The following is a 144,179-nucleotide window of genomic DNA, read 5'->3' as shown; positions in this document are numbered from 1 at the left end:
TGCCTAGACATGAGGGAAAGCTTTTTCCACTTTGTATGCGTGCTGCACAGTGCAGCACGCGTGCAAAGTCAGAAAATGAAGGAGAAATGTATTTATTGTTTATTTTTATTTTGAGGGTGTTCTATAGTGCGAACAAGGCCCTTGCAGGTATGAGAGCACTTTACAGGGCAGATATATGAAACAAAACAAGCATTGAGAGATATAATTATGTCCAATAAAACCCAACAATCGTATTACAAGTTATATACATAGTTCATGTGAGTTTAGACATGAGAAGAAATGACACTTATTTTTTTAAAGATGCAGTGGAGGGAGCCATCCCTGAGAAGGCCCAGTTGTATGTTTTCTTCTTGGCAAATCGTTGTGGTTTCAGTAGAAGGTTACAGAAGCTCCTGAAGTATCTGTTGCCACAAGAAGCACCAATTTCTGTGCCAGATAACTCTGAGTGTTGTGATGTATGGCCTTGTGCATCATACATGCGATTTTATGTTGAATTCGGTCTTCGAAAGGTAGTCAGTTAAGGGGTCTAAGGTCAGGGTGATGTGACGGTTTCTTTTGGAGCCTGTGATGGGTCTAGCTGCTGCGTTGATTGAAGCTCTTAGAGGGGCCGTTGTCGATCTGGGAAGACTGCAAAGAGAGGCAATCTCATATTCCACTCTTAGGAATACTAGTGCTTGAACTGCCAGTTTGAAGTCATTTGCAGGAAGGAAGGGTTTTACTTTTCTCAAGGTGTCCATCTGAAAATGTGCTCCTTTTGTTGCGGCGCTAATAGATTTCTGTCAAGAGTTACTCCCAGCGATTTCACTGAGTCGATAATAAGAGGTTGGCAGTTAGGTGTTTCAGCCAATCTTGAATGCTTGTCGATTTGTTGGGAGGAGCGATTAGGAGGAATTCAGTTTTGAGGGTGTTTAGTTTCAGACGGTTTTCGGCCAGCCAGGTCTGAGTTTTTTGTAGCATTAAGTTCAGAGATTTGATTTCCTCTAGCGAGTGGATCTTTAAATATAGTTGTGGATCATCTGCGTATATGTGATAATGGACGTTAGAGGAGCTGAGAATTTCGGTGAGCGGTTCCATGATTAGGTTGAAAAGTGTGGGAGAGAGGGATGATCCCTGCAGGACTCCTAAAGTGACTGGGATGGGCTTGGACAAGGATTGATTAACCTTGAATATTTGTGCTCTATTTTGAAAGAAAGAGATGAACCAATTTAGAACTGATCCAGATAATCCCATTCTGTGTTTCAGGAGATCTAGCAAGTTGTCGTGTTTGACGGCGTCAAACGCCGAAGATAGGTCAAGCAAGATTAGCAAACAAGCTTTGTTTTGGTCTAGGATTTTTAATTAATCATCTATTATGTGGTTCATGGCTGATTCAGTGCTTTGCCCTGCACGGAAGCCAGATTGGTATTGGGTGAGCAGGTTGAAATGGTCTAAATGGTTGCCAAGCTGTATGTGGATACATTTTTCCAAGAGTTTGGCCAGAGTTGGGACGTTGGATATTGGGCAGTAATTATTTCAGTCTGAGGGGTCAACCGTTGGTTTCTTTAGGATGGGGGACACCTGCAATTGAAGCATTTCTCCTTCCTTGTGCCTAGTTTAAAAGGGCACAGTTTTCTAACGCTAAACCCAATCTACTGTGTTTAGTAAATTGGGTATAGCATGAGAAACCATGGGTGGTTGCATGGGTACGCCCATGCACTACTCTTGGCATTGCCCTATGGCGCAAAGTAATGCAAAGCAGCGATATGCGCTGCTTCGCATTACTTTTATGTTATTTCCAGCGCTAAACAAGTTTAGCGCTGGAATGTAAATTAGTCACTTTTGTGATGCAAACATGGAGCAAAATCTTAGTAAATCTCCCCCAAACATTTCTGTGAGGGGTTTCATATTGGCCAGGATCAAGTTTGGAGATCATGAGACATTTGACAAAGTATATGTTGTAGAGTCAGGACCGTCTATTCTAGGATGGTCACATCAGCAGGACTTCCATATAGTACTCAACCACAGAGCGGACAACCAAGTAATGGTGGTAGATGATGCAGATTCATACAAATTTGAAACAGTTTTTAAAAACAAATTTATTGAGGCCAAGGGATGTTTGCACAAGCTCGTGGTGCTGTGCCAATCAGGCATGTTGAACCAAAGTTTCTTTAGCCATTAGTGGAGAAGACAAATCAATATTGCAACAAACAATCAAGGGTGAGGTTATAGAATCTGTGGAGGCCACCAAATGGGTACTTCCTTTGGTAGTAATGACGAAATTGAACGGTCATTTAAATTCTGTGTAGACTTGCATAGCCAGAACAAAAATATTGTGACAGACTGTTTTCCGCGTCCTACCACAAATGGATTAATTTTGATGTTGTTTAGGGAAAGGAAGGTACTTCTCGAAATTAGGTCTGAGAGGTTTCTATCATCAGGTAAAGCTTCATCCTGTCTTCAATGCCTTGATTGCATTTATTACCACCGAAAGGGTCTACACCTTTTTTCAAAGACGTATTTCAAACTCTTTTACTGGACTTAAGAACGTTGTGTTCTTCCAAGATGTTATATTGGGCTTTGGAGAAACTGTTGCTGAGCACAATGCAACACTGCAGGAAGTTTAGGGTGGAAAATCTGCGGATGAAGCGTTTAGCTCTTCATAAAGAAAAAGGCAGGTTCCTTGTACAAGTAGAAGAGTATTTGGGGCACCTTATTTCAGATGAGGGAGTAAACCCCAAATTAAATTTAGTCAGTGCAGTTGTAAATGCAGCTGCACCGACCAACAGAGGCAAACTTCATTTTATCAAGGGATTGGTGGTGTATTATTCCAAGTTTGTACAGGATTATACCCATAAGTCAAAGGCTTTGAGAATTTTGTTGAAAATAGGGAAGATATTTATTTGGGGAGAGGCTCAACAGGCAGTGTTTCAGGATGCAGAGAATAGTATTGCCAATGCTATGGTCTTGGTTCTATTTAAGGTGGGGATAAAAACTATTCTCACATTCAATGCGAGTTCTGTAGGCATTGGAGCAGTACTGTCACAAGTTCATGGCAGATTCGAGAGAACAGTGGGATTTTCTTTTCACTCTTTTTCTAATTTAGAGAAAACATTCTGTTATTGAACAGGAAGCCCTTTAATCGGCATGGGCTGCCTGCTATTTCCATACATTCATTTAGGGAAGTAGGGTAATCTTATAAATGGACCATAAAGCATTACTTAGAGTTTTTGGGCCAGCAAGTGCAAAAGACTGTTCAGGCCTCAGGGTGATTGGCGCGTCTAGCAGCGAGGGTGCAGAATTTAACTGTTTAGTGGACGATGACCCAGGTTGTTGAAACATAGTCACAGCTTGTTTGTTTAGGTTACCGGATGGGGTGGCTTATGAGCATGAGTTGGAGACTGAAGAAGTTAAGGTGAATGTGAAAGACGGGAGCAGCTTCTCCGTTATGGTGGAGGTGCATCGCCCCCCTCCTGCTGAAAGCCAGCAGAGGCAACCAACAAAAATTAATTGATAATAAAACATTCTTATTATCATTTTATATGTTGTCCTACAGGCTGCGAGCCATTTATCTTGACGCTGTATGGAGGTTTGGCCGCCCTCTGGGGCTGGACCCACCTTCATGCACACTTAGCCTTTGTCCACCTAACTGTGTTATACAGCTGGATGGAGAAACCAACACAGGCCCCCAGTCCATGTCTGAGCACCAAACCGAACATTCCCAGCAGTGCTGGGATTGGGAACTGGGAGCCTGCGCAGTGTGCAGCAGGCTCCTGACAAAGACGCGAGGATTGGGAGCAAGGTGGCCATCGGAGCCGGTAAGTGTAATTTTTAATATTTATAATTATTTTTCTTTAGTTTGTATTTCCCCTTCCCCACACCCCTTCACAATATAAGCGACCACTACTGGTGAAAGATCTCACAAAGGGATTACGCGTAGTTTCTGAAGAAGATTAGATTGTAGCTATAGGTGATGATAGCACATTGAAAGCTGTTTTTGCACTCATCAAGGGTGGGTTGGGGTGGGTTGAGAACGTGTGCTTCCGGAAGGAGTTCTCCATTCTTCAGGTTAGAGGATGAACTGTCATTGAATGAGGAGAATGTCTTTATGAGAAATGACAAATTTGTATCGCCCTTTGGAGTAATAAATCAGCTGGTCAGGTTATTGCATGAGGGACACTGTTGCAGACGATGACGCGCGAGAAGTTGAAACGCAGATTTTGATGGACGGCGATGGACAGATAGGTGAAGAAGTGGGTGTGTGCATGTAGTGGATGTAGGAGTTCAGAAAAGCGCTTTGAGGTAAGTTTAGGAACTTTGGTTGATGCTCAAAAAATGTCAGAAGATTATTTCGTCTGGGAGAAAGTATGTTTGGATTTTATTGGTCCTATTGCATTTTTGCCAACACAAGAATTATTTGCTGCCGTCGTAGTGGATGCCAAATCGAAGTGGATTGGGGTAGTTTTTATGAGGAACATAACCACACAGTCCACCATAGAAGCCATGGGTGGGATTTTCTGGAGGTAGGGTATTCCGTCTCTCTTAGTTACTGACACAGGCTAGTTGCCATTTTAATTGAAATGGGGCAGGTCACCAGCTACCAACTTGGTTTCTTCATGGATGAGTGATTTGAACTCACGTGCAACAAGCCACAGCAGTGGAAATGATCAAAGCACCCATCTGATAAACACTGGTGATTGGGTAAAAGTCAAACCCAGAGGCACAGGCCACAGCTTGTCTAAATTTAGGGGCCTATGTGAGGTAAGAAAACTTGGAGGAAATTGAGTGAAGTTGGAAAATGGATAAAGTGCCAATTTGTGGCTGCACTCCGTGAAAGAACTGAAGGAGTTTCCAGTTTCTTGCTTGCTGCAGCCCAACAGGGGATTTACCTGCTGGAAGAGGAGCGTCGAGACCACACCAGCCACCAGTGTTAATTGGAGGGTTTTGTGTGTGAGTAGGTCTCTCCCTCACTTTTACCCTACAGATATGTTTGTGTTGTTGGATTTCTGGTTATTGTGTCTGTCACATCTTTTGTGGTTGTATGCCTTCTATCTGGTCGATCTCGTTTTGTGTCTGGTCATCGTTGTCTTTATTCCCTTCCTTGGGCAGTCCCAAAGTCAACTGTTTATGTTGTTTAAAGGGAAGGAGATGTGTAGTAATCTCCTTTACTGGCATGAAATTCCTTCCTGCTGAATTCTAACTATGTAATGGAATCTTATCTATATCATGAGCTAGTTCTGGGGCTGTTTACCTTAGAGCTGCTCTGTTGAGTTGCTGATGTGGTACCTGGCCAAAGGCGTCAGAGGGATGTTGCCGATTAAAGTTTAGCTTCAGTCAAGATTTGATCAACTTCGTGGGTACTTCACAACAGTTGTTCTTTCTCAAAATTGAGCAATGTTTGTCTGGTGCAGCAGGTGAAAATGGCCCATCAAAGACCTTATCACTACCTACTGATGGTATACTACATTCTTCACTTCAACTACCTTGGATGTAGCCCGGGGACAAATCTCCTCCTGGTGAGTGGAAATCGACACTAAATGGCAGGAAGCTACAAATGGGAAAAATGTGCTTTGTTGACAGCAAGTGGAAAGGGACCATCAGTCACATCGCCATACGTCTACTTGGCACTTTGTCTTTAATATTGTCATTTCTCTTCCTTGGGGACAGAACAGCATGGTTTGCCTTCATGCTGCCCCAAGAGAGTGCAAATGGTCACCAGACACAAGCGATTTTGATGAGCCCAATATTTTTTATTTGGATGGATATGGGAGAAAGCCTTTGATCCAGGACCTCATTCCCACCTTCCGGAGGCCATAGATGTATACTTTCGACAAAAACCTTCCCTTCAGGTTTCCTTCAGTGAAATGTTTCCCTAATATGATCCCTGGTGTGGTGATTTTGATAAGTGAAATGTAGATACTGTTCATGATAGCGAGAATCAAAGATTTTGGGGCTGATTTATATGTTGGCGTAAAAGGTATACTTGTGCAACGGTGACAGAGAACCCTTTCTACCAACCTGAAGTCTGCCTGCCTCATTTAGAGTCAGGCAGATCTTTGGTGTGTAGACAGCAGAAAATACTATGACTCCACCACCTACACACACCTCTGATGGTCCGATAGGGTAAGGGCCATCAGAGATTTGGCCATATGTCCGTCCGACTGATTTAGAGTGGCCGGACACATGGCCAGTTTTCAATGCCTGTCACCAGCATTTAAAACACAGAGGTAAGGGGCAATGAAAGCTTTTAAATGAACCCCATCGCCATGGAGGCATTTTTAATTTTCAAAAAGAAAATTCCACTTTGGGATTTTCTTTTTGAAAATAAACAAAAAGTTTTAAGTTCGACAGACGGCTCCTCATATTGATAGAGCCGTCCTTCAAACTTAAAATGCATTTCCAGGAACATCCATCATGGTGGTTCCTGAAAATGCAAGAGATGTCCACTGACGCAGCAGACATCTCTAAATACGGTGGGCAGAATAGCCTTGCCACTGCCTGAGTAAAGTACTCCGGCATGGCAGCAGTAATTACGCCATCCACCAACATTTAAATCATCCCCTATGTTTTTTCGAGGTGCACGGTGCAAAGTCATTTGTAAGTGTGTTTCAAGAAAAGTCTGCTGATGTGAAACTCGTTTTGTTAAGGTTGTATTTGATCAACAAAATAAAGCTTGTCAATTTTTTAAGCAGCTCTCTGTAGCTTTCCACCTTAGCATGTCCGTTGCTGAGATGGCCAGAAAGCTGATGGAGTGCACCTCTTGCCTGGAGCCTGACATGGACCCTGCATGAAAAGTAGAGGTTCCTGCGGAAGACTCGGGGGGAATTGCCTTTCCTCACTGAATCTTTCGAAAACGAATCCACTTCAAGTGCACATGAAGCGGCTGACCTTCCACTGGCATCTCCAACAGGTCTTCTCCATGGAAAAGGCACTATGGCGCCAAAAGAACAGTGAGAAGATCAGCAGGCTGAAAGCTTATTCTTGTAATTCTTATCCACAGATGTAGATAAAGGCTACCATACCTCAATTACGCCACATTTTACTGGTACAAGCAGATGCACAATAAAATCCGACTATTTTTACAAGTACATTTCTCCAGGTCTCCCTGGATGATCTTTTCTTGGAAGCCATCGTTTAGCAGAGCAGCAAACCCTTTTTGAGGGGTTACATTGCATTGCTAGGGCCCCATTACATTCGTACTCAGCGTAGCGGTGGGCGGACGGCCCTGGGCGGCATGAGTGAAGGCTTTAGTGACTACATTCGTCTTGCATCTAAAAACAGTTGGGGCCACATGTACGACCCTCAGTGTTTGCGACTCACACAATTTGCAAAGTGCGAGTCGCAAACACTGATGTACAACAGTGTCTGAGACACTGTTTGCGATTCCCAAATAGGTTGCAAAGGACCGGCCTCATTAATATTCATTAGACAGGTCGCATTTTGAAACTCATTGGGAATGGCTGGCACTCCCACAGATGGTGACCTGTGGAGTTCAGCAGACCACCATGGATGTGATTGCTTTTTCAATGAAGCATTTAAAAATATCCAGCCATTTTTCTTAAATGAAAACAGGTTGCATTTAATAAAATAAGAATGATATTTCATTTTTTAAGAGCAGGCAGTGGTCTATGGTACCACTGCCTGCCCCTGTGACTCTCTATTAGGAAGAGAGGCCCTTGGCACGCCCCGTCCTAATAGTATGTCGCAAAACCTATTTTGCGAGTGTGTAACAGGTTACCGCCTTGCAAAATAGGTTTGGTACATGTATATATACACAAATAACCCCCTGTTTAAAACTGAATTCTGTCTTCTTTTTAGAAATGTTTAGTTTTTTGAGTTTACCTGTAGGTTTTGTACCTTTTTACCCAACTACATGCAGGCAGGTAAAATACACAAGCATTTAAGATATTGGCCACCTCTTAAAAAACTGCAAAAATCTAATTGAAAAATTATTTACATTTTATTACTGTGCTGGAAGTTGGGAAGAGGGTGCTTGGGACAACAGAAAACTACACCATTTTTCCCACAGCAATTCCCAAATGAAAAAGCATGTAAATATTTTAGACAATTTCTTGTACCCTTTCAAGATAACTCAAAACTCTCTGAACGTTTTCAGTCCCCAACATGTTGAAGAAAAATGATACAATTTACCACCTGTAAACAATGCTACTTTTTAGTTGAAAAGAGCAGTTTTGTTACAAATGTGGCAAACACCTTTAAACATAATATCAAGATTGCCTAACATATACAAACTATCTATAATAAAATTGTAAGCACACACACTATACCCTATATTTCTTGGATTATGCTTTGTATTCGTTTTCATTGTCATTGTACACCAAGGCCTTTCTTTTTCCTTCCAGATTCTAAGACTAGGATGGATTTGTTCATTTTTAATAATGAGCTCTTCTTTCAAGTCAAACTCTCTTTTCTATGAATTCCCAAGAACATCTCTCTTATTCACTTCCTGTTATAGTCTCTTAAAAAATCATGCTTGGCTTCACTCAGTTTACAGACATTCTGTATAGCACCTTCGATTGTTAGTACAGTGAAAGACTATATCACCCATAAAAGGATAAGTCCCAAAATTTGCAATCACAGGTCGTCTGGTAGTTGTTAGTTTCTTTTAAATAATCTTGGTGCATGATGATTGCATAGAAGCTAGAACATGAAATAATGTACCATAGAAGTATCTGTACACAGTAATACCTTCAGTAACTGAATGAGGGAAATGATTAAAAATATAACAATCAGACAAATTCATTATCCCTCTATAATTCTTTAGTAAATCTATAGAATAATTTTCTCCAAACCCTTTACTATAACTATCCTTACAATCAAACCTATGATTTTTACTATCAGTATCATTGTAGAACAATGAGCAATTTTTTAGGGTTGAGAGATATTCAGCAGGGAGATACAAATAAATCATCACACTAATTTGTACATTTGAAGTACGAATTATAAAAATATTTAGAAAGTATTTATTTTCTTGAAGGCCTCTTCACTAGTTCTTTAGAAAGTTATTTTCCATAATAAATGTAATTATGAAAGCACAAATATCAAAGTACAATAAGTAATGTAACATTAATCAAAATAAATAAAAACATAACCCAAAGTAAACCAAGCAATTAAAAGCAGCTCAAAAGAACTCCAAGCCTCAGAAGCAAAAATTCTAATAAAAATCATTTTTTTTTCAATTCCAGAACAACAGTTCACTTCTTCGTCAGGAAACATATTTAGCATTGAACATCTCTTAGTTAATTTGTCATTTCATGAGGTCTATCAAAGCACAAATTAAAAAATCTTTCAAATCAGTGTCTTTTACCTCTGCTACAATTTTTGTCAGATATGCTCATCAGGAGCTGGAAATTTCTTGGTTTGGTACCTTTACTCTTGTTTATCTTTTTGAAGCAAAATCTGTAGTCACTTCTCAAATGATAATTCATTGACGCATTATTAATTATTTGTCAACATTCTCTTTTACTGTATCATGTTATTTTTCATCACTTTTCTTAAATCCGTTTTTGCAAAGCTCTATTGTTTTTTGTCTCACCCCAGACAAATCCGCTTGAACCAAGCATCCATAAGCTTCATATGTCTCATCTGCTTGAGTTTCATCTGTTTCTTGGTTTATTCAATTTGCAAGTGGTGCACTGTGACTTTCTCTTTGGGTTTTCAAAGTTAAATTTTTTTCTTTTTGAACTTTTTTCTCTTTTCCCACTAGATCCATGCAGCAAATGTGAACTTAAATTTGTGAGTCAACCGTTTGTGTCACTATCTTTCCATCTATAGTGCACACTATTTTCGTGAATGATATGTGGGTCTTAATACAGCACTTCAGATCTGTATTTGTTACCAGCATCATCTAATGTGGTACACTACAGCGTGGCTGAAGTCACCTCCTTATTACATGCTTCTTCACAAGAACCCAGTCTTTGGGTTTATGATTATGAAATCTTAGTGCTTGCAGAAGGTGTAACAAGCTTCATGTGGGGAGAGCGTACCGTATCAGCTCGGCATTTGCAGTAATCCAAGACCAAATCATCAATAATACTTACAAAAGCAGCAGATGGAATATCAGGAGTTCTCATAGCTCTTCCTGTGATCACCATTGGCACTCAACTCAATCTTCCTACCTGGAGTACATCTCGTGCTAAACAACAACATTGGAAAAGTGTTTGCCCATTTAATAGAAGTCATGGCACATAGGCTTGCTAGTTTTCCTTTCATAATGCCATTCATATGCTCAACAACCAACCCTGACGCTTCTGAATGATAACTAAAAAAGAATGTCTGTTCATGGGTACAATGCAAAGCACAAAATCTTCATGACTTCATTCTTAAAATGTGTATCCTTGTCTGTCTCAATTGAAGTTGGCAATCCAAACCTCAGGATCACCTTCCTAAATAGCAATTTGAAGACTTTCAATGCATTACAACGTCTTGTTGGATATGCCTCAATTCTTCCAAAATAAATAAACATTCACTAAGATATACTTCAGCCCATGGCAGGCTGGCATCTGTACAATATCCACCTGCAGTTTTCTGAAAGGACCTTTAGTTTTCCCTATATTGTATTGTATTGTATTGTAATTTGTATTTATATAGCGCTTACTACCCCTGACGAGGCGTCAAAGTGCTTTTTCGGCAAGTCGCATGTTACTCCGGGACCCATAAAGGGTTAGTGTTGAATTAGTATAGTGAAATATGAAAGTAATTAAAGTGGTGTATATGATTAATCTTCACACAGTTCATTTTTCCTATGTGGTTTTGTTGAATTACTAAGCATGTTTGGAATACGTTTTCTGCAATATTAAGAAAATGTGGAGTAAACTAATATTTTTGTGAAAGAGCCACCACCCTATCACATCCTACATGTATAGATTCAAACATTAGTCTTGACATCTGCAGCAGCAATAAATCCAGCAAGACTGCATCCCATTATTCAGTACATCGCAATAGACCCTTTTTGTTTGATCGCATTCATATTTTTCCACTTTTTCTTTTCCTTATCTGGCATTTCATTCCACATTTCTCAATTCCTCTGTTGATTGAACTGACATGGAGCAAAAAGTATTTACATTTTCAACAATCATTTCTAAATTCTCATTTGTTGGTCCTGGCAATGTTATTAACACGTTGTTGTTTTACACAATGCTTGGCAACCTGATCAGAAAAGGTATTTCCCAATGTAATCATGTCATTTCCAGTTCTGTGCACAGCACATTTGACAGCAGCTATTATTTGGTTAATTTCAATGCATGTAACAATTCAAGAAAGCATGGCCCATTGTGAATTGGAGTCCCAGTAGAAGTCAGGAAACCATGCTGTGACCACAATTGGATAAAATTGTGCACTACTTCAAAACAATACTATCAATATTGCTTTTAACACTCGATTAATTGGTTATGCACGTTATATTGATAGCAATCAACTCAGTTACCTTTGCTTCACATAATTATGATGCCTCCACAAAGTATGTCCTTGTACAAACTGCAGATGCTGCTCGTAAATATCCGTATTGGAATCCAAACTAGGGTTCAAGTATAACACTCAATTAAACCACCCAAAAAGGAGACATATAGGAAAAAAAGGGGAAGAGAGAGAAGAGAAGACAGCCCATTATTAGTTGGGCACCGGATACCCATATATGCAATAGTTTAATGAAGTAGAACATTTTTGTTTATTATTATTAATAAAGTTAGACAAACAATCGTAAGACAATAATGGCGCTCATAGGTTTACTCAAGCAGACTCAATCAAACAAAGGGGCCCATTAGGATGGCGGGCGGATCGCCCCGCCAGGCTGGCGGTAGCCACCGCCGGCCTGGCGGGGGCGATCCGCCCGCCATCCTTGCTCTAAAGACCCCCTGCCATATTAGGATGGCGAGGGGGGACCGCAGCGGATGGAAAGACCGTCCGCCGCTTTTCCGTCCCGGTCGCAAGGCGACCGGGGTGGAAAAGGTGTAATAAGCTGGCGGTGTCTATCAAACACCGCCAGCCATATTATGATGGGCAAATTTAAATGCCTTTCTGTTGCGGCAATGCCGCCACAAAAAGGCATGCAGAGAATCACTGCGGGGTCCCGTTGCGGGCCCCCAGGGACTCCGTGGGGTGGGGGGTGCACATGGGGGGTACCTATGGTACCCGTCCGCATTTCAAAGTACAACATGGCAGACACCGCGTGGTGCCTGTCATGTTGTGCTTTGAAATTCCACTGCGTCCTGAATGGGAGGACACGGCGTAGGTTTTCCAGGTGATTGTTCTCCCGCGCTGGCTAGTCCGGTCTTGCTCATATGGTCTGTAGAGGGTGCAGCCGCTCCCGCTACGCTGGCGCTTCCTTCCAACTCACTGTCACCTGTGCCCCAATGCAGGATCTTGTTGCACTTGGCCATTTTGGATTGGGACCAGACCTTGCCGTTGCTCAATAGGGCAGAGCCAGAGTATGCTTCTACCACCCGCAGGGGCTCACTGCATTTGCTGTCTCCTTTGAGTCCAGATTGACCCCTTTTGACTCGGACCCACTCGCCCTCTGCCAATGAGGTGCCACACACATTGTTCCTTTTGTCGTAATGTGCTTTGTAGATGCTTTGTGCCTTCGCTATGTTCTTGCGGACGATGGCTGGTGACCATTTGCTTTGGAGTCTCATGGTCATCCAGGCTGTGTTGTCTCTGGTGAATGTTTCTCTGCCTCTTAAGATCTTAAACGGGCTGTAGCCTGTCGAGGTGGGTGTGATGCGGTATGCCCATACCGTGTTCCTGACTTCGGACTCCCAGTTTTTTACAGTGCTAATGGCTGCTTGGATCGAGCCCATGATCACCCAGTTGAAGAATTCCACTTGGCCATTACCCACTGGGTGGTAGACCGGGGTGTGCCTCGTCCGGAATCCATTTCTGTTGGTGAATGCTGTCCATTTGGCCGACGTGAATTGAGGTCCATTTTCGCTGGTGTTAGATTTGGAGATGCCCTCCCTCAAGAAGATATTGTTGAGGAAAGTGATGACGGCATAGAAATCTACTGAGTCGCAGATTTAGACCTCTGGCCGCTTGGAATAGCAGTCCACCATGATGATTAGGTGTTTGGGTGTGCACCAGGTGTCTAGGACCGGGCCTACGATGTCAATGGATAAGTCCTCTCAGGGTTTATTGGGAGCTAAGAATTCACCCATGGGTGGCCTCAGGGTGACCAGGGTTTTGTTAGCTCTGGCGCAATGGGTGCAGTCCCTCACAAACCTTTCCACTTGGACGTCCATGGCAGGCCACCAGTACAACAGTTTTAACCGCCGTTTGGTGTTTATGATGCCCAGGTGGCCTTCATGGTTGAGGTGCAGAACGCAGTCGTACAGCGCATTCGAGGGCACTACTTTGTCTCCCCGTAGCAGGAATGTGGAATCCTCACCAATGGAGAGTTTGTCACATACTTCCCTGTATTTTCTGAGGTTGCCGTCGACGTGCCTCTTCTCCGGCCAGCTTCGCATGACATACCCCTTGATCTGGGAAAGTTCTGTGTTCTGCATGTAGGCTTCTGCCCAATCTTGGGCACTGATGGTATGTTTATGATCTGACATGAAGGCGACGCTGTACTCTTCCCACTCCGATGTTGTGACAGGATCATCCCTGGCTGCCACTCTGCTCAAGAAGTCTGTCACTCTGGTCTGTGGGCCTGAGTTGTATTCCACATTATAGACAAAGTCCAACAGACACAATGTCATTTTTGTGATGCGTGGCATGGCTGTTACGTTGCCACTGGATGTAAGGACCTTGATCAGAGGCTTTTGGTCGGTATGGAGTGTAAATCTCGACACCCACAGGTACTGTCGAAATTTCTCCATCGCCCAGATGGTGGCTAGCATTTCCTTCTCGATTACGCTGTACTTCTCTTCACTGGGGCTGTGGGATCGCGATGCAAAGCCCACCGTGGTCTCGGTGCCATCGGAGACCCTCTGGGAGAGGACTGCTCCCAGCCCTTTGTCGCTGGCATCCGTGGTGAGTATACTGGACGCACGCCATTTAATCCCTTTAAGGGAACCGCCTTGCAGATGTCTTGTTTGATAGCCAAGAACTCCGCTTCCGTTTCCTCAGACCAGGTGAACTTGTTCTTTTCCTTGAGCAGTTGGTGTAAGTTGCAAAAAACGTTGTCGCAAAGTTTCTGACGAACTTGCTATAGAGCTCCGCCAGCCCCAGGAGTGAACGAACATCGTCTTTGGATGACGGGGAGGGAGCTGACATGATGGCCTCCACATTCGCCGATTTGGGGGTGATCCCTGAGTCGCTGAATTCATGCCCTATATAAGTGACCTTGCTTTGACCGAATTTTCACTTCTCTAATTCGGCCGTCAGGCCATTGGCTGCGAGCGTGCGTAGGACGGTTCGCAGGGTGTCATCGTGTTCAGCTTTGGATTTCCCCATGACGAGAATGTCGTCTTGGAAGTAGAGGACACCATGGACGCCTTGGAACAGCTTGTGCATTTGTTTTTGGACGACGGCCGCCGAGGATGCGAGGCCGAAGGACATGCGTCTGAACCTGTAGAACTCAAAGGGTGTGATGAAGGATGTAAGTTTCAGGCTTGGCGGGTGAAGTGATACCTGGTGGTAGGCGGCTTTGAGGTTGATGGTGGAGAACCACTTGATGCCTTCGGTCTGGGCGAGGAATTCCTTGATTTTTGGCAACTGAAATTTTTCCACAATGATGTTCTTGTTGAGTTCGCGGAGATCAATGCATAGGCAGATCTTCCCGCTGGGTTGGCGCGCCACCACCAAAGGCGTGAGCCATTCAGGGCATTCGATCGTTTCAATGATGCCGCCATCTTCTAAGCGCTTCAGTTCTAGCTGTACCGCTTCTCGGCAGTTGAACGGGATGTTCCTGACTTTGTGGGCAACCGGTACCGCTCCATCTTTTAGGAGATCTTGTGGGAGAACTTGCTCAACTTCCTGATATGTTCGCTGAAGACAGTGGGGAACTCTGCTTGGAGTGAGGATGGCATGGATTTATCCTCCGCTAGGAGCACTTGCGTGTCGCCACCTGGGTTGAGCTGAATACCAAGAGCACCCTGGTCAGCCCAACCCAGAACCAATGGGCCCTTTTGTGCCATGTGCAACTTCGCTGTAGTGCGTCGTCCTTTGAACTCGAACAGGAGCTGCCTGAAGCCCACTATGGGGATCCTTTCTCCCGTGTATGTGACTGAATGGACAGTCGTGGGGTGAAGATCGTCACCCACTTCTTGGGTGAAGTCTCGATCCCAGATCTGTTTCTGGATGATGGTGTAGGGCGATCCCGAGTCTGCTACCATACCAACGTGGACGCCGCCTATGGACAGCTTGCAGGAGATTTTTTTTGTAGGGATACCCCGTATGCCCAGGATGTAGTCGTCGATGCACAGGATGCTGTCCGGCTCTGAAAGCTCTGCCCCCTCTTGGTCATCGGAGACGTCCTGGACGTATTTGTGTTTCTGGGTCTCCGACGGCAAACCTTGCCGAAGTGTCCTGTGATGCCGCAGAAGGAGCGGAGCACTTGAGGTGAAACGCCGGGCTTTTTTTGGCATTGCCCATATGGGAGTGGCCGCCGCATCTGTAGCAGGCTCCTTATTTGCCTGGAGGGGCGCGACTGAGACCTCTGTCCTAGACGTAGATGGGCGGAGGTGGTGGAGTCCATCGCGGGTTTTAGCGACTGGCCCTTGCGGTCAGAGATCCTGCACACTGTGGCTTGTGGTGCCGTGTCTTTTTTTGCAGCCAGGGTGCACCGTTTAGATAACTCCGTTTGTTTCACTATGGCGATGATCTCTGGCAGGGGTGCTTCGCCGCTCACCCAGAGCTTTTCCTGGACACTAGTGTGAGTGGAGTGCATGATGATCTGGTCCCATATGAAGTCGTCGTGCAAGGTGCCAAACTTGCAGTTGATGGCCAGTTTCTTGAGGGCTGCCATGTAGTCCTCCACTGACTCCGCTTCTGCCTGTTTCCGTTGGAAAAAGTTTTAACGGTCGATGGCTGTGCATATCACGGGCTGGTAGTGACTGTCCAGATCTTCGAGGGCGTGCTGGAAGATGTCGTCATCTGTCGAGGCCCTGGTTTTCCTTACCATCTGGTCGTAGACGCGCAGACCCTCCGGTCCTAGATTATGTAGCAGGATCTTCTTCCGCCGCTTACTGGAGAATTCCTCTTCGCCTTCGTCCTCCAGTGCTGAGAGGTAATTCAAGAAGTATCCTTTCCAATCGGCCCACTTCATGGCCGGTTCCCCAGGCTTTGGTAGGAAGGGCACGGGGTTGGTTAAGGAGAAGGTCTGGGCACACATGGTGCGAGTGGCGAGGACAGCAGTGGCGCTGTATGGTTCCTGTGTGTTATGTCGTACTGAAAGAACCACACAGAGTCTGGTAGGACTGTCCAATATCCTGTCCACACCAGGATAATTTTATTTAGTAACAAACCCGCCCCTAATGAACCAATTAACTAACATAAACTATATATGCATCATGTGGTCCATCGCTACCCCTTCCGGGTAACGGAAAATGGCGACGACCACATCACACTCCTAAAAAAAAAAAAATAGGTTGCATAATCCTCAAACAAACAAAAAATTATTCCTTAAATCCATTTCAGTAGGTTACATAGTTCTTCAAACAGGTGGACCTAGCAGGGCATGGTCGCAGTTGGTATCTCCCAACATCCCTGCGCTGAGAAACAGAAGAATCAGAAACAGGTACTTGACATTCACCTGACGGGGACAAAACAATTGGTTCCGGAGTCGCACCGGACGATGTGGGATATGGAGACAGACCACACCGTCCAAGCACCTCATGATCTGACGACGGAACAGGAATCAAATCTACATCAGTAGACTCATCGTCAGAACATACAGACATGGTTTCTGAGAGTACCATATGATCGTACACCGGTACATCAACAGGAGCCCAGTATTCTTTTTAAAAAAACACATTCCGAGAAATGCTCAAACCATTCCTCACTGCCGTAATCTTAGTCCCATGAACAGACTGAACAATCCATGGCTCAGGGTCAAACAGCAGACTAAACTTTCCTTTAGGATGTCTATTCCTCACCATCACAGCATCGCCCACATTGAAAGTCCTGGGCTTAGAACCACGCCTGAGAGCCATCTTATCATTCTTTATCTTCCGGTTCCGCAGCTCATCAGCTACAATGGCATGTTCAACAGACACTATTTCCATATGAGGAATGAAGTCAACCATAGGCCGATTCATACATAGAGACATCGGACTGACTTTCGTAGTGGAGTGAGAAGTCATCCGATATTCCTTCAAAAACGTGAATATAGCACAGTCCAGATCTTGGCAATTGGCGACAGCAATCCGAATTGCTTTATTGAGAGTACGCATAAAACGTTCAGCCTCTCCATTGGCCTGAGGCCATAAAGGGGTAACTTTTCGATGGAGAATGCCCCTTGATCGTAGATAGTTCGCAAAGTCATGGCTGGAAAATAGAGGACCATTATCTGTACGTAACTCAGAAATCAGACCATGTGTCGCCATAATCTTATCAAACAATGGTATAGTGCGACAAGCCGTAGTAGTGTCCAACAGCTCCACCTCAGGATATTTAGAGAAGTCATCAATCACTACCAGCAAGGGAACGAAGGAATGTCTTCCATAAGGAGGGGAGATGGACAATCACCACCCTCAGCAGCTTGACACAGCGCACAATGCAAAACAGTGTTCTCCACCAAAGCATCCAATCCAGGAAACCACACTTTACACCTTAATCTGGACTTAGGTTTTCATGGTCGGTATGCACAACAAAAGGCTGACCATACAAATGAAAATGACGACACCCCCAATGTATAGCGATAGCCTCTTTTTCGATATGAGAATATCGTTGTTCCGCTGCCGTCAATGCACGGCTAGCATACGCCACTGGAGCTAGTTCACCATTACTCTGCCGCTGAGAAAGTACAGCCCCTAAGCCACCGGGACTAGCATCCACAGATAATTCAGAGTCCAATGAAAGATTGAAATACACCAAAGTTGTATCGGCGGAGAGGGCTTGCTTGGTGGCTTGAAAAGCAGATTCCTGCTCCTGGCCCCAGTTCCAGGCAACATTGGATTTAAGGAGATCCCGCAAAGGAGCCGTCAAATCAGTCAGATTGCGAATGAAACGGCCACAATAATTGACCATTCCCATAAAACTTCGAACACCAGACACATTAACAGGAGCAGGAGCAGTCTGAATATCACCTACTTTAAGAGGATCAGGGGACACACCATCCTGCGAAAAGTTATATCCAAAAAACGAAATGGCAGTCTTCAGAAATTCACACTTCTCTTTATGTAGTGTAAAGCCATGATCCTGTAGCCGCTGAAACACATTCTTAAGATGACTAAAGTGTCCATCCAATGTAGGGGCATGCACCAAAATGTCATCACTGACATTAATCACACCATCCAGTCCAGAAAGAACCCCACGGATCGTATCCTGAAAGACCTCCGCAGCACTGAAAATACCTAAACTCAAACGTTTATACCTCCGCAAACCAACATGTGTAGAAAAGTGGTTATCGCACGGGAGGCGGGGCCAAGCATCAACTGGTGGTAACCAGCACGAAGATCCATCTTGGAAAACCACTGTGACCCACTCACTTCCACCACAATATCATCCACAGTAGGGGGGAGGTGCCGTTCACGTTTAATCGCCAGATTAGGCAAACACATGTCCATGCAAATACGGACCTTCCCAGGCTGTTTGGGTTTATGAGCTACCACAATAGGCGACACCCAGGGAGTCGGACCATCCACCCTTTCAATGATATCTGCCTTTTCCAACTTTATTAGTTCCGCTTCCACCTTCGGCCGAAGATGGAAAGCCACCCTCCGGTGACGGAGTGCCACTGGTTGAACAGAGTCATCAATATGCAGCTTGATCATCCGGTCCTTCAAACTGCCAATGCCATCAAACAGTGGAGAAAACTGGACCAGCAAATCCTCCACAGTCCATTGATGCACGGCCAAAGCAAAAGCAACCAACTGCAAACCCTCGGCTGTTTGGCAGCTCAGTAACATTCCTTGACCACTCTTGGTGACATATATCTTTGTCTTCACAACATGAGAATCATGGGCCACCTCCGCAGTAAAAACACCAGCCAAAGGAAGGGGATCACAGGTTCCATAAGCAAAAACCCTTGTAGTGGTTGCACTCAAAATAGGAACAGTCGGCAATGTCAACAACATTGACTCGGCCATCACATTTATTGAAGCACCAGTATCGATCAAAGCAGGCATCGAGTGACTATCCACCAGTACACAGCATTTAGGAAGGCCTCTTTGCACCGAGCCCCCAGGCTGCAAAGCATGGAGCACATGTACAGTCCCCTCATCATCATCCATGTCTCCCTCTGCCATCAACGGAGCAGCCGCATACACTTGTGCAGATGACATAGGAATGGAGCTTCGGGCAGATGCAGAATGGCACACTTTAGAAAAATGGTTCAACTTATTGCAGTTAGAGCACCGCTCCCCGATAGCAGGACATGTTCCTTTATGAGGAAAAAGACCAACACAGCCATAACACAGCCGGGGTCGGTCCACCTTTCCCCAATTCGACAGTCTATGTTTATCAGGGACTCCGGCTGAAACAGCATTTACAGGCTCCAACTTGATTGCATGTTGAAGGGCCGTATCCATATGAGCTGCTCTGACCTTTGAAAGTTCCTTGGACTTGCCACGGGTCAATATATCAGCCATGGTAAGTAATACATTTATTGTGCAATTAATTAAAACCATTACAATGATTGACCCCCTATTATAAACAATAAAACCTCAATTTTCTTTATAAAAAAGCTGATAGCCATAGTTAAACAAAAACATGCGTTAAGATTGGGAAGAAAATCCACACCCCCGGCCTCGGTAGTCCATAATCTTGTTTCTTCACTTCGGCCGGCGAATATCAGTGGCAGTCCGTGAGATAAAAGTACCCCCCTTATTAAAATCTTGACTTCTGAACGATGACAGACCGGGATGCGCCGATTTAAAGTGCATAGTGCTGCCTCGGCTTCCATTGGTTTGTGCAAAGTATGTCGTATAGTTAGCCTTTCAATGGTTTCCTTTGAGGTTTGGGTGTGGAGAAAGAAACTTGACATTGTATGCTTAACACACCGTTATGGTTGTGTGCACTTTTTTTTTTAAATGTAGGTCAGCTGCAATTAAAAACTTTACCAGATAGCAGCTTAGTTGAGTATCTTGGCCAGAGAAGCTTGCAAGCACCGCTTGTCTGCGTGACCGTATTTGGTTTTTGTTGAAAATTGGTCTGAGTAGTTGCCGGCGCTCCTGCATCAGCTCGCGGCAAATGGTTATAATGTGGACTATGTCCTCCTCTCCTTCCCCACAAAGGCGGCACACTGCTGGCTTTGGAGGGCGCAGCCAAGGGGGCTGGTGGTATGCTGTCGGCAGCAGACCTAACCGAAATTTCAGAAACTTCTCTTTGATGGTTCTGGAGAAGTTAGAGAGGAGGTAAGCTTGAGGAGTCGCTTTACTATAAGATTGTATAGTTAGCCAGCCATGCGAACATTCAGTCAAGGCCGCTTTGTCCTGTAAGATTTACTCTTTTTTAACAGTGTTATTTACGATTTTCTTGAAGCTTGCCATGGTCCCAGGCGTTGCCCAGAGTTGCCGTAAGCCCAACTGGTCCAGTGCAGTGTCCAAGAACAGTCTGGCTGGGCAAGTTACTTTCGTTTCTACTTCTCTCCACAAATAGAAATTTAACGTTTCTGGTTGCCCTTTTTTGATCTTAAACCAGGTTTTAACAAAGGCTCCTTTCCTGTCCAGCTCCTGTTTTTGTATACCAAATTCCAGCCTCATTTGCGCTGGAGATGTATATCCAGGCAACCCGTATATAATTCTTAGCGCTCTGGCGATGGTACCATTTAATGTTTCCGCATCCCTCCCTCTCATGGCTTCGCTTCCATAGGTGATAGATGGTATGAGTTTGGCCTGTATCACCTTGGTCAGAGGGAGGAAGCTCGGGCCCGCGGTTATGTTCTTCGGGTTTCTTAGTGCTACTGCTGTCATAAGCCCCCTCTTTTTTATTGCCTCAAATTGTACTTTGTAATTGCCTTTGCTATCGATCATAACCCCCAGATATTTGTAGTCTTGTACGACTTCAAGCTTGCATTTTGCCAAGTGCCAATTGTGTTTTGTTTTTGTTTTCCGGTAATTTATACACATGACTTTTGTTCAGCCATGGGAATACCTGGCACCTGTTGGATCGCTTCACGCAACTTGCTGTAATAACAGCCCTGAATAAACTGAGCCCTGATCTCATCCTCAGTATCAGGCAACGTACAGGTGCTGGCTAAATTGCGCAACCGGGCATAATAAATGTCCACAGATTCATCAGGCAACTGTTGGGCTTGATGCAACAAAAAGCGTTCATAATCTGGATTTGCCAGCAGCTCAACATGAGCAGTCAGAGCTTGCTTCAAAGTGTTATAAGTAGGAGGCGTACCCTCCACCACAGACCGTCCCAGACTGTGAATAGCCGCCCCTCCTAAATGCAGCAACATCGGACGCCTTCGCTCCTCCACCACCAAATCAATTGCATCAAAGTAGGTCTCCAAACGGTCCACCCACTCTTTCCACCGGGCGACCTGGGCAGATGGAGGACCATCCAATAAAAAAATGCTCCACTGGAGGAATGGTTGACATTATGACTCATGGGATGGCAGGGCAGGGTACACCTCACTGACAGGATGTCACCACAAGCGGTCATACATCAAAGCGTATTCAAGAAATCAAGGTGGCTGGCTTTTAGAGTCTCTCTTTAATGGTTGCTTTCAGAAATTGTTAATAACAATCTTCAGGTAGCCCAGGCATCAAAGCAAAATCACCAAAACAAAACGATCAGGGAGCACTGGCAGAACACTAATGGTGTATGTTTTCCATGGACAGCAACTCCAAACTCCAAACTGCAACAAGGTGTCCAAGTGGCCCCACAAACTGTCAGGCAGGCAGCAAAACGAACGCTATTGAAAGCGTGTAAGGAGCAGCAAAACACTCCTGCCACCGCGTGACCCATCTGGCCCACAGCAGCACGCTGCACCGTGCTGGTAACGCTGGCCATGACCCCAAATACAGCGAAAACGGGCGAAGAAACAGCAGTACTCTGGAGAAAATCCTGAATACCCCGCAATACCACCAGTGGCAACGTAAATGGGACACCACAGGCACAAGAACGCCGCCAGGAACACCAAGGCACCGCCAGGAACGCCGAAATCCAAGAAACACCACCGGAAGGAACAGCAACCACCGGGATTCCACCTTCGTTGACAGAAATGTTATGTCGTAATGAAAGAACCACACAGACTCAGGTAGGACTGTTCAATATCCTGTCCACACCAGGATCCTTTTATTTAGTAATAAACCCCACCCCTAATAAACCAATTAACTAACATAAACTATAAATGCATCATGTGGTCCATCGCTACTCCTATCGGGTAACAGAAAATGGCGACAACCACATCACACTGTGGAGCTCTGGAGGTTCCCGCTGGCTGGGAGGATGGGGCTCTCCTACATGGGCTGAAGGGGGTCCACTACCGAGGTTGCAGGCCGCCTCGTGTAGGAGGTGACAGCAGCTGTGTGGCCTTGTGGTATCCTGGGTGGCAGGATGTCAGCCCGGAGTCCCTCTGTGTAAGTAATGATTCAGAAAAGGGGGTGGTGATGAACAGAGTGTCTGAATTAAGCAGACCACTCTTACCCAGTCCAAAGATCAGGGCTTGATCCATCACCGTTTTTTAGCTCACTGCACCATCCCAGCTCAGAACTTGGCTATATGCAAATTAGTCTGACCCTGGCCCAGTGCATCATGGGAACAGGGCAGACCAAACTACCAAGCCAATTCTTATACTGGGAAGGAAACAAGCTTCCGGGGACCGGTTTCTGGCATTTCAGCCGTCTTCGGCCTGGCTTGCTTGAATCCTGATGGTGCAATGAGCAAGGGACTCACATCTGAGTATACCCTTCCACGCTTATGGTGGACAAAAATGATTCAGAAAAGGGGGTGGTGATGAACAGAGTGTCTGAATTAAGCAGACCACTCTTACCCAGTCCAAAGATCAGGGCTTGATCCATCACCGTGTTTTAGCTCACTGCACCATCCCAGCTCAGAACTTGGCTATATGCAAATTAGTCTGACCCTGGCCCAGTGCATCATGGGAACAGGGCAGACCAAACTACCAAGCCAATTCTTATACTGGGAAGGAAACAAGCTTCCGGGGACCGGTTTCTGGCATTTCAGCCGTCTTCGGCCCTGCTTGCTTGAATCCTGATGGTGCAATGAGCAAGGGACTCACATCTGAGTATACCCTTCCACGCTTATGGTGGACAAAAATGATTCAGAAAAGGGGGAGTGATGAACAGAGTGCCTGAATTAAGCAGACCACTCTTACCCAGTCCAAAGATCAGGGCTTGATCCATCACCGTTTTTTAGCTCACTGCACCATCCCAGCTCAGAACTTGGCTATATGCAAATTAGTCTGACCCTGGCCCAGTGCATCATGGGAACAGGGCAGACCAAACTACCAAGCCAATTCTTATACTGGGAAGGAAACAAACTTCCGGGGACCGGTTTCTGGCATTTCAGCCGTCTTCGGCCCGGCTTGCTTGAATCCTGATGGTGCAATGAGCAAGGGACTCACATCTGAGTATACCCTTCCACGCTTATGGTGGACAAAAATGATTCAGAAAAGGGGGTGGTGATGAACAGAGTGTCTGAATTAAGCAGACCACTCTTACCCAGTCCAAAGATCAGGGCTTGATCCATCACCGTTTTTTAGCTCACTGCACCATCCCAGCTCAGAACTTGGCTATATGCAAATTAGTCTGACCCTGGCCCAGTGCATCATGGGAACAGGGCAGACCAAACTACCAAGCCAATTCTTATACTGGGAAGGAGACAAGCTTCCGGGGTCCGGTTTCTGGCATTTCAGCCATCTTCGGCCCGGCTTGCTTGAATCCTGATGGTGCAATGAGCAAGGGACTCACAACAGAGTATACCCTTCCACGCTTATGGTGGACAAAAATAATTCAGAAAAGGGGGTGGTGATGAACAGAGTGTCTGAATTAAGCAGACCACTCTTACCCAGTCCAAAGATCAGGGATTGATCCATCACCGTTTTTTAGCTCACTGCACCATCCCAGCTCAGAACTTGGCTATATGCATATTAGTCTGACCCTGGCCCAGTGCATCATGGGAACAGGGCAGACCAAACTACCAAGCCAATTCTTATACTGGGAAGGAAACAAGCTTCCAGGGACCGGTTTCTGGCATTTCAGCCGTCTTCGGCCCGGCTTGCTTGAATCCTGATGGTGCAATGAGCAAGGGACTCACATCTGAGTATACCCTTCCACGCTTAAGGTGGACAAAAATGATTCAGAAAAGGGGGTGGTGATGAACAGAGTGTCTGAATTAAGCAGACCACTCTTACCCAGTCCAAAGATCAGGGCTTGATCCATCACCATTTTTTAGCTCACTGCACCATCCCAGCTCAGAACTTGGCTATATGCAAATTAGTCTGACCCTGGCCCAGTGCATCATGGGAACAGGGCAGACCAAACTACCAAGCCAATTCTTATACTGGGAAGTAAACAAGCTTCCGGGGACCGGTTTCTGGCCTTTCAGCCGTCTTCGGCCCGGCTTGCTTGAATCCTGATGGTGCAATGAGCAAGGGACTCACATCTGAGTATACCCTTCCACGCTCACTGCACCATCAGGATTCAAGCAAGCCGGGCCGAAGATGGCTGAAATGCCAGAAACGGGTCCCCGGTAGCTTGTCTCCTTTCTGGTGAAGAATTGGCTTGGTAGTTTAGTCTGCCCTGTTCCCATGATGCACTGGGCCAGGGACAGACTGATTTGCATATAGCCAGGTTCTGAGCTGGGATGGTGCAGTGAGATAAATAACGGTGATGGATCAGGCCCTGATCTTTGGACTGGGTAAGAGTGATCTGCTTAATTCAGACACTCTGTTCATCACCACCCCCATTTCTGAATCGTTTTTGGCCACTATAGGTGTGGCAGGGTATACTCAGACATGAGTCCCTTTCTCACTGCACCATCAGGATTCAAGCAAGCCGGGCCGAAGACGGCTGAAATGCCAGAAACTGGTCCCCGGTAGCTTGTCTCCTTTCTGGTGAAGAATTGGCTTGGTAGTTTAGTCTGCCCTGTTCCCATGATGCACTGGGCCAGGGACAGACTGATTTGCATATAGCCAGGTTCTGAGCTGGGATGATGCAGTGAGATAAATAACGGTGATGGATCAAGCCCTGATCTTTGGACTGGGTAAGAGTGGTCTGCTTAATTCAGACACTCTGTTCATCACCACCCCCTTTTCTGAATCGTTTTTGGCCACTATAGGTGAGGCAGGGTATACTCAGACATGAGTCCCTTTCTCACTGCACTATCAGGATTCAAGCAAGCCGGGCCGAAGACGGCTGAAATGCCAGAAACCGGTCCCCGGTAGCTTGTCTCCTTTCCGGTGAAAAATTGGCTTGGTAGTTTAGTCTGCCCTGTTCCCATGCTGCACTGGGCCAGGGACAGACTCATTTGCATATAGACAGGTTCTGAGCTGGGATGGTGCAGTGAGATAAATAACGGTGATGGATTAAGCCCTGATCTTTGGACTGGGTAAGAGTGGTCTGCTTAATTCAGACACTCTGTTCATCACCACCCCCTTTTCTGAATCATTTTTGGCCACTATAGGTGTGGCAGGGTATACTCAGACATGAGTCCCTTTCTCACTGCACCATCAGGATTCAAGCAAGCCGGGCCGAAGACGGCTGAAATGCCAGAAACCGGTCCCCGGTAGCTTGTCTCCTTTCTGGTGAAGAATTGGCTTGGTAGTTTGGTCTGCCCTGTTCCCATGATGCACTGGGCCAGGGACAGACTGATTTGCATATAGCCAGGTTCTGAGCTGGGATGGTGCAGTGAGATAAATAACGGTGATGGATCAAGCCCTGATCTTTGGACTGGGTAAGAGTGGTCTGCTTAATTCAGACACTCTGTTCATCACCACTCCCTTTTCTGAATCGTTTTTGGCCACTATAGGTGTGGCAGGGTATACTCAGACATGAGTCCCTTTCTCACTGCACCATCAGGATTCAAGCAAGCCTGGCCGAAGACGGCTGAAATGCCAGAAACCGGTCCCCGATAGCTTGTCTCCTTTCTGGTGAAGAATTGGCTTGGTAGTTTAGTCTGCCCTGTTCCCATGATGCACTGGGCCAGGGACAGACTGATTTGCATATAGCCAGGTTCTGAGCTGGGATGGTGCAGTGAGATAAATAACGGTGATGGATCAAGCCCTGATCTTTGGACTGGGTAAGAGTGGTCTGCTTAATTCAGACACTCTGTTCATCACCACCCCCTTTTCTGAATCGTTTTTGGCCACTATAGGTGTGGCAGGGTATACTCAGACATGAGTCCCTTTCTCACTGCACCATCAGGATTCAAGCAAGCCGGGCCGAAGACGGCTGAAATGCCAGAAACCGGTCCCCGGTAGCTTGTCTCCTTTCTGGTGAAAAATTGGCTTGGTAGTTTAGTCTGCCTTGTTCCCATGATGCACTGGGCCAGGTACAGACTGATTTGCATATAGCCAGGTTCTGAGCTGGGATGGTGCAGTGAGATAAATAACGGTGATGGATCAAGCCCTGATCTTTGGACTGGGTAAGAGTGGTCTGCTTAATTCAGACACTCAGGCAGTGAGGAACCCTACCCTCTGGGAGTGCTGGCGGTGTAGGTGGTGCACCGATATGCGCGGCGAGATGGCCTCGTGGGGAAGGGAATGCCACGTAGAGGTATGCTTGGGGCTGTTCCCTTATGCACTGCTTCTCACTGTAGGTCGTGGCTATTTGAATGCCCAGGCCTAGTGGTGGATGCCTTTGGTGTGCACACTGTGTGTAGCCGGTTCATCATACACTAGGGCCAGGAGGTGGCTACTAATAGCACCAGCAGGGCAGGATTGTGAATTGCGCGCCGATATTCAAGCGGCGTGGAAGCTGCACTCCGTGCCAGCATGCACTTCTATGCCTCAAGGCAGAAGCGCTGCTTCACTGTTGAGATAGCAGCATGGGGTGGGGGCCAGGAGGGGTGCAGAAAGCGGTGTGCCGCCCCTCCTCGTCACGGGCGCCAGCTCTCCCCTATCTTGCTTCTGTTTTGCTGTGCGCCATTCTGACCTCCTCGTCGCCACTGTGGAGGTGGAAGCTGGGCCCCACGGAAGGATGACAAGGCTTTGGGGTGATATCAACAACTTTATTGACAAAGTTTTCCTTATAGGGGAGAGCCGGACCGCCTCACGCTGTGTGCCAGTCCCTCGATGTGTCCAGCCCCCCGCGTCACGACCTCTCGCGATAGCAAGCGCTGGGTCACGTGACTCGGGGAGCTAGACCGCCACACTACATATACCAAACAGCTATACGGTAGCAATGGGCGTTATTGTTTTATTAGTGTGTGGTTTCAGTGTGAGCTCAGAACTGTGTTACCCGAGGGGATTTGAAAATCCAGTCATGTGCTAATGAATGTGTGTCTTTATACTCCATTAGAAAGAGTTAGACTACTGGGAGACGCTCCTGCTTGCACTCCAGTTTTCAGCGATATTAATGATGAAACTTGGTAAGCGACACCGTTGTAGTCCTTATCTTTCTTTCAACAGCACTTTAACCTTTGGGTGATGATTATTATTGGTGGTGGCTTGCCCATGTGAGTGGGCTGATAATGGGCTTGATTGTTCATACAATAGCATGATTTGAAATATACAACCTGCATTGAAGATGGTGAAGATGCAGATTTGGAAAGATGAATTTGTGGGCATTTATGTGTATGGTTTGTCATTTCAGGTATCCTGAGTGTGTGATCAAAAGAGTGGCACATAAGGCCTATATATTGGGAGAACATATCTCACTAAATTTTCTTTAAAAAAATCTCCTTCTTAAAATAATGTGTGTAAGGGGACAGAAATAAGTGGGATCGCTAGTCCTGAAGTTGGGCAACACAGAACAGCCAAAACATGTTGACAATATGAGCAGTATGAGTGGAATGAAGGGGCACTAATTATCCTCTGAAGCATCCCAGGTTGTTTTCTCTGTTTTAATCCTATTAGGGAGTCATCAAATAAAATGAGTTTAGGGCATCCCTGAGATAGTTCTAATAATTTTCCATCTGTTTTACGTTGTTATGTTATGCTGTATTTGATCCCAAGATCTATGTTTGTATTGTCTTCCCCCTTCCATTTGCTCCATCCCAGGCGTTGGTCTGTGCAGGGATGTTGTAGCAGCCCTATGATGAAACATGCCATTACTAGTGGGTGAGGGCGCTTTTAAAAAACTTTGCGTCTCTACTAATAATGTTTTTTTATCTACAACAATCATACAGATACCTCCTTTTCTTTTTTGTGTGTGTACTGTTTAGAGCCTACTTTAGAGTTGATTTATATTAATTAAAAAGGAAGGTTTGGCCCTGGTGAAGCGTTTATTTCAGCAGGTCAAATGGCAGTTTAAAGCTGCACACAGGCTGTGTTGGCAGGCCTGAGACATATTTAAAGGTCTACTTAAGCTGGTGGCACAATCAACCGTGACACTTTTAACCCATTTCACATTTCACTTGCTCTAGTTTATCAAACAAACAAGAAATAACCAGCTCCGCAGTAATTCTGGCGTCGAAGCACACTGGGAGGAGGTGGGGGGGGTATTAGACCTGCCTGGTGGGGCCCGATTATGAAGCATGTCACCAACTAGGTTGGTGAGTGAAGGCTTGCTAAAGAATCTAGTGTCATTCTTCTTGCTTGCTCTTCTCGTAAGAAAAGTGCACTCTTTTGTTGTTTTGACTATATTTTTTAGGGGGACCAAGAGTGCTCCTTCACATAAAAAAACCTATCTTGCCTGTTGTTTAAAGGCACAATCAGTGCCACAGGCCTACTAGCAGGATTTAATTTACAGGCCCCGGGCAGATGTGGTACCTCTTTACTAGGGGCTTATAAGTAAAGTAAATATAGCAATTGGGTGTATGCCAATTCTACCATGTTTAGAGGAGAGAACGCAAGCCCCTTAGCACTCATTAGCAGTGGTAAAGTGCACAAGTACAAAACAGGATCAGAAAATAGGGAGGAGTAAGGTAAAAACACTGGAGAAAGACCACCCTAAAACTGACCGGTCTAACATGATACCCCAGAGGAGTGAGAACCCATAGACAAGTCTGGGAAGAACCAATGCCTGTACAAATGTTTTAGGGCCTGTTCTGGGTGAGTTGCCTGGTTCCCCAGTGCAGCCTTAGTTGGAACTGGGCATTCTTTGCCATTGCTGTGATGTGGCTCTGGAGGTTATGTTGGCTGTCACGAATGAAGCCAGGTGACTTGGCGCTATCTCGAGGATTGAATATGGCTGCACCACCTTAGCTGGCTTACCAAAAATGTCTACGGCACCACTAAAAGCCTGCCTTAACGGGGCGGCAAGACTTATCACCGGAACCAGAAAATATGATCATATATCCCCGCACCTGAAAGCATTAAATTGGCTACCTTATGAAGCCAGAATCCAAATGAAGATAGCATGTATCACACACAGAGCGCTACATGTCAACACCCCAAGGTATCTAGCCAAGAAAGTTCAACTGTCCGGTGGCAACCGACCAGCTAGGAGTGCTAAGGAGCTGCTGCTACGGCCAACCATCTTCCGAAAGAAAAAAACCTATGACAGAGCGTTCTCAGGAGCTGCCCCCAGAATATGGAACTCTCTCCCTCCAAATATCAGGAAGATCCAGAACCTGGTAACAGTCAAGCGGGAAGTGAAGAGCCTGCTGATGAATAGATACATTACCTAGTGAAGATCACTGTTCACGGTTCTGATATACTAATGCCCTAGTACAGAGCTTTTATGGCACGAGTAAGGGAAGCATAGTCAATACTAAAAGGAACACGTATTCTATGATATGAGAACAACCTAAAGGACACCACTAATGGATATTTTGACTGATCACGAGAACAGCACCCCACACAAACATATACCGAGCTACCTCATATTGGTTATTTGTTATATATACCTGTTTTGTTACAAGTTTAGCCATAGCATATTTTAACGCGAACGTCTCTTGTGCTACGAATATATAGTTGTCGTACTTTAACTACCGAGCTACCTCATATTGGTTTATTTGTTATTTATACCTGTTTTTGCTACAAGTTTAGCCATAGCATATTTTAACGCGAACGTCTAATGTGGATATATATACGAATGTATAGTTGTTGTACTTTAACTGTTTTTATATATGTTAACCCTCTACCTCTCCTATGTTAAGCGCTCTGATACCCACGGGTCTTGTTCGCGCTATACAAAACTCTATAATAAATAAATAAATAAATAAATAAATAAATGGAGGGTTGGCATTCCATGGCTGGGATGGATTCCATCTAATCTTGTGGAGATAGGTTGGCTTTCTTCAGAGACATCAGAAGGAATTGTGTTGCTTGTAAGGTGTAGTTTGGGGGGGTGAATTGACATCCATGATTGAAATATTATCTAGATGTTTTGATAGCAGGGTGATGTCTGGGAAAGCCCTCTACAGATAAATCTGGGCGTGGTTTATGTACAGATGGAAGAGGATTTAGAGTCCCTAAGTATCCCACCGAGAAGCCTTGGAGACCACTTGTTGCAGACTCACTGGCTTCGACCCTGAGCTACTAATGTATACTACTTGGACGCGGTTAGTTAGATAGCAAATAAACCAGTTTAGGACTCTATCTTCAATACCCAATCAATTTTTCAGTATTTTTACCAGCGCTTGGTGCGTAACTGTGTCAAATACAGCAGAGGACTAGAGGGGAGCACATGAATTTCCAGTCTCAAGGATGCAGAGAGCGTCATTCACAGTCTGCAGAATTGTGGTCTGGGTGGTGTAGCCCTGCCTGAAGCCAGATTGGAGAGTGTTTGTGGGAATGCGAAACAACAGTTGGGAGGTTACGCAGCTTTCAATCACCTTATCTAAGAAGAGATGGGTAGACGCTGTACGGAGGTTTACTGATAAAGCCAGGAATGCTTTGCAAATATGGTTTGTGGGTTTTCCCTTGGATATGGTGTGTAGTTCTGTCACAGAAGTTCCATGATGGTGGCAGTTGAGGCTCAGAAGAGCGAAGGCACTTGTGTTGCATTTTTGAAGGGGTCTGAAGCTATGCTTGTGGTTCAGAAGTGCCGGTGGAGAGCAACTGATGAAGGAAGACAGGGAAATCCCAGAATTGTAGGGGGGAGAGAAAGGAGGGTGTGATGGGTGTGGGTGGTTGCTGAAGAGAGGAGGGTGGGTGAAATAAAAGAGTTGGGCAAGAGATGTTGGTTATTTAGTATTAGTTACTTATGGGAGAGAAGTTGGGGTGTTGGTGAGGATGGCTAGATAGTACCGCCATAGGTCCTGACGAATGCCAGGTTAATAATACCGACATTGGCAGAAACATGTTGACCATCACGTAAGAGTATTGGAAACAGACCATTCAACTTAGTTGGTCTAGTTTTCCAACACATTTTTAACATGTCTTTTTGATCAGCCATTAAATTAATTTTTGATACAATAAAGACATTTTTAAACTCACCACGTCACTCTTTTCCTTATTCACGTAGTTTATCACTTAGCTCCCACATCTTCACATTACCCGCTCCGCAGTAAATCTGGCGTTGAAGCACACTGGGGTGGCATTCGGTCACTCCCAGTGGGGCCCGATGATGAAGCATGTCACGGACCAGATCGGTGAGTGAGGGCTTTCTAAACACACCAAATAGGTGCTGTTTTCCTTTATGCTCAAATACGTTTGTGTTTTCTAACAAATAACACTCTTTCATTGTTGTTCATAATGTCAAGTGGGGAATAAGAGTGTTGCTCCCTCCCTACCTCTCTCTTTGTTGATATGTAGATAGTACCGCGACATAGAGTGGGAGGTGGTGGAGTGAAGGTATGGAGAGATGAGAAGGTTGCAAGGAGTGGAGAGGGGGGATTAGTAGACAGTTAGGAAGAAGAGGCCATTGGGGTGGTAGTGCTAGTCTCGCAAGTGTGGTTAGAAGGGAGCCGACGGTGGGGGGATAATCTCACCAGTTTAATTAGAGGGAATGGGAAGGTGGCGCGCGGTTGGTGGGGGAGCAAGGGAGGGGGCTGGGGAGCACCTGGCTGGGAGTGTTGTAGGTGAAAGCGGGCCTGTGGGGGGAGTGAAGGGAGAGAGGAATTGGTTGGTGAATTGCCTGGAGAGGGAGATAGAGAGAACACAAGTAGAATATGACGGGGATAGGTTACAGAGCTGGACGTGACTCAAAGGTGAGGAGTTCAAGAGTAAGAAATAGATTGTCGACCAAGCCAGAATCTTGTCATTACGTTGGATCATGATTTTCCGATTGTTAAAGAGTGAGATTGAAAAGTTACTGGTCGAGCCGAGGGGAGATACACATTTAGTTTGTGTCCAAAGAGAACACTTGTCAGTGAGGAGACGTGCAACTTATTTTGTAAGGAGCAGGACCATAGGTTGGTATAATGGGTAAAGAGGATGGTTTTGAGAATTCCTTTCCTAATGCAATGTATTGGTCTGCTGAAAGGGTGTCAGGGAAATCTCTCACTTTTTTTGTGTTTCGGGGTTTGCCTCAAGTATGTAGAGAGATTAAAGGGTATGTGATCATAAAAGCATTGAATTTGGATTTGGAGAAGTGGATTGTGAGAGGGTGTGTTATCGCCATTGTTAGTTGCGACTTGGATCTGACGGATAACAGAAAGTAAGCGGCCTGGCTCTGAGCTCCTTAGAGATTTCTGTCCCGACGTTGATCAGAAGCTGTTATACTATGAATGGGTGAAGTTTAGAAGAGGAGACCCGGACACTCACTTCGAGCCAGTGAGAGATTCATGGAACCTGGTATCCTTACGAACTTTCATACAACTTTGGCTTTTGCTGTAATACACAAATACTGGGCTTCTGTCACTAGAATCTTGAAAGAACTGACATTGATACTATATTTCTAAGAATATTGATTGGGCTAGGAGAGATATTACTAACAATAATAATAATAAAATACTTTATTTTAGACAATTAAGTCCAAACAACTTCAAGCATTTTTGCTAATATCATACTTTTTTTCATTCTTGATAAAAACATGTATCATCAATCGTGGTTTGGCCCAGCTGCAGCACAACATAAGGGGTGGGAGTTAAAAATGGTACCTGTCAAATCAGGAATCATAGTTTTGTTCAAAGCGTACGGCCGCGATACGTGCATACGTGCTTTACGTAGTTTAGGTGGGCCAGGCATACGACGCACACATACAGCGATTCCAAGGGTTATTGCTTCCCGGGTTCTGACGCTCTTCTTTAGATCAAGTAAGTACTAGGTTCACCCATGTCCCATGCGCATCGTCAGCGGTATAAATGTAAAATAAGTAAATAGGTAGGAGAAGTTGAACACAATCCTTGACAAAGCGAGACAGCCACTCTAAGAAATGTAGTTACTGGAATACCTGTCCCTGCTAATAACTAGCGTTTAGCCTAGTGTAGCGCTCGCATTCACACACAACCCCACCATTTTAATTTAGCAAGTTTCATTCAGGCTAGGTGTCCTGCACAAGCATCAGTATAATAATCTCGCCCGCTCTTACTGTATCCAAAAAGGTCAAACTGTGTACAAGTACAGTGGGCGACTTCACCAGCTAACACAACATGCACAAAAACCCCGAATGAGTAATGCTACATTGAAGTTAACACATACCATGCCTGAACGGCCTCCCGTAGGCATAAATTCCACACTTGAAATACACTTGACAAGGTTCACTGCCTCAAAACAGGTTCTGTATATATACGTATACGTTCTTGCTGCAGTAATGGCAATTTAAAACTTCAAATCTGAACTCTTTTCTCCTTCTAAAAGGGCCGGGTTCTTAACTTCGGAGTGACTGACAGACTCCTCCGGGTGTAGTAGTTCTTCGCCGTTCACCATCTCCGTCCCAAACATGATGGCACAAACCCTGTAAAATGAATGACGTACATTAAAATGTGGGCTGCAACACTTAACCATCCAGGCCCTGGCACTTGCTGGCCTCGCTGCACAACCCTGTTGTTAGGGCGAGCATCAGGGCTGGGCCTGGGCAGTGAGGCCAGCAAGTGCTTAAGCCAGGAAAGTCTAGTGCTGCAGCCCACATTTAATTTACATGTCATTGAAGAAGCGGGGTAGTGATTAGGGCTGGCTGCTCGGTTCTGACAAGTGACAGCTCTAAGAAGAGGGTTAGGGGCCTGCCCTACAACTACATAATCTACTGAAAGCGAGTCCTCATTACCGTGATGTTAGCAGCACGTTGGGGCCTGGCAAGCATGCTCACTCCCAGCCAGGACCAGGAGAGCGCGCAGCAGCCTTTACACGCGGGCACTTCTGGGAGCTCCTGGCTGCAATTTATGATTATGTCCTTTTATCCCTTAGGCCGCCATGTCATTGCCTTTTATGTGAGTTTCACCACTTTAAAAGTATGGTTAGCTGCGCATGTGCATGTGGTTACGTGTGGGTCATGATTATTAATGGAAGTGATCTATAAAACACGAGAGGGCTTCAGTTGTTTCATGTTGTTCTGTGAATGACTCTCCCAGTCTTACTTTTACGTTTACATTCTGGTATTTGTAAATGTGGTTTTTTTTTTGCTGTGCTAGCCCTGTGTATGTAATGTAAAGCCATTTATCCATAAGAAAGCATAGTATCTGGCGACAGATTCTGGCACCAGAATGCAAATCAAAAGTTTGTCTCTATGGCCTGCTCACTCACTCTAAGGTTGGATAGCTTGGGGTTGGGCCATCTTCTCCTGAAAGCAAGGCACACTCAAATGTTTCAGTGCAACATAAAATCTGGGAGCATATATACTCGCTGTCTTCACTCACAATCCCTATCTAATGCAGAGACACACAGACAACGTGCGCATGGCAGGGTAGCTGGTTTCTAAGAGTTGACTTTTACTACCTAATGATGCGCTGCGATTGAAAAAAACATGTCTCTTCAACTCGTTCCTAAATTTTTGGAGCAGGGTTGGGGAAGTCGTAATGGATATGGAAATACAACTCCTGATCTTGGATGCAGAGGGTCTGAATTCCATCAAGGCACGGCAACCCTAAAGTTTTTATTAAACAACTGTTATATTTTTATTTTGTTGCAAGTATGGTTATAATACCTTCATTGCATCCCAATTAATTTCAGGGAGGCAACTGGAAATACTCCTGCGGTCGGGCTTGCATCCCCACCGGTAAAAAAATGGTGGGGAGCCACAGCCAACTGCCAATTAGGTCAAGGGAGCCACAGGTCGAAAAAGTTTGGGAACCACTGCTATATGGGGTGACTCCATGACCCGGATGTTAAGTGCACCACATCCTCGGTCCAGGCACAACCAGAGGCTATAAATAAAGGGGTTTTAGACTGCATGTGGTTTTTATCCATACTTCAGCATATAGTGTGACTTATGCAGTACCATCATGGACCTCTCTGCTGCCTTCAACACTGGCTCCCACCACACCCTCTGCACAAGACTTCATGGTGCTAGAGTGGATCCGGTCCTTTCTCACCTGCCAAACCCAGAGAGTCAGGTTCCCACCGTTCTCCTCAAAACCCACAGAGATCAGCGGCGGAGTCCCCCAAGGCTCATCTCTAAGTCCCACCCTCCTTAACATCTACATGACTCACTTGCAGCCATCGTCAGGAACCACAGACTCAATAGCGTCTCCTATGCTGACGACACACAGCTGATTCTTTCCTTCAATGACGAATCTACAACTGCGAAGAGCAACATTCACGATGGGATGACGGCAGTAGCTGCCTGGATAAATGAGTGCTGCCTCAAACTCAACACAGACAAAATCGAAGTCCTCATCGTGAGCTTCACTCCCACCGCACAGGATGACTCCTAGTGGCTAGCATCGCTCGTAACCCCCACACCCACCGACCACGCATGCAACCTTGGCATCATCCTCGACTCCTCGCTCTCTATGAATCGCCAAATCAATGCCATATCATCCTCCTGCTTCCACACGCTCCACCTGCTCCAGAATATCTTCAAATGGATCCCCACGAGTCCAAGAGAATGGTCACCCTGGTACTGGTCAGCAGCAAGCTCGACTACGGCAACACACTCTACGCCGATCCCACCCAAAAACTCCAAAAGAAGTTGTAGCGCATTCAAAACCCCTCCAGCGGACATATGGCGGACATCCCCTGCCAAAGCCACTTCTCCAGTCACCTGGGAGACCTCTACTGGCTCCAGATCAACAAAAGAATCACCTTCAAGCTCCTCTAGCATGCCTACAAAGCCCTCTATTACACCGGAACTGAATACTTCAACCACCTCCTCTCCTTCTACACACCAACCAGACATCTCTGCTCCACCCACCTGGCCCTGGCCACTATCCCATGGATCCGCAAGACCTTGACTGGAGGAATATCCTTCTCCTTCCTCGCTGCGAAGACCTGGAACTCACTACCTCTGCATCTCAAGCAATCACCCTCACTGCCTCAATTCAGGAATGACCTCAAGACCTGGCTCTTCGACTAAACTGCAGAAGCTCCCTACACCGCCCCAGCCCCTTGAGACACTTACGGGTGATTAGTCATGCTCTATAAGAACCTGATTGATTGATTGAAGAAAGGCAACGAGCGGCCCCTCACTGGTGATGTGCATGCCACATTTGAACATAATGGAATAATCATGGCTCCTGTAGACATACTCAAATATACTACACGTTACCGAACCAATAGTAGGTACTCTCCGGGGGCGGCAGACCAGCTGCAAATGGCTGATAACAGGACAGTGAGTCTACAAAGATAGTTCACCATGAAAGAAACTGGGGAGGTCACCTGACTACATGAGGACAATAGCAGATGAGAACAACGCAACAACACATCAGGGGCCATAGCAAGGGTAGGTCCAACAGTAGCATGAGCTGCTATGCGTGCTTCAGCCACTTAGTGAACTAGTTGACCACGCTACGGCTGCGCCTAGGTGGAGGACATGGGTATAGAGACTGGATAATTATTTAATCGCCAACCGGGAAGATGATGGGGCAGTCAAGCACACACTGCTGCTTCACTGTGTGGGGAGGGAGATCTATAAACCTTTTGAACAGCTTCCCAGCAGTGGATCAGCAGATGACTACAATGCGATGGCGAGGGCTCTCAATGCGCATTTTGACAAGGTGCTGAATCCAGATTTCGAAAGAGTAAAGGTCTGCCAGGAACCGCCAACGAGAGGGTGAGTTCATTGACGCTTTTGATGCCCGCCTCTGCGAGTTGGCAAGCATGTGTATGAGGGCTGATTAATCAAAGGAGATCAGGGCGCAAATCGTTCAAGGGTGCTGATACAAAACCCTGCAAGACTTAATACTGAGGCAACTGAACATCACTCTAGATGATATTCTCATCATGGCGAGATCTCACGATCTGTCGGCTACTAGGGCCACAGAGATTGACATGGCGATAACACAAGCGCCAAATAAACACCAAAATGTGAAAGGGGAGTATGCGGATGCTGTGTCTACAAGAGTGAAGGCAACCCAGCCCAAGGTTTCAGCAGCCACACAAGCTTAACGTAGAAACTGTAGCCGAACACCCCCTGGAAAACTACCTGGAGTATGGGTGCACGTGTTCGAGCTGTGGGAAGCTGAACCACTTCAAAAAGGTGTGTAGAGGTTGTCCATAGGGTAAATGGGCCCGCAGGAGGCTGCCCCAGACAAAATCCATTTGGCAATTGTCACTGGAGAACCCGGGGCTCCAAGGAGCGGCCACGTAAGCCCCGTGGGGTCGACGCCACCGGGAAGAATCACCATCAGATAAGGGGGAGGAAGTGTTCCTCATCTCGTTCACAGGAGACCTGAAGTGGCATAGAAAGCCACAACCCACATCAGCAATCTCGGGGCCATGGTGAATGTAATGGGCATCCACAATATCAACGTGTCAGTCCGAGGCCTGACTTGTTCTTGTCCCATGCAAAAATCTACACGTACTGAGAGAACACTTCATTGCCGCTCAAAGAACCTATGAGGTTGTCTGTCCAGTCCAATGACCAGGCAGTCTTTCACGATACTGACAAAGAGGCAGATACATTGCTGGAATGACATACAGCAGATCTGGGCGTGGTGTCCTTAGCCAGGAATGTGTAAACATATCAGGTGAATGAACTGTTGAACCAGTTCCCAGGGCTGTTCAAAGGGTTGGACTGCCTGTGAGCCACATCGATCAGTCTACATATTGACACATCAGTCAAGCTGGTGACCTAACACCATCGCCGTAGACCATTCCACTCGTGGCTACTTGTGGAACAGGAGCGGAACATGCTTAGGGGTGATCGAGAAGGTGTCTGTTCCGACGCCCTGGGTATCCCAATGGTGATAGCCGAGAAGACCAAACAGCCTGGCAAGGAACAGCTTTGCATAGATAAGCACCTTCCAAACAAGGTCATCAAAAGGGAGAGGCCCATCACTCCCAAGATGGACGACATTATAGAAGACTTGAACGGGGCTAGGTTGTTCTTCAAATTGGACCTCAATGCTGGATACCACCAACTCCAGCTGGCGGAAGAGAGCCTATACATATCAACATTCTCAATACACCGGGGTTTGCAGAGATACAAGCGAATAAGCTTCGGCATATCATCTGCAGCTGAGGTATTCTAGAATACCATAATGAAGGTACTGTCAAGATTGCAGGGCAACATGAATGTCAGTGATGACATTTTATTTTACTCGACAACAGCAGAGGAACATCAGCAATGCCTGCAGGCTACCCTAAAATGTATAAGTGAGCAAGGTGTCACCCTCCATCTTGAGAAGTGCTCTTTCTTCCAGACCACCATTGAATTCTTTGGATATGTTTTCCCACTAAAAGGGGTGCAGTTCGACCCAACCCGCCCCCGAAAATCGCATGCCATCAAGCAGGCACCAGCACAAAGCAATGTCTTCGAGGCGCACAGTTTCTTAGGAATGGGCACTTATTGTGGAAGGTTTATTCCCTACTTGGCAAACATTGCCGAACCACTGAGGGCACTGACAAAGGTGGATGCTCATTGGGTATGGGGCCCAAGTGAAGAAGAGGCTTTTCAGAGAGTAAAATCTACACTCCTGGGCAAGGCAAAAATGGCATACTTTGCCCCTAAGAAAAGAACAGAACTGGTGGTCGATGCAAGCCTCGTAGGCCTTGGGTGGTGCTTACACAGGAATTAGACCCAGGGAGATGGGCACCTCTGCCGTTTGTAAGCAAAGTGCTCAAACAAACTAAAGCAAGGTATGTCCCGATCGAAATGTAAGCCCTTGCCATCAATTGAGCATGTGGACACTTTCATTTGTATCTAAGTGAGCGATCGTTCAGCGTGATCACTGATCATCAGCCCTTGGTGCCATTGTTCAGGGGCACGGCACCCCATCCACTGTCTTGCATCGAACGGTTGGCCATCAAACTTCAGCACTACTAGTTCGAGGTGGTCTACAAGCAAGGTCCCAAAAACTAAACGAATTTCCTGGAACGCTATCCACCCCAAGGGAATGAGAAAAATAAGCTGATCCCACGTAGGGGTACATCCGCATAGTGTCTCAAGGAGCCTGCCTGAAAGCATTGAGCCTGCCAGGCATAAAAGAAGCAACTGCTGGTGATCCGGTGCTCACAAAGGTTCTGGGGCACTGCAGCATGATTTTCTTCTGGACACCAAAAGCTGGAGTGACCCAGAAGAGGAACATCTCACTAAACTATGGAGGATAAGCTCAGCTCCACCTAAGAGGGTCTCATTCTGTGGGTCCATGGGCTGGTCAGTCCTGAGAGTCCGCAACAGTGGGTAGCAGTGCTGGCCGATGGAGGGCATTGGGGGATGGCAAAATGTAGTTTTGCATGAGGGAGAATGTGTGGTTCCCGGGGCTGGAAGCAGTGGTTGACGATTTGGTACTGCAATTACCGCGTGCCAGGTTATCAGCATCCCAGAAACGCCTGCTCTGGTCATTAAGGAGGCATGTATCACCCCATGGTCCAAAGTGAGCATGGACTTCAGGAGCTTCCTGGAAAGAAGGAACACGATGGTCCTCATGGACAGTCATTTGAAATACCCTGTGGTGGAGCTCATTGAGTCAATGGTGTTTGCAAATGTGGCGCCTGCGCTGGTAAAGATGTTCGCCCTGTTTAGTCTGTCTGAGGAAATTAAACCGAACTACGGACCGCCGTTTCAAGGGCTTGAGTTCAAGCATCCGCTTGACCATCTAGGAATCCAACACCTCCACATTACCCATAGTGGCCACAAGCCACTATGGGTAATGGTGGAAGGTGGGAAGATTTATGCTGACTTTGACAAAACCCTGAGGATTGCCACACATGAAGGTGTTAGCCCAGAACTCAGCTTAATCGGTTCCTAAGGGACTTCCGGGGCACATCAGACTGAACCACGCAGTGCCCCCCACGGGCACTCCTGCTGAGAGGATACAGGTGGGACACAATTCCTGTTCACCTGGAGTGGACTCGACCACAGTATGACACGGAAAGGAGCCAGACCAGGCGGACCCAGAAGGCCACAACCCACGTGCGTGGTCGAGATATGCAGATTGGATGTCAAGGTACTCATCCCACCTGCAGAAATCTTAAGTAAAACTTTCTATGAAGTGTCTGTACGCACTCTTTATTTACTTTTATTATCAGTGTGCGATCATTAGGGGCGCAGTAGAACACATGTTAAAAAAATGTCTTCTAATATTTACTGTTTAAAATATGTATTTGTAAGGGAAAAAATACGGCTTTAGGTGATTTTTTGAACATGCATTAGTCCTTTCTAATTGTTGTGTTACAACTGTAAAATCAGTAAATAAAGAGTTCTTAAAACAAGGTTTCTGGCTGATTCAAAGTCGACAAGAAGTAACTGTTCCAATCCTCTAAATTTCTTTCATAAAAACATTGTTTCCAGCTTTTAGTAATTGAGGAAACTAACTGAATAGAGGCGCCTTTTAGCGCGGCTTCTATTGACTTGACTTTGCCTGACTCTAATAGGGCGGATATCTTCAGACATAGCTCAAATCTCACGTGATTTTATCTCGTAACAGAATGACGACATGCTGAGTTCTAACAATGTATTCTACAATGTTCTTTCAGCTTGTACGAGCGCCGCTGGTGTAGTGGTATCATGCAAGATTCCCATTCTTGCGACCCGGGTTCGATTCCCGGGCGGCGCACTTATTTTGTAGTTTTATTTTTTGCCATTTTCTGCCCTTTAATATTTCACACGCTCACATCTTGCCAACATTTAATATTCTTTAAAAATTTGAGCCGTTGGGCAAGCAGCTCGCAAAACGGAAATTGTGGTAGTAAACTTAGACTTTTAGCGTTTTGCTAACATATTGTTATTGTCCCACAGATCAGGTGATCACTTTATAAATACACATACATTTGAAAATACGCATAGTAGGGAGAAAATAATCGGTTTGTGAACATTGAAAGGGGCGAGTAATTCAGGGCTCTTATAACTTCTTAAATGGGTTACATTCCGTGGGGTCTTTACTTTAGGAACACACTATTTCCCAGGTTTCTGTAGTTTTTTTTCTCCGGAGGGTTTGAATTTGTTTGAACTACAATCCCCAGTAACCTTTAATGGGCGTATCTTGTTTCGGTTCAGGAGCCAGTATCTAGCTTTTGACTACCGCTCCTTAAGCGTCCTTGTACTCGATTTTTTTGTGCGTGTTCTTCAACCATTTTTAAGTCCCCTTGCGATTTCTTAGCATCCGATGCACAGTGCTTCCCTTAAGCGCAGCAACTTCCTTCACAACGGTTACTCTTACTTTTCGAAGGACTTTTAGGATGTTGTCTGCGGCTGCCGCCGATAGAAACAAACAGCCCATCCTGGATGTGCTCCGAGGCTGCGTGGATCCCCATGCCCCCGTTGTCGACGTCCTGGAGGTGGCCTCCGGCTATGGTCAGCATGCTGCCCACTTTGCCCAGGCATTGCCCAATGTAAGATGGCAGCCGTCGGAGATGGACAAAAAATGCATCGAGAGGTGAGCTGTAGCACAACATTTTTTTTGCAAGTGGAGTGCGTCTTTAGACCGTATATTTGGTATTGTCACGGTATCCCTGTCAATGTTTCCTGTGACTTATGATATGCTGTGGGCATGTTGTTTTTAATGTTTCTGTGTAAACACTGACAGAGAACACTACAGAGACAGTAAACAGACTTGAACTGTAATGTTGAAACGGTAATGCTTAGTCTCAGCCACTAATAATAGATTGGGCTTCATTCCAATCCATTGCCGTTTGCCCTCCGCATCACTCCAGACAAGGGGGCAACATATGCACATTATATTTGTCCTTACTTCACTATGAACAGTCCGACCCGGTCTGCCAGGCCATGGTATCTTTTGCCAGAAACACAGTATCTCTTGCCAGAAACACAGCGATCTATTGTGCCCCAGTCACTACTAACTCTAGAACAGAGAATGCTATGAGTGTGGATCTCAGAAATGAATATCGAGACAATGGTTCCTAGAAGCTGGGCAATAAGCACACTAAACATTGAGAAAGAAAATACACTGGAATTTTGACAGGAAACCCCCTGACACTTGCAGGAATTTACTAAAACTAGGAGGGGAATACACTGACTTAGAGATAGGACGGAGGACTCAGACACTCAAAGAGAGGAAGAGAGACACTGGAACTGGGAATCCGGGTCATGCTCTGCATGTTCTTCTATTTTTACATGCAGTCACTATAGAAAGTATCCTCAGGCTATGGTATATGTAGAGGGGTAACACGTTATCACCTGGCAGGTAGCGCCATGACAAGGGCCTGCACGCAGCAAAGAAACTGAGACAGACACATCAGTTCGAGCACTCAGATGGACTGGAAGCCCCGAGCGACCCAGCCTGTTTATTTAAGCCTTCTGGCCAGAAGGTGCTACATGTACTTCTGGGTAGGGGTCCCCACGTGGCTGGCGGTGAACAACTAGACCGCTACATCCCATCCCAAATCAGTTTTAAAACAAAATAAATAAAAACAAACTAGCATGCAAAATCAGCAAGTCTTTGTTTCGGCCTTGGGTTTGGTCTCCAATTGTAATGATGTTGACGAGAAGTTAGGCTTGTCCGTGGCGTGGTTGTTTCTCCTTCGCTGGATACAAATCTCAACACGGTGTCACCCAGTAAGTCAGGGACTGCTGGACTTACTGCCCAGGGTTCAGCTCAGCAATCTCCCACTCTAGTTCATTGCTGCAGGGCACCTCGGTCCGAACTCTCCTGTGCTCAGGAGCGAATATTTCATAGAACCAGGATACATTACGAGTGATTACCTCTCCGTTCTTCTGTGCTGTAACTGCAATTCCCTTAACTGCCTTGGCAGTCCACAGCCCTGGTTCATAGAATGTGCGGAATTTTCCCACACTCCGACGATTATTCACCAGGACTATGCATCCAGGCACCAACAGCCTCGGTTGTGCTCTTCGCTGATGACTGGCTTTCTCATTGGTTGCTAGCCTACGGGCTTGAGTGTCCGCAGGATGGTATGGCTCTGGCTCCCAATTCTCAGCTACTGGGATCGTGTCTCGTCGGTGTCCGGAAAACATCAGCGACCACGGGGATCTATGAGTTGTGCAATGAGGTGTGCTCCGGTATTCTCGTGGAAAGTTCTGTTGGGCGATTTCCGGGTCAGACTGTTCGGCTACTGCTATGCGTAGGATTTTGATAAGGTTTCGCATGAATCGCTCAGCCTCCCGATTGGCTTGTGACTATTGTGGAGTGATGTGGTGATTTTATTCCTAGTCGCGTTAGGTATTCTTTGAATTTGCTGCCTTGAAAAGGGGGGCCGTTATCTATCTTGATTTTGTGTGGTAGCCCAAATAGTGCAAAAGTTTTTTCCAACATTGGTAGTAGGTGGTTAAATGCAGTTGATGGTAGCACTTCCATGGTCGGGTATTTTGTATAGCTGTCTATTATAACTGCGGTGGTCCGACCGTCTGGGAAGCTTCCAAAATCAAGACTTATCCATGACCAGGGTTATGGTGCTGGTTCTTCATTTATCACCGGGGCTGTTGACTCAGGGTTTCCGGTGAGTTGGCATTCTTGACACTTGCGTACTAGTTAATCTACAGCTTCTTCCAGACCTGGGAACCACACTTTTTTCCTCATTCTGGATTTCATTTTTTTTCGTACCTTGGTGTCCTTCATGTGCTTGAGCAGTAGCTCATTCCTGGAGGCTTAGGGGTTCAACGATGCGGGACCCTCTTAACACAATGCCACTGGGTGCAGCACTTAGCTCTTCGTGTACTTTCCATATTTTCCTCAGGCGAGTCCAGTCTGCCTCATTCCAACCATTGATGTTGTAGAGAGAACTTCTCCATGATCCTCTTTTCAAAGCGTCCATTACTCTCTCAAGCACAATGTCAGTTCATGTGTGGGCTTCGATTTCTGAAGTTGTGAGGGCTTTTGGGCACGCCCTTTGAGTGATCATGTTGATAAAATCTTCGGTCTGTACTTAGTGCTCAGAACTGCTGTTGGTGGGATCAGCTGGATGTCGTGACAAAAAGTATGCTAGGTTTTTTGCTCCAGATCTAATTGATAATGTTGAAGTTGGATCGCCCATCTTTCTATTCTGGGTGGCGGGTGAGGAGCAGCCCCCTTGAACAGCGGGAGCAGCGGCTGATGGTCAGTTACTACACAGAATGGGTGTCCTGAGATATATAGATGAAAGTGGTTGCATGCTCACTTGATAGCAAGTGCTTCTCGTTTGATTTGTGAATACCGGGATTCCGTCGCCGTTAATGCTTTGCTTGCGAATGCCAGTGGGACCCATGTCCCTGGTTCAATTTCTTGGGTCAGAAGGGCTCCTAACCCTACCGGGCTCGCATCCACTATCAGTTCTGTTTGCTGTGTAGTGTCGAAGTAGGCCATTGTCGTCTTTTCCTGCAGGGCTGACTTCACTCTTTGAAACGCTCTTTCTTCTTCTTGGCCCCATTTCCACCCAGTCTCTTTCTTTGTTAAGCTTCATAGTGGTTCAGCAATAGTGGCGAGGTTGGGTATGAATCTTCCTCAGTATGTCTCCATGCCCAGGAAACTCCGATACTCCAATACAGTTGTAGGTGCGGGAGCGAGCTGGATGGCTTGAGACTTCCTTGGGTCAACTTTTACCCCTTCTTGGCTGAACACCTATCCAAAGAATTCAATGGTTTTCTTAAATAATTAAAAATTTTCTTTGTGGAGTGTGACACCATGATCTTGCAGGCGTTGGAGGGTAGCTCGGAGCTGTCGGTGATGTTCTTCAAGTGTAACCGATTGTATCAAAATGTCATCACTGACATTGAGCACCCCTTGTAGACCGGGCAGGATTTCTCTAACAGCATTTTGAAAAATCTCCATGGCCGAAGATATCCCGAAATGTAACCTTTTGTAACGCCGTAGCCCTAGGTGTGTTGAAAATGTGGTTATATATAGGGCTCCCGGTTTTATGGTATTTATTTTTTTGCAATTTCCGTCTGTATATATCCATATTTATTTTTTGGGCATTTTTTCTGTATTTATCCACATTTATTTTTGCCACAAGCAAAAGACGACACTACAGCTAGTATTTTTCCACATTTATTTAAATTGACAATTTTATTCGTTTTCTAGTACAATATAGTCTAGTTGCATTTGCATAGCCAATAGGTCTCGCCTTTGGGACCTTATAAGTATTTAGTTATGCAGCACAATATCCTTGGTGTAACAACATCACCTGTTGCATGGATAAACACTTATAAGGTCCCAAAGGCGAGACCTATTGGCTATGCCAATGCTTGTTAAGGTTTATGGTTTGATAATGGGGCCACTTTTATGTTGGTGCCAAGATAGGAAGGAAGTGCATGTGAAAGCAGCTGAAACATGAATAAATGGGACTGTTCCAGCGCTGGCATCAGGCTATCGTGCTGTGCCAGGCCTCGCTACCACTTACTAATTGTAACCGCTCAGTTATTTCAATGTGAATAAGCTAAGCACATACTTGCCTCAACTAATGTGGACCAGCTCATTTATTTATTTATTTATTTATTTATTTATTTATTTATTTATTGTGTTTTCTAGAGCGCGAACATGACCCGTGAGGGTATCGGAGCACTTTACACGGTATACATTGTTGAGCAAACAAAAGATTAAGGTGCAGGGACAAACAGATCAAACGCTTCACGGTATACATTGTTGAGCAAAAAGATTAAGGTGCAGGGACAAACAGATCCACACGAATGGTTGCACTCATTGCCAACAGCATTCGTGCCGACAGACCTGATTCAGGGGGGAGAATCCAGATTTTTCATGCCAAAAATGGCCCTCCTGCAATAGTCCCCAATTCAATACAAGTCAATGGGGAAAATAAATACCCCCTATTTCTTTTTAAAACTCTCTCTTTCCAAATGTTGGTATGTATGCAATAGACCCAATTCAGATGGGAGACTCCCAATTTTTTAAGCCCGAAGCTTAGCTTAGCTTATTTTAGCTGCCTCCTACCTTAAATTACCTCTTTTCCCATGAAAGTCAGTTTGGGAAATAAATTCTAATAATTTTGTTTTAAAAATCTACCGCTTTGCAGCTACAAAATGTTGGCATGTATGCAACTCTGTCACAGCGCTTGAATCATTTGAGCAATGCACAGCTTTCTGAGTGTGGCACAGCCACACCACAGGGGCCTTTCCCCAGCCTCAGAGTTAGTCAGACCTCCCTGGCGGGGAGTACGGAGGTGGTGGTACCAGCAGCAGGTCTGCTGGCTCCCCTACCACCACCAGGTTGGTTGGCACACATGAGGTACAGGAGGCTCTGGGCACAGTGACGCATGCTCAAATTTCAACTGTGTCCAAAGTTTTTAATTTCACCCCATCCAAAGTGGGGTTTGATCACAAGGCCATCAATCTGTAGTGGCACAAGAAAGTACTACCACTGACGGCCCTGGAATAAAAATATTGGCCTGCGCTACAACCCTCTGCCCTCAGCTTAAAAGTTCCCGTCATGTGCCTCAGGTGCCAGTGATAGCCTCCTCTTTTGACCTTGTGGCCTGCGCAGAAAGCCCAGCCAGCCGGCAGCTGCATACATGAATTCAACAGTCACAGTCAATATATTTCCTTTTTTAATGTAATACAGTTAGTTATTCAGACATTGTAAGTTCAACATATTTGTCTTGAATATAAATTAGATGTATTTTTTAAAATGTGTTACATCCTATGACATGTTTAGTGTATGCCCCCCCCGCCCCCAGCAAAGAAGGGGGCCATACACTAAACACCAGTGTGCTTCCTGGCAGGGAGCCGCCACAACAGTCAGCTCCCAGAGGCAGCTATTTATTCTCGTGGGGGTCCCGCAGCATGAGCCAGCAAAGGAGGGGGGCATACTCTAAACCACAGTGTTCTTCTTGGAAGGAATTCGCCGCCACAGTCAGGGCCAGGATGCGCCTATTTACTCGAGATAACAAAGCTGAGAAGCCTCACCCGAGTACTTAACAGGTCTTTAAAAAGACCATTCACATGTTAATGAGGCTTTGATGTTTATTTCACCCCTTCTTACCAGACTGCAGGCAGTGTCTACCCCCTGTGAGAGCTGCCTTTTACACATGACACAGGTTGGAGCTACGTGCCCATTTTAATAAAAAATTTAAACAGGAACATTTGCGGTGCTGTTTGTGAAACAAAAGAAACACAGCCCGAGATGCCTGGTCTGAAAGGAAACGGGATGGGTGCTGTGAAGCCGGAGGACAGCAATGTAAGCAACAACACTTGTCAGGGCGCCTGACTCCTGTATACAATGTAAATGTGGCAAATGGCTAATGATTAAATGATTGGAGAGGCTGCGTGGGAGTCATTTAGGCTTTAATTGACAGAGTGACATGAATTTTCACAATGCATCGAGCGCAGCGTGTTTCTACTCAGTGCCCTGCTCTCCAAAGCCCTTGCCTTATCTTATCGTGCCTTATCTTCCATTCCAAGTTCCCCGTCGGTAGGAAAATACCCGAGGGCAGCGTGTCAAAATTTGCTAGTATTTTCCCGTTTATAAATATAAATACAGACAAAGGAAATATAGATTTCCGTCTGTATTTATATGTATAAATCCGTAAAAACGGAAAACCGGGAGCCCTAGTTATATATCTGCTTTCTTCAACTAGTCTTAACTGGTGATATCCGGTGTTGAGGTCTAGCTTTGAAAACCACTGAGACCCATTAAGATCAGCGAGTATATCATCAACCGTTGGTGTCAGATGTCTCTCCCTGCGTATTGCCTGGTTGGGCATTCTCCTATATATGCAGGGTCTGATTTGGCTGGGCTGTTTTGGTTTCTCAGCTATAACCATTAGTGACACCCAGGGAGTTGGGAATTTATATCACGCTTGCACACTGGAATCAACTATAAATTGATCTGTTGTTGCGTGCTCTAGGGTGTACTCTCCGTCATTGAGTACTGGTAAACAAATGAATAGCGTGACCCTTCATTGGGTGACGTCCCCTAGTCACAGCTGTGTCCCTGTAACAGGGTTGTAAAGTTCTTCACGATGTGAAACTGCGGATCATTTAAAACAAATCCAGAACTCTCATATTCCAAGATATTTTATTCTCCATCATCATATCTTCAAACTGATTCAAAAAACAATCAATGGCATCCAGCCTTATATCCAATGCTTCATTGTCCAATGCATTTCGGCTAATTAATAGCCTTCATCAGGGACTGAATTCTACAAATCAAAAAATATATACATACAATCACATATAAGGATATATCAGAGATTTTATATTCAAATCATTGCTAGTTTTATGATATACATGTGATTCCTGGATATCCATGGTGAATCTATATCAGGTAGCGCTGTCGTAAACAGAAAAGAACACCACGTGAGTATGAGTGATGTGGTTAGAAAACGACTCTAAGTGGCCAAGTGACAAGGTCTGGTTGTGCTCTAACTAAAAGCAAAGAATAATCATGTCAAATATTAAAAACCATTGCTGAATCCAGAGTTGTAGTACGTGTGTACCCGCTCACCGATTCTAGTGAAAGTTAGTCCCAGGTACTTACTCGTGGAGCCAAGACTTCCGTGCGATCGTAGCCGCCATTAGTGGAGAACGCTGTTCACCGGGTTAGTGCGTAAGGAAATGCTAAATAGCCGTGACATTAGTGGAAACTAAAGATGGACTGTGTTCTAATGAAAACTATAGCCGCCATCTTAAAGGGGGTTTAAACGTAAAGAAATAGTGAAAAAAGGTGTGTTCTGAGTGAATCGACCTAAGATGTGTAATAAAGGGACCCAAAATAGTAAGGATATTCAGGTTAAACAGGCGAACAAGTAAAGATGAACATGCAAAATACACTGTGATTAAATGCATCATAGTAATCATCATAGATAACAACTGAATTCCGTCCGATCATTCATTCCAGTCGGTTTCAAAGTTTCCAATTTGAAAATCCAAAAATTCTCTTTTTGTAACAAGTTCTTATTGTTATCAATTCCCTCTCGTTTTATCACCATTTCTAGGATGGTAAACCTCAATTGGCTGATGTTGTGGGAAGCCTCACAAAAATGAGCTGCAACTGTGGATTTCATCTGCTTGTTGCGAATATTTGATTTTTCTCATTCAGTCTGGTTTTTATTTTTCTCTCAGTCTTTCCCACGTATCCTTGTCCGCAGGGACATTTCAACAGGTAAATGACATTCATTGAGTCACAAGTGGCTGACACATGTAGTTTAATCTTGTACCCTTTGCTTGGGTGGGTAATGATGTTCCCTCTAATGATACTGTTGCAGTGACTGCAATTATAACATGGTAGTGTGCCATGGAAGGTCTCATTAGTTTTCATCACCTTTGGTTTGATCATACTTCCCAAGTTCATCGCCCTTTGGTAGGCGAATAGAGGCATCTCATTAAAAATGTTATTGAATTCAGTCTCTTGAGATAGTATCGTCCAGTGTTTTTTGATGATACTTTTAAATGCTTTACTTTTAGTTGAATATTTCGACACAATCACTACTCTTGTGTTCTCCTTTTTTGTAACCTGAGTTAGTAAATCCTTTCTGTTTCTTTGAGCGCATCTCAGTTTAGCATCATCTAGTGTTTTTTGAGGATATCTTCTCTCTCTGAATCTTGATTCCATCTCATTGATTCTAATCTCAGATGTCTCTGGGGTTGACACAATCCTCTTTACTCTTAGCATCTGTGAGTATGGCAAATGCATCTTTAAGGAATTGTGATGAAAACTGTTGTGGTGTAACAGGTTATTGCGGTCTGTTGATTTCCGGTAGATATCTGTCTCAAACCGAGGACCTTCTCTATGTTTCTCCACAGAGACAGAGGACATCCTCAAAAAACACTAGATGATGCCAAACTGAGATGCGCTCAAAGAAACAGAAAGGATTTACTAACTCAGGTTACAGAAAAGGAGAACACAAGAGTAGTGATTGTGTCGAAATATTAAACTAAAAGTAAAGCATTTAAAAGTATCATCAAAAAACACTGGACAATACTATCTCAAGAGACTGAATTCAATAAAAAAAAAATTGAAAATCTTTTTATTAGCATAGTAAGTAGAGCAGTGACATACATACATATTCATATACGGGCTCAGTGGCAATCAGGGTGGTACATGCATGTGCTTGCCCAGAACATATATATACATAGCTATATTGATTTTTCATTTTGTCGTTGACCGTAACCAAAGCAATTGAACGAACCCCAGTCGTACCCGATCCCTCCCTCCACCCTCAAGAAATCCCTCCCGACACTCTCTCAACATGCATATAACTGAAGTATTGACAACTGGGTCACCCCTGTCACTGTAACATGTAGCTTAATCTATACACACAGGTAGGATGAGGTATGATGGCCGATGGTTCGGGACTCCCCGTACCCCATCGCAGTGCACCACAGTCAGCGTCGGTGCATGGAAGACTAGATCAGGACACAATTATTCCACAAGCGGCGAGTCATGTGTATCCTCGTCGTCCTCGTCAACCCCAACCTCAAACGTTCCCAACGTGGCAAACCAGTCCAGCGAGATCGGCGTTTTTCTGAGACCTCTGCGTTCCTCTCGCTGCAGTGCTTCACCTTCTGCCTTACCCCACCGTACTACCTCTGCTTTCCATAGTTCAGGGTCGAGTGGTTTGGATGATTTCCACCTCATCGTGATGGCACGCTTCGCCAGCAACAGGGCTAGGTCTGTAAAGCGTGTCGCCACGGTTCTGGTGCGTGTTGATGGTCCCAGCCCCAGGAGTGTATGTTCTAGTGTAGGAGATCGGGACAGAGCACCAGCCCTCTCAAGCGAGTCATGGACAGTGGTCCAGTAATACCCCAATTTAGGGCATTGCCACAGCATGTGTACTAGTGATGCGTCGTCGGTGTCGCATTGGGGGCAGTTGCTTTTCGCTTCAGGGAACATCACATGTAGGCGGTGCGGGGTCAGGTAGGCTCTATGCAGCAATATCAGTTGAATGAACTTGAACTTGGGGTTCCTGGCTACCTGTTTGGGAAACTGAAGTATGCGCTCCCACTCCTTGTCTCTCAGAGGCCTACCGATATCTGCTTCCCATGTCGCCCGGAGTGGCGACAGTGTGAGTGCCCTCCCCATTTTGATGCTAGCAGTGAGCCATTTGGTCAAATGGCCGCCTGTGCCCATGAGGTAGTGCATTGTGATTAGAGGGTTCGTAACAGGCTCTTGGCCCTCAGGTGACCATTTGTGGGTAATATAGTGGCGGAGGCCGGCGTGCAGAAGGAACGAGCCTCTAGGAACGCCCTGTGTGGCTCTAAAGTCTTCGAAGGATAATAGGTGCCCCTCCGCAAACCGGTCACCCACATGCGTTACTCCTGCGTCATGCCAGGGCTCCAGCGAGGTCGTCGTGAGGGTTCCCGAGCCCAATGGAATACCCAAGAGTGGGATCGTGGGGGCATAAGATGTCTTGGGGGATGTGTACTTCAATGCCTTTCGCCAGTACGTTATCGCCAGCCTGAGGAGCGGCGGGGCGTCTCTGAATTAAGCAGAAAACTCTCACCCAGTCAAGAGATCAGGGCTAGACCCAACACAGTTTTTTAGCTCACTGCACCATCCCAGTTTCAGAACCTGGCTGTATGCAAATTAGTCTGTTCCTGTCCCAGTGCATGATGGGAACAGGGCAAACCAAACTACACAAGCCAATTCTTACACTGAGAAGGAAACAAGCTCCCGGGGGCCGGTTTCTGGCATTACAGCCGTCTTCGGCCCGGTTTGCTTGAATCCTGATGGTGCAATGAGCAAGGGACTCATGTCTGAGTATACCCTTCCACGCTTAGGGTGGACAAAAATAATTTTGAATTGGCTGTTGTAGTCTGGTCTGTCCTGTTCCCATGATGCACTGGGCCAGGGACAGACTAATTTGCATACAGCCAGGTTCTGAAACTGGGATGGTGCAATGAGCTAAAAAACGGTGTTGGATCTAGCCCTGATCTCTTGACTGGGTGAGAGTACTCTGCTTAATTCAGAGACTCTGTCCATCACCACCCCTTGTTGTAAATAATTTTGTCCACCCTAAGCGTGGAAGGGTATACTCAGATGTGAGTCCCTTGCTCATTGCACCATCAGGATTCAAGCAAGCCGGGCCGAAGACGGCTGTAATGCCAGAAACCGATCCCCGGAAGCTTGTTTCCTTCCCAGTGTAAGAATTGGCTGTTGTAGTCTGGTCTGCCCTGTTCCCATGATGCACTGGGCCAGGGACAGACTAATTTGCATACACTCAGGTTCTGAAACTGGGATGGTGCAATGAGCTAAAAAACGGTGTTGGATCTAGCCCTGATCTCTTGACTGGGTGAGAGTACTCTGCTTAATTCAGAGACTCTGTCCATCACCACCCCTTGTTGTAAATAATGCATGGAGGATTGCGGCAGAGGCTTTTTGTAGAGATTCCAAATAAATAGTGTGCAACCGTGGGGCTAGGAGATCTATGAATGTTGCATAGAATTCGGGCGGTAGGCCATCTGTTCCGGGGGCCTTACCCTTCGGGAGAGCTTGTATTGCCTGCCTGATTTCCGCTACTGAGATGGTGCGCTTCAGTTCTTTGTTCTGCTTGTCAGTGAGTTGGGGTAGGTCTAGACCCCTCATGAAGGCCTCGAACGCAATCTCTGATAGGGGCTGTGGGGGCTGTACAGCGTGGTATAATAGTCCTTGAACGCGGTATTAATCCCTATTTGGGTGGTAGCCGGGCTGCCTGTCTGGTCCAAGACTTTCAGGATAGGGTGGCTGATTGGGGAATCTCGCAGGAGGCGGGCTAGTAGGGGACCGGCTCTATCTGCCTGTGTATGCTGCCTATTCGTGTATTCTCTATAGTCTAGAAGCCGCAGGTCTTCCAGCAGCTCTGCGTGTCTAATGTGAGCCTCTTGCAGCGGTGTGAAGGGTGCATTTGTGCCCACTGCCTCATTCTCCAGGGAGGCTAGTGAGCCCTCCACCTCCTTCAGTTGGCTGAATACCTCCCGTTTCCTGCCCACTCTAGCGGTCATTGCTGTCCCCCTGAGACAGACTTTGAAAGCGTCCCATTCTATCTGACGGGTGCTGGCTGTGTTCACATTTGTGGAGAAGTAGGTTTCTATAGTGTCGGATAGGGAGGACCGGAAGACCGAGTCTTCAAGGAGTTCAGGAGACAGTCTCCAGGTTGGGATGGGAGCCAGCCGCCTGCCCCACTGCCAGGTAAGCTCTACAGGGTTGTGGTCGGACAGGGTTTTCCCCAGGTGTTGGGTCTGGACAATCGAATCTGTGAGGGAGCGGGAGCAGAAAACATGGTCAATTCTGGTGTGGAGCTGGTGGGGCGGGGAGAAAAAAGTATATTCCCTCTCTTGTGGGTGCGTGCTGCGCCATGCGTCTGCCAAATCCCAGCCCTCAGCCCACCTTGTAAGCGCGTCTGCCTGTTTCTTGCTCTCAGCAGCCTGTAAAGGGGGGTGTGACCTATCCAGTGTAACATCAAGCACAGCATTGAAATCACCCCCAATTAACCAGCGGTGATCGGCCCAATCTGCAAGTACCCCGTTCACAGTTAACAAAAACTCCGACTGACTTGAGTTCGGTGAGTACACACATCCAAATACAACAGTATCCCCCTCCAACAGTCCCCGCACAAATACATAACGTCCCTCTTGGTCAATCCTCTGCTCCAACATCTGGAAGGGGACAGAGCTGCGGAGCCAAACTGCCGCCCCTCTGGAGAACGCAGAATAGGAGGTAGCAAAGAGCTGCCCTCTCCGTTTCTTGCGCAGTTTCACATTTTCAGCAGCGTTCAAATGTGTCTCTTGCAGGCAAGCAATCTCTGTCCCCCTGCGGTTGAGCTGAGCCAAAATTCTATGACGTTTGTGTACTGATCCCATGCCACGAACGTTCCAGGTGCACAACTGGTAATTATTAAGAGGCCCCATAACTAACTGTGTGGTGCGGCAAAGTGAAACACCCGGGTGACCACGTTAGTTCTGCTGTGCTATAAGGTGAGAGTGTCCTGCAAACATGTAACCCCTTAACAAAAAGGTCCCCAAGCCAACGTGCCCGGGAGCCAAACCATGGTGCCCAACGTGGGCATAAGTCAGTTAAGTTCGTGTGCATACCGTGGGTGGTAGGCCTCTGTCGACTGTCACTGAACGGCCTGCATGGGCATGATAGCCCTCGACAGGATGGGCCCCTATGCAACCCACCATATATGAAGAAGGGGATCAGGTATACGTTACCACCCGGAGGGGATCAATCGTGTCGCGGATCAGAACTCCGCCGCCATCTGGGCTGTGATCTTCGGAAAAAGCTGCAGGCTGTCTACTGATCCGGATACCTCAGTGTGGGTGTCGGTGGTAACGGTGAGTCTGTCTCCGGTTGCGCCCGCGTCGTGAGCGGCTAGTGCCTCCTCTGTTAGCCGCTGCTGTGGTGATGATGATGATGAGTGGCCCGCCGACTGATTTCCAGGAGGGTGCGCCTTCGTCGGTGGTCCGTGGGAAGAGTGATGCCCGGGGCTGGGAGTGCTGTTCCGTCGGTCTGGTGGGCCCCTGCGGGTGTCGCTGCGGTGATCTTCGAACTGGTCCTGTGAGGTCGGTGGGGTCAGAGTGATTTCCATCCATTCCTCCGCCTCTTCTGGCGAGTCAAAGAAGTGGGATTTGTTGTCATGCAATATTTTGAGCCCAGCGGGGAACAGAAGTGCATATTTCATATTCCTGTCTCTCAATTTGCGTTTCACTCCCATGAAGGTGGACCTGGCTCGCTGCACAGTGGGCGTGAAATCAGGGTAGACCGATATATTCTTATCCTCAAAGCGTATCGGTGCTTTCTTCCTGGCCGCTCGTAGGACAGTGTCTCGGTCTTTGTAGTGGAGGAGGCGAGCGATCAGGGGGCGAGGAGGTGCCCCTGGTTGTGGGGGCCGCGACGGCATCCTGTGAGCCCGTTCTACAGTGTATAGGGCAGTGAGGTCTTCTTGGCCCACCAGCTTCCGCAGCCAATCCTCCACGAACTTGGTGGGGTCCCTCCCCTCGCTTCGGCATCGTCCACTCTATCCCATAGTTGTTTGAGCTGTTTCTCCACGTTTTCCAATTTCGTGGAGTGTTCTGTCTGCTGTGGTATGAGGTCACCCAGCGCTATCTTCTGCTCCGCGACCCGTTCCGCCAACTTGTTATGGTCAGCCCTCAGTAGGGACAGGCCAGTCGCCATATTGTCTATGCGCGATTCTAGTGCTTTGCGCGTCGCGCGTATTTCATTCAGGATAAGGTCCAGCTTGGCGTCCTGTGATCCCTTTCCGGTCGGTGGGATGATGTCCATGTTGGAGAAGGCCAGTGGGTCCTCAGAGCCCGTGAACTGCATGTCCGTCGGAGCGCCCTGGTCCTGAGCCTTGCCCCTGTGTTTGCCCATGGACCTCGTTATCAGGGTGGCGCTGTAGTGGATGCACCAGACTGCCGCTGCCTTCTCAAGTGTCCACTCAAAGCGCCGGACAGTGGCTGCGGAGAGTCCGAGCTGTGTGGAGAAAGGCGGCTGCGGTGTAGACCCCAGGGCTGGCAGGGACAGTGTAGGCTCGCCTAACGTGGCGCCGATGCAGGGTGGGCCGGTGCTCCACTGGAGGCCTTGTGGGCAGGTGTGACCCCGGTCCTGCAGAGGCGGACGGGGGAGAGATGGTAGGACTCCGGTCACTGCAGGGCAAGTTGTATGGCTGAACCGGGAGCGCGATAGACGTCAGGACTGTAGCGCTGTGGCAGGGCGCCAAGGTGCGTGGCGCACTCCCCCACTATGGGCCGGTGCCGGCAGCTCGGGTACCTGGGGTCCGCGTCTCGCTGCGAGGTGCGCGAGCCCTCGATGCGCACCACCCCGTGTCGAGTCTTCGCACCCGGCCCGCCGGCCGGTGAATCAGGGGTAGGCGAGGTGTCGCTGTCAAGACCCGGGGGTCCCGTCCCAGTCCTGGCGTGAAGACAAGATGGCGCCAATTAAAATTCGCCTCGGAGTCGGACCGTCCCACGTCCCGCAGTGCCCAGTGTAGTCAGGGGGAAGCCGGGCTCACAGCGCCGGTGACGGGTTACATGTACCGCACGCACCGCAGTCCTCGCCTGTGCTGCCAATGGTAGGAGTTCCGCTAGTTTCGCGGGCGGGCGACGGGCTGGTCCGAGAATGCTCTTGCGTCCCCGACGGGCCTCGCAGCAGGGCGGCCGGTCAGGGGCGAAGCGATTGAGAGGAAGGCAGTGGGGCCACAGGCAGGGTAGGGCACCCCTCCGCACTCCGGCGCCTCGGCTGGTGTCTCGGGATATTTCCTGTCCGGGGTCCTGACCGGGCCGTGACAGCAGCTGGGGACAGGTCGGGCAGGCCACTCACTTTGGGCCGAGGCTTCACGCTGTTCCACAGGCCGTAACAGGCGCCGCTGCTACAATGCTCGTGCGGTGCGGTCCGAGAGGAGTTACACCGCACCGCTGCACGCCGCTCACTCCCGGAGGTCACCTGCACAGGAATCAGGTGGGTTGCAGGCAGGGAATGCAGGATAATCCGCTAGTATTTAGGGCTAAGGGCGGAGCTTGAAAACTACACGTCCACCATTATCGGCTCCAGGCCACGCCCCCATTCAATAACATTTTTAATGAGATGCCTCTATTCGCCTACCAAAGGGCGATTAACTTGGGAAGCATGATCAAACCAAAGGTGATGAAAACTAATGAGACCTTCCATGGCACACTACCATGTTATAATTGCAGTCACTGCAACAGTATCATTAGAGGGAACATCATTACCCACCCAAGCAAAGGGTACAAGGTTAAACTACATGTGTCAGCCACTTGTGACTCAATGAATGTCATTTACCTGTTGAAATGTCCCTGCGGACAAGGATACGTGGGAAAGACTGAGAGAAAAATAAAAACCAGACTGAATGAGCACAAATCAAATATTCGCAACAAGCAGATGAAATCCACAGTTGCAGCTCATTTTTGTGAGGCTTCCCACAACATCAGTCAAATTGAGGTTTACCATCCTAGAAATGGTGATAAAACGAGAGGGAATTGATAACAATAAGAACTTGTTACAACGAGAGAATTTTTGGATTTTCAAATTGGAAACTTTGAAACCGACTGGAATGAATGATCGGACGGAATTCAGTTGTTATCTATGATGATTACTACGATGCATTTAATCACAGTGTATTTTGCATGTTCATCTTTACTTGTTCGCCTGTTTAACCTGAATATCCTTACTATTTTGGGTCCCTTTATTACATATCTTAGGTCGATTCACTCAGAACACACCTTTTTTCACTATATTTCTTTACGTTTAAACCCCCTTTAAGATGGCGGCTATAGTTTTCATTAGAACATAGTCCGTCTTTACTTTCCACTAACGTCACTGCTATTTAGCATTTCCTTACGCACTAACCCGGTGAACAGCGTTCTCCACTAATGGGGGCTACGATCGCGCGGAAGTCTTGGCTCCACGAGTAAGTACCTGGGACTAACTTTCACTAGAATCGGTGAGCGGGTACACGCGTACTACAACTCTGGATTCAGCATTGGTTTTTAATATTTGACATGATTATTCTTTGCTTTTAGTTAGAGCACAACCAGACCTTGTCATTTGGCCACTTAGAGTCGTTTTCTAACCACATCACTCATACTCACGTGGTGTTCTTTTCTGTTTACTACAGCGCTACCTGATATAGATTCACCATTGATATCCAGGAATCGCATGTATATCTTAAAACTAGCAATGATTTGAATATAAAATCTATGATATATCCTTATATGTGATCGTATGTATATATTTTTTGATTTGTAGTATTCAGTCCCTGATGAAGGCTATTAATTAGCCGAAATGCATTGGACAATCAAGCATTGGATAGAAGGCTGGATGCCATTCATTGTTTGTTTTTTTAATCAGTTTGAAGATATGATGATGGAGGATAAAATATCTTGGAATATGAGAGTTCTAGATTTGTTTTAAATGATCCGCAGTTTCACATCGTGAAGAATTTTACAACCCTGTTACAGGGACACAGCTGTGACTAGGGGATGTCACCTAATCAAGGGTCACCCAGGGAGTTGGCCCAGTAGCTTTTTCTATCGCTCCTTGTTGTTCCAGTTTTTGTGGCTCTTGATCTACCAGTGGGCACAAGTGGAACGGGATTCGCCGGTGTCGCAGAGCAATTGGTTTTATCAATATGTTATGTTTTTTCCTGGTGCTCGCTTTATGCACCCTAATCCTTTGAATAGTTGTGGGAATAGTTCCAACATGTCCTGGGTCTGTAGAGTCTTTACAGCGTTTGCAAATGTTATCAGGCTCAAATCTTCGGCGGTATGGCTTTCTACCAATATGTCTGCTTCTCTGTCGACCACATGGAATGTCGTGGTAACTTTGCGGTCTTCTGATTTCACTTGTACGGTAATGTTTCCCTTCAGAGGAAGTGGTTTTTGGCTGCTATATGTGAGTATCCTCACTTTGGATGGTACTAGTGTCGGTCTTGGGTTGAGTTTTTTGTAGTGCTGGCTCCCCATGACATTCACAGATGCCCCGGTATCGATGAGGGCCTGCAATTTCTATGGCACATGTCTGCTGGGGACGCTGTCGCGGCTTCAGGTCACTCATGAAAGAGACAAGGTAGCACTCCTCTTCTTCATCGGTGGATGAGTCTTTGATGTATTGCCTATGTGTCATCTGTGTTCTCTGCATCCTTGATTCGCTGGGATCATCTAGTGAGGGGTGTCTCACTGATCTAGCTGGGGGCCTTCTACTGGGAGGCCCTCTGCTTCGCATGCCACCTCGACATATGCTCAAAGTGATTGGTGATTCCACACTTTGAGCATATCTTGCCTTTCGCTGGGCATTCATGGTGTGGATGTTCCTCTCTACCACAGTATCAGCATTGGGACTGTCGTGGTCTTCTTGTGGGCCATCGTCCCCGGCATCCACGAGCAGGGTTGCGAGCTGCATTCACTCGCTCTGTCTTGCCATTTGCTGTAGGTTCATTTGGTTTGTTAAGCGCTGCTTCCATGGCCGTTGCCCTGACATCAGATAGTTCATGGGAACGTGCTAGGATTAGTATATCTTCCAAGGAGATGCGCGGTTGTTGGAGAATGAGGGTCCACAGGGTTTTGTTGCGGCATCCTTGGATGGCCTGAGCTCGTACCTCCTTATCTTGATCATCCTCAGTGCAGGTGCAGGCTAATTCTCTGAGGCGAGCATGAAATGTGTCCCTTTGACGGGCTTGTCGCAACCTAAAGCGTTCATAGTCGGTGTTTAGTTGAGGGTCGAAATCGGCATTAAGCTCTCAAACCGTAGCTTCGTAGTCAGTTGACTCTCCGGTGTTTGGTAGATGCGCAAATAGCTTGTAGATTTAATCACCTGCAAACTGTAGTAGTAGTGATCTCTTTACGGCACCATCTGTCTCTCTTGTTGCAATAAAGTAGTTGTCTAGACGGCTAATCCACACGCTCCACCTCAGTGATGCAGTGGCAAGATCAATTGATTCACTGAACGGTGGGAGTGCACTGACTTGTGAATGTGCATGCACTGGTGCTATCACCGGAGGTGCAGGTTGTGGAGCGGTGGTAGAGGTAGCCAGTTCAGTCATGGTGGCTCTGTATATGAAGTTGGTTTTGCCAAGGATTGCTTGACTTTATAGTTGACGTGACGAGCTGCACCAGTATTTGTAGACCTCTACCCTTTGTTTTGGTGTTCAACAGAATGGTTGGTTTTGTCAAGGTTTGTTTGTTTGCCAATGCTTGTTTGTCTTCTATCGTTGCTACCTCAGTTCATTGATAGTTGGTTTTGCCAATGCTTGTTTGGTGCCAATGCTTGTTTGTCTTGTATCGTTGCTACTTTAGTTAATTGATTGTTGGTTTTGCCAATGCTTGTTTGTTTTCTGCTGTTGGCTAGTCCGTCAGTTTCGCGTGCTACACCGTGTACCTCCGGTATAAAACGTTTTCTGTGAAATACGGCCAATCCTGACTGCGCGTGCGCGCACTTCGGATTTCCGCGCGGGTTCTGCTGGGGCCTCTTCAGAATCACTAGTGCACTGCCGCTTCGCGTGGGTGAGTTGTCTCACAATGAGGTCGGTGGGGGTCAGGAGGTACCTTGAAACTCCAGAACACGTCTCACTGCGCTGACACTCTTCACGGTCACATCTCACTGCGCTGGCACGATCGGGTCTTCTCGCGCCAAATAAACGTCCGTCACACTTCATTATCAAACTCGGCAGGCTGACGGTCCGGACTGGATAACTTCCCTCTTTGGTCGTGAGATGGTAGCTTCACGTGCATCCCACGGCGCGTCGCCAGAGGGTAGCACGTTATCGCCTGGCAGGTCGCGCCATGACAAGGGCCTGCGCGCAGTAAAGAAACTGAGACAGACACATCAGTTAGAGCACTCAGGTGGACCGGAAGCCCGTAGCGACCCCCGCCCGTTTATTTAAGCCTTCTGGACCCGCTTGGCCAGAAGGTGCTAAATAGTGTGCATGTACTACGGGTAGGGGTCCCCACGTGGCTGGCGGTGAACAACTAGACCGCTACCGTCTACAGTTCCAATCCTGCTCCGATGACGCACGATTCCGGTTAAGAAATTGGGTGGGTTGTGGAGGGGCGAGAGAGGATTTTTAGTAACTACTTGCATGTTCTCTTGAAATTGAGTCATGGATGCTCAAGAGTTGGCTGAAACTCAATATATCTAAAATTTATGGGACCCCTGTAAAACCCTTCCAACTTTTCCCCAACCATGTATGTTTGGTGATCTACATTTATAGCAGTGCCTACCTCTTATAATGACCTGCAAGTGTCTGTGGCGTCAAAGTACTTTTTTCTGCTTGACTGACAATTCTTGCCAATTTCGTCCTAGCCAGACACAAGATCAGTTCTTACTGACTCTTTAGTTCTTGCTTGGAATATTGCATAGCTTTATACCCAAGCTCCTGCAAGTCCACCTAGCCATCGGTCCAGAGGAAAATTGATCTTGCGTGCTAAGCCGGAATAAAATTGCACTGTCTTCCTATGGAGTCGAAAATTAAGTCTGTGTGCAAATGTCTTCACTGGAATGCACGTGACTATCTTTTGGTATTCTTAACTAATCATGTTCCTGGGAGGAACCTCTATTTTTCAAATAGAAATCCGGCAGCCTGTATCCCTATGTTGTCTACTCTGAGTTGGAAATATTTGGGTTCTGTGGTGCTCGCCTTGGGACTGCTTTAATTCCACATTGACTGTAGTAGGAAACACTGAAAAATTCCATTGTGAACTGAAAATATATCTGTTTTAGCAAATCGGGTATTGTATTGTGCTCTATAACCACGTTTACCAAACTGCGGGTCGGCAGCTGATTATTGCTAGGTTGCAAAAGAGCAATGAATAAAGTTGCCTTCACATTTTGTTTTTATCTTGTCACATTTGCTGTGCTTCAAAGACAGAGGTCAAATGTCAGGCTATATCGTCTGATAAATTGCTGCTAATTCAGTGTTTACCTTTCTTTCTCTGACTCCAATGTGAGAGGATTTTGTAAAGGGACCTATGTGTGAAAATCTTACGATGGTACATGGTGTGTGAAAGGAAAGGCTGTAGGCTGTAATTTGTAACATAACATTTAAATTCCTGTAAATGAACAGTACACATATGTCCAAAAATAACAACAAGGAAAACAACAAGCATTTGCAACGCAAAAGGTCTCGCACTAGCAAAAGTTAGAGCTATTGGCGTTGTAAATGTCTTTTGGATTGGAGTGGATGTATGTGGTGTGTAGTGGAATTATGCGGAAAGTAATTATGTGGTATTTAGTGTTTAGGAATTATGTATTATGAAGAGTAATTACGTGGTATGGTGTTTTGTGTTGCGTTATGTAGTGGAGTTTAATTATGTGGTGTGCTGTTGAATTTTGTGATGTGGAATTATGTGGTGTGGATTGTCGGTAGTATGGATTTTTGGAGGGTGCATTTTCCTCGGATGAATCACGTTATTTAATTTACTGCAGTAAGCTGTTTCAATAATATTGTAAGTCTGGACAAAAAATGGAAGCCAGATTTATTAAGTTTGTCAATGCTTGTTTAACCCCTTCCATGCTGGTGACGAACCCCAGCCGTCATGCACTACGGTGCTCGTGTGCTGATGACGGCTGGGGTTCGTCATGGCCCGCCCCTGTTCGTTTGTTTACCGCACGGGGGCGGAATCCGGCCAGCAGGGAAGGGGTTAAAGTTAATCTTAACTTTCCCTGGATGCCCAAAAATTTGTTTTTAACTGACCAGCTAGGTATTGGCAACATTAGATTGCTATTCTTTCACCCATAGCCAACTCTTCCCCCAAATAAGACAGAGGTTCACTTGTAAGTTTTCTAAATGGGTGAATGAATGAATACCAGTGATTTTTGCAGCAGTGGTGGGGCTCATTTACGCTCCAGCGCCGGATGGTCCTTGGGAATCTAGACGTTTACACTGATGTCAGAAGAGATCTTCCAAGAGGAAGGAGTTTGGGCTCAATACATAGCGAATGCCTGAAAACAGGTACTCGTTATTATTAACAGTTATTTTCACTTGTCTGTGGAACGCACTTTACCGACCTCTAAAGGATGAATGACTAAGTCGGCCAAGCCAGGTTTGAAGGTGACTTATATGGTGCTTTTGCCGGGGACTCGCCCACCAAATTTCTTTAGCATATCACATATAGACCAATGCCTTCAAAAAAGGCTTTTTGCAGAGAGCGAAGCAGAATAAAAGTGCTCGAGGAGAGAGATCTTGGAGCTAAGTTGCATCTAGGGTCCCATCAATAGAAGCACAGTGATCGACGATGGCTTGGTGGTCTCTGTCTACAGCAGGAAGAACAATCTGTTCTAGCAATCCCAAGGGCACCCTATTATTCACCAAATATGAGAAGATAGTTCATGCTGCCAAATGCCAGTCAGTGGTGCAAAAGGACAAAGTATCCACTTAAAGAAGAGGGCACTCCCAAAACAGTGTCTCAACATACCTGTAGACTTAAAGCATGCACATGTCTAAGTATGAGCAAGTGTAAATGTAAGAAATGTCTGTGGCTAAGCCGAACAGCAAAGCACAGCAAATCGAATACAGCAAGTCCAGAACCTTTTGTAAAGTACCATTTCCCAGAGATGCAGAACCAAAGATTTCATTGAATAAAAAACCCTCCTTCGAATGGGGCTCTCAGAGCTACACACTGACATCCCAAAGCAAAGCTTTCTGAAAGCACTGGAGGAAACCTCCTCATGATTGCTTAGAAATGGTCCTCGGTGGAAGAAGTGCTAAGCAAACAATGGGCCCTTTTCACCAAGATTACTTCTGAAGCAAATTAGGCATACCAGATTCTCACCCGCCGCTTTGGGTGGTATTAAGAAAGATCTCTTGTGGAAAGGTGCAGTCTCACGGGCCATCCTTAAGATCCATTTAGCAAAGCATAAACTCTGTCCAAATGCACCTTGAAGATTATCTGATCACCTTCAGGCTTGCTCCAGTGCCAAACTTTGCAAAGTTAGTGTAAAACAGTTGGTGTAAATCTGCAATGTTTCTAGCAGCTCCTTATTAGCTCCATGGTAAATCTCGGCGAATTGGTTACACATATACCTCTGCATTGTCGCTGGGGCGTTAGTCAACAAGGCTATCACGCGGGCAAATAACAAACACATAACATGTGTACAGGGCACACCCAAAAGCCAGCACTGGCTTGGAGCACGCTGCTTGCAAAATAAATTCCGAGTGGGGGGAGGGCTCTTAATGCTAATGGGGAGGTTTGAAAAAAGAGCTTCAAGGAGCATGCAGCAGTGTGCAAAACAAAAGAAAGACTGAAAAAATACCAAGTTGGGGAGGGGCCTCTTATTACAAAGAGTGAGGGGGTATGAAAAAAGGGCAGAGTTGCCAACTTCGGATCTGGGGAACCAGATTCTAGTCTCTGCGTTGACTCAACATCCTGTGATTTTGGGCAAATAAACATAATCTCTGTGTCAACAAAATTTATGTGTCATTGAGTAATGCAACAGGTGCTTCTGTAAAGCACTCAAATACCTTCCTGTCAAAAACCTGCAAAAAAATGAAAAATGATCACACCGTGAAACAAAAATTGGCCAGCTATTGTCAAGGAATGTTACATTAACCTGTCCCCGGGACGTGGCACACACGAGGTGCATGCAAAGAATGGGCCAGAGGCTGAGCTATGCAAATAGAAAACGGCGCCCTAACAACTCCGAGGAACAAGGTGGCAGAGTAGGGAGTGAAGCATAAGGCGCTTCTAGCGTGCGAAGTTTGAAGAAAACGCGTAAAAAGGTCTAGCCAATGGGGGAAGAGGAGAGCGAATTGAATAGGACAGAATCGGAGGGAAGGGGGCGGGGTGATTTAAGCCCAGGAAAACCTCGAACGGTATCCGTACTAGTCGGTGTTTAAACTAAACTAAATTTAAAAGAAGTTGTGGTTGTGTCTTGCTAGGAGCCGAAGGGGAGAGACCATAGATCTGAACTTTGTCAGGCATGGGCGGCTTATCATCCAAAAAGTGCCAAACTGTTACACTGAAGACAAAGTGCATCTATCTGAAGAAGAAACAAATGAATTCTTGAGAAGTATGATCCCAGCCTTAGAAGTGATGAGCCGTTCGTGCAAAAAAAAGTAAAAAGCCTCCCACATTAGGATCAGGTCCTCCGTAGATCCTCCACTGCACAGAAGATATCGGGTCCTCTGGCATAGCCGATGCACTGGCCCAGGGTTAGAGCAGGCTTCTAAGCCCCAGGCCATCAATGTGACTGCTTGCAGATGCTGGTTGCCACGGACATGCCTTCTTCCAGGTCTGACGGCCATTGTACGATGAAGGAAGGGTTGTTGTTGGAAAAAAGGTCTGCAGCCAACATTGGCTGCTTTTTCGAGGAGGAAAAAAAGGTGTACTGCTGCTATAGTAAAAGTATGCCGAGCTTGCAAAAAAAAAAGCAAATAAAAAGGTGCTAGTTCAGAGGAAAATAAAGGGGCGCGACCGCTATAGTAAAAGTGTGCAGGGCTATGAAAACAAATACAAATAATGCAGGTGAAAAGGAGCAAGTTGCAAATAAAATAAAAGCGCACGGCCGCTATAGTTAAAGCATGCTGCGCTGGCCAAAAAATAATACATAACATAAACGAAAAGGCGCAAGCAAAGCGGGTGCTGTTGCAGGAAAGTGTCTGCAGTAGGAGAAAATCATTAAAGAAAATTGTGCTCACAGACTGTAAATAAAACATACTGTGGAACAACACAAGTAGAAGGGCCAGTCCTCATGGGAGGTTACAACTGTAGAAAAGGCAGTACCAAGGGAGGAACTAACATGCCTATTAATGAATCAGAAACCAACATTTACAAAGGACAGTGACACAAGCCACTGAAAAATATGGGCTAAGAGTCAGCGTAGTTTCAAGTCCATACCTTATACAGCATGTCTCGAAGAGACCGCGCTAGCACTGCCTAGGCGAGACCTAAAAAAGAAGCATATCTTTCTTGTAATTCTGAAGTGTGATGAAATTAAAGATTATAAAGATTTTAAAAGTATCAAATCAAGACACTTTTACTTGGTGATGTACAGCTGATACATTTTCACTGAAACCCAATTTCCACACATTATTTGTGTTCTTTATAGTTTTATCGTAAAACTGTATGTCTGTGCAAATTTAGTGGCTATTTCAATAGAAAAATGTGCTGTCTGTAAACGAGTGCAAAAGTGCACAATGCTTTAGTAATAAATTTGCGACAATGTGCTCCGAAATGCGCTACCAGCTACAACTACAGCCTTACCACTCTCCAGCTGAATACATTAGCTACACTTTGTGTGAAGCTAGGATTTTTCCCAATCCCTACGACTTCAGTGATGCAACATTGATGTCAGTACCCCCACTCTGAAAATTGATCGAGCAGCTCTGGTGCAAAGGTGCTGAACCATGTCCATAAGTTTAGTTCTAAAATAAACCCTTGCCAAATCTTTTCCCAATCGAGATTTTGTGTGACCTCCCAGTATTGTTTGCTGCTGCTTTTCTTAACTTCGCAAAGCCATTTGAACAGAGAATGTGCTCGCTATATGTAAATATACACAATCATCCAACTTGTTGTATGACTACCGCACATACATTGAGAAATATGGATGTGGCCTAACAGCCAGTGCTGCTGACTCTGAATTTGGGGAATCAGGTTCGAGTCCTGGTCTTGGCCCTGGGCAAATCACTTAATCACTTCTGCATAAAATAAAATGAATCTGACTTTATGTAATGCAATCTGGTGCTTATGTAAAGCGCCCCTATGGGCAGTATATTAATAGGGAGTCTAAAATGCACCAGTGTGCCTCGTTTTATTTAAAATGAGGCCTTACTCTGTTGCAGAATGTATTTTTAGATTTGCTACTGGTATCAACACCAATGTTCTCAGAAGTTTTGTGATTTTAGTGAACAGATGCCTCAGGCCAGCACCCATCTCTGAAATGTGTTTCAGCTCCAGTGCAGAGCACAACCTGCCACGTTTATGAGCAGATCATCAATATTTTGGCCACAGTCCTATAAAAGACCTATTGAAGGGTGTGGTCAAGGTTGTGACATGTACAAACAACTGCTGTTAAAGAATAACGCACAAAATTGTAAAGAATATGTTACTACGGTAATTCACAAAATTAAGAAAGCAGGACAACTATTGCTTTAAAATTTGCCCAACTTAATTTCTTATAAAGATAGGTGGCTCGGAAACGTTTCTAGTTCTGAAAAATTGGGTTGTGATCTCAAAAAATTGGGAAGCACTGCTCTATAAAACTAAGTCACTATAGAAACAAGCATTTACAATGCAATGGTCTCGGCATTTTTAAAGTTAGAGCTATTGGCATTGCTCATGACATTTTTATTTGTTTTTAAAAACATAAATAGCATTGTCATTTACAATGCCAATAGCAGGACAGGAGAGCACGCCCAAGCAACGAGGGGGCAGGACAGCTAGCACAAGCAACGAGGCGGGGTGGCAGCAAACATGAGCAACGAGGGGGGAGGACAGCCAGCACGAGCAACGGGGGGGCAGGGGAGCAAGCACAAGCAACGAGGGGGCACGACAGCAAGCACAAGCAACAAGGGGGGGCAGGAGAGCAAGCACAAGCAACGAGGCAGGCAGGACTGCAAGCACAAGCAACGAGGGGACAGGACAGCAAGCACGAGCAACGGGGGGCAGGACAGCAAGCACGAGCAACGGGGGGCAGGGGAGCAAGCACAAGCAACGAGGGGGGAGGACAGCAAGCACGAGCAACGAGGGGGTGGGCAGGGCAGCAAGCACGAGCAACGAGGGGGGGCAGGGCAGCAAGCACGAGCAGCGGGGGGCAGGACAGCAAGCACAAGCAACGAGGGGGGCAGGATAGCAAGCACAAGCAACGAGGGGGGCAGGACAACAAGCAACGAGGGGGGCAGGACAACAAGCAACGAGGGGGGGCAGGAGAGCAAGCACAAGCAACGAGTGGGGGGACCGCAAGCACGAGCAACGAGGGGGGGGGGGAGGACAGCAAGCACGAGCAACGAGGGGGGCAGGACAGCAAGCATGAGTAACGGGGGGCAGGACAGCAAGCACAAGCAACGAGGGGGGACAGGGGAGCAAGCAGAAGCAACGAGGGGACAGGACAGCAAGCACAAGCAACGAGGGGGGGCAGGGGAGCAAGCGCAAGCAACGAGGGGGGAGGACAGCAAGCACGAACAATGAGGGGTGGGCAGGACAGCAAGCACGAGCAACGGGGGGGCATGGGAGCAAGCGCAAGCAACGAGGGGGTGGGGGGACAGCAAGCAAGAGCAACGAGGGGGGCAGGACAGCAAGGCGGGACAGGAAAGCGAGCACAAGCAACCCTTGTTCACCCTTGTTCAATGGTGCAGGCGCAGAAGAAGAGAGAAACATCTCCATTTGTAGATATGGCCCTGTCATGCACTTCGACGCATTGCAGCACAGTAAGTTTGGTTGCTGCATTTTGTGACATATTCGTGAATCTGTTCCATAGTCTTTTGTTAACATGACTTCACACAACAAGGCCCCTCAACTTCTACCTGAATGACTAGCTTGAGCTATACAAGAACAAATAAAACAAACGCATAGTGCACATTCTCACGTCAGCAGACCACCACGAAGCCTGTTCACTCCACACTTCTGGCAAACTGAGATGAAAGTGCCGCTGTTCCTGCTCCACTATGTAAAATAATATTACAAAAAAAACATAAAATGAGTTCTCGAGGAAGGTGCCTAGCTAAATGACAGCTTTGTTGAGGAGGCCGCAAACGCAAGTTAAGCTGGGGTCAATGCACTGGAAATGACCAAGGGGGAATTCATGGCTGAACGAATTAAAGAAAAGAAAGCAATCCGCGCCGAACAAGGCCATGCAGTGTGTGATTTATGTAACCGGAGTTCCGCTCGCAGGCCTCCCCAACCTTTCCCTCGACGGAGAGCGAGCTTGATGTGTTACCGCAACACGTGTTCTTTACAGAGCCTCGAGGGGCGGCGGCAGGGCAGGCTTTCCTCGCTATGCCTCGCCACGACTTTCTGCTAGTGGTACTCGGCGCTGTCCTGCAGCCTGGGCCCCCTTCCGTCCTCGGGCACGGGAGCCACACGCTCAGACATAATCAATAAAAGTTGTGCACAGTCGTGCCATTTTTGCCTGTAATTAAATTAACTCGCAGGAAAATTTGTGAATGAGGCAATTTGGGGCAGTTCGAGTAAAACTAAATGCGACGGCAAACCCCATGTAAAAAATATAAAATCACTCGACAATTTACGTTGGACTGACATATCCACAACACTAGTCCATATTATGCAGAAAGGCGAAAGCTCTCAAGGCACAATGCTTCAGCAGCAGGGTGAGCAGAGACACGACCATGTTTCCAAAAGCAACACCTATTGCATTGCATAGCGCAATGTCCGTGGAGATGGCGAAGCGCTTATTAAAGTATAAAAAAAGTGTGTTTTTGTACTATGCTACATAGACAACACTGCCCCTGTTATTAAAAGGAGCATGGCCGGAAATATGTTATAAATATTCCCCTTTATCACAGGCAGCACCAGCTGTTTTCAGTGTCAAGCAGCAACTCTTACATAGCGAGTATTAATGCTTCTGTATTTCCATTTCAACAGGTACCAGACCTACTTAGATGCTGTTTCTAAAAAAACAACTTTCAAACTGACAGAGTCCTAAAAACCAATTACGTGACCAAATTTAAATGAGTACTTTAGACTGCAACGTTAAAATTCAAACCCTTTCATTTGAGGGTAGCACACAGATCTTAGCAGCAGACGTACAGACCCATTGAGATACATCGACAATACTGCCTCAGATATTAAACGGAGCAGGAAAGGAAGAACGTTATTAATATTCCTGTTTTTGCTCTGAACAGACGCGAGTGCAGCTTTAAAACACACAGGCGCAGTGTTTTGTTTGTCAATTAAGCGCTGCTATGGACGTTGTTGAGACACAGTATCGAAGTAGAATCTCACTGGGCAGCGACTGTTGCAATCTAGGAAATGTAGTCAGTAGCAAATTGTTTTCAGAACTTCTGATGCATGTAGCATACTGTTTCTGCTAATTTAACATGCAACAAGCCAACAAACAGTGTGACGCATGTTCTAAACCACTTTTGTATTGGCTTTTCAAAGTTTGCGTTGGCGCCGCGCTCATTAAAGCACCTCCAGTGAGTAGAGTCAGTAGTGCTGGTTTTAATAGGCGCTTGCTTCACGGACTACGAGGCCTCTCGGCCACTGAAACTCCGGTGGAAAAAGTCTAAAGAACCGCGTTGGTGCCGCGCTCATTAAAGCACCTCCAGTGAGTATAGTCAGTAGTGCCGGTTTTAATGGGCGCCTGTTCACGGACCACGAGGCCTCTCTGCCACTGAAACCCCGGTGACGCCAGGGAAAAAAGTCTAAAGAAACGCCTTTAGCATACCCACTAAGGATTGGAAAAATACACAACACCCCAGAAGCCCTGGGTGGGAAAACAAAGCTATAAACAGCGAGACGAGAAAGGCGAGGTAGATAAAGGGCTGTGCTTGCCCCTTACTGGGGGCAACACCTACCTCCCAAAACCCAGGAGGATGCCAAAACAAGCAACAAGCACTCACCTGAGGACGACTTCTTCCGGCGGTGGTCGGCCCGAAATAGCTTTAGCAAAGCGCCGTCATTTTCCGATTTGGGGGCGTGGTTTTCGTTCTCTCCACTTCCCATTGGCTGGAAGGTAAAATTCCAGCCAATGGGAAGAGGAAAGAACGAAAACAAGAAAGAAGAGAAAAAACATGCCCCTGAATCTGGAAAAGACGGGGCTTGAACCGAGCGATGCCCCTCTCCTCCAATGGCTGGCCTCCGTTTAGGAAGCCAGTCAATGGAGAAGAGGGGCGGGTTCAAGCCCCCTACTAAGAAACATTAAATCTCGGGCTGCGCGCCCACTGCTGCGCAGTGCAACGCTAGTCCGAGACCTAAAAACCTGCAGCCTGTAAGGAACAGCCTTAATGCTGTGCCACCAAACAGCACCAACTGGCTATTTTATGATGAATGCTGCTCTTCACAAAAGTATGTAATAAAACAGCAGAAGGTAGTTGATCCAGTTTCATTCTTTCTTTGCAGTTCACAAAACTATACTTCCCAAATTGCAAGAGCAAACTTTACTAGGGGAGCTTTCCGCACATTCTGTGTGTCTCATGGAGGTCTCTGTGCCAGTGGTACTGCTGCATGTCGGTTTCAAGATAAGTGGGTAGAACATTGATTTCCCAGGTTCAAAAATGTAAATGCGGGAGCCTTGACAATTACAGGCCAGAAGGTAACCTCTTAATTAAACAAGAATTGACAAGGAAATAGAGGGGGGATTTAGCTTCCAAAATGAAATGGCATCCAGTGCGTTGGTCCGCCTTTTTTTGCCGTCTTTCTCCTAAGTGTCTCTCCTGTGCTCCACGTAGCATTGCCGCCTACACTTTGTCGATGAAGCTGAAGAACGTGCTGCCACCCCTGCTTCTGGACTCCTCCAAAAGCTGGGAGAGCTGGGGCAACCTACAGCCTAACTCGCTGGACTTGGTCGTCTGCAGCAACATGATCCACATCACCCCCTTTCAATGCACGAAGGTGAGTGTGCCTGAGCCATAGATAAAATCAACGAGAGACAGTTTTGTTTGTAATGAAACCATGTTTTCTCCCCTTTTTATTTTGACATTCTCTATTCCTCTTGAGCGTATGCTTTTCTAAGACGCCTTCTTTCCCAACTTGAGCTTGCGGCCTCAATCTGGCGGCATCAATGCTTTGGTGCACTGAAGCCACCCTGTGCAAGTCCTCATAACAATCTTGTTTTTTCTGTGGTGATGTGCAGTTTTTTGTAACTTTCAGATTAAAATATGATTTGTCAACTTTGAACAACAGAGTGATGGAAAGCAAAGAAAATTAAACAAACATAGAAAATAGATATGTATTTACTGATAGAGCCACCCAATACCTATATCCTGATAATGGGTGGGACGCGCTCTGATACATCCTGCAGCAGTTTGGATCATATGGATATAACTGTAATAGTGACTAATAGTTGCATGTTAATCTTCCGTCAGATGGTGCATTATTTCATTGACCATCTTATATTTGAAAATTATTTGTAGCATTGTATTGTCCTTGTACCAAGTAATCCTTGAAAAATGTTGACTGGTTTTAATGATAACTTTGAAGTTATATAATGTTGTATTATTTTTTAATCACTTTTTAAAATGTTATTCTGATTGCACTGAGGTCTGTGCTATAAACTCCTCTCCTCTTAATAAAATCAACTCTGTGTCACAGCTGAATGAAGGATGTTGATACTTGGTAGCAGGGGGTCAAACTAGATTATCTTATGATTCTACATTTGGCACGCATTTTATCTGATTCAATGTGTCGGTGGAGGGGGGTTCCTTTCCTGCTTGGAGAAGTTTATATCTACAGTTCTGAAAATACCTTAACTTGTGTTTTAACTATATACGTTTGTCTTTCAGTGTAACACCAGTTGCCCTGGTCAAGCAATGTATCTCATGCTCTGTACATTAAAGACGTAGATCATGTTTTTTGGAAGAGTTCAGAAAAAGTGTAAATTTAATTCTTTTTTTTTTATATACATTTCTTTTTATTTAAAACAAGGCATCATGAGGTTAAAGGCATTATACAGAGTAGACATCGTCCAATATTACATCACTTAATACAGGAGAATGCGGATGGGGGGAGGGGGGGGGAACAAGGGTTAAGGATAAATATACTCTGATCAGGGTGAGCCCGGAACATCAAAGTTAGAATTGGCAGGTGGTGCACAAATATCTCCCCTGTATCGATTCCACGTACCCCACACTGAAGACCATTTACGGGGTCGGCCTCGTGCCACATAAACAGTTTTTTCACGAACCTGCACCAATCCATATCTTCTTTCCAACCCACAAGAGTAGTCTGACTCCCAGATCCCCACTTTTGAGCGATATTACGTTTTGCAATCATGGCACCAAACATCGCCCACATGGTCTGGGCCGAATTTAGATCTGTCGGTTCCCAAATATTGAGTACGCTTCTCCTAGCCTCTGGCCGCAAAGTGATCTCCAAGACCTCACTCATCGTGTTGTGTATCTTATTCCAGTATTCAACAATATATCGACATTCCCAGAGGACAAGAACGAACGTTGCAACAAGACCACACCCTCTTCTACACAAATCCTTTCAGATAGCCCCATCCAAACCAATCGGGGTCCAGTAACATACACCCTATGCAATATTTTCAACTGAATAAGCCTTAGCCTTGCTGGGATCGCGACCTCTTTCGGTGAAGAAACGGCTGACTGCCAATCTTCATCGTCTATTTCAAGACCATCTCGCATCGATTTATCCCTCACCTCCTTAAGAAGATCAGACCTATGGTTAATCATTTTTTTATAAATCAGGGAGATAGTCATCTCTGGCATATGACCGTCCAAAATCCTATCCTCTACGGGCGAGGCCTCAGGCAGGTCCGCCTCGACAGGCAGAGCCGCCTTCAGCGCATGTGTAACTTGTGCATATCTAAAATACTCAGATTCCCCCAGCTTAAATTGCGTCTGTAATTCTTCAAACGTTTTAATCCTCCCTTTCACCTAAATGTCACCAATGGTCGAGATTCCAATCAAGTCCCACTTATCGAATCCTTTTGTATGCCAAAGCTTGCCTAATTTTCCCCGACGCAAATAGCGGGGTAGCCAGTGTTAGGCAATCCTGCCATCCTATTGCGTTTGTGGCGTCATGCCAAATACGTACTGCGTGTTTAGTAGGCCCAGTGAGATTCACAGTCGAGGATCTGTCATATAGTGCCCTATTATAATTACCACCGGGGAGAAGCCACCTGTCCATTGCATAACCAGGGTCTGATACAGGGCCATAGGTCCCGTGATTGATGGCCGCCAGCTGAGAGGCCCAATAATAACGTTTGATATTGGGGAGTGCAATTCCCCCATAATACCAGGGAAGCATCAATTTGGCCAATGCAATGCGGGGCCTTCCCTCCCATAATAGACTGCGCTGCAGTCCTTCCACCTCCCGAAAATAATTAGCCGGAACCACATCCAACGTGTTTTGAAGTGCATAAAGGAAGCTGGGCAGAGACATCATTTTAAAAAGTGTTGCTCGCCCCAATAAGGATAGAGGGAGCTTCTTCCAGCCGAGTGTGTTAGCCCTCAGTCTGGACAAAGGAGGGAGGACGTTCCTGGTGTAACGGATTATAGAATCAAATGAGATGAAAATCCCAAGGTGCTTAAATCCCTCTGTGGCGATTTGAATGGGGCAATTTCGCGGGGGGACCAGAGTCTCCCGGAAAGAACATACAGAAGCGATTTTCCCCCAATTTATGGACAGACCCGAATTCCTTCCATAAGAGGCCAACACGTCACACACTACAATTAGGGTTTTCCGAGGTGAGGTCAGATAAAGGAGAATATCGTCCGCATATAGCGAGATCCTGTCTTCACACTGTGAAGACCATCGAATACCTCGAATCGAGGGCTCCCAGCGGATCCAGGCCGCCAAAGGCTCGAGGGCAAGCGAAAACAAAAGTGGAGAGAGGGGACAGCCCTGTCGAGTGCCCCGCCAAAGACAAAATGGCGCAGAGACCCGGTTGTTTACCACCACCTGAGCGAGAGGCTCAGTATAGAGCAGTCGCACCCATCGAATAAACTCAGGACCGAAACCAAATTTAGCCAGGACTGCCCATAAATATGGCCATTCCACAGTGTCAAAAGCCATTGTTCCGTCGAGCGACGCCATTATGGCCGGCTCCCTTAGGGTATATGCCCTAGCTATCACTCCATGTAGCCTGCGCAGGTTGAAGGCCATGTTTCTGTGCGGAATGAAGCCTGACTGATCCGGGTGTATCAGCCCACCGATTACCTTAATTAATCTGTTGGCGAGGAGCTTAGCGAGTATCTTAGGCTCTGCGTTCAACAATGAAATTGGCCTATGAGGCGCAGCTCGATTTTGGTTTGCCCTCCTTGTGTATAACCACAATAGAGGCAATCCTCTGATCATAAGGCAAAACTCCCGTCTCCTGGGCCTCCACAAACATGTCCCTTAGGTAAGGCGCGATCTTATCCGGCCGTAACTTGTAGAGCTCAATCGGGAGTCCGTTGGATCCCAACGCTTTACAATGAGCGCACCGCCTGAGCCACCACATCTGCTGTGAAAACTGCATCCATGAGGTCCCAGTCCTCATCAGACAAGCACGGCAGCCATAGATCCCGCAGGAGAGAGTCCTCCTCCGGCAGATCCGATACCGACCTGTACACAGTCTAAAAATAATCGGCCAAACTGTCCACTATACTCTGCGGGTTCGTGAGTCGCACACCGTCCGCATTCACTATTTCTGGGATGACCCGATCTGCTCTATCTTTCTTGTCCAACCAGGCAATAAGTTTCCCTGCTTTGTCTCCGACATCATATAACCTACCCTGCTGCTCTCTGCTTAGGGCTCTGGCAGTATCCGTTACCATTGATATATATTTGAGTTGGTTAACCACATGCGCGCTGTGCTTATTCTGCTGGTATGCTGACTTTTTAAAAAACCCATTGTTCATGACGAGCTGGGCTCGTCATCAGTGTTTGAGGAGGCTACACCATGACGAGCCCAGCTCGTCATCAGCCTCGAAGGGGTTAAGCTTCACGAGGTGCAATTTAGATTGAGTTACCTCCTCACCCAATCCCGCCTCAAGGCGTGCTATCTCAACCTCTGCCTCGACAATGGTTTTATTCCCGTCCTTTTTTCCCCCCACTATCAGTGAGAGAGCCGGGCCTCTGATAACCGTCTTGAAGGCTTCCCAAAGTGAAACGGAGGAGGCAACAGACCCCATATTCTCCCAAAAATAATGATCTAAAGCTTTGATCAGTGCGTTCCGAATCTTAGGGTTGCGCATATGCCATGGATTGAAGGGGGCTACTCTACCTCCTGACCCCAAAGTAATGCAAAATCGGAGCCAGAGCAGAGAATGATCTGAAATCCCCCTAGCAAGGTGCGTTGCCTTTACAATATAATCCAGACGAGAAAGGCTACCATGGGCATCAGAATGAAAGGTGTACTGTTTTTGTTCTGGATGAAGCAATCTCCACCCGTCTACCAACCCCATAGCCTCTAGTAAATCAGACAACCATCTCTCAGCTCGAGCCACGTCCCTGGGAGGATATCTATCCATGGCACCAGCTACAACAGCATTAAAATCGCCACCCAAAATTGTCAGTCCCTCGGGGAGGTCGAGAAGGAGCCTCCCCAAATCAATGAAGGTTGTGGCCTGGATACCAGGGGGAACGTAGACCGACAACAATGAGAGGGTGTGCCCCTCCCAATGACCCGTAACCCCAACGTATCTACCTCTGTTATCCTCAAGCACCGAATCTATCATGAACGGGCGCGCCTTCCTAATCAGGATTCCCACTCCCCTAGAACCAGACGTAAACCCTCATGACCCACCAACTTATATCCCATTCTATGCATTGCCCGACATGTGTTCCCAATCAAATGCGTTTCCTGGAGTAACACCACATCCGGAGCATATCGTTTGAGGTACTGAAGCACCACACTGCTCTTGATTTTGTCCCCTAACCCATTAACATTCCAGCTCAAAACCCTTAAATCTCTACCCCCCATCATCACAAATGAAAAGGAAGTCGTCATCCTCCGCACCCTGTAATTCTAACATGCTAGCTTTCAATAGAATGCCCGAGACTCGATGCCCATGCTGAAAACAACAAAAAATATGATAAACCAAACAAATGAACAACTAAACCCCCCCCACATAAAACCTCCCTCCACCCTGCACCCCTGCGCACGGCTTTCGCTTGTCCCCAACTTGCAATGTGCCTGTCGCCCTACAACTAAACTAATCTAACTATTTAAAAGATAGACCCCTTGAGGAGGATGACCCTTCAAATCCCCGCTTGTCCCCAAGGATGTTATAGTTCCCGAAGTCTGTCTTTGGCCCACCACAGCCTCGGCAATCAATACCAACAACAGTCAAGGCCTCTTTATCTTCACTTCGTTGCCGCGGTTCCTCTTTAGAGGGAAGACTCTCCAACCAGTCCGAAGCAATTTCAGGATTGTCAAAAAAATATACTCTCATCATGTTCCACTATCAACTTGGCTGGGTACAACATGGTGTATTTCATGCCTTTGTCACAAAGTCTCCATTTGACACCCATGACATTTTGCCTCTGTCTCTGGACTGCCTGTGTGAAGTCCGGAAAAAACTAAGAGAGGAGTTCTCGTATTTCAGGGGGCCCCCTGTCCTGGAGGCCTGCAGGACAGCTTCTCTGTCCCTGAAGTTGAGCACCCTCGCGATCATCGGCCGAGGTGAGGCCCCAGGTTTCGTTCTTCCGCCCGGAATCCTGTGCGCTCTTTCCACAGGAAGTAATGTCCCAATCCTTTCGGCTTCAGGTGGTTCAGGATAATGTCTTCCGCAAAAAGGTCCGCAGCTTGACCTTCGGCCTTATCCGGTACACCAATAATGCGTACATTGTTTCGTCGGGCCCTTCCTTCGTATTCGTCCAACTTACGGCATGTGGCCTCTCCCGAGGCCTTCAAATTACGAACCTCTTGTTGCAGCTGCGTCACATCCTCTGTGAGACTCGTCGTTTTAATGCCAAGCGATTTTACTTTTTCACTGGTTTTGGTGAGGTCCGCTCGAATCAAATTGACCTCGATAGGGACTGTGTCCAACTTATGGTCCAAAGATTCCAGTTTTTGACCGAGTGAGGACCTCACCCCTTCAATGCCGGTCATCATGTCCTGTAGTGTAGGCTCGGGCGAAGTCATCAATGTCTCACTACTACTTTCCTGCGTCTTCCCAGAACCGGAAGGCGACCCTTTAGATTGCGTATATCTGTCCATCTTATTGACTTGTGTATGTCTGACCCCTCTAGTAGTTTTAAGCAATTGTTTGTCTGTGTCCGATTTTGACACCATTTTCAGGGAAGCAGACAAAGCGCCACCAACTACATGCGACAAGTACAATAAAAGAGCGAGTCCTCTGCCTGCAGCAGACTGTTGGCCAGACAATATCCAGTTTTGCAGTGTCGTACGCTTCCAGTCCTTCACCCAGTGTCTGGATCTCAGGGTAGTGTCAGGACAGCCGCCAGACAGATTCGTGGGGAACCCTTCCCCCAAGATGGGGGAAGGGCCGGCGACTTCCGGTTTCAAGCCACCGTTGTTGACAAACTCCAGCCGGGGCCCAATCCCAACTTGGCACCCCGGTTTCTGGGGCGAGTAGGCCTCCATCTTCTTGGCGCTGTATCTTCGGTTACTGGAGGCTCAGAGAGACCCCGATTTTAGCATTCAAGGCACTTTCAGTTCCACAGCGACAATCGACCATCAGGAAACAGGATTAATAACAGGATATGCCCTGAGGTAGCAGGGGTCTTGGGAGCCCTAAGCTCACGCGGCCATCTTGGACGCACGCATAGCTCCTCCTTTTTCAATTTAATTCTTTTTTGAAATACACCAAACTGTAACTGGTCAATATGCTAACTTACAGTACTAGTTACGAGCAGTCTTTGTTCGAAATCGCACTGGGAGATGAGCTAAAACTGCCTTGCACAATATGAGGCGTTAGCAAGTTAATGATCAATGTCACAGATTATCACTCCCCCCATTTATAAGGTTTATAAATATAAAAATGTGCCTGATGGTCATTCATGGGTATGAGGCATTACTTTTTAAGCACCTGTATCATTTAAAAAATGTAGGATAGCTTTTCAAGGTGGCATTAAGCGTTCCAGAGTGGGGTAATCAGGTTAGAGTTGGACCTGAACAGTTTAGCAGGAGAAGCTGAGGGTAATTGGCTTATGTAGGCTTCTTAATTAACACAAACCATCAGTAGCTGCAATGAGTTGGTAAGTGATTCTTAAAAGTTAGTTAAACTGGGAAAAGTCTATAAAATGTTATAGTTATAATGTATTAAATATTAGTTTATCAATGCCTAAACTCTCTTTGAAACCCTAGTGGGTGAGTAGTCGTGCTTAACGAATACTGATTGATTGATTGTTTGATTCCTCATCAGTCGGTCTAAATGTGCTTAATGAGAACCTTAATTGTAAAGACGTGTTAAAAGATGCTTTGGAACATTTATTATTGAATTGCCTGAAATGTAGTAAAACGAGATCAACGTTTCTGAGAACATTACTAGAGAAATGTGAAGTTAATAACATGAAATAAAACTGATCTTGTGAGAATACAGCATGCATTGGGGTTATTTTTAACATTAGTTTTGCATTTGATTTGTAACATTGGTTTTAATGTAGTTTTATTCTGATTTTATTGATCTTTTATGATCTATTTGAGTGTTTTTTGTGTGGGCATGCCGGTGCCTCAACACACAATAGTAGTTCTTCTCTAGTCAAGTTATCTTTGTAATATTTCTTTAATTGTTTCAGGGTTGTGTGTAAAATGTTGGTTACACTGTCTCCTTCTCCAGGGATTGTTCGAAGGGGCGGGAGTCCTGTTGAAACCTGGCGGTGTCCTCTTCACATATGGGGTAAGTTTTGAGAAACTCATTGTCTGGCTACATAGCGGAAACTGTCAGTGCCTATGGGAGCGTGAATGATGAAGGGTTGGTTGATCTAAATGGGTCTGCAGGAGATAGTTGGAGCTTGGTTAGGACTTCCGGAAAAGAAGTGTGTAGCAGTGGCTCAATATATAAGAATTTGGAGTGACTGCCACAAGGAGTAGGAGGAAGCATGCCTCTGAGTGCGAGGCCTTTTTCTAGAGTCTCTGGATAGAGAAGCCTTGATTGGTGGCCTCGGGATATGTACATTGCTTGGTGATTTTAAGATGCATGATTTTTTCTGGATGGCCTCAGGAGAGTGGGGTTGCTCAGTCATTTGTGGATGATGGTTCTTGCTTGGTGTCTCAAAATACTGGTCCTTTACGGTGTTCTCTTGATGCAGGACTGCGTTCCATTGTCTCGTGATACGAAGCCCGGCTTAGTACTCTCCACCTACAAGGCTTTGCTGGTTTATTTCCAGATGCAGGACATTGCGCAATGGTCTCAGAATGCACAGTGTTGCTTGGTGGTCTCTAGATGCATGATTTTGCTTGGAGATTGATTTCTGGGCTCTCGTTCATAGATAATTGGTATAAGTTTAGGCATTTACTTAAAAATCTGCATTTGCATCATTTTAGCTCCAGTAGCACTAACTTGGCTTTCAGGTCGAGAGCAGAACTCTGGTTTTAGTCATTGGGTCATGGATTCAGGTGTGTCCTCAAAGAATCCGCTCTTTTGTTCTACAACTAGTGCAGCCGATAAAGTAAGGGGGACTTCTGTCTATTATTTGTATTTAGTATTATTGTGTGATTAGTTTTAAAGACTTATTTTTAGTTTTAATTCGTCCATGTACCCGAGAGAAAAGAATGGTGTAAAGGTGAGGCTGCTGCCTGGCTTTGACAAATTGCTTAGCTGCTGTTTGGAATTGGCACACGAGTTGTGGGAAAAGTCTTACTTTTTTAAAAAAAATTGAGCTTTATTAGCTCTTATATTGAACTTGCAATTACTGACGCAAGTGATCACAAATTATGTCTACTCAATCAAGATATTAGAGAAATACCCGCCAGGAACTTGGCATAACATTATGCAGATAACAACAACAAATATATGAGCTTATTCAACTAGTCAACCTTCTATGAAAATGTTTTCCTTGTGGAGTAGAATTTGCCGGACCACACTGGAATGGCCTGCCAGCGAGCCTCTTTAGTCTGCATCTCTGCTCTGAAGGAATCCAGAGTAAGACAGTGGAAGCAGTTTGTTTGCTTTTTAGGTCTCGCCTGTCGATGCGCATGCGCATCGAGCAAGCGAGACTATGGGGGCTTATCCACTCTTTATCCACTGCAAGTAATCTTGGCGATTCCTTGCAGTGCCCGTGACTTTTAAGCTCAATGCGCATGCGCATTGAGCTTAAAAGCGCGTGCACGTCCGTCTTGTTTTACCCGCTCCGCCCCTCCCCTTCCCGCCGTGTCGCATTTCTCCTCCCCCCTCCCCTCTCTTCCCTCCGTCTTGTTTGTTTATTTTACCCGCTCCGCCCCCTCCCCTTCCCGCCGTGTCGCATTTCTCCTCCCCCCTCCCCTCTCTTCCCTCCGTCTTGTTTGTTTATTTTACCCGCTCCGCCCCCTCCCCTGCCCGCCGTGTCGCATTTTTTTTTAAATCCCCACTTCCCCCCTGACGTCACAAACAATAACTTTGCAGACTTTTTGCAGGGCCATCCTCACCTGAAACGTTCCTTTCTCCAACTTTTTTGACAGTTACATGACGCATCGCTGTGAGCTATTCCTGCAGAAGCACCCACGCTTCATCCTCTCCCTCAGCCATTCCCCAATTATTCGTTATAAGGATCCTAGGAGCTAGCTCTCGCTCCAGTTAACAGTGTGGCATCAGTAGGAATACAACACCTCGTGTATATCCGCACTTGCCACATTAGAACATCTAAAAGAGATTACAAAAGACTTTCAGGTAGGCACAGCACTGGACTTGCTCCAATAAACATGTTTTACGGAGTGAAAAGCAAACCTGCAGATAGATTTTCTTGCATTACCCCCTGGCGGCTGATCGCGGTTAAGCACAGACTAGACCGATGTTTGTCGGAACATCAAATAACCAGTCCCTGCTGTTGCTGACAGTGTATTTTGGTTTATTAAATCCCGTGAACGTTGAGCACTGCGGGGAATACACTTCACATTATGCAGTACCAGTGTCACGTTCCTCAGCGTTTCTTGCTACACAGCTCCTTCTGTTGCACCTACTTTCTGCCCTGGCCCCTCACCCTCTCCTTGAGGTGAGCTCGGCATCACCCTCGCTCATAGCCTCGAATCCATCACCCTGCTTCCAGTATGCACACCCCGAGCACGTCCTCGAAACACATTCCCATTCTGTCCATTCCTATGCATCATTCATTTATCACGCAGACACCTCTCAGATCCGTTTCAAAGCCAAACTGCAACTTTCTTGCACTCTCACTCCTCCTCACTCACCCTCAAACCCTCACTCACCCTCACTCACCCTCAACCCCTCACCCTCAACATCAACCCCTCACCCTCACTCACCCTCACCCTCACTCACCCTCACCCTCACTCACACTCACCCTCACTCACACTCACCCTCACTCACCCTCACCCTCACTCACCCTCACCCTCACTCACCCTCACTCACCCTCACTCACCCTCACCCTCACTCACCCTCACTCACACTCACCCTCACTCACCCTCACCCTCACTCACCCTCACCCTCACTCACCCTCACCCTCACTCACCCTCACCCTCACTCACCCTCACTCACCCTCACTCACCCTCACCCTCACTCACCCTCTCCTTGAGGTGAGCTCGGCATCACCCTCGCTCATAGCCTCGAATCCATCACCCTGCTTCCAGTATGCACACCCCGAGCACGTCCTCGAAACACATTCCCATTCTGTCCATTCCTATGCATCATTCATTTATCACGCAGACACCTCTCAGATCCGTTTCAAAGCCAAACTGCAACTTTCTTGCACTCTCACTCCTCCTCACTCACCCTCAACCCCTCACTCACCCTCACTCACCCTCAACCCCTCACCCTCAACATCAACCCCTCACCCTCACTCACCCTCACCCTCACTCACCCTCACTCACCCTCACCCTCACTCACCCTCACCCTCACTCACCCTCACCCTCACTCACCCTCACTCACCCTCACTCACCCTCACTCACCCTCACTCACCCTCACTCACCCTCACTCACCCTCACTCACCCTCACTCACCCTCACTCACCCTCACTCACCCTCACTCACCCTCACTCACCCTCACTCACCCTCACTCACCCTCACCCTCACTCACCCTCACTCACCCTCACTCACCCTCACTCTCTCACCCTCACTCACCCTCACTCACCCTCAACCCCTCACCCTCACTCACCCTCACTCACCCTCACCCACCCTCACCCTCACTCACCCTCAACCCCTCACCCTCACACAGTGCAATAGGTCTCGGAGCATTTGAGTTAGAGCTTTTAGAAATGTTTATGGCTTTTTTTTTTTAATTCTTTAGCATTGACTACAGGAAACAAAAATGCTAAAGATTTACAAAAAAACCCATAAACAATTCTAAAAGCACTAACTCTAATGCTGCGAGACCTATTGCATTTCCAATGCTTGTTTTAAATAGTAGTGTTGTCGCCTAAATTGAATGATTTTGCGATGTTGCATGTGAGGTTTCTTCAGTGCAGCTTAGGCCTACAACAGTGTTGCTGTGTTAATGGTTTTGGAGAGTTTGCACTGCCCGCCTTAAAAGGAATTTTGTGGTCAGTGACCGTGTGGTCCTTTCTACACAGGATTGCACTCCTAATCCAGAGGTAGTGGACAACAAAAGGTTTCACAATCTATCTTTAAAGATTTTCATTTAAAGATATTCACCCAGACAGTACATCTTGTTCTTAGTCGGGGAAAGGAAGGGGGAAGGGAAGTGGGTGTTCCTCATTAAGTGAACTGACTTAATTTTTTGCTCTGCTTTGGCATCCTATTTTTTCCTATCTTGAACTTCACATTACTCTGGTTTAAGCAGCATGGCTCCGTAATGTTGATTGCCTTCAGTCTGAAATGTTGCTTTTCATGTGGCCATTTGGAGCGATATTGTTACGGTCTTTGAGAGTGGCTGAGGATGACTGGGTAAAAGCTGCTAAGGTATTGGCTGTTGGCTGTGTCTGGTTCCCATACTAGTGTAGGTGTGTTTTATCTATGATCTCTGTATCTGCCTCAGCTTTACTTTGTGTTTTTACAGCCGTATGCTGTCAACGGAGTTCTCACGCCACAGAGCAACGTGGATTTTGATAGAAGTCTAAGGCACAGGTAGGAGGAGGAATTGGCTATGTTTTTTTCCCCAATTTGTTTTTTCTCTTCAGATTGCTGTTATCTCTGTTTCACCAGGTGACTTAAAGCTTCTGATGTTGTAGACCGAATATAACATCCCACACACGCCCTCGCTCATCCCCCGCCCCCCCTCCGCACACACACACACACTCACACACTCACACACACTTCTAACTGAACTTTCCAGGTTGTTGCACTCGCAGCAAAATAAACAAGACACTCCAATTGTAATATTGCACAAATGCTAACAAATGGCAGACTATTCTGGCCCTCCTTCTGGTTGGATCACATATATGATTAGTCCAGAAAAGTTGTGAAGAACTCTCAGAATATGACCCAATTAGGATCAAGTTAAATTGTACCTTCCTAAGGTTTCTGTTTGAAGGACGCATGAACCTTACCCACCGAAGTGTCATTAACTTTTTGTCTGTACCTCACCCAGGTGGATGCTCAGAATGGCTCCTCCATATGTTAAAGCTACCTATATGCTGTCAATAACCCCCTCATATGTGTCTTCTACGGTAAGGTTAAAACACGAGTATCGATGTTGAGGTTATTAGCCACCCCCCTCATCCTAGGGTTGCCATATTTCAGCCATCATCTATGATCCCCCGCAGGGGTCTGTGACATTCTTCAGGACAAAGGAATCCTATTTAACTACCCAAATATCTAGCCATACATTGTGTGTTTGTTAGGAAGCATGCAAAAGTGAAGGAAATAAAAATAAACCAATTTCTGTGGCTGCAGTCTGGATAATGCCTATAGATTTAAACAAGAACTTTTTTTAGGCAAAGTGATTGTGGCCCAACCGAACTACATATGCTCATGTCTCCTTCAACAATGTATAAGGCTTAATCATTGATAAAATAGTAGGAAGCCTCATAAACCTATAATAACCCAAACAAATGTATATAAAAGCACAGTACATGCATGCAAGAGTGCCACATGGTGTTGTAAAAAAATTTAGCACAAAAGGAAATAGTTTAATAAGAGAGGCATGGTTTATCCTACTCTTAAGTTGAAAGCATGTTCCCTGCCTTCCCGTTTTGTTAGTGATGAACCTTAGAATATTGTAGCTTTTTCCACACAAATTTCAGCGGTTGCATGCTGGCGTAACCAGGACGAAATGCCCTGTAACTGTACCAGGGAGGACTGTTGGGGTGTCCCCTAATAAGCAGGTGTTCTCTGTTAAGTCAAAAGCCTTATAATTGGAGCTTATATTGCATTGTGCCCCATCATATCATGAACATTCGCTAATCTTATTTCTATGCAGATGCTTCACAATAAGTATGTTGGCCATGTGGGCGACATCCTTTCCAAGCAGTGTGTGTCTGTAGAATAATGGAAATGTATAAAGAACTTTGTGACTATGATGAGGTGAAGAGTAAGGAAAAAGCTTGCTGCGTTCTCAACAGTTGGCTGCGGGAACAGTGTTCCCAATATGATGCTGTTAGAACTGGCTATTTCTGGTTGGCTAAGGCTGACGCCAAAGCCAGGCAGAAACCACCATTCTAGTCAGGGCAAAGGAGTCACATGCCAAGATAACCCCTGCTCACCCCCTTGGTACCTTGGCACGAGCAGACAGGATTATCCTGGAGGAAATGTGTAAAGCATTTGCGCACGCACACAACAGCAACAACATCCTAGGCACACCACAAAAGGAACTCCACACAAGGTTATATAAAAATAACTTTTGTATTGTAAACACACATCAGATAGTATCACACAATATACATTGTGCCAACTGGCACGGGCAATATTCACAAGGGATTATTTACACTAGGACAGGGCCACATAGGCCACTGTCAGAATCAGCACTTAGTAGAAATTAGAATATAGGATATAAAATCACTGTAGCACAAATTAGCAAATATAGCACACAACCAGTAACCACTGGTAACAGGTAAGTACCACCTACGCAACCCTAAACACTTTAGGAGAATGTCACGCAGTGAACCAGGACCTCACTAGGACCACCTGTACTAGAAAGAACAACCACCTAAGTATCACAGTACAATTAGGGATATAGGCAAGAACGCATTACACATGATGCATCACAACATTCAGAGGTGTAGGGAAGGAAAACACATGATGCATAAAACATACATTCAGCGGTGTAAGAACAAGGCACATTCAGAGGTGCAGCACAGGAAAACACATGATGCATAAAAACATTCAGAGGTGTCACAGGCATAATGGCATAGCACATTACGCATAACTCACATTTGGGCCTAACCAGTAAAAACTACAGTAGGCAATGTCTCACTAGTCTAAACACACATAGGTAAGCACACAGCAAAAACACATGATGTATAACCAACACATTCAGAGGTGTAAGAACAAGGAAGACACATGATGCGTAAAACATTCAGAGGTTCCAGAGCACAACTCAATAGCGCAAAAACTTACATAAGCCACCACTTGTGGCAGTCCCTAGGCCACTGGCCTTGTTGGGGCTAGGACGCCCTGTTTCCCAATGTCAGGGGCCTAAACGTGGCAGCTGCCCACGAAGTTCTGGGCAGCTGTAGATGATGGGGCCAACGTGGGAGCCTCTCAGGCTCTGAACAATTACACTGTCCCCCTGAGCCTATCTGGGCTCGCGCAAATGTGGCACCAACGTTGGAGTCCCCCCTCTGGGGACTCGAAATCAATGAATACCCCCAAGAGGCTCTCTTAGCTCTAAACAACTGTGGGGCCATGGAGCCGCTCAGGGCTCGAACTACAAATGCCCCTTGAGCCTTGCAGGCTCTGAAGAAAAATGTGGCGTCGTTGGAGCCCCCCTCCCTGGGGCTCAAGATCACGGAAATGGCCCTGGAGCCTCTCTGGGCTCTTAAAACAAATGGGCCGGGCTGAGCCTCTCTGGCTCGAAAATGCCCACTGTTCCCAAGAGCCTCTGGGACTCGTAATTCAATACCGGCCGGATGGAGCCTCTCGGGGCTCCAGTAACAATGCAGTGCCCCCGGAGGTCGCTCTACTGGGAGGGGGGGGGGGGGCGGACACCGGCAATGTGTCCAGACGCCCCCTTCTCCTCTAAACCACCCGCACTCACCGGCTCACTGCTCGGGTCGCGCTGGGCTCTGGAGGCGGGGTAGGCTTCCAGCTTCGCTTTTGGAGCCTCTCTGGCTCCCACTCACATCGGACTCCTCTGCAAGCGGGCCGGGGCTCTGCCCGCACACAGGGCTCTTCACTCAAGCCCCGGCCACGCTGGTCTCTCGACCCCGCTTCCTCCTGCACACCACCGGAGCACTTCCGGGTCGCGCCTAAACCCCGCCCACGTCGGCCACCGGCTGCCTGACTTCCTGGATGGCTGCACGGGCCGCAGCGGTTTCTCCTCAGGGCAAACGAGGGCATAAATATATGTTGGAAGCCGGGTGGGCACCGGACTTGATGAATCCAGCGCTCTCAAGCGCAAGGGGCCCAGGAACAGCGCTCCCAAGCGCTACAGCAATAAAGCGCTCCCTAGCGCTAGAACCAAAAATAAAGCGCTCCAAGCGCTATATGTGAAAATAAAGCACTTCCAAGCGCTAGAGGGCATTAAGCGCGCTCCCAGCGCTACAAGCCGGATAAAGCTCTCCCAGGTGCTTAGGACAGGAAAAACAGCAAAGTTAATCAGGTGATGCAGCAAAGTCCTGCAACCAAGAGTTGGAGAAACCAGCCTATCAGCAAAGAAAAGTCCTCCAATTCCCCCAGGCAAAGCAGGGGGGTCCCAGCACAGGGTCCATCAGGTATCCAGGGGCTGGGCAGGGCCCAGGGAGGCACGCCTTCTCCTGAGCCCAAGCAGCAGCACTTCCCTGGCAGATTCCAGTCAGAAACAAGAACATTTTGGAAGGGGGCACAGCCCCTTTTTATACAGAGAAATCCTTTGTCTAGCAGGGTGCAGGCAGTGTGAGAACCTGCTACAACTGGTTATAGGGAATTCCTTTCACTGGCCAGGCTAGGGACATCAGACGCACCCAATGAGGTGGAGCCAGCATTGTGTGGGGAAAACCCAGCCCCATTCAGGACCCTCAAACCAGACATTCAATCCACAAGCAGGCCCAGGCTCAGTCCTGGAGCCAGGCTCCAGCCAATCACACGCCAGACACAATTTGGGCCTAACCAGTAAAAACTACAGTAGGCAATGTCTCACTAGTCTAAACACACATAGGTAAGCACACAGCAAAAACACATGATGTATAACCAACACATTCAGAGGTTTAAGAACAAGGAAGACACATGATGTATAAAACATTCAGAGGTGCCAGAGCACAACTCAATAGCGCAAAAACTTACATAAGCCACCACTTGTGGCAGTCCCTAGGCCACTGGCCTTGTTGGGGCTAGGACGCCCTGTGTCCCAATGTCAGGGGCCTAAACGTGGCAGCTGCCCACGAAGTTCTGGGCAGCTGTAGATGATGGGGCCAACGTGGGAGCCTCTCAGGCTCTGAACAATTACACTGTCCCCCTGAGCCTCTCTGGGCTCGCGCAAATGTGGCACCAACGTTGGAGTCCCCCCTCTGGGGACTCGAAATCAATGAATGCCCCAAGAGCCTCTCTTAGCTCTAAACAACTGTGGGGCCATGGAGCCGCTCAGGGCTCGAACTACAAATGCCCCTTGAGCCTCGCAGGCTCTGGAAAAAAAATGCGGCGTCGTTGGAGCCCCCCTCCCTGGGGGCTCAAGATCACGGAAATGGCCCTGGAGCCTCTCTGGGCTCTTAAAACAAATGGGCCGGGCTGAGGCTCTCTGGCTCGAAAATGCCCACCGTCCCCAAGAGCCTCTGAGACTCGTAAATCAATACCGGCCGGATGGAGCCTCTCGGGGCTCCAGTAACAATGCAGTGCCCCCTGAGGTCGCTCTACTGGGAGGAGGGGGGGGGGCGGACACCGGCAATGTGTCCAGACGCCCCCTTCTCCTCTAAACCACCCGCACTCACTGGCTCACTGCTTGGGTCGCGCTGGGCTGTGGAGGCGGGGTAGGCTTCCAGCTTCGCTTTTGGAGCCTCTCTGGCTCCCACTCACATCGGACTCCTCTGCAAGCGGGCCGAGGCTCTTCCCGCACACAGGGCTCTTCACTCAAGCCCCGGCCACGCTGGTCTCTCTGCCCCGCTTCCTCCTGCACGACACCGGAGCACTTCCGGGTCGCGCCTAAACCCCGCCCACGTCGGCCACCGGCTGCCTGACTTCCTGGATGGCTGCACGGGCCGCGGCGGTTTCCACTCAGGGCAAAACGAGGGCATAAAATATATGTTGGAAGCCGGGTGGGCACTGGCCTTGATGAATCCAGCACTCTCAAGCGCAAGGGGCCCAGGAACAGCGCTCCCAAGCGCTACAGCAATAAAGCGCTCCCTAGCGCTAGAACCAAAAGTAAAGCGCTCCTAGCGCTATATGTGAAAATAAAGCGCTTCCCAGCGCTAGAGGGCATTAAGCGCCCTCCCAGCGCTACAAGCAGGATAAAGCGCTCCCAGGTGCTTAGGACAGGAAAAACAGCAAAGTTCTTCAGGGGATGCAGCAAAGTCCTGCAACCAAGAGTTGGAGAAACCAGCCCATCAGCAAAGAAAAGTCCTCCAATCCCCCCAGGCAAAGCAGGGGGGTCCCAGCACAGGGTCCATCAGGTATCCAGGGTCTGGGCAGGGCCCAGGGAGGCAAGCCTTCCCCTGAGCCTAAGCAGCAGCACGCCCCTGGCAGATTCCAGTCAGAAACAAGAACATTTTGGAAGGGGGCACAGGGAATTCCTTTCACTGGCCAGGCTAGGGACATCAGACGCACCCCAGGGGGTGGAGCCAGCATTGTGTGGGGAAAACCCAGCCCCATTCAGGACCCTCCAACCAGACAGTCAATCCACAAGCAGGCCCAGGCTCAGTCCTGCAGCCAGGCTCCAGCCAATCACACGCCAGACACAAATTACCCAAATATGCCAACTTCTAAAAGTGGCACTTCTACACTACGGCATCAAGAAGGCTATAAAAGTGCACAGGACTTACTGCGATATTGCATTCATTGATTTGTATCTATTAGCCTTCTTGTAGACTCTTTGTCCTTCAATGATTCTTTGAAATTCACATTTCATGATATAGGCATGTTGTAAAACTTCAATATTTGCCGCAATAGAAAACAATGTGCAAAGTGTTTTTTTCATTGTTTTTTCATTTTTGTTTTGGACTTAATGTTCTTGTAATTAATGTGTAGTCATTCATGATTTGCATATTTTTTGAATAAGTGTTATATGTTTCGTGTGTTTTCTCATACATGCAATAGAAATCCATTTTTGTATTTGAATGCAGAAAAAGTAAATGGTTAAAATGGTTAAATTAAATAAACCTACATAATCAGAAGTAGCCCTGATTTATGTGCTTGCATTAACAAGCAACAAAGAAGTGTGAGAGGGGCAAATTGTATGTTATTTGAGTTTAACTTCTAAAAGTGGCACTTCTACACTAGACACAATCATGCCGCATACATCATTGCGCAGCGTTCAAGCTCACAAGTTCGCACATACCAAACTCGACCCTGCACTCCCCACACATCAGGAACTACCATGGGCATACATATTCCCCATTCATTCCTATGGGAGGGCAGGTCACTCATCACACATACACAAAGAGCTCACGCACTTTACACTGTACCACAGTGAAAAAGTGAGCAGAGGCCTAAAATCACCAACACCAGGTCACAGAAACAGGCTAGGAAAAAGCAAAAAGTCTCGGGGTGAACCTACCAAAAAGGGCCAGGTCCAACAGATGCCCTGAGTTGGAGTGGGAAGACAAATGAAGGTACAGATATCAAGGAATTCCTCTCCTCTTCGGCTGTATGATATATTAAGATGTGCATGTTTCTTGCAAAAACCCGTAACGTGTTAAATGAGGTAAAAGTACCACCCATCGGAGCTGCTGGGAAGATGTACCTATGGGTCTGTCACAGTTGGCCATCAGTCTGTAGGTCGTGTTGAAGCATTCGCACCACCTCAATAATTAGTGTACAAAAATTATATTTTTTAAGTACCTACCAAGCTTACCTCCTGATGGATTTGAAATGTCACTTGGATTAATTTCTGAACTTAGTACTGTAGATGTATGTGGAACTGATACATTTTTGTTTGGTACGCAAACTGTATTGTAAATTTTCTTTCCACATGTCTAATAATATTTATTTCTTGTTTTTGAATAGTGCTAACCCACTAAGACCTCTTAAGAGACCTAATAGCATGACAACACTTTTCAAATCATCATAAATAAAATACGATAATATTCTGGGGAAAAAGATGCTTACATCTGCTGGTGAATAGAGAATATCCAAAGACAAGATCAATATTTTATATACCTCTATCTCTTAATAGAGTCCTCTTCCCTAGTTGTGACAAATGGTATAACTCCAGAATATCTCTGTCTCAGACTCTCCGAGATATTGAAGGAACTATGCCATTCTGGAAATGAACCACAAATGTAAGTAATTGTATACTTTATTTTAGGTTTAAAGCATTTTTATTAAACAAAAGAAACATGGGGAAGGGAAGTAGGAGGTCAAGGTTACATACAGCACAATGAGTAAAAAAGGAGAGACATGTTGCAGCAGTTCTAGTTGGAAGGGGGGAGGTCGGTGGTCCAGGAGGGGAAGAAAAGGCATAAACTGTAAGGCAATAAGACAGTGCGCACAACCCTCCTATAGTCCCCAACCTCCCACACAAAGCTAAGCGCGAGTAGCGTCCTGCAACACAGTGAAACACAACGCAGTCCCTCCAAGCCCCCCGTCCCCAGGAAAAGGAAGAAAAAGAAAACAATACCCCAACATCCCCGTCCAGTAGCCCGTAATAGAAACATCCACCCCAAACAGCCTACCCCCATCCCCCAGTCCCCCCAACCCCATCCCTCTTAATCCGCTGGGGCCGCCGGTGGCGTCAGCCTAAGAAAGCGCAGGTACCTCGGACATGTGAGCTCCCGAAATTCCGTGGACAGTAGTGCCAAGAAGGGGTGCCAGAGCTCCTCGAACTGATCTACATTTCCAGCCACCGTGAGCGACATCTTCTCCATACCCAGTACCTGCCAGAGTCTATGTAGCCAGCCAGTGATAGAGGGGGCAGTGGGGGTGCGCCAGTGGACAAGGATATTTTGAACCGCTGAGCCTAGCGCAATAGCAATCTGCCTACCCCTGCGGGACTTCAGCGGGTACATCAAGTCATTGGGATAGCAGGACGTATGCCGGGAAGCGCGGGAGTTCAATCTCAAAGTGTCTGTCCACCTCATCTAGGACCTCTTTCCAATAAGCAGTCAGTACCGGGCACCCCCAAAGAATGTGCGATAGAGTACCTTCCTGTCCGCAGCCCCGCCAGCATCCCTTGTCGGCGAGTTTGTGCATCTCATAGAGCCTCTCCGGGGTGTAATACCAGTAGGTGGACACCTTGGTAAAGGTCTCCGTTAGCCCAGTGTGGTACACAGAGTGCCTCGCCCGATATGCGATCTTGTCCCACTCCTTGTGGCTCAGGGCCCTGCCCAACTCTCTGTGCCTTGAGTTACAATGGGGTATACCCTAAGAACTCTCTGACCTGGGTCAGTAAAAGTAGGTACAATAGTAATGGTCAGAGTCTATAGATTCAATAACACAACCAATGTAATATATGCATACAATTATGTAGGAAGCAAAAGATTGCTCAGTCCAAAGTGTGCTTCACTTTTTATTCGTTATTTAAGCACATTATTGCTTAAGTACCCAATTCAAGTCATTGAGTACCCGGATTGTATTGAGTGTCTCTTAATTCAAACATCTAAAATACAGTATTCAATTACTTCATTGAATCACACAGTTGCCTTGAAGCATAATTCACATTTGATAATGTAGAATTTATCAGAAGAGAGCAGCACAGTAAATATCAAATCATCGTATTTCAACGCGCTCAAAGTGATGGAAAAGGGGAAGTTAGATGGGATAGGTGTGATGGGAAAGAAGTGAGGACTAGGTAAAGGTGGTTGTGACCTTAAAACAATCACAGTGCTATAAAATACATCCTTTACAGTCTAAATTAAGATCTGCAGTTCCAATATACTCTTAAGCATAGGGTCCGTTTTGCTCTGTTAATTATTCCTATGCGTAGAGAACATGTAAAGTCTGGTCTACGTTTCGACCCCCTGATTGGCGGGAAAGTTAAATCCTCAGGCTGGGGTCTTCTTCAGGACAAGGAGAAACAGGAGCGCTTATTGTGAGGCCCTTGGGTGGCCATTGTCATAGGACCGTCAAAGGTTCCTTCCTGGTTGTCGTTCTGCAATTATTGGGAACAGGACATTTCCATTTCAAACACCATGTTGTTACAATGGTCGCACCAGGCCAAACGCTGTTGCGGTGTAGGAATCATACAACCCACGTGGTTCGTTAGCTCAATCCCTGCAATGTGTCTCCGTGAAGCTGCCTCCTCGCTGTCAACGCCGTGAATGAACTCTCTGTGCCAGCGCTCCCTCCCCGGATTGTGGTAATGAAACGGCGGGGGTTGGAGAAATTTATACAGATCGGTAATAAGCTTGGCATCCGAGGTCCGGGTCACCAGCCACCGCTCATAAGATGTGATTTGACGGGCTGCGACGTCGCGCACTTGGGGTTGGAGAGCCCAGTGACGGACCTGCATGTAGCGCAATCTGTCTACCTCTGTCAGACCAAATTCCTGTCGGAGTTGTTGGAAAGGAAGCACGCCCTCCGGCCCGTAAATCTGAAAGAGCACCCTGCAACCTGCACTCACCCAGTGGGAAAAAGCTCCCGGTTCTAGGCCCGGAGTAAAGTCCGGGTTACCAACTATGGGTGTAAACGGTGATGGGAAGGTAGTTAGCTCGCGGAGCTCGCAAACCGCATCCCACACTCGCAGGGGAACCCGGGTGACAAAGGAGGCGTAAAGATTAGCCGGGCGATGTGCGCGCCGCAGGAATGGGACCTCCTGAAGGGTGCGTCCCGCTACAGCCTGATCCTGAAAGAGGCAGTGCTTGTCAGATTCCCACCTGCTCCATTCCACCAGATACCGGAGTTGCGCTGCTTGAAAATACTTCCGGAGATCCGGAACACCAAGACCCCCCGCCTCCGGAGCAAGCGTGGAGAGAACCCTCTTCATCCGAGGCCTGCGGCCTTGCCACACAAAACGGGAGATGTCAGCCTGCGCTTGCTGTATCCAACCCACAGGGGGCTGGAGAGGTAGAGCGCGAAAAAGATACAAAATCTGAGGCAGCACCGTCATCTTCACCGCTGCGATACGACCCAGCCACGAGAGCAGGCCCTTGCTCCATCGGCCGAGTTCCTCCTTAATCTTCTTGCCAAGGGAAGAGTAGTTAGCTTTGACCATTTCAGGCAGCGAAGGTGCAAGCAGGATCCCCAGGTATGGCACCGTGGACGAGGACCACTGCATGGGGAAAAGACGCTGGAGGTCTCTCCTGGTGTCCGCGGAGAACGACACATCCAGGGCAGCCGATTTGGACATGTTCATTTTAAAGCCGGCCACGCGTACAAAGGCGTTCAGTTCCTGGACGCAAGCAGGGAGTGACCGCCTGGGGTCATCCAGGGTCAGCAGGACATCGTCCGCATACAGGCTAACAGTATGGGTATACCGACCCATCTTAACCCCAATAGCGTCCGGATTGTCGCGAATCCTCTGGGCAAACGGCTCCATGTAGAGGGCGAACAAGAGCGGTGAGAGGGGGCAGCCCTGTCTCGTACCACGCTCAATGACAAAACTACCAGAGCTGTGCCCATTGACCCGCACCGATGCTGATGGTCTCTTATAACAATTGAAGACCATGGTGCGGAACTTCTCGCCGATCCCCAGTTTCCCGAGAACCAGCTCAAGGTACGGCCAATGAACCCTATCAAAGGCCTTCTCCGCATCGACCGACAGTAACATCCGTTCCCCCGGGACGCGCGAGGCCTTTTCTAATACGTGCGTCACTCTCTTGGTGTTGTCGACTGTCTGTCTACCGGGTACAAAACCAGCCTGGTCCGCCTCCACCAGGCCCGGTAGGTGCAGGCCAAGTCTGGCCGCCAGGATCCCCGTGTAGAGCTTAAGATCCACATTCAGAAGCGAGATAGGTCGATATGAACCACACAGGGTCCGGTCCTTCCCGGGTTTCGGAATAACCGACACAGTCGCGGAAAGAAGGTCCGGCGGAATAGCCCCCGGTTCGGAGAAAGAGTTGAACAGGCGAACCAGGACAGGCGCCACAGTGGAGCAGAAGGTCTTGTAGAACAAGGCCGTGTAGCCATCTGGGCCCGGGGCTTTACCGTGTTTCAATCGTGCTATAGCGGAGATGACTTCCTCCACATGGATGTCCCTCTCTAGGTGGTCCGCCTGGGCGGGCTCTAGTACCGGGAGGGTCACCGACTCCAGATAGTCCTCAGCGTCTCCCGGTGAGGAGGGTTCCGCGGCATATAGCGCCTCGTAAAAGCTACGAAAGGAATCCGCCACCTCTGCGTCTCCGGAAACCAAAACCCCGTCTGTACCCACTAGCTCCTTCACTACATTGCGTTGCTGCGCAGCCCTGAGCCGATGGGCCAGGAGCTTACCGCATCTGTCCCCGCCCGTATAAAAGGCATGCTTCAGACGCAACACAGCGTATTCCGCCCGATCTAGGTCTAGCGCAGAGAGGAGTTTCCTCGCCACTTTCAGCTGCCTCCAAACTCGAGGAGCCCCTGTTCGGCGGTGAACCTGCTCAAGTTCCCTGACCTGCGCAGTCAGTTCGTCCCTCTTACATTGCCGCTCTCTGTTCTCGGCCGAGGAAATGGAGATAAATTCCCCCCTGAGGACCGCCTTCAAGGCTGCCCACTACGTCGCTAGAGACGTGTCGGAGTTGCCATTGTGGACTAGATAATCCTGAATGACCTCCTCCACTCGCTTCACCACCGACTTCTTATGTAGAAGAGTATCCCGAAGCCGCCACATCCCTCTAGAGGGGGAGGCCGCCGGCCATGCAAAGACTCCGGAAACCGGTGCGTGATCGGACAAGGACAAGACCCCGATGTCTGCCGCCGTGGCGGCCGTACGCAGCGGTCCGCTCACCAGGAGGTAGTCCAACCGCGAATAAGTGCGGTGCGCATGGGAGAAATAGGAATAGTCCCTATCGGTGGGGTGCATAGCGCGCCAGAGGTCATGCAGATCCATCTCTGCAATCCGGTCTTGCACCGCTCGGGAAAGCTCCCCCGTCTGCGGGAAGCGCTGGGCAGACCTATCCATAGCCGAGTCGAAGACCATATTTAGGTCTCGCCCCAAGACAACATGGCGATCGGGCGAGGCAGTGACGTCCACCAACACTGATTCCAGGAAACGATCCTGGTGGTCATTCGGGCTATAAACTGTGCCAACCGTGAAGGCAATACCCCCAAGCCGCATGCGATACACTAGGAGCCTCCCCTTTTGCTCGGCATATTTGTATAATACCTCGCCCCTGAAAGAGCTAGCTAAAAGAATGGCTACGCCTGCAGTCTTGGTCGCTGCCGAAGAGAAGAATTGGGTGGGGAACTTGGCAGAGCGCAACCTGTGACAATCCTTGGGAAGCAGATGAGTTTCCTGCAAAAGGCAAATGTCCGCTTGCGTCCCCTCTAGCAGGGAAAGGATCGCCCTGCGCTTCACAGGGTTGTTCAGACCCTTAACATTAAGGGTCACTACCTTCAAGGACGGCATCACTCCCAGGGGATCGAAGCGCTGTGCAGCAAGCGAGGGATCAGCGGAGGGGGCGCGCGGGGCAGGGGCGCAGGGAAGGCCAAGACCGGCCTCGCGTGTGCTTGGGCAACATTGGACGGGACCCCACCAACAACAAACCAACTCTTAAGCCCTCCCAAAACCAACCCATGGCAACTAGCCAAAACCATAAACAAAGAAAAACACCCCATTGTCTCAGTCCAGCCCGAACGGACAAGTCCGCAGAAACCAATCAAGTGGACGTTCAGCCACTCACCTCCAACCTTCCCCCCCCAACCCCCAGCCCAACCCAGCATCATAGAGGCTAAGAGTCTCTCCCCCTGGAGTAAAGTTAGGCCGTCATGGCCACGCCGTTGGATTCAGGCAAGGTCCTGGCCGCCGTTCTCAGGGCCTCCGCCATATCCGCCCTGATGGTAGGGGAATCAGGGCGACTCGCAGTCGCCGGCGATTGTCTCCTCCTCGATCCTCGCCGGCTCCGTCTCTCCGAGCGTCTCCATGCGGGCGTCGCTCCGTCTTCTTCCGTGGCTGTGAGCCCCAACACCCCGCAGATGTCTTGGAGGGAGCGCAGCTGATGTAACACTCCATTCCATCTGAAGATTAGACGGAAGGGGTGACCCCAGGAGTAGGGCGTCTCATGCTCCCGCAGAAAGTCCGTAGCAATCCGGAAGGACCTGCGCTTCTGCAGCGTGATGGCGGACAGGTCCTGGTAGAGCGCCACGGGCCTCTCTCTGAAAGTTAAAGGCTGCTTCCTGCGGGCCTCTGTCATAATGCGCTCCTTCAAGGGGAAATCAGGCAGAAACGCCAGAATATCAGGAGGGGGTGCCGATGACTGGCGCTGACGGCCCACTCTATGCGCTCTGTCTATGCGGATCGGGAATTCTGCATCTTCTCCCAAAATCTCCCGGAACAAGTCCTGTAGGTAGGCCACCAGGTCCGTTCCCTCGTCCGCGGATGGGACCCCCCGCACCCGGATATTGTTCCGCCTGGACCTGTTCTCGAAGTCCTCAGAGTGGGCCTGGAGCTCGACACACTGCTCCCGTAGACGGAGAACGTCCTGCTGGAGATGGACTATCTCCTCATCTCGGCGCTGGGCCGCCGTCTCCACCGTGTCAACACGTTCGCCAAGGCCCTCTACCTCCCTGCGCACTTCTCGGACCTCGCTGGCCACCTCCTGCTTTAGGGTCTGGAAATCGTCTTTGAGGGAGCTGAATAAGTCTTCCATAAAGGACCTCGTGACCGGCGGCTCACCTCCAGTTGCGTCCGCCGAGGCCCGGGAGGACCCCGGCGACGGTTGTGTCCTGTCTCGCAGCTGCCGGGCTCTGCTGAGCATGTCTGGCAGAGTGCGGTCTCCCCTTCTCGCGCCTCCTCTCCCAGTCATCGTGGCCTCAACAATGGGCAAGGCTCAGGGTCGGCCGCCGCAGATGCGTCCAGTCGCTCGTGGGCACTAAATGTGGAGACCCCGCCGAAGACAAGGTTGATGCGTCACAGGCGACAAAATGGCGGTTCAGGTCGGGGCGAGACAATCATAGTTCCGACCAGGGCGGCAATCGGGGGCCAAAGTCCGGGTCTTTCAGTAGCACACTCCCTGGGAAATTAGGTCAGGAGCCAGGGTGAAAGTAGGCACCGGCTCGTCAAAGGCGCGGGTGAAGGTCGCCAGCTCCAGCTCCTCAGTGACAAGATGGCGGCAGGGCGGGACCCGGGAGAGCGGCCCAGGCTGGCAAGACCGCCGGCGACCCCCGGGCCACAATGGGCAAGGAAAGTTCAAAGCCAGTGTCTCACAGTTGCACCGGCGGGTACACCCAGGTCGGCCGCCGCGCAGATGCCTCCGTCTCTAGCCACCAGGTCCGGGGTCCACTCCGCACCATGCACCGTCGTCGATAGCGAGGGGTCAAAGCGCCAGCGAGGGTCCAGGGTCTACTGTGTATCGGTGACCCGGTCGCGTAGGCTTCGGCCGGAGGGCTCTGTTACTCTGCGGAGCACGTCGGGTCCGATCCCTCGGGATCACCAGCTTTCAGCACTCGGCCCAGCCGAGGCGCTTGGACAGCACCGCAATTCGCTCCGCCTCCCAGGCTCTCCTCCGTGCTCCGATCTTCGAGCAAACTTTCGGGGTACTGCCCCCAGGGCGATAGGAGTCAAAGTAGCATCAAAATGTGCACCAGGAACTCCGGCACAGTTCTCTCACCCGCAAAGCAGCTGCGGGGGGAGAGAAGCGCAGAAATCGGGGCTCGAGCTGAGCCGGGCCGGAGGAGCTACGGGAGGAAGCGTCCGCTCACCCCGCCATCTTGGCCACGCCCCCCCGTATACTTTATTTTGACGCAAGCTCACTCCATTTTGTAAGCATCTACCTTCTGTTGTTTAGGTACATGCTTTGTGATTCTCATATAGGTTCACAGTTGTTTGACACTCTGCAATATAAATACTCAGCATAATTATATAGTTCTCTCTGATATCAATGAATAGTTTTTCTCTAAGAAACAAGCACTACCTTAAATACAATATACACCTGATGACAAAAATCAAGTCCTTGAAGGTGATAAGGGACTATAACCCGAATTAATTTGAAGTAGTGGACTGAGGCACCTGCTGAGTGCAGGAGGGTGAATTTATGTCACAGATCATTACAAGAATTTATCATCAATTATAGTAGATCCATCCATTGATGAATGACTGGAACACACTCTGAGATTTGTGCTTGAATATCAGTGAATTTGAAAAGTACAGTATCAGGGTATCATCAGTATAGTGGTGATATGAGAAGGCAAAGGAGGAAATTATATCACAGATGGCGGTATTGTATAGAAAGAACATAAGAGGTCCTTCTACTGAGCCTTGTGGGACACAGACACGAAGAGGAGTGGGTATAGAAGTCTTGGAATCCTAGTCACCTGTAAATGAGTGGTTAGAGATCTAGGAACTTATCCTAGTGGGCACTGATCGAGTGATTGGCTAAGTTATTGAATGAGTGTCGAAGGCTGCAGAAAAGTCAAGCAGTAGGGAGATTGGGTGGCGAGCAGTCATGATGAAGAAAGATAAATGAGTCTGAGCTGTTTCAGTGGAATGAAAGGTTGAGAACCTGACTGTACTGGGTGGAAGGGATTTTTTTCAGCCAAATACAATGAGGTAACTGAAGACCCCTCTTTCTAATATTTTTGAGAAAAAGTTACGTTGAGATATTGGTCAGTAGAGTAGTTCACTGAGAATGAGGGGTTAGTGTTAGGGTGTTTGATGAAAGGTAAGGCCACAGTCATTTCGAGGCATGTGAGAAATGTACCAGAGAGAGAGTGTGGTTGAAAAGAGAGGTAATGCAAAGTGAGCGTAAGGGTTTCACTGTTGGGCAACAGAAATTGTCAGGTCGAGTGCATTAGGGGTTAGCATTTTTAATGGTAAGGATGTGTTCAACTGGTGAAGTTGTTGTGAATTCTGAGGAATGTCAGGTTGGTAATGGGTGTGTGGGTTCCTGAGGGGTACATTTGTCCTAGTTTGATTGTAATGTACACGGTGCAGTTGAGATATTCTAGCCTTGGAAATTGTGGCATATCATATAGCTTGGGTGTTGCAACTTCAAATGAGAAGTAGAAAGTGATGATAGGAAGTGCTGGAGTTTATGTGAGCAACTGATAATCATTCTGGGTGCATGCCATACCTTCATTTTATGGCTGTTTGCACAGTTATAGAAGAACCTTAAAGTATCAGTTCATCCCAAACTACTAGGGTATGCAAATAAATTTGAAGCAAAACGCAAGCAACCCCAGCCTTGTTTGAGACTTTTGGTGGGCCTCATCCGGAAGTGAAGTACCTTTTGGCAAAGCAAGTTGGGGAACCATCTCTTGCTAAGCCCACTCCCACTTAGGGTGAAGCCATAAAAACAGCAAAAAAGTAAATGGATGAAATGCTTGAAAAATCTGATGCCTGAGTGCACTTTAATCCATTGTGTTTGAGCTTGTGGGTAGGCCTTTGTGAAACTGCCCCATTTTTAATCTACAGCTTTAGCTTATGCGCTTTGATTTATTTCCAGCAATCCTGCATGGGGCATTCGGGACACAGATGTTCTGCAGCAACTAGCTGAATTAAACTGCCTGCAACTAGAGAAAATGGTAAGTTTCATTTCCAATCTCAGCTGCTCCTGATGATGTTGTTCTGAGGAACTGTCTTGTCTTCTCCCCTCCTAACTTTTTTTTAGGTCTCGTCCTATTAATCGCGCAAGCGATAATAGGACGAGAGAATAGAGGCTCAACTAAGCTCTGAAACCATTGCGGATTTCGTCGAGTGCATGTGCTCGTGCTTGCCCGAGCCTCCTGCCTCCGAGAGCTTAGCTTCACTTCAAAGGGATCCGCTCCCCCGCCCCCTGCTTCACACTTTTCACGGCCGCCAGGCCGTGTCTCGAATTTCTCCTCCCTCCCTCCCTCCCCACAGCAATGCCAAGAGCTTGTATGTGTTTGTTTGCAAGTTGAGGGACATGGTCTATCTGGTTGTTATCTTATCACATTCTTTCGGAAATGTCTGCGCTGGCTTAACTTGATTCACGGGAAAGCACTCCCTTTCACCATGCTTTTGTTCCTGAGGCGACTTGGAGTCTGATTACAAGAAACTATTACACACTATTTTTCACTTCTGAAAATGAGTTACGCATCTGCCTTTTTATTTGCCTTGAGGAGTCTTGCTTCCCTGCAGCCTGGACACTTCAGAATAGCATTGCTTTCTGTGGCGCAGCCCCTCACATCTTGTTATTTGAGAGTTGCGGGGTGCCTTTTTCTTTGCCGGAAGGAGCCTTGCTTACCTGCAGCCTGGGCATTTCAGAATAGCATCGCTTTTCAGCCTGTAATCCCACGCCACTTGTTGTGAGCCCCCTGCTTCACACTTTTCACGGCCGCCAGGCGGTGTCTCGCATTTCTCCTCCCCCCTCCTCCCCACAGCAATGCCAAGAGCTTGTCCTATCCGCCAACCACCCTCATCTCCAAGTTACTGTGACTGAACTCCCTCTCCTGTCCGAGACTGTCATCTCTACACCCCTCCTCCATTCTCACCCACTTCCCTTGTGCTGTATCCTTCGCGCCGCTCACTCACTGGTAATAGCAGGGGCAGTAGACCGTCCCTCCCTCCCTCCCTCCCTCTGTGCCTGCCATAAAGCACAGCCCGTCCTGCACAGAGGCGAAGCCGGGGTCCTGCAAGAGCCCTGCGTGCAGAGAGCTCTTGCTACGAAGGGCTTTCAAACAGCCTTTATTTGATGACACCTAACAATACCTCCTCAGAAACACATCGGATATTTTTTTGTTTTGTTTCTTGGGCCTGTTCGCTTCTTACTCTTAATTCTGATGACATGGTGTGGAGGGAGTAACCTGTGCTTTGTGCCGGTGTTGAGCAGATTCTGAATCCGAGGGTGTGCTGTATCACTGCTAAACCTGAGGGATTTCACTGGATCTTGCAGATCGTTCGTTCTTTACATGAGGCATAAATAATACTGCTTCCCCCACTACATTTACATCGCTAACCAGCATGTCTGCATTAGCTGTGTTTTTATATATCTATGTATACCTAAAAAATATTTACATTTCAGGGGGAGACTATATTTTCTGATATGCTAAAAACGTAAATTATTAAAGGACTTTAGTTATTGCACGTTTTTACTTTTACACCACACTTAGCAAGTGACTAGCATTCAGCTCACTGAGCCACATTTCTTTCCTATGTTTAGATGGCTGGAACTTAGGTGGAACACTCGCCATTATTCATTTGTCCAGAATACAACATACACTCCTCATAATACCACTCAGTGCCACATAATTACACGCAACATAATTGCACTCTACTCAATGCCACATAAATACACTCCACATAATACCATACAGTGCCACATTATTATATGCTACATAGTTACGTTGCACTCAGTGCAACATACACTCCAAATAATACCACTCAGTGGCACATAATTACACACCACACAATTACACTCTACTGAATACAACAGAACCTTCCCATAATACCACTCCGTGCCACATACTTATATGCTACATAATTACACTGCACTCAATGCAACATACACTCTAAACAATACCACTCAGTGCCATATAATTATATGCTACATAATTACACTGCACTCAATGCAACATACACTCCAAATACCACTCAGTGCCACATAATTACACGCCACAAAAGTACACTTTACTGAATACAACATACACTCCCCATATTACCACTCAGTGCCACATAATTACACGCCACATAATTACACTCTTCTCAATGCAATACATCTAAGTCACGTAAATAGAAAACATGTTGCATTACAAATGCTATAGGTGTCACATTTAAAAAAAATGATAACTATTGGCCATTCCCCTCTCTGAAGACCTCAGATATCAAACTTGATTTGTAAATATCACACCTAGCTTTAAAAGAATGAAAGTAAGTGTCTGGCTTGTTTACTTTGAAAATAAAATAGCCCTGAAACATTTGCAACATGAAAAAATAAATTGCACAAAGTTAGCAGATAGTTTTGGCAAGCTGTTCTGCATTTTTGTAAGGTTGTTTGAATATAATTTAGTAAAACATGGCTGATGCATGCCAATATTTTAAAACCTTGACATTGGAGAATCTATGTAAAACCCAGCATTGATGACATGGAAAGCGAGCTTTAGCAAAACCTATAGATCCACGTTTAATGTGCCAACTCCTGTGCTACTGGCACATTTGAGCTAGGCAAACTGAAGGGAGCAAGCAAAAGCAGGCAGAGAGAGCTTCAATTGCAAGTAAGCCCTGCTTTCTGCTGTTGAACAAAGGAAACCTAAATAAATATTGAAAAGAGCCAGTGACGTGGATACTCCCATGGAACCCAACAAGGTAAACCTGGAGAGGGCTTTGGAGGGCCCGGGTGAAACATTTGACACAAGGCCCCTCAGACTGCTTTGGTCTAAGTATAAAACAAGCACTGGCAAAGATATTAGGTCTAGGGTTAACTTGCTCATAAAGGTTGGGGGCAAGGGATCCTTCTTAAATATCATTCTTTAGTTTGTATGACTTACCAACAAAAGTGCTATAATGGAGGCACCATTGTCACCCTACATTCTTTTGACATAAAAACAAAAGGAGAACTGTTTTGGAGGCAAGGGAGCCTCAATATAGCCCATCTTTAATTTCCATGAAACTGAACACAATACCAAGTCCAAGCGGCACTTAAGAGAAGTCGCCGGGGGAGGAGGAGCCTAGCCTGCAACTGTGATTGCCGCCTGAACCCTCGGCTCTGCCGACCCGTTTGCTTTCCTCCCGTACCACCGCTTATCCTCCGGACTATCCTGTGTTCCCGTTGCGGTATTGGCCTGGGGAAGTGCTGCTGTATCCAACGGTGTGCTCCCCGAAGCGCCCTCCGCTCTAGAAGTGATGAAGCTTCCTTGTCTCCGTTTGAGTGCTTGATGGCGGCGGCCGGGTCTTTGTTCTCAGGAGCGGCCGGCTCCGGACACGATAGCAGCGGCCATTGATTGCAGCGCGGAGTAGGCAGGCGGAGAGCGGCAGCTGCATCAAGTCTTTCGGAGCGGTGTGCAATTTCTCCCCTTCACTCTTCACTCTTGCTTACAATTGCGGCTACCGCGGATACATTTGTATCCCTTCCCTTTGATGATCTGCAAGCTTTCCATTCTTCGGCATTGTGAAGGGGGCCATTTTAAGACAAGCGCTCTACAACTAAACCTGAAGGCTCAACCCGCTGCTGAGGCTGATCATAACGGCCGGCGCTGCACTGCCATTGTGTGTAGGGTCGGCATGGAGAGTGTTGCCCCTGTCACTGGGACTTGGCGACGCTTGTCGGGGCTCTGACGGGATGGCGGGCTGATGGAAGAGGATGGCGGTGGACGGGCTCGGGGACTGCCACACGTCTTCGAGCCCCGCGTGCAAGGAGCTGCAGTGTCCCCCTCTCCTACGAAGCCCTTGAATCTCGGAGACCTTTTGGGCGCCCTGGCTAACTTGCGTGCTGAGCTGCGTGACACCGCCCGGGACCTGGTGTGCCGCCTAGAAGCCACGGTGCCTGCGCTGTCTTTTGCTGGCCGAGCTGGCGCTTGTCTGCAGAGCGCTTCGCCACACCCCGGGCTCGAGTATGGTGAGCCGCCTATTCAGGGGTACATGGAGGCGCCTGGGGAGCGTGAATTGATTGCCGCCGGAACCCTGGCCATGGTGAGGTGTGGGCCTGAACTGGTACAGTGGCTGGGGAACTGCCTCTGGGCGCCATGTTTTATACCTCCTACAGGATCTGCGGGCGACTTTTGTTGTTGTGATTTGGACATGCTGCTGCCGCCTCGGCTGCTTCTCGATGGGGGACTGATGTGGTGCGCTGCTTTTCTCTGTACATTCGTGAGCCACATGGCTTTGAGATGGTCGGCTGGAAGTGGACAAAGCCTTGTTCTGCAGTGGTCCTTGCGACTGTACTCCCCATTCTGGATGGTTGTTTCGCACTTCACAGGCGCACTGGAACGACAAGGACAGGGTTGATGATGTTTTTCCTCTTTACTTCTTGTTGGTTGCTTTGCCGGGACTGTGATGGGTAAGCGGGGGAGCCGGACGTTGATGATGTTTCAATTGGGAGTCGGGGGTGGGGCGGCTGCGCATATATAGACTGGTTGTTTCGGACACATGTATGGCCCTCCACCGGTTTCTCAGGTGAACCTTTTTCTTTCTTTCTCTTCTTCTTTATTTCGGGTACTCTTTATTGGGCGACAGGCACACTGCTAGGGGGGGGGGGGGGTAGGCCGGAGCCTCTGCATGCGTGTAGGGTGGGGGGTAGGGGGGGGATTTCATTTGTCTGTTTCAGTTCTATGGGCCTTATTTTTCTTTCTTTCTTCTCCGATCTTTTTCTTTCCCCTTTTTCCTTGGGTCATGATGGGTCGAAGTGGGGTGGGTGGTGACCGGCACACAACAAGCTTTGCGATTGCCTATCCTTCAATGACGTCATTGTGCCACCATTTTGATTCTATTTTACTGCTTGCCGGGGTTTTTATGATGGATATCACCCACTTCTGCTCTGGACGGACTATGTGAACTTTGATCCTTTCTAGCGGTTAATATTTACTACGCTTCTTAAAAACTACAAAAGTAAACCTTAACTTCTCCTGCTTCTCGGTGGTATGCACATTTCCAGTGTAACCCATGCTGCTTGTATCATATTTTGAGATGCTACCGAGTCACCGTATTGCTTGCTTATGTGCTTGAATTGTAGCCGTGGCCGGCCGGAGGGTTGTAGGCCCGTATTTGTATTCTGATGTTATGCAATAAAGGTTTTCCAAAAATTAAAAAAAAAAAAAGAGAAGTCGCCGGGAAGGAATAGGAGGCGAGGGGACGAAGGAGCATACAGGGGGTGGGGGGGAGGGGGGTAGGGCGGGAGGAAGACTAAGTGCACAAGGGAAGGAGGGAGGGAGGGGCTGGGGGGAGCTACGTGATGGCTGCAGGTGAAGGAAACTGGGATGTCACAGAGGAGGGAGGGGTGTGAAGGGGCGACTGAAGAGGAATATAGTGAGACACACAGGACGGTGGAGTAGGAACAGACGGAGATGACCATTGCTTAAAGCGAATGTGTTCAAACTTTTGGGTGCCGAGACCCCCCTGTCAACATTTTCAGTCGTAAGGACCCCCTCCTGACAAACATTTCTAAACCTGTAGGCAGGGCTTCTGGAATTACGAGGCAGGTGAGTACCAAATTACACGAAATGCTTGACTGAATTGTGTGGGAGGAAAATGTAAATAAGGTTATGTGATGCCACGTTATTTTGGGATAGAATTGCTTCATTATTTTGACATTTTTTGCACACAATAACACAGAGAAAAGATTTCACCCCATCAGTACCAGTTTATGACCAAAATACAGCAACTAACATTAGAAAGATGTCTAGTCAACCTTTGCAATGGGCCTTCCACTCCGCAGAAATATGTGCTGCCTCATTAGAAGCTCACCTGGCCCTGGCCGGGAGCAGCAGGGGTTCCTTAAAACCCTAGTGGTCTTGTGCAGAGTTAAGCAATTTACCCATGCTGCTTCCATCCCTGTCTCCTCTCCCAGCCCCGTATCCCTCTCTCATATTGCCGTCTTTTTCTTTCACCACTTTTTACAACTTCTGAACTCTCCCCATTCAACTTCTCACTTCACCCTTAATCACTTCTTGCCATTCTGTCTTTTCACTGCCCTCATCTCTAACAGTTTCTCGCATTTATCTCATGGCCTCTCTGGCCCCGTCACCTCCCGTGCCCATCTGCACTTCTCATTCGCCTCAAGTCTCTCCATTCAAATTGTTGTCTATTTGTACCTTACACCTCTCCAGTCCCCCTATTCATCTTTCACATCTCTACTTTGTTCTTTCACACCTTCTTAAACAAATGTCCCTCTCCCCTGTTACCGCAGCACCAGTGCTTAATTAGATCAGGTGGTTTCCAGTGCTCCGACGAAAAAAACAGAATTGAAATATTAACATTTTTTTGTGACATTTGTAATAAAGCTTGAAACATTGAGAGAACATAGTTGAATCAGTGATGCTGTGGTTGTGCTGAGTGATGCTGTGGTTGCGCTGAGTGATGCTGTGGTTGCGCTGAGTGATGCTGTGGTTGCGCTGAGTGATGCTGTGGTTGCGCTGAGTGATGCTGTGGTTGCGCTGAGTGATGCTGTGGTTGCGCTGAGTGATGCTGTGGTTGCGCTGAGTGATGCTGTGGTTGCGCTGAGTGATGCTGTGGTTGCGCTGAGTGATGCTGTGGTTGCGCTGAGTGATGCTGTGGTTGCCCTGAGTGATGCTGTGGTGGTGCTGAGTGGTGCTGTGGTGGTGCAGAATGATGCTGTGGTGGTGCAGAATGATGCTGTGGTGGTGCAGAATGATGCTGTGGTGGTGCTGAGTGATAATGTGGTGGTGGTGGTGCTGAGTGATAATGTGGTGGTGCTGAGTGATAATGTGGTGGTGCTGTGGTGCTGCTGAGTGATAATGTGGTGCTGCTGAGTGATAATGTGGTGCTGCTGACTGATAATGTGGTGGTGTTGAGTGATAATGTGGTGGTGCTGTGTTATAATGTGGTGGCGCTGAGTGATGCTGTGGTTGCGCTGAGTGATGCTGTGGTTGCGCTGAGTGATGCTGTGGTTGCGCTGAGTGATGCTGTGGTTGCGCTGAGTGATGCTGTGGTTGCGCTGAGTGATGCTGTGGTTGCGCTGAGTGATGCTGTGGTTGCGCTGAGTGATGCTGTGGTTGCGCTGAGTGATGCTGTGGTTACGCTGAGTGATGCTGTGGTGGTGATGAGTGGTGCTGTGGTGGTGCAGAATGATGTGGTGGTGCAGAATGATGCTGTGGTGGTGCTGAGTGATGATGTGGTGGTGGTGCTGAGTGATAATGTGGTGGTGCAGTGGTGGTGCTGAGTGATAATGTGGTGGTGCTGAGTGATAATGTGGTGGTGCTCCTATTGCTTGTAGAATTTTAAAGTTTCACTTGCTTCACTTGCTTCGTTTTATGTAAATTGCGCCGAGCGCTTCGCGCTTTTAATCATCATTATTCTACCGCCTAGGGGGAAATAAGGGAGTCTTACCCGCACCATAATCGCCTCATACCCACATTTGTGGGATAGAAGGGACTCGGGGGCTCAGCAGCATCATCGCGCCGATTTTGAGCGCCATCTTGGAGTGGGGAGAAGTCCTTCCACTCTCAGCGCCATCTTAGGTGAGGAGAGACACTCGCCCTGCCAGGACCCACGTGACATCCAGCCGGCCATTTAAGATGGCCACTAGACAAGTGCGCAGCGAGGGTGCGCAGCGGGGGCGCCGGAGGTGCGCCAGAGGTAAGCCCGTTTGCGCCCGTTCGCGCAACGGACGCGCTTAGGGCCGCTACCTCTGGCCCATCCGGTTCAATTCGTGCTGTCTATACTCGGGCTGAGTTACTTAGACTCAGACCTGATCAGAACCCGATCAGGCATCCTACCTCTAGGCCAATTTCCTGTGGTCTGCTTAACGTCAGATCTCTCTGCAAGCACCACACGGAAATAGCCTTCCTCATCGAGTCTGAACAACTCGATGTCCTCTTTCTCACTGAAACGTGGACTCGGGATGACTGTGAGGTCGAGCTGGGCCTAGCCTGCCCCCCAGGATACAAAATCAGCCATTCACCGCGCCCACTTAATCGTGGAGGGGGAATCGGATACATCTATAGAGACTCGCTTACCCTCTCCCAGCTAAAAACTCGAGAAGTACAGGGATTTGAACTGATGGGTTTTATAGTCAAACAGCAGGAGTCGATCTGCTGTTCGGGTGTCCTTTGTTACCGTCCTCCGGGACCAGCACCATCCATACCTCTTTTCATTGACCTGATTTATGAACTTGCTAGCTCCCACTCCAAGCTTTTGGTTCTTGGAGATTTTAACCTGTGGGCAGGCAGCTCGTTGGATAATGCATTTTTCTCTCTCAACCAAGCTTGTATAGATATCAACTTAGTACAGCTGGTGAACGCTTCCACGCATCGGAAAGGCCATATTTTGGACCTGGTGTTTGCGGACCCTCAATGGGCATCATTAGTGGACATCAAGTGCCAATACTGGACGGACCACTCTTTGATTAGGTTCTCCCTTTGTCTGGAGGACGCCACTTCGCGAAAGGCTGGACTACCTCTAGCGAAGCTAGAGAGACCCTGGTCCCGTATCCTCAACATCACTCCACTGCCGAACGTCCTAGGTGAGGATTTTAAGCTTGGTAATACAGCCGAAGAAAGTTATACTCTCTTCTGTCAGTCCATATCTAGCTCGCTGGATAAGTTGGCGCCCCTTCGGAAGTCACGAGGGAGGGTGAACCGAGCCAGTCCTTGGTACACGAGCGAACTACGCCAGCTCAAACTTGACTGTAAACGCGCAGAAAGGGTCTGGAGGAAACAGTACCTAGACTCTGAGAAAATTGCATTTAGGTCTGCTATGCATAAATATAAAGCCCAAATCAAGATAGCGAAAGCGACCTTTCTTGAACTCACTTTGAATCAGGCCCCAAACAAGGCACAGGCCCTTTTTAAAATTGTTAAGGACCTTGCTCACCCTACGTGTGTGGCTAGTGCAGTCCCCTCATCGCAAGCTCTTTGTGACTCTTGCGGACGCCTTTGAGGAAAAAATCCGTAAAATCCTAGCAGGTCTGCAGGACCCACGGAATTCCACCACTGAGGAGGGAGCTCCGGAGGAGACGGCTAGTCGACCCCTGCAGAGGGTTATTCATCTCTGTCAGGAAGCTCCGGCCACGCCCTCCAGTCGACCCCGACCAGATGAGCAGCCTCCCAGCTCGGGAGCTCCGGCGGCGGAAGCCAGTCGACCCCAGCTGAGTAGCCCTCCTCCCCTTCTTTTGGATCAGGCCCTCAGCTTGGGAGCTCCGGCGACTGTGGCCAGTCGACCCCAGCTGGACAGCTCCTCCCTTTCAGCCCCAGACTCGGCCCCCTGCTTGGGAGCTCCGGCGATTGCAGCCAGTCGACCTCAGCAGAGTAGTCCTCCTTCCCCTTCTATGGAGCCAGTTCTTAGTCTGGGAGCTCCGGCGAGAGAGGCCAGTCGACCCCAGATGAGCGGCCCCTTCGTTCCCATTCTGGATCAGGCTCTCTGCTTGGGAGCTCCGGCGAGTGCAGCCAGTCGACCCCAGCAGAGTAGTCCTTTCTCTCCTTCTCTGGAGCCGACTCTCAGCCTGGGAGCTCCGGCAAGCGAGGCCAGTCGACCCCAGCTGAGTACTTTTCCCCTTCCATCCTTGAAGGAGTTCGGCGACTTAGCCCTGACGATCTCATCTGGTTCGCCTTTGGATCCTCTCCCTCCAAGACTATGGAAGGTGTTTCAAGAGGACCTTTTCCAGCCCTTGCATGCCATCTGCTGCCAGTCATTCGAGACAGCCATTGTTCCAAGCTGCTGGAAGAAGGCAGTGGTATCCCCGCTTTTAAAAAAAACCTACGCTCGACCCTGCTTGTCTTTCTAATTACCGGCCAATCTCCCTGCTCCCTTTTCCGGTCAAAATTATGGAAAAACTGGTTACCCGCGCTCTGTCCAGCTTCTTAGAAGGGAACATCTGGTTGGACGAGACGCAATTCCGCTTTCGCCCAGCGCATGGGACGGAATCCACGCTGGTGACCGTGCTAGACAATCTGCGGGCGCGGGTCGACAGTGGACGGGCAGCATTCTTGGTGCTGCTCGACATGTCGGCCGCGTTCGACACGGTCAGCCATCCCACCTTGATCTCTAGGCTGGAGGAATGCGGGGTCAAAGACAAGGCCAGGGATTGGTTAATCTCCTACTTGGACTGCCGTCAGCAACGGGTTTCGTTACCCCCCTTCAGTTCAGAGGAGCGGAGAGTGGGACAAGGAGTACCCCAGGGCTCAGCCATCAGCCCTATACTCTTTAATGTCTACCTCCGCCCCCTAGTCCAGCTCATTAAATCCTTTGGTATCTCCGCATTTAATTATGCGGATGATACCCAGCTGGTCTTTTCTCTGGAGGGACAGGATGCAGTCACACTGGAGACTTTTCACCGGTGCATGCAGGCGACAGCGGATTGGCTCCTTCTGAACTCGTTACAGTTCAACGGAACAAAGACAGAGGTTTTACATTGTTCCATCGATCGAGTTCCTCGAGATCTCCCAGTCGACTTCTGGCCTCCGTCTTTCTCAGAGACGGTGTCTGCGGCACAATCAGCGCGCAATTTAGGCGTTACTTTTGGGCCTAATCTGCAGTTGGATCTACATGTAAACAAGACCACCTCTACATGTATGATGCTGATCCGTATGCTGCGCAAGGTCCTTCCTCTCCTCCCTGAGCAAGCCAGACCAGAAGTAGTGCGTTGTACCATCCTAAGTCGACTTGACTATTGTAACGCACTACTTCTGGAGGCCCCAGTAACACTTCTGGGCAAGTTGCAAAGGGTGCAAAATATTGCTGCCAAACTCGCCCTTTCTCGCCCCTACCATAGCTCTTCTACGGCAGCACTGCGAGAACTTCATTGGCTGCCAGTCCATCTGCGGGTGCGCTACAAAGCAGCGTGTATTGTATTCAGGGCTATTCATGGCCTGGGCCCCATCCCTTTGCGGCGAATGTTTGCCTGGTATCGTCCATCTAGAGCTCTACGCTCCTCGTCATCCAGGCTACTGGTAGTCCCGCGATTCCAGAGAGTGAGGATGGGTGGCCGCTCGTTCAGAGTAGCGGCAGCCAAACTCTGGAACTCTCTGCCTATATCCTTGAGAAGCCTTGAAGATCTTTTAGCTTTTAGAAAGGCTCTGAAAACTCATCTTTTTCCCAGGATAGGCTGAGCTACTGTTTTCATTGGAGTACGGGTCAAAGCGCCAGGATGCCCTTGGTGGTGACAGGTCGCGCTATACAAGTATGCCACAATACAATACAATACAATACAATAATGTGGTGGTGCTGAGTGATGCTGGGGTAGCGCTGAGTGATGATGTGGTGATGCTGAGTGATGATGTGGTGATGCTGAGTGGTGCTGTGGTGGCGCTGAGTGGTGCTGTGGTGGCGCTGAGTGGTGCTGTGGTGGTGCTGAGTGGTGCTGTGGTGGCGCTGAGTGGTGCTGTGGTGGCGCTGAGTGGTGCTGTGGTGGCGCTGAGTGGTGCTGTGGTGGCGCTGAGTGGTGCTGTGGTGGCGCTGAGTGGTGCTGTGGTGGCGCTGAGTGGTGCTGTGGTGGCGCTGAGTGGTGCTGGGGTGGCGCTGAGTGATGCTGGGGTGGCGCTGAGTGATGCTGGGGTGGCGCTGAGTGATGCTGGGGTAGCGCTGAGTGATGTGGTGATGCAGAGGGCACAAAGGCACAAAAAACGAGTCTAACAGAGGGTATAAGGATGTGGCCAGCCTTGATTATTAAAAGTGATGACCGTGAATTTAAATCGGCTGAAAGAAACCAAAGTGAAATGAATAACCAAATTTAAACTACTCCTCAGGCACTTCAAGTGCAACGATTCTCAATAGAATCATATGTAGTTGATCTTGCACCTATTAATAGCAATGCTGACAAACTCTCCAGGCATAGAGAGCCACAGGGTATAAAGACACACCCAAACATAATGCTCGTGGTGATATGACCTTTTCATTTACCAATTGCCGTTTTGGAAACTGCATCATTCGTGCTTTTCATGTCTAGGGAGTAACACTCTAAATTATTTAAAGAAACTCCTAATGCACTGCACAGTGGTGTCACGAAAACGAATGTCCCCGCCACTGCAGATTGCGAAGCCCCCTCCGCCCCCATATCTCCCAGCTCTCTATTGGCCTTGGCCTGAATGGGGGCCCTCAGGGTGGAGGTGCTGCTGAAGGGTCACACCGATAACACAACTTGGGTTGAGTGCACTGAGGCGAGAAAGGCTGTGATGGTGCACTGCACAGCGATTAGCATAGCACGGCACACTGCACAGTGGTGAGCTTGGCTAGAGTAAGGTGCATAGTGACGACCATGGCTATACCGTGCTGCCCAGTGAGAAGGGCACCGAACAGGCAAGGCGCTATTTGTGCAAACTAATTAACAGCGCTAGGCTCGGGAGCTATACTTCGTGATGTGATGGTGGTGCATTAAATGCCCGTCCTGTATTAAAATGAAAAACACCGGAAAAGATACGCTTGTTTATGTGCATTGAAGGTAACCTGTCGGGCATTAAAATTAAACCGCCGGAGAACAAAGAGCTGTGAAAGCTAACACTTATTAGCTGGAAACATACAAATGAAAACTAAACAATTTAATAAGTATACGTTTGTGTGTGCACATTTAAAGGAAAACCGACGAAAACAAAGCGCCGTGAAGTTCCATTTCACATTTAAAAGAAGCGGAAGGAAAGCAAAGCACAGTGAAGTTCCAAAGCTAAACAACTTAATAATAATGATAAGTTTGTGTGTGCACATTTAAAGGAAAACCAAGCACGTGAAGTAAAGCCAACAGCAAACGAAAGGGCTAGTTGAAGCTGCCATGATAACAAACGCATGCAATGTCGTAAAAAACAAGCGGCACTGAAGGAAGTGTGAAGACTGGGGAGGAGAAATGCGAGACACGGCCTGGCCGCCGTGAAGTGTGTAGCAGTGGGCGGGTGAGCGGATGCCTTTGAACTGAATCTCTCGGAGGCAGGCGGCTGGGGGAACAAATGGTAAAAAGCGCGTGCATGTGCACATGCACTCGACGTAATCCGCGATGGTTTCAGAGCTTGGATGAGCCTCTATACTCTTGTCCTATTATTGCTTGCGCGATTAATAGGACAAGACCTAAAAAACTAAGCCTCAGTAACCAGTTTTCAAAAGGTATGTAAATATGCAAATGGTCTTTAACGACCTGTGAAAAACTCAGGGGTGCCAGGCTGTGCTGGAGATAAGACTTCCGACACAGCCCAGCGCAGCTCACAGCAGCTCGAGCTGAGACACACCACGGGGGAGGAGGGGGGCTGAATCCCTGTAGTCCGATGGGCCCGGGCAGAAGTGTGATCAGGAATGCGCGACCCCCTTTCCATCACTCCACGGCCCCCCTGGGGGTCGCGCCCCACACTTTGAAGACCCCTGCTATAAAGAGATCACTGAACTCAAATGGAGGGGAGGGATACACCGAGAGATCCCCTGGGGGCGGATTTGTTTCGCCTAGTTAATTATAACTAAAATTAAATTAAATTAAACAGCCACTAGCATTGGGTGACGGATGAACACTCCCCAGAGAGGAGCGTAGATGTAATTTGACAAAATCAAACTGTAATGGCTAAGAGAAACTGATCGGAAAAAGCCAGTGATTGAAAGGGGCGGATGCAAAGCCCGCTCTATTTATATTTTAATCAAAAGTTCTGTGTTACTATGTGCGGTTAAAACACTGACTTAAGACAAATGTCCTCATGAAAAGAAAATACAGCTCAAGCATCTGGTGCCATCTACTGGTAGGCAATGGTAGCTACAAATAAAGTGCAGGCTTGCTTTAGAAGTTGAATGCAGCAGACGCAGGTGGACTACCAAAGAGCACTGTGTCCATTATGAATAGGTAGTCATCCTTTGAAACCATGCCATTCCCCGGCTGCCTTTTAGCATACTTGATGGAATCATGGTGTTTTCAAAGGACATAGAAGAACATAGAAAGTTAGATTGAGAAAGAATCCTGCTTTAAGAACACATTCCTTCAATGCCTAGGCAGGCAATGAAACGGCTACTTACCTGTAGGAGTAGTTTTTCAGCTAGATGACTTTTCTGGATTCACAGTTGGGTCCGAAATTATCTCCTTTTAAGGTCGAGCCTGGGCAGTGCATGTGCTGCTCTGCGAGCCATGCTATACTGGAGTATGTACTTGAAGCCCCGCTTACTCTCCACCTGTATTTGTCATTGGCTTGTGTCATTGTCCTTCGTAAATGTTGGCTTCTGATGCGTTATTAGGCTAGTTAGTCCCTCCCTTTTACCACCTTGTCATCGTTTGTAACCTCTCATGAGGACTGGCCTTTTTATTTTGGTTGTTACACAGTACGTATTTTTTAGTCTGTAAGCACTATTTTCTTGAATGCGTTTCTCTTACTGCAGGAGTCTCTTGTGTGCAGCTGTGGCCACCATCTTGTCTGTTTAACTCTTAGTCAACAGGGAGCTCTTCAGGGGCCAAGGGAGACAGAAGGGGACAACTCTGCAATGCCTTCAAGCATTTGGAATGCAGTAGGTTTCGCATTTACGCGAGTTTGAGCTAGTGGCATTGTAAATGACAATGCCTTTTATATATCTTTTAATAACCAAAACATAAGTAAAAGGCATTGTCTTATGCAATGACAATAGCTCAAACTCGTGTAAATGGAAGACCTATTGCATTGCAGATGCTTGTTTTTTTCCCCAACGTTGTAAGTCTGTCTTGTCTGTGATGTCAAACGGGCACCCTGGAAGTTCCTGTGTGTAGTCGCCATCTTCAGATTCTTTTTCCCCTAATGGCGACTAGTATATGTTCTAACGTTTCCTCTCTTACTGCTGTGTTGTAGTCTGTTGGGTATGGTGATAAGATCTTACGGCCCCCCCAAAAAAACTAGAAATTCACAAAAAACAAAGGTTAAAATGATATTATAGTTCGGTATGGTAAATGCATTCTTACTTTAGTTTAAAAAAAAGTATTAATTAGTTTACTGAGCTAACTATTAAATGTCCCCCACCATGCTTTGTTTGCAACTTCACAGTTTGCATCTCCCATGACCTGTTTATTGACATCATTGATAACATCTAAAACAACAACATTGATGACAACACTGGGCATGGTGATGTTAGGTTTTAACAAATGTTCACCTAACTATACCATCACTGTAACCTTTGTTGTTTTTTTCTGTGGAATTAAAATATATATGTATGTGTAGAAGCTTTCAGGGAGTTGTTTTCATCCATTGGTCTGTCAGTGTATCATTAACAATTTTGTTGTGCCCACTACAGTGTATAGTGTGGGGCACAGGAACTTCCCACTTCAGTCGATGGCTTACCGCTCTGTGAGTGATGACATTCTGTTCTTTCACAATGTTCACTTACACACCTAAAGTAGTTCCTTCATACAGTTTTTCAAAACTATGCGAAAATATTGGCAAAACCAAATGTTAGCAGCCAACACCAGATCTGGGGTTGTGTGATGTTACTTCCACAGTATGCCAATCTGTTCTCACTGCTAAGATTTTAAAAACTGTTCTAACCCATGCCTTTTTCTGACTTTCCCTCAGGTGGACATGCCCGCCAACAACAAATGTCTGCTCTTCCGCAAGCAGTGACTGGTGGGAATTGCCGATTGTTGATTCCCTCCCTGCGGGGGCTGCCTAAGTTTCCCTGTTTGTCTTCCTATCTATGGCAGCGGAAGGTTGACAATTCTCTCCCTGCACGACTGCCTCCTTTGGTCACAGTTTGTGTATATTTCATCAATGACTCTAGTCTTTTAAACAAACCATGTTCCTCTCCTTGCGGCCACAATGGCAGACGAAGCTTAACTAATTGTAGAGACCCTATGCAGTGTCTCTGGGACGATTTCTACCCTCCCTGTATGACTACAATACGCCCCAAACCCCCTTGCTTTTGTGCCTTGCAGTAGATCAAGATTTTGCGATGCAGACCATTTGGTTTTCAGTATCTTTAGGAAATCTGACCATGTTCATAGTGCTAGTGGATTCCTACCATTCGTGTTTATACTAACAACAGTACCTCCATCAGACCAAGAAAATGAGCACCATTGAGTTTGGTAATGTTAAAGTAAATCTAGGTAAAGTGTACCATGCCATGACATCAGTTGCTATGTAACATGCTAGTTATTTTCAAAACCTAATACCCAGTTTACATGGATCCTTCTAGTCTTTCTGGGCATTTGCTTTCTGACTTGGACAGGCCTGTATTTCATTGTACATAATTTGTGGAGCTTCAGCACTGTCTAGTGACCAGTAATGTTATAGGGCATTCCTGCAAACAGGATATCTTCAGTGTTTTTGCAGTGGAGTAATAGGCTTTACGGGATGCCAAAAAGAAAGCCTTGGCCAGCCAATGACTATTCTGGTTGTGACACTTTCGTGCTGCTAATTGGTACTAGTTTACCAATTTCAATCTTTATTATGCTTTGGAACTCGTTAGAGGTCCACATAAAGAAAAAGTACAATACAAAATACCATTCTCAGTGAAAGTAGGCAAATCATAGCAATGACAATTACTGGAACACAGAGTGACACATTATTAAGCATGCCGGTCTTCAAAAAATTTCTAAAAAACATTTAAAGAAGTTAAAAATATGAAAACAAAATCTCTCATTGGGGGGATTATATAAAGCATACATAAAAGAATTCACATTTAGAATACCCATTTGCAAACATACTTGTCTTATCCACTTACTGCGATGAGAACGCAACGCTGGGCATATCAAAAGTACATGTATTCGGTCTTGGGTAGAGAGATGACAAAAGTTGCAAATTGCAGATACTCCGTGCCATTTAGTCAAAAGATTATTTAGGGGTAACAAATCTTGTCTCAATAAAAACCAAAATCTCCTAATACCATGAGGTAAGTTCCAAGTGGCGTAAGGTTGGGCGGATTTTCTTGCAAATGAATCAGTAAGAAGATTGACACCCTTCTTATCAAAAGTAGCAGTAAAGTCTAGTCTAAAACTAAGGTCCCAAGTGGCTTCCTTCAGGACAGACTTTAACTGGGATGCAGATAAAGAAAAGAGAGTACTCTCTTCCAATTGCAAGAGGGATACAGCCTTTCTAAAGTTGCTAACAATCAAGGAGTGTTCCCCTAAACCTCCCAATAATTCAGTCCTTAAGAGGAACCTCATAGTCCCCTCTTCTCCTCTGGCTATGCTTGCGACCCAGCGCACCACAGCTGCCAAGCCTTGCACCCAGCTGCTGCGCAGACCGAACTCAAGTCTGCAGGCTGCCACGGAGCAGGCGGAACTGACTGAAGAAATACTTCTTAGCAATTTCCCCTCCACCTTATTTAAGAAATCCCAGTGCTTTATATCAATTAATTCTAAACCATATAGAAGGGTGGATGGGACCTTTGCCCTGAAGACCTCCAGTAAATGAGAAAAATGCCTTTTTCCCAGTGCCGAGTACAGTGAATTTAGACTTCTTCCTTGAGCTAATGCCTTTCGGACACTGTTGTCGGTGTGGGATTTGGCACTTAAATTATCACAAATTACTTTTCCAAGAAAAACATAATTCTTTACAACCTCCAGTTTGTCATCTCCCACGGACCAGGAAAAATTCCTGAATTTATGTTTTTTCCGGCCTGTGATGCACATAATTTTACTCTTACTTGCATTAATTTTTAGGAAATGAACAACTGCATACTCATGTAGAGCAAGGAGGCGTTTGGCAAGACCTTTGGGCATAAGATCCATTATTATGATATCATCCGCATATAACATACATGAGATGTGTTTTCCGCCCAGAATTGGAGCTATACCATCGCAAGAGGAGAGAGAGGCGGGTAAATCTACTAGTTTACCAGGATATCCCCTCTTCCCCGGGTTCAATGTTAGAACATGGGTTACGAGCGAATTTGGTCTGCCCATTGTGCATTGTATTTGCCAGATGACCTTGGGTTATTTTAGGTAACTTTGTGCAGGTGCAAAAAATAAAAACATGGCTAATCTAATTGCAAAATTTTGTATCTTGTATTTCAAAATTAAGGCCAACAGATTTGCATCACTTAAAAATCATGATAATGCATTACGTAAACATGCTTTATACACTTTTTAGAGAAAGAAAAAAATATATATATTAATGTATAATATATATATATATATTTTTTTAATCTAAAGTGCAACTGATGATTTTGTTCTTTTTCTAACGTTTGTAATGATTAAAAAGAAGATTGGGTTTCCCTCAACTATGGCCCAATCTTTCACATTTGAAAGTAAAAAAGTAAATGTTTCCACTTCATACTATCTAAATACAGCTAAAACATTTTTTATTATTTCATGTGTGCGGCTCTTCATATCCCTGCCAAGGCCACAAAGATTTGCATTCGTACCTAGGTGGTGTCTTTTGAAAATGTATGGTTGGGAAGGTGTTGGTTGTAGAATGCCATGTGGAAAATGTTGGTTGACAGTCAAATCAATTGGTGTTGTATTTTCTATAGAGCAAATACCTTTATTCCATCCCCTATTATACATGCTGGAAAAATTATGCAAATGAATTTGTCCTGTCAAGCTTAATTTCTTTGCACCAGTGAACATTTTCTGTACGACTTCCTCACATGAATGTACTCTGTTATCTTGTGCACAACTCATGTGCCTTCTCTCTGGTTGCCTTTTGTGATAAATTGGGAGTGTTAGGAAGTATGCTGATCACCACTATTAAGTGCTGCGTATATACCTTATCTACATAATGGTGGGAGAAGACCTACTCAGACATGCCCCTCGACTTTCAAAAATCCATTTTTTGATCACTCTGCTTAACCCCATCCGCGCTAAGCGTTTTCCCGCTGTCCGCTAAAGATTCGCAAATCCCGAGTTACATGACGAACTCAGCTCGTCATGAGCGTACGACAGGCGTACCTCATGATGAGCTGAGCTCGTCATGAGCGTGGAAGGGGTTAAAACATATTTTGGAGCTTTGCAGTACAACATGCTTGTATTTGAATTAGGGAGTTACAGATCCAAAATCCTTCTCAAACAGAGTGCTCTAAAGGAGGAGAGACAGACTTCCAATGTTTTGTGGCAAGATATGTCATCCACCCACCCCTCACGTGCAGTAATGACATTTGCCTCATAAGTATGTATGTATTTCCCGTGGAAGGCCATCCTTGAACTTAAAAGTGACATTGATTTAATTTTGCCTTTTTTATGTGAGTGTTTATATAGCTAGCCCTAAGTTTCTGAGGATAGAGGAAAGTTTTATATTGGTCAGGGACATAGATCCCAAGATGTTCATGTGAGAAGTGCACACTTATATTTATATAAGCAACGAGGTACATGTCCTGTAATGATGGTTGAAACTTCAATTGTATATGCTGTGTCTGGTGACTTAGTGGACTAACCCATGAACTAAGGGGATCTATGTTTGACCACTGTGGTCACGGGTTCAAATCCCATCTAAGCCATTCAGGGAGCCAAGCATTCTCCTGAGGGGAATAAAACGAGTACAAATCTGTAAAGGTCCTTTGTTGTTCTGTACAACAGTATGTATCTGCAATCATGCAAAGCTTTACTCCACAAGGTAGAACAATTCAAACCAATATAGGGAGCGCTACAAAATATCACATGGACAGTTAGTCGTTTATTCTAACTAGTATAAAAATAATGCAATTCAGTCCATCAGGAGAGGTGATTCTTTATTCAGTCCATTAATACACAGGAGCCATAAAGTCGAATCCACAAGTTCTTTATATTCTTCACACATCGGTTTCCAGACAGTGTACTACGGGAGTCTGACAAAGGTGGAAATATTGTTATTATGCAGAGATCATATTATGGTACTGAAATTATAAGACAACTGATTGATGATACATGTTCTGTAAAGGTTAATGATAGTAACCCTTTAATGAATGCAAAATGGCAGATTTTTTGAGAAATTGTGTACCTAGAAGGAAACTGGGCTTATCAATGAAGCAGAATATAGATACATCAGAGTTGAAACCCACATTATCCTTTTATATACATTCTACCGAAGGTACACAAGTCTAGAGATTTTCCACCAGGACAACCGATTATATCTGGTTTAGATAGCCTTACCGAATATCTTTCAGAATACGTTGACATCTTATTAAGGCCTTTGGTGGTCAACCTGCCTTCCTATGTAAGGGATACTATGGACCTCCTAAATAAGCTCCATGATCTCCTCTGGGACTTTAATAAGAAATTTATTTCTCTGGATGTTGTTGGTCTCTAAACATGTATTCACAAGGAATTTAGTCTCAAGGCTTTGGGACGTTTTTTGTCAGACAGAAGTGCAAGTCTAATTGAACATTCTGAGATGCTGGTTGAAATGGCAGCTCTTATTTTGACTAACAACTTTTTTCTGTTCACTGGTGAATGGTACCACAAGGTACAGGGAACCACGATGGAGTCTAGGTTTTGTACCCTTTTATGCAAGTGAATGGAGTGAATACATTTTCTTTTCGGGCATTTTATAGATGACATCCTTATTATTTGGACTGGACAAATTGGACGGCAGGCACACAACTTCAACACTACTTGACCTCCATGTATCAGTGGGGTACATTGCGCTGAGACTTTCAAAACGCCTTGAGCTAATTTGTATATTTTCTTTTTTGTTAGATTGTATGACTCTTGCATGACGACTGTTGTAAAGCACTCCAATACCTTCGGGTCTGGACAGCGCTATAGGAAACTCCTAAAATAAATAAATAAAATAATGAATACCTGCACTATTTGAATGAAAATGTTTATAATGTACGGTTTACCACGTGTTGTGACATCCGTCAAATCTATCTTCTAGAAGTGGAATTGTATGTAAAAGGAGACTCTATTCATAGTAAACTGCATAGGAAATCCACTGCTTCTAATAATGTTCTAAGGGCAGATAGTTTGCATCCGAATTATTTGATTAGAGGTGTCCCTTATAGGGAAATGGTTAGACTACAGAGGAATTGTAGAAAAGACCAACATTCTGAGAATGGAATCTTGGATTTGAAAAGCATGTTGAGGGTACAGGGGTATAGTGGTACTCCTTTTTTGTTTTTTGGGGGATCAAGCTGAAAAGGGAATCCATACTGTTAATAGGAGTAGTACTCTTGTACAGAAACCAAAGAAGAAATACAGCAACATATTAGCATTGGTGATTAGTTACAATTAGGAACACAATGCGATTTACAATATATTACAGAAACATTAGTCTCTTCTTTCAGGGGTACCAGGATTGGTTGATCTCTGATAAACCATTAGTTACCTTTAGGCGAGGATATGCTGTAAAAAGATGGGGTTATTAGGAACTATTTATTTATTACAAGCCAAGAATAAAGATAATTGGCTAACTAGTCCACCAAAGGGATTTTATACCTGTACAGATTGTAATATTGCTGGTATGGCTTAAAGAAAATCAGGAGCTTCAGATGCAAAACCTATCCAACAATTTATTAATTGCAATAGTGTCTATGTGATATATGCCATTATTTATGATTGTTTTAGGTTGTACATAGGCAGTACCAAGGAAACTCAGGCTCCAAGAACACTACAGGACTGTCAAAAACCAGGATATGCGCCCTCCTCTGGTCCAACATATTAAAGAACACCACCCCGACAGGATTCATTTAAAGTTTCATGGGTTACAGAGGATTGAAAATTATCCACAAGTTGGTGACATCAAATTGAGGCTCCGCCAAATGGAGGGGAGGGGGATCAGCAGATTGAGAATGGTAAGAAAAGGGATTGATTTGTGAATGAATTAGACTATAATATTGATTAATATAATATTGAATATTGTCAATTGCTATTATTGTTTTGACATTTATAGAATGAATGTGAATTAAGTGAAAATTAGTAGGGTGTTTGATAGATATGTTCTTTAGGATAAGATTGCATGAGTATATGTAGTGGTTTGAAACAGTATTTTGAATGTTTGGGGTTTGTGACTTTTAATTTCACTTAGGATTGTTGTAGAGACTAGATTGTGAGGTTTGGGGATAGTAGGATTCTGTTATGATTTACTGTTTTGATAGGTATTATTGTGTATGATATATTAGCTTTTTTGAAAAGTAACACTGATTTATTCTGGTTTGAAATTTAGATACATTTTGGGTGGTGAGACTCTAAGGAAATGACCACTACTGTTACATGAATCGTAGTTTGAGGTGAGAGAAGTAATAAGACATTCCGGTTTCAGAACCAACCACAGTGTCAAAAGAATTTACAACCACTTTTTATTGATTAATTTGGGTTGTCTTTCTTCATAAATTAGGAGCTGATGTGTTAAGTCATACACTATAGAGAAAACTTTGCCAATCTTTGTTCATGATTTTTTGCTACAATTGATTTGTTTGTATCCATCTCCCGAAACTTGTTTTCAGTAAAGACTTTTTTTGAAATATAAATTCTCTTGCTCTGTTTTTCCTTCCACCTTCCATTAATTAATTTATCAGTATACAACAAGATTGTTATCCTGTGGATACCATTGAGTGTGTTACTGTGGTACAACTCACAACTCAAATTGAATAATTTAAAAAGAAATCCCTTGTAGCATCCTTTGATTTGAATTGCACATTGCCCAAGCCTACAAGGGTCTATTGGGTTTCCCCTGCCTATAACAAAACACTTTATGGGGAGGGCATTTTTCCAAATCCCTTGGTTCCTTAGTTCTAGAACCTTATTGTTAGTGATCTGTACAGCCATTTCTCTTTCATATTTATGAAACTGCAATCTAACAGCATCATTCATCATCTCTCAACACATCCATAAATGCGCTACAGGGGGTGCATACAACCAAGAATCCTTACTGAAGCTGCAAGCAGTAATTTCCCTGTTTTAACCTCTCCTTAGGTATTTGTGAGTAAATTCCATTTATTAAAAAAAAATATACTGCTGCAAAAATGTGTTTCCAGGGAGGCCATATTCATTTATATTAAAATTGTGAAATGTATCCCTTTATCTCCCACCTTAGTGGAAACCTCTCCCACCTTAGTGGAAACATGACTTTCTCCTTGGGCTTGTCTGATACTTCATCCTGAAACACTGTGCAACAATAACCTTGATACCCTACTCTTATGTACTCTCTGGTATGTTATGTTATGTTAAGGTATGCTTGTAAAGCGCACTGTCACCGTGGGTTTCCTGGCGCTGATCTGATGCAGAGGGGGCGAAGGAAGTTAGCTGGATTGTGGGAAAAGCCAAGTTTTTAGAGATTTACGAAATTGAATGAGAGAATTGGAGGATTTGAGCGGGGGAGGGAGAGAGTTCCAGAGTTTGGGGGCCAAGTGTGCGAATCTCCGACCTCCAGATCTACAGAGTTTGATAGGGGGGACAACCAGTGGGTGAAGGTGAGAGGATCTGAGGTTACGTGAAGGGCAATAGGGACTGATAAGGGATTTCAGGAAGGCAGGGCAGGGACCGGTTAAGGATTTGAAGGTGAGGCAGCCAATCTTGAAGGCTACCCTCAAGATGACAGGAAGCCAATGCAATTTAGTGAGGAGAGGTCTGGCGGATTGCCATTTTGGGATCCCGAGAGCCAGTCTTGCCGCTTGGTTCTGAACAATTTGTAGTCTGAGGAGGAAAGATTTAGGCAGACTGTGATAGATAGAGTTCGAGAAATCCAAGTGGGAGAGGACAAGGGCCATGATGACTTGGATCAGGGCTTCGGGAGTCAGGAGATAGGCCACCTTCCTGATCCTGCGCAGCTGATACATGCAGGAAGAGACCACCATCCCTATCTGGGGCTTAAGGGATAACTCGGAGTCAATAGTGACCCCGAGACTCTTCACCGAGGCCACAGGGATGGGGGGGGGCAAGCTCTGCCGGCCAGAAGTGCGGACCCCAGTGGATGGAGCTCTTGCCCGGGAGAAGGAGCTCCGTCTTCCCGGGGTTCAATTTAAGTTGGTTCTGGCTCATCCACTGGAGGATGTGGGACATAACCGCCTGGAAATTAGAGATAGCAGAAGGAGAGTTAAGAGGAAAGATGAGTTGCAGGTAGTCAGCGTAGTTGAAGACGGTGACGTCCCACTGCCTCAGAGAAAAGAGAAGAGGTCGGAGGTACAGATTGAAAAGAAGAGGGGATAAGGAGGAGCCCTGGGGGACCCCGCAGAGTGGGTGCTCCCTAGGTGCCCTGAAGGTGCCCAAGCTGAGTGTCTGAGACCTCCCGGTCAGGAAGGATTCGACCCATGCCAACGCCAGGCCCTGGATGCCGGCCTGTTCGACACGGTGGAGGAGGATGCTATGGTCCACCGTGTTGAAGGCGGCCGACAGATCTAAAAGTACCAGGGCCTGGGGGGTACCCTTGTCAGCGCCGTCTCTCAGGGCATCCAAAACGGCCAAGATCACTGCCTCCGTGGAGTGGCTGGGTCTGGAGCCGGCCTGGTTGGCCTCGAGAAAGTTGGAGCTCTCGATGAACTGTGAGAGACAGGCGGTGACGTGAGCTTCCAGGATTTTAGAGAAATAGGGCAGGAGGGAGATGGGTCGATAGTTCGCCAGGACTGCGGGGTCGACTCCGGGCTTCTTCAGTAGAGGCACCTGGACAGCCTCCTTAAAAGAGCTGGGCACCGTACCGGTAGAGAGAGAAGAATTCAGCAGAGGGAGGATACAGTCAGGTAAAGTAAGGCAGATGTCCCGTAGTATGGATGGTGGACAACAGTCGTCCGGTGAGCCGGACTTAACACGGACGGCCAATGTGGCCAGGGATGCAGGATCTAGAGAGGGGAGGTGTGTGAGGGAGAGCGCATTGTGAGGGGGGCAGACAGAATCAGCGCCAGGGGGGGTGACCGGGATAGTGTCCTTAATCATAACAATTTTCTGCAAGAAAAACGTGCTGAGCGCATTGCACGATTCCTGCGTAGGAGCCTGGGTCGGGAGCGTCCTGGAGTCGGAAGTGAATTCGTCGAGGACTTTAAAAATCTCCTTCGATTTACAGGGGGCTGATAGGATTCTTTCGGAGGCGTATGCTGTTTTGGCCGCAGTGATGGCTTTTTTGTATTTGTTGCGAGCGGCCACATAAATGTCTCTGCTTGGCAGACAGTCTCTTCTCCACTTGCGCTCCAATTGGCGAAGTTCCAGATGTTGGGTTTTAAGTTGGGAGTTGAACCATTTATGGGAGTTGCTGTGTCGAGAGCGAGGGAACTTAGTTAAAGGGGCAAAGATATCGCTAGCTGACGTGAGCCAGTGAGAGATGTTACTGTCTAGCTCATTGGTGCAGATATCGTAAGGGAGAGAGGGACGGGTCTGTGACAGGTGAGAGAGCAATTCAGAAGAGTCAGCAGCCCTCCACTTGCGGGCGACGCCGCCCTCCTGCGGGGGGATCCTGTTATGACCAGCGACAGAGATTGTAGTCTCGATCAGGGAATGGTCGGACCACACGCAAGGTGTGATCAGCGGGCAAGATGATTTGACCCCGTGGACCCAAATGTGGTCGAGAATATGACCGCCACTGTGGGTGGGAGATTTGACAAGTTTGAGTAAAGTTTAAGCTCGAAAGGGCATCGAATAGCTCAGTGGCGTGAGGCCCGGCATCCTTATGTTAAAACCAGTAGTTAAAATCGCCGAAAATGGCGACGCGAGGGGAAGAAGTGGTGAGGTTGACAAGCTGTTCAGTGAAGGATGAGGAGAAGGAGGGCATAGGGTGGGGGGGGGGGGCGGTAGAGTATTATGAAAGTGACTGCGCCCACCTCAGTCCCAAGGCTAAGAACCAAGCTATCCACTTTGGGGAGAGTCATGGAGGCGGTAGCGGTAATTGTTAAGTTCTTGCGTATCACCGCTGCCATCCCCCCCCCCCCCCCCGGAGCGGCCCCCAGGGCGATTAGTGTTCAGCAGATAGTAATCTGGGGGTAAGGCCGCCAAGATGTCAGGGAGGGAATCGTCGGTAAGCCAGGTCTCTGATAGTAAAAGAACGTCTGGCCTCTCAGCCGTGAGTAAGAGGAAAATGTCAGTTTGGTGTCTGACAAAAGAGCGGGTGTTTAGGTATAATAAACGGATGTGTGACTCGGTAGGGGCTGGTGGGGTAAGTGACGAATCCGGACCCAGATGAGGAGGGATGTTCCCCGCGATTCCAAGAGTGGAAATACGAGCCCAGATGGCAGGCGATGGAGGATATGAGAAGGGTTGTAGGCTCATAAGGGCAGAGGAGGTATAAGAGATGGCAGAGACAGCATCCCTGGGCCCGTCCGGCCGCGGACGGGCGCAGACGGGCTGGACTTAGGCGCAACTTCGGCGCGAAGACAGCGCGCCCATCCGCTGCGCTCCCTGGAAGGGGGACCCATTTTGTAGAGCTGAGGGCGGGAGGGGCCGAGCGCTAGTCCGCTCGCCTGCACCCTCACCCAAGATGGAGGCACACTAGGTCACGACCCAGGCAGAGCCAATCGCATCTGCACTGGGCGGGCCAGGAGGTGGAGCAAAGAGATCCCGCTGTGGAGTGCAGCGCGACCAGGGGGGGTCCAAGCGCGCACTCTGCAGCGAGGTGGGGGCAAGCGGGATAATTAAAATAAGTCTGATGCAATGTCAGCAACTCCGGGACCTGCACAACAAAAGGGAGTTACAAACAAGCAGAAATACAGACACGGCAGGTAAGCGCGACTGAGCTGCCGGCTGTGTCAATGCGGCGCCAATATTGAAAAAGATAGCGTGCCCTGGTCCTGCTAGCGCCTAAGGCACCCACTAGCATCTAATCGCCAGTGAGGTGACAGGCTCGAGTTTTTGTAGAGCCGAGGGCGGGAGAGGCCGAGCGCTAGTCCGCTCGCCTGCACCCTCACCCAAGATGGAGGCACACTAGGTCACGACCCAGGCAGAGCCAATCGCATCTGCACTGGGCGGGCCAGGAGGTGGAGCAAAGAGATCCTGCTGTGGAGTGCAGCGCGACCAGGGGGGGGTCCCAGCGCGCACTCTGCAGCGAGGTGGGGGCAAGCGGGATAACTAAAATAAGTCTGATGCAATGTCAGCAGCTCCGGGACCTGCACAACAAAAGGGGGTTAAAAACAAGCAGAAATACAGACACGGCAGGTAAGCGCGACTGAGCTGCCGGCTGTGTCAATGCGGCGCCAATATTAAAAAAGATAGCGTGCCCTGGTCCTGCTAGCGCCTAAGGCACCCACTAGCATCTAATCTACGCTGTGCCCCTTAATAATGTTATTCAGTAGGATAAACCCCACCCTACATATCTCATACAAAGGTATTATTTCTCATGAAAACAGCGATATCCCCATCTGCTCCTAAAAGAATATGAAATACTGCTGTTAGCTTATGTTACCTAAAACAGATCAGTGGCGTCCAATCTAGTTCCAGGAAGGCTTGATCAGAGCCATAATTTCATTGAAACAACTATGTAAATTTTTCCATTTCTCAAATGTAGTTAAATTACTAATAACAATATTTTGAATATCATTTACATGAATTGAGCATTAATTTAACCCTCATTTTCATAGGCACATGATCACCTCAGATATCATCAGAGCTAAGTTTATTTAGACCAAAATAGAAGCAAAACTGCTGAAAAGGAATATCTTCCCTGTTCAACCAAATACAGCCCTGTTTATTTATTTGTATTATTACTACAAAGGCTATAGACTAAATTCACAACTTGCATTTACACAATTATGTATGTACATGTATACATCAGGACATGCTGTGATGCTTTCATAGTCTAATGTAGGCCTCTAAAAGTTGAAATCACACATTTTTTTTAAGATACTTTAAAAATTCTGGCTTATTTTATTTCTACAAATACTTTTTAGTTTGCACTAAAGTCTGTGCATGTGACTCTGAAATCATTTAGATAACATCAATTTCATCAGTGATCTGCTAACAAAACGGGTTTAAATAAAGGACGGTCACAGTGCCTAACTTCGGATTTTAAAAAATGCTCAAAACTCCCTGCGTTGGCATTTTTTAGCTGTGCTAGTTAGTGCTAAATACAGAACTTGGCCTCTGACCATTAAACCTGTTGTCCCTTGTCTGAGCAAGGTTACCCCCATGTGGCCATCACAATTCAAAGTAACTCTCCAGAAGCTGGACTGAGGGTGCCTCCCTGCTCCGTGAGGGTCTGTTCATTACTCACCACACACGGCCACGTGCTCCCAGGAATACATCACTTGCAATTAGGATGGGGCTCTACTTTCTGACATGCTCAACAGTATTCACCTCATCTGACTCCTGTCCCAGTAGCACCACCTTCTCTGTTAGGGTAGAACCTGCAGGACAGTGTAGGGTGTCCAGGCGTCCCGGATTTGCCCAGACGGCCCCTGTTCTTCACCAGCTGTCCGGGCAGATTTCGAGGAATTTAGCCCATGTCCCGGTTTTTAGAGAGGGTCGACTAAAAACCGGGGGAGGTGTTTTTTTATGTTTTACAAAGCAGAAATAGTTAGCAGTTGTTCCAAAAAAGCAATTTAATTCACAGGCAAGCTACTGGGTTTGAAAATTGCATCTTATGTATGTTCTTACTGCTGTTTTGTAATTCTCTACTGAGGAGTGCTGTCATTCTGTGCGCTCGGTTGACGTAAAATTATAGTCCTTCTATTTTTGAGAAATGTCTTGGTTTCTTGCTTTAAAATTCTGGTCACCCTAGCACAGTGGGACCACAGTCAACCTACTCCTTACCCCTCACCCACTACACATGCTTCTTGTGGTCAACAAAGTGACCTACTCCTGTTCCCCTCAATTAGTGCACTGGCATGGGAGGTGAGAGGTTGCCATACCAAACAGTAGGGCCTTCTGGTCGGCATGTACCACGGACACAAACATCATCCTTCCTGAAGTCCATAAACTAATTGGTAATCTTGCTGGTGCTAGTCATTAAAGCAGAGTTTTCCTGGTGGCCTACTGAGACTACCAGTAAAAGCAGGCTGAACATTCCTGTCTCCTTCCCTTATCATTTATGTGGTTATCTGTGCTGTTCCATATTGGCTAGTGTAGTTCTCATATTTTTTGATTCCCTATGGCAGTATCACCACAGATGGAATCATTGTGAGTTTCTTAATATTAGGCTGGGATTCATGGGCACTTTTGTAAAAATCGCGGCATTTTTACAAAAGTGCCGATTTCGCGGCAAACCGCGATATCGCAAAATCCTGGAGGGTCTGATTAAGGCATGCAATGTAATTCACTTGCCTTTGTATTTGAGAAATCATAATTGAAGTTTGTCACTAAGAGGCAGTAATATTGGCGTTGTTAGGTAAACTAATATTCACCCTTTTTCTTTAGTACACAACATATTTATCCATTAGACATTTAAATCTGTTTTTTTAACTCTTTCTTTATTTGACTTATTGACAGAGGTCATGACAGGCACAATATACACATAGAAAAGCAAAAAATAGATGCAGGCAGTAATACAGAAGCATGTCCATAAACAACATAAGATAAACTTAAGGAAGCGCCTGATGAGACCTTAAATAAAAACAACTAACACAGCAGAAGGTAAGCATTGAAAAGCAGAGAATAACAAGTGTGGTGGGACATATACTAAACGGCCCATACAGGCATCTATTGACCACACCTACCTGTAACAGCTACCCCTGGGACCATTCCTTGATAGGAGCCCAAATTTTAGTACTCATCTCCCGCCTCCTTTTCCCCTTGGAAGGTACACAGAGGACTCCAGATTATAGAGTGCAAGCATCCTAGATCTTCAGTTAAGGAAAGTAGGGGCTTCCGGGCCTATCTATTGTGAAGTGATACACAGCCGAACCTTTGCCATTGCAACAAACAAAAAGGCTGTAGTATATCTGGATCTAACAGCCGTCCCAATATCCTTGTAGCCCATTATAATCAGCTCTAGAGAGAATAGCACTGAAATTTCTAATACTGAATTAATAAAATATTACATTTCCTGAAAAAATTCTGCCAATTTTGGACACACATAAAACATTGGATTGCATCGGCTGCTTGTAGCCCGCACCTGCCACAACTAACCCCCTCCACTTTACTATCTTCGCAGGTGTGTAATATTAATCAAACAGCGCCATATAACATTGAGTCCGTAGGCTACCTGAGACTGAGATCTGACTGGAAAGCTCTAGAGTGTGACCAATATCCACGCCTGGCTTACCAAATTTTCTCTCCCACTTTATATTTTGAGCCTCAATATCATCCGGAAAGCCAGATAGAAGAAATTGGTATATTGTACCTATTCTTTCTTTCCTTTGAACTAATTCGACTAAAGACATATTTTCAAACGCCGAGATGCCCTCATTTCGATGTTTATCTAAAAAACTCCTGATCTGTAGAAATTTAAAGAAATCATAGTTATTTATATGAAACTTCTCCCTTAGAAAAGAGAAAGACGCGCACTGCCCCTCGGAGCACAACTCGCCAATAACCTTCAACCCCAGCTGTTGCCATCTAAAAATAACCTGGTCCTGGAAAATCAATGGTAAGATTCCAGCAGCCTTAAATGGCGTATAAGCATTGACGTTTGGGATTTTTCATTTCCGGCGAATTTTTGGCCATATACAGTAGGCAGCGCTGATTACTTTGAACCTCGTTTTCTTAAGATAACTTGGTTCCAGTATCCGTACTAGGCTGCCCTTTGCTGCCTCTTCCAGGCCGATTTCATAGATAGTCGGTCTGTTAGCTATTGGAACTTCGGCCCTGTCCCCTATTAGGATTACTCCAAAGTGTTGTAACATGGATGACCAGTAATATAATAAAATGTTGGGAACCGCCCAGCCCCCACAATCTCTAGGGAGACTCATCCATTTAGCTGTCCTCCGTGATCGGCGATAACCCCACAAGAATCTATAACATATCCTCTCAGCCTTGATCAAACATCCTTTGGAAAACTCTAGGGGAATAGTTCTGAAGAGATATTTAAACATTGGAAGAACCAACATGTTCAGTATATTGCAGCAGCCGTACAATGAGAGATGCAGATGATCTAATCTTTCTAATTTGGTATTTATAGCTTCGACCACTGGTAAGATATTCAAGTCGGGGATATTAGCCATTGAAGCAGAAATTTTGACCCCCAGATATGTTGCTTTAGTAACCACAGGAACATCAGGAGGACACATTAAGGCTGAGTGTATAATCTGTGTTTTCTCGATATTCAATTTATAGCCTGAGATTACACCGAATTGTTCTGCAAGTGACTTTAGGGTTGTAAATGCCAGAGCAGCATCCCTAGTTAGCACCACTATATCGTTCGCATAAGCCAACGTTTTATAATCTGTACCATTGACCCTAACCGGCAAGATATTGTGATTCCCTTCGATTATACTGAGAAAAGGGTCAATGTACAGAGCCAAGGCGAACACGGTCAACATTGACTGGTGCCCCTGCTGATGTTAAATACATCTGTTTCCTGTCCTGAGATACGAATTGTTGCAGCTGGCGAGATGTATAATGCCTGTAATGGCTGTATAAATTCAGAACTGAACCCTTTCCAGCGGACCACTGCCCACAGAAACTGCCAGTAGACCCTGTTGAACGCCTTCTTGGCGTCCAACAGGATCACTCCCGTAGGCGACCTTGTGGCCTGAGCTCAGTCCAGCAGAGCAATGACCCGCCTAACATGATCGGCCGTATCCCTACCTGAAATAAACCTGTGTTGCAGAATGGAAACTAAAGGTGTAATGACTTCAGCCAGTCTAATCGCTAATATTTTGGAATAAACCTTGCTATTAGTGTTCATAAGCGTGATAGGACGCGGGATTTAACTCAGATTTTTTTTTTTCTTGAAGAGAACAATGGTTGTTTTCCTGCAGGATTCGGGTACAACCGCCGTTTGCGCTTGCCAGAAAACCGACAGAACATCCTGTCGATTTCTTGAGACACAGCCCTGTAAAATTCGAACTAAATAGCGTCAGGCCCTGCAGCTTTTCCATTGGCCAGAGATTTTATGGCTGTTTTGACCTCCTCCCATGTAATGGGGGCTGAAAGAGCCTTGTTCTGATCTGCCGTAATTTTGGGAGTTTCAATATCTTGCAGGAACCCCCTCACTAAAGACTCACTAGATAGCACAGTACTTTCTTCCTTATATAACTGAGAGTAACATTTTTCAAATACCCCCATAACCTCCTTCTGTGTATCCTGAATCTGACCATCATGATCTCGAACTCTATGAATTTTATTGGCTATGTTTCTCTGTAGTAACCGTTTAGCGAGAACTCTACCGGAATTTTCCTCAAATTCATATATCATAGTACGATATTGAATGTATTTTGTGGCCAAATCTTCCCCAAAGGATTTCAACAATTTTGATTTTATAATTGCCACCACTTGTTGAATCAATATTATGGCCAGCGATGATATTCCAAGTTAACTCCAGCTCTGCTACCTGTAACTGCTCAATACGCCCCTTAATCTGATCCTGCGCCACCTTCCAGCGATATGCCGCAAAGCTCCTAGTCTCATCCCGTTCAGCGGCTTTACATGTATCCCACGCTACACAGTCAGAGGCAGTCCTTACATTGATATTTAAAAATTCAGTTATCCATAAAGACATATGTTCCCGATAGGATTGATACAGCAACAATTTCCTCTCATATTTCCAAGACCTTGGCACTCTATATGCCCCCAGAGACATTCTACTATCACTGAATTGTGGTCAGAAAGTATTCTTGGGGCGGAATCAATAGATACCGCATCTATCCGCTAATCAGATATAAAAATATAATCTAGACTGACCATTTTACTATTAGGGGCAGAGTAATAAGTAAAGCCATCCTCGCCTTTTTTTATGCCTAAACCAAGCATCAACCAGTCTGTGTTCACAGACTAGAGCCTGGATAGCCTTAAAAACTCTCGGTTTCCTCCCCAAATACTCTTGGTTGCTTAACAAATTAAAATCACCTCCCAAATATATATTTAGATCCCCACAAACGATCAGTGGATGTGGCCACGTTGCAAGCTCAACATTTAGGAATTTCATGACCTCTGGTGTGGTGCCGTAGCACGGGGGCAGGGACCACCTAGGCCGCAGAGTGGGGCCTAACTTTCACTTTTGAATAACCACACACTGACGCTGGCTAGCAGTAAGGGCCGAAGACCTCGAGCGGTCTCGCGCCCATTTATTTATACCCCTCGGGTGGGCCCGCCCTCGGGGTGCATGGGTGCGTGCGTGCGTGCTGGTGTACGTGTGTGCATGCATGCGAGTGTGGACAGGCCGAGTGGCTCCGTCAGTACATCTGGGTCATCTAGATTTGAACCATAGATTGTACAGATAGAGATAGGCCTATTATTGATCATAAATTCAGCTTCTGCCCATCTACCCCCTGTATCTTTTTTCACTCTATTACAAATCCCGACTCCCTGTCTCAGCAGTATAGCCACACCTCTGATCATTGATGATTGCCTGGAACAGGCTACTAAATCAGAACCTAATACTTTTAAGCACTCTCGCTTTCCCCATGGAATATGTGTCTCTTGTGGACACAAGACATCCACTTGCATCGTTTGTAGAACTTTGGATAGAAGCCCCCGCTTTTTGCCATCATTTAGGCCACAGATATTCCAGGTGCTAATACGCAGCCTACCCCGCATCATTTAGAAAAGACATACATCCTAGACTCCACTCATCAGATAATAATGCTATATTAACACCTCTATTCTTACTCATAATCTCTGTTCCTGCACTACCTCTTCCAATGCAATTGCCATGACCAACATTAGAAACCAAGACCTGATAAACCACCCAAACCCCACCTAACCCCCCCCCTCCTACCCACACCCCTTCCCCCCCCCCAACCCCTACCCCCCAACACTCCACCCCCTTGGTGGGGCAACAGGACCGAAGCCCCTTGTGATGGTGAAGACTGGCTAACCCCGCTCTCCCCTGGATCCTTCCTCTTCTTTTGACCAGAGAGGGGATCTGAGCTACTCCTAAAGACATAGCACCCGTACGAAACCCCCCCCATTTCATTAGCTCGACCCCCACCTCAGCACCTGAGCAATGATACTTCCTGTGATGAGAAAAAAGACAATACATGCATTGATACTTTTTTAGATGGAATTCAAGAAGTCCTTTTCCTGAATTTCTTACAGAAAAAATCTTGTCTGGCCATGAAAAATTATTTTCAATTTAGATGGATAGAGCAAGAAGGCTTGCGCCCCCTTTGCCTGGAATGGCCCGATTAGCTGTCTGAGCTGCCACCTCCGCTTGACTGTTGCCTGACAAAAATCAGGCCTGACAAAGAATTTGCAATCCTTCCCAACTCTCTTCCTATCTGGCTTCGCTAAATCATATACCCCCTCTCTGGCCAAGAAATTATTCAAGCAGATTAGCATCGCCTGTGGTTTATCCACAACTGAGCCAGAATTCTGGGGAGGCAAGATGGCGGCCGGCCGTTCGTTCGGTCGAGTGAGCTGGCTTCATGAGCTCTCCTGGTTAATTCCTTCCAAAGATATTTACGGCAGAGTTGGAATGAGGGGAAAGAGATAGGACGAGGTAGAAATTTCTACAAAACTAATCAGAGGTGATCGCTATGCTCTGGCATTTGGTAGTGTTCCAAAAAGACTTACTTTGCACTACCGCCTGGCCTGGACTTTTGTTACATTGGCTGGGCTACTCTGGATCGGCGCAGCGACTGCATTACGCCATGGCCCCGAAAGCACCGCTGAAGAATCTGAAAGCTCGCGCTCCGGGTGTGCTGCCAGCCAGCCCCGGGAAAGGCTCCAGCAGAGGGAAAGCGCTGCAACCTTGTGGCATGGGAGAGACTGCTGTGGGGGGGGGATGCGAACTCTGTCGACCTCTGTTGATGTGGGCAAAGGAAAGCAGACGCTCCCCGCGCTCTTCAGGGTGCAGACGGCGAAAGACAAGAAAAAGGAGTCTACCGCGAGTAGGGGCGGTAGCAGACAGGAGCCTGCAACCGCTGGAAAGTTCGTAAGTGGCATAAACACAGTGGCGGCAGAAGTAAGTTTGGGATCTCCAGTTACGCTGAGTCTGCCCAAAGCGAATCGGCAAGTGCTTGCTCAAAGTCAAAGTAAGTCTCAGCTTACGGCCGGTGCACAGGCTCACAATGGGGACAATGGAGGTATTTTGGAAACTGATTTGGAGGGGGAAAAGGAATCCCGCATTATGGTTTCTCTCCCAACCAGTGGAACTATTGGAACTGTAGTCCCGCATTCAGAGAGCCAGATTATGGGAACTCAGCTAAATCTGAATCTCTCTACCAAAGACTTTGTTCCGATAGGACTGGAAGCTCAAGAAGCTGACGCAAGGGGGGAGGAGTTTCGCGGGCAACCAAGATGGCCGCGTGAGCTCGGAGCTCCGAAGACCCTCCGTATTGATCCTGCTATCTATCCTGTCCCACGGTAGTGGGAATCAGTTGCGGTGATGTTGCTGATGCGGGGCCCGTTCTCCGATTGAAGATCCGGGCTTCCAGTGCCGAGCTACATCGTCGTGAAGATTGGTGACGACGACGCCATAACAACCTGGCACTGAGAGGGGGACGGTGGTGCTTCTACACGGTGGCAGTCCGAGAGGGTATGAACTGCCTTGCTCAGTGCTGGTGACCAGATCGGTTTGCCCGGAGGCCTGACGTTCTACTGGGTCGGTGGAGGTGATTGTCGACTTCGGCCGTCTGGTGGTGGTAGTGTTGGCTTGACCCCGCCTTGGGTCGCGCGATCCCCGTCGCCCATCATGGCGGGCAGAGGAGACCCGGACAAGGGGAAGCCCCCGAAAGTCAGCAGGAAACCTTCCCTCTCGCAGACCACCATTTCTGAGCGCTTTTCCCTTCCTAATAGTTCGCCTGGTGCTTCGGGCTGTACCAAAGACTCGCACCGAGATGTGTCTCCGGAAGATGCTGAACCCACCCTCCGGGACGTAATGGGAGCCATCGCGGGCGTCAAGGCCGAAATGCATAAGCAGCACGAAGTGTTGTCGCACAAGGTCGATACCTTGACGATTGAACTCAACCTAATCAGAGCCGACCTCGGGAAGACGAACGATAGAGTCAAGTTGCTCGACATCAAGACGTCGAGCCTGACTACTGATATGTCTGATGTACAGTCGGAGGTTCGGGATCTGAAAGCCGCCAACTCGCTGCTTGCCCGCCGGCTCGATGATTTTGAAGGACGGGCACAGCGCCAGAACGTCCGCATTATAGGTGTACCGGAGGGTGCGGAAGAGGACGCTGCCGATCTCTTTGTTGAGGAACTGGTGGTGAAGCACTTGGCTCCCGGTGGCCTGAGCAAGTTCTTCTCGGTGGAGCGAGCGCACAGACTGCCTGGAGGCCAACCGAAATTAGGAGCGTCTCCGCGCCCCATCATTGCCAGACTTTTTAACTACAGAGACCGAGATGCGATCCTGCAGGCATCGAGGAGAGGCGGTCCGTTGAAATTTCAAAACGCAGATGTGAACTTTTTTCCTGACTTCACTCAAGCGGTACAGAAACGCCGACAAAGCTTCATGGGTGTTAAACGGAGACTGAGGGAGATGGGGTTGAAGTACTCCATGCTTTACCCAGCGAAGCTTCGTATAGAACATGGCGCACGAACGGTGTTTTTTGACTTGCCGGCGGCAGCTCGGGACTGGCTGGACACTTTGCCTCAACGTCGGACTACCCCGGAGGATCAGTCGGAAGGGGCGTCGGGTGGTCCTGACTCTCAGGAATGAACTGTGTTTCTTCGACTTCTTTCGGTGGAGGGCCCTGCAGATGCAAGCAGTCACTGACTTTTGTTTTCTTTTCTTATTTCTGCTGTTTTTCAACTTTGGAGGATAACGGGGGGTGATAGGATGTCTCCTTTCTCCTCTGGGGGCTTTTCGTAGGTTAGTTTTTTGGGGGCGACAGGCACACTGCTAGTTGGGGGGGCTTCTTAGTCTAATGCAGGGGTGCTGGGTGGGGGGTGGTTGGTTTGTGTGTTTTTCTTTTGCTTTTCCTTTTTCCCTCTTCCTATGGCAAGGTTACTATTGTTCTGTTTGCAACGCTGCGGTAGCTGTTTTCTGGGGGTGGTGGTTGGGACGGTGCATCTTTGATGATGGGGGGTAGGACAATAAATGTGTTGAGTTGGAACGTGAATGGGCTGGGGGATCGCATTAAACGTGGGGTTGTGTTACAAATGTTTAAACGTTGTGTACCCGATGTTATCCTATTGCAGGAGACGCATCTCATTGGCAATACGTGTCAGGCACTTAACAGAAAGGGGTTTAAGATGGTGGCTCATTCCGGGTTCTCTTCGGGGTCCCGAGGGGTTGGAATCATGGTGCGCATGTCTCTCCCCCTGGAGGTGGAGTCCTAGGTAATTGATGATAGGGGCCGATATGTTGCTGTTGTGGGCAGGTGGGAGGGGCGCACCCTGGTTTTGGTTTCAGTTTACGTCCCCCCGGGTTTGCAGACGATTACCTTTCAGGATCTCGGGGGCGCCATTTTGGGCCCCCCGGAGGGATTGCTTGTACTTGGTGGGGATTTTAATTCCGTGGTGTCGGGAACCCTTGACCGTTTTCCGTCCAGAGATCTTCGCTGTGCGCAATCATGGCTCCCGAATTTCCTGAGCACTATGGGCCTCATTGACTGTTGGCGGCATCTACACCCTGCCCAGCGGCAGTACTCCTTTCACTCGGGCGCACACGGTAGCCTCTCCAGGATTGATTACATCTTGACTCCGGCGGTTCAGGCATCGACCGTCTCTGGAGCCCGCCTTTTGGCCAGAGGTATATCGGACCACTCCCCTGTCTGGGTGTCCTTTGACTTTGGTACTGCGGTGACGACCAGAGTGGCGCCGGTCAACCCCTGGTACTTCCGCAACCCCAAGACTCAAGACCTCCTAGCTAAAGCCATCGACCTGTATTTCACTGAGAATACGGGTATGGTAACGTCGGCCCTATCCCTCTGGGAGGCCTTCAAGACTGTCCTGAGAGGAGAAGCTTTCTCCCTGATAGCCGAGGTGCGCAGACGAAGCGATGAGGAAATGGTGCGGTTGGAGTCGGACATTGAGGGCCTGGACTCCCAGTTGGCGTTAGACCCGACGCCCGAACTGTTGCACGCTCTCTCCCTAAAGCAGTCGGAGTATCGAGCCACTGCCACTGACGCTGCCAAGGCGATGGGCAGGGAACAGCAAGGGAGGATCTACGATGCGGGGGACAAGGCGGGCAAGCTCCTTGCCTGGTTGGACAGGAGGGAGTTGGCTTCCCGTGTGGTGCCTGAGATTTTGGGCGAGGACGGGGTGGTTGTTACTGATCCCCGTGCAATCGCCTCGGCTTTTGCCGACTACTTCGAGACGGTTTACACCTCGGTCTCCACCTTGACTGAGTCAGACTCGCCTCTTTTCTGGAAGGGGTTGAGCTCCCTTGTCTGTCGGACACCGAGCGTGACGACATGGACCGGGGTATTACGGCCGATGAGGTGGCGCTTGCGATACGGTCCCTGCGATCTGGCAAGGCTCCCGGTCCCAATGGTCTTCCGGTGGAACTCTACAAGATTAAAGCTGATACCGTCGCATTGCCCCTGCGGCGCATGTTCTTGAAGGCCCGGGAGGCCGGTGAACTCCCACTGGATCAGCGCCTGGCCACTATTGTGGTCATTCATAAGGAGGGGAAGCCCAGAGACCTTTGTAGATCGTATCGCCCGATCTCCCTGCTGAATGCCGAACCCAAGATCTTGGCTAAGTTGCTGGCTAATCGGCTCGTGGGTGTGATCGCAGACTTGGTCCATCCGGACCAGTCGGGCTTTATACCCCACCGCAATACCGCTCTTAATCTTCGGAGGCTTCACGTTGTCATGGCGCGGGTGCACAAGCTTTGCGAGCCGACTGTCCTGGCTTCACTGGACGCAACAATGGCGTTTGATTCCCTCGAATGGAACTATCTCTGGGCGGTATTGTCCAAGTTTGGGTTTGGCCCCGACTTCATAGGTTGGGTCCGGCTTCTCTATGCCTCCCCGTTGGCCAATGTAACGGTCAACGGCCGGATGTCGGCTTCCTTTACCTTGCGCAGGGGTACTAGACAGGGTTGTCCGCTGTCACCGCTCCTTTTTGCCTTGGCGCTTGAGCCGCTTGCTGCCTGGATCCGCACTCACCCTGATATCTGTGGGATCAAGTGGTCGCCTGGCTTTGAGGATCGAGTCTCGCTGTATGCGGATGATATCCTGTTCTACCTTACCTCCCCCTGTCGGTCCCTGATTGTGATGTTTGACGTACTGCGCACTTTTGGTAGGTACTCGGGCCTAGTCATCCACTGGTCTAAGTCCTACCTCTATGTGCTTAGCGGAGACACTCCACGCCTTCCTAGGGGCTGTGCGATACAGGTCTCGCAGCAGGGATTCAAGTACCTGGGTATCTACATATCAACGGATGCCCGGGCACGATACGCCAACAACTTGCTTCCCCCTCTTGCGCGCCTCAGGCGCGATGTGGAGGGTTGGAAGAGATTGCCGCTGTCCCTGTTCGGCCGCGCGGCATTGTTCAAGATGATGTCCCTGCCGAGGTTCCTATACGCGCTCCAGAATACGCAGGACCCCGTCCCTTCCAAGTACCTCAAGGAAATTGAAGGTCTACAGCGGACCCTCTTGTGGGAGGGTAGGCCGCGTATAGCCGTAGTTAAACTGACTATTCCGTGGTACGATGGCGGTATTGCCTTGCCTGACGTCCGCCGGTACTACTGGGCCTCCCAATTGGCTGCTCTTAATCATGGCTTTTATGGACCGGCGGAGAGTCCGGGGTACGCCATGGATCGCTGGCTCATGAATGACGGGATGTACTACAGAGCGTTGTACTCTAGATCTCTGGACGGAAAACTGACTGGTCCCACTAAGACCGCTGTACATATATGGAGGGCCATTACGAAGGCACTGGGGTGGAAGGGTAGGCTCACTATGGCCACTCCCCTCTATGACTCCGACTTGCTGGGTAGGTTGTGGCACTCGAAGGGGTTTGACCGGTGGGACCTCATTGGCATTTCCAAGGTGGCTGATGTGATGGCCAGAGGAGAAATTAAATCTTTTGAGACTCTGCAGACTGAATTCCAACTGGGTGCCACGCAATACTTTAGGTATGCACAGTTGAGGCATGCCCTTATGTCTACCCTGCCTGTTGGCGAGAAGGTCCCCGAGTCGTCCCCGCTGGAGGATAGGGTGCTGGACGGCCATATGCCGGACAGCGCCATTTCCCTGACTTATAAAAAGCTAATAAATGTTCGGACCGACCTGTTGTTGAAAGTGCGTGATCAGTGGGTGCGTGATGGGATTGAGTTGGATGATGAGGATTGGCAGTGTGCGGTGTCCTCCCCCAAGGAAGTAGCAATTTCGGCCAGGCTGCGCTTAGTTCAGCTGAAGATACTCCACAGGGTTTATGTCACTGGCCCCAGGTTGATTCATATGGGGCTTTCCCTGGATGGCCTTTGCAGGTGAGGATGCGGTGCACTGGCCACCTTTATGCATACCATTTGGGAATGCCAGGCCATTGCCTCCTATTGGGAACGGGTGCATGCGGTTATGCGTGAAGTGACTGGTGTTGATTTGTCTGCGGAAGCTCGACGCTGCTTGTTGAACGTGTGGGGTCCGACTGACTACACTAATGCACAAACCCGCTGGGTCACGCTAGGGTACATGGTGGCCAAGCGAGATGTTGCTCAAAAATGGGGCGCCCCGACTCCCCCCTCCGTGGGACTCTGGAAAACTAATATGGACTGGTGCATGCTCCGTGAGAAAACTGTGTACGTAGCTAGGGGTAAGCCCAAGATGTGGGGGATTGTCTGGGGGGCGTGGAATGCATATAGAGGTGATATTTGTGTGCCCCCTGACGCAGGTCCGCTGGAGGTTCGTCTTTCTCCCTAGCCATTCCCTCCGCCCAATGTTTCACTTAAACGTAATCCTGGTTCTTCTCCCCCCCACAATTGTACGCTTCTTTCGATATATTTAGTTCAGAGTGCTACAAGGTCCCACTCGCCCCCTGGATTTGTGCTGTACCGCTCCTATGTCCTGCCTTGCCACCTTTTCCTTCCCCCCCCCCTTTTTCTTGTTCCCTTAAGGTTCTTTTCTTGTTCTCTTAGGTTCATATTTATATTATAAAATTAAACCTGATTGCTCCTTGAATTGTTTTGTGCACACCTTTTCTCCGCTCTTTATATTGCTGCCTAGCCTCAGGGATGTAAGGCTGAATAGCTGTGTGCTTTGAATCATCAATAAAGGTTTTCCCAAAAAAAAAAAGAAGCTGACGCAAGGGACCTAGACGATGCTAACGGGCTTGGGTAAGAACCTGAGGGAGACACATTTTTCTCGATGTCAGACCATACCTGCTCATCCGAGGATGAAAGGGCAGATAAGGAATGGACGGAGGATGATAGCGACCTCAGAGTGGCGCTTTGGTGAAGGTCAAAACGTCAAAATATCACCTCGAGCTGAGGGTACTGTTCAAAAGCCCAAGAAACAAAATGATCAAGGTGGTCTCATGTCCAACAATGCCGCTGGGGCAATGGGATCAATGACATGGGATTATTCTTTCTCCACCCTCCCAGGATCAAGTGTGAGTACCGCTGTGGATGGGGCTAGGGTTATGGAGGCCACTCAGGGACCCCCTGAAGAGATCACTTTGTGCACCATTTACCAGATCATCATGGCACACCGAGAAGAGACTCTTCAAGAGAGCTCCCGCACACAGGGTGCGTGTCGGAAGATGTAGAATTCGATCCGGAGAGTGACCAAAACATGTTCGGATATAGCTGCCAGGATCGTCGAGGCTGAAGAAAGTATATCAACGTTCGAGGATGATCTTGCAATACAGAAAGGACTTACGGACTCAATTAAAGCACAAAGAGACGATATGTTGTGGAAGTTGACCGACTTGGAGAACCGTGCCAGGAGAAATAATTTACGAATCCTAGGAATTCCGGAAGGAAGAGAGGGGTTGGATGCTCGACAGTTTGTTGTGGAACTGTTTTTGGAAGCATTTCTGGACTTAAAGCAATGGGACTGGCAAGTCCAACGAGTACATCGTTTTCCTTTTAAGTTAAAACAGAAGTCTGGCTCAGTTGTGGTTAGACATTTGAAATCTGAATGCGCACCTTGCACATGTTCCTTTTTTTATTTTTTTACATTGCTAAATTTTATTTATTTTTTCACAGTAGGGTTATAAAGATCATAAAAATGCAAAAACAATTTTAGTGTAATAACTTTTAATAATTTTTACATGTAGTCATTATTGAATAATAATCACTAACCCTTTGGTTGTTTCTAAGTATGAAAAACAAGCCTCATTCCTTTCATTTTGTCTTTAAATGCATTTATTTATAACACTTACAAAACTTCTTTTGAAGCTAAGCACAGACGCTTTAATGAAACAGATAGTTATTTTACCCTATTGAAATAAGGCATTATTTACCATTAGAACCACAAATGTTCTTCTATTATCCAAAATAATGATGCTATATTTCTAACTTTAAAGACTAGTTGTCTATAATGTACGTGCTCTTATGTGCTAAGTTGCCACAGTCAGCAAGAGAATCCCGTTCAGACTCCTCACCCACGCACACAAGTCCCTCCACAACCTGGGCCCCAGTACCTCAATGACTGCTTGACCTTCTACAGCCCACCCGCCAGCTACGTTCGACAAGCCTCACCCTCGCCGCCGTACCACGCATCCGAAGAGCCACCGCCAGAGGAAGATCTTTCTCTAAGCATGGGCGGAAAATCCGTTCCGCTTGCGGATTTTGTGGATTTTTGGTAAATTCGCAATCCGCGAACGCTGGCGAATTTACCGAAAATTCGCACGCAGCGGATGTTTTTTTTCTTGGTGATACAATTTTGAGGCGTGCGGCGTTCACTTACCGTCATTCAGCATTTGCCGAGTTGTTTTTCTTGATATTTTGCGAGTGCTGCGCCATTTTGGATCTTGCTGCGGGATCCCGCGGGAATTTGGCGACCGCGATTACGTAATCGCGGCTTGCCACCTTGCACAACACGCATCGCGAGAGTTCGCAATTGCGAACACGTAGATGCGGCGAGCAGCAACAATCTCGCACGCGCGAAATTACAAAATTTGAAATTCTGCACAAGAAATCCACCAGCAAGCAGCATAAACCTTCTGAAAATGATGATTTTTATCAGAATAACTCCTCAGGTTGACATTTGCCTGCACTTTTTTTTACAAGGAGTGCATTTTTTGGGGGGGGGGGTGGGAGGAAGGAAGTGCCCCACAGTCTCCAACTTCCTGTTCCTGTCCAGCAGGCTCCTCCCAGTGCTTTCTTCATGTGCTGGTCACTTTCATTCGGATTCTTGACCTGGAAGGATACTTTTTGTGGATGCTGCTGGATATTTGGATTTGAGGCCTTTTTGACTTTCTTTGGATCACTTTTGGATTAGAAATTTCACAAGTAAGTTTGTTTGGGGCATTACAGTTGCTGCAACTACAATTTTGGAATTTTGGAATTTTCGATTTTTGGGCTGTTGTTGTGGCCTTTTGACCAGGGGCAGTGAGTGGTGCATGGGCCTAGTCTTTCTGTTGGGTGTCTTGAATTTAAACATCATGGAGGGCATGGATGGCATGGGATTGTGCTGATTTTTCTGTGTTTTTCTATTTTTTGGGCTGTTGTTTTGGCCTTTTGACCAGGGGTAGTGAGTGGTGCATGGGCCTAGTCTTTCTGTGGGGTGTCTTGAATTTAAACATCATGGAGGGCATGGATGGCATGGGATTGTGCTGATTTTTCTGTGTTTTTCGATTTTTGTGCTGTTGTTGTGGCCTTTTGACCAGGGGTAGTGAGTGGTGCATGGGCCTAGTCTTTCTGTGGGGTGCCTTGAATTTAAACATCATGGAGGGCATGGATGGCATGGGATTGTGCTGATTTGTATGTGGTTTTCGAGTTTTTGGGGTGTATAACTGAACTGATGTTCCTCTGTCTTCCATTGCTTTTAGGTGCACA

General features: G+C 47.2%; 1 protein-coding gene and 1 non-coding gene across 3 annotated transcripts; both read left to right on the top strand.

Moving 5' to 3' along the window:
* The first annotated feature begins 41,083 nt into the window (after positions 1 to 41,083).
* TRNAG-CCC (transfer RNA glycine (anticodon CCC)) lies at positions 41,084 to 41,154 on the top strand. The gene has a single exon. It is a non-coding gene; the product is annotated as a tRNA-Gly (tRNA).
* Positions 41,155 to 41,570: 416 nt separating this feature from the next.
* On the top strand, positions 41,571 to 121,123 carry METTL26 (methyltransferase like 26). Of its 2 annotated transcripts, XR_015300689.1 has the most exons (8): positions 41,571 to 41,973; positions 71,285 to 71,447; positions 79,307 to 79,366; positions 83,632 to 83,699; positions 100,370 to 100,448; positions 115,983 to 116,832; positions 118,241 to 119,194; positions 119,335 to 121,123. XR_015300689.1 is itself a non-coding variant. In XM_086941280.1 (6 exons), exons 1-6 carry the CDS (start codon positions 41,777 to 41,779, stop codon positions 116,028 to 116,030), a joined length of 615 nt encoding a protein of 204 aa, XP_086797406.1. In that variant the 5' UTR covers positions 41,572 to 41,776; the 3' UTR covers positions 116,031 to 117,000. The 2 variants fall into 2 exon arrangements, 1 of the variants encoding a protein (XP_086797406.1); XM_086941280.1 differs by lacking the exons at positions 118,241 to 119,194; positions 119,335 to 121,123 and having other exon boundaries at positions 41,572 to 41,973; positions 115,983 to 117,000.
* The last annotated feature ends 23,056 nt before the right edge of the window (positions 121,124 to 144,179 follow it).

The sequence above is a fragment of the Lissotriton vulgaris genome, chromosome 10, assembly GCF_964263255.1.
Source record: "Lissotriton vulgaris chromosome 10, aLisVul1.2, whole genome shotgun sequence".
Classification (NCBI taxonomy): Eukaryota; Metazoa; Chordata; class Amphibia; order Caudata; family Salamandridae; genus Lissotriton; species Lissotriton vulgaris.
The sequence above is the reverse complement of the archived record's forward strand: the minus strand, read 5'-3'. Positions and strand labels throughout refer to the sequence as shown.

What these genes read in the sequence shown, in the direction of transcription:
- METTL26 (XM_086941280.1), top strand. Translation starts at nt 41,777, where the DNA reads ATGTTGTCTGCGGCTGCCGCCGATAGAAACAAACAGCCCATCCTGGAT. An exon ending in GACAAAAAATGCATCGAGAG is followed by an intron (nt 41,974 to 71,284) that starts GTGAGCTGTAGC and finishes TGCTCCACGTAG; the next exon opens with CATTGCCGCCTACACTTTGT. An exon ending in GATAGAAGTCTAAGGCACAG is followed by an intron (nt 83,700 to 100,369) that starts GTAGGAGGAGGA and finishes ATTTATTTCCAG; the next exon opens with CAATCCTGCATGGGGCATTC.